This window comes from Helianthus annuus, chromosome 14, assembly GCF_002127325.2.
Source record: "Helianthus annuus cultivar XRQ/B chromosome 14, HanXRQr2.0-SUNRISE, whole genome shotgun sequence".
Classification (NCBI taxonomy): domain Eukaryota; kingdom Viridiplantae; phylum Streptophyta; class Magnoliopsida; order Asterales; family Asteraceae; genus Helianthus; species Helianthus annuus.
Window position 1 is genome coordinate 81,700,744 of NC_035446.2, and position 144,179 is coordinate 81,844,922.

Consider the following 144,179-nt stretch of genomic DNA (forward strand, 5'->3'; position numbering starts at 1 on the left):
TTGTAATGTAAACATAGTGTACAGTATCACAAATTCAATATAATATCATTGTTTATTATAAAAGGAAACTAAAGATTACAATACATAATAGGTATATATATAGAACATTTAGGTTTTTTAACTTGGTGAACAAGAAAACTAAAAAAAGGGCCAAACTGGGCCTTCCATCCAAGTCTTCTAATCATCCGTTAAACAAGCATAATTACGAAGGCCTTCACAAACCAACAATCTTCCACTTGAAGACCTTGGGAGATACTCTAGCCTGCAACAAGCATACATCAACCCAATCATCTAGTACTCAGCAATCTTTGAAAAGCGAATTTTCTTCGAAGCCTTTCCTTCCAAGAACATGCCAATATTTTAAAAAACAGATGTCCTTCAAACCTCCAGTTTCCAAGAACAAGCTAGACTTCAACCGATCCACCTAGTTGTAGCGGCCCTTTTCATCCATTACCTGAAAGGCTCATTGAAGCTATTGACAACTCCAATATGGTCATCACATGCCCAGTCATTGCAAAACCAACCATTGACTCATCCTCAGTCGTAATCCGTTCTCACTGATTCGCACTACCAACTCGAGAGACTTTCAAAGAAAAGCTAACTCTTTAAAAAATTTAACAAAATTTAAATTTTATGTGTAATAGAGTTATATCACGTGTCGTAATATCATTGGAACCGTTTTTCAGAAAGTTGTTTCTTAGTTCTTAGCATTTAACATCCAAGTCCATCAATTTTTGTATACTCTTTGTACATATACCTTACAAATTCTTGTGACCCCAAGGAAAGAAAGGAAGAGTTCGAAATTTTAATGGGTTGAAAATAAAGTTGGTTTTGATTTACTTATCAAGTTGTTAGGTTTAGATAGTTGTTTTTTTTAATCTAATGGGATAAGTATATTGAGTTTTGTTCCTTTTAACAACGAAGAATGACCAGATAGTTTTTTATCTAAGGAACTAAACGAAAGGAACAAAATTATCTCGTCATTTTTTGTTGTTAAAAGGCCATGTCACATTTTTGCATATCACATTGACATGGCCTTTTAACGACAATGAATGACTAGATAATTTTATTCCTTTGGTTTAGTTCCATCCTAAGTTAGAAGGGATGAGAAATTCTTTTGAGGAATATCGGGAAATTATTTTTGACTTATTCATAAACAAGTTTTACGAACCGAATACATTAATACTAGTATGAAGCTTTCAATCCAGTTGAATAGTATAAATAAAAAACATCCTATAACTACATGTATAATGTTATACACTTTAGTTAAAGAAGAACGAGTCGGGGGTCTCACTGGAAGCAACCTCTCTATTCCTACAGGGTAGAGATAAGACTGTCTACATCTTATCCTTCTCAGACCTTACCTTAGCTGTGCTATTAGTAGGATTTACTAAGTATGATGATGATGGTGTTGCTACTTTAGTTAAAGAAGAAAACCTTAAAACATTACAAAGTAATTGTGACTTATTGAGCCATTGAATTGAAAGCCGACAGGATCTATCACAGACCACCAGGAAGCAAAAGGCCCAAAGAAAAACCTTTTTGTTTTCTTTTATTTTTATGTTATCGTCTTTCGTTCAATTTTTTCCTGCATAATCTACCAACACATAAAATTTTTCACCAAAAGCGGTTGTATATCTAAAGTTCAAGTTAAATTAACATTTGGGAAATTTCTTATAAATAAGTATCTAAGTTGTATATGTTTTTTTTTTTCTTAGTGAATATTGCAAAACAATAATTTGATATGAAGCTGATATGAAGATCAACGGTCTGGTATTTTAATCAACTAGACATAAACAAACAAGTGAGCTAAAAGATGACCTAACTTTAATATGCATTGACGCGGGGTTGGGTCCAATTAGCAAAGTCATTAGAGTTAAGATGTTGCTTCTCTTGAGGTTAAGGGTTCGAGTCCTGAAAAAAAAATAAAAAAAAAAAAATAAACAAAACACGATTAATGTGATTTAAGCCGTTTAAAAAAACTTAAATATGTAACTTCCATTTTATTTGGAGTTAAGGGACCAAAGATATAAAACATGAATGAAAACGTCTTAGTAAGCCGGACGCTTAAACCATCTATAAGAATACATTCTAGAAAAGTTCACAAGGTTCATCAATGTGGTTATGACTTATGTAACCACATAATTTATTCTTTTTCTGTATTCCTTTATATCTATTCGATATTACTTATAATGTTTATAAAGTTGCTCTTTCTATATTGCAAGCAGTGGCGGAACCAGAACCTAATCTCAGGGTTGTCCCCAAAAAAAAATTCACCTTGTCCCACATAGGTGTGGGAACAAAGGGAATGGTTGTTTATAAGGTTAAACATTTATCAAACAATTGTAACTTTATGATATGTTTTACCAAAAGTCCTACCCGCGCCCGCAGGGGGGTGCAAAAAATTGAGTTTCGGAGCTGGAATTTGGTTGAACTCGTGCTTGTCCGCACGTCCTGCGGACACAAATGCAGCTCCGCGAAACTGGACCACGCTGTTATGCTATGCTCCACATTGCAAGTGCCATACCTCACACAAAAAAATCCTTTACAGCAGGATGATGGAGAAGTCCACGAAATCCCTGCAGAAACATGATTATGCTCCACAAAATCCCTGCAGAAACATCTTAGGGGTGTCCTCCTGCTTGTTTAGGGGTGACCTTAGTCTTAAAATCGAAAAAACAATTACAAATTTACACTGCCGGAAAAAAGTTGAGCCGTAGCCCGGGACCGGGCTGCTTCTTCACTGGGTCCGCCCCTGATTGCAAGTGTGTTACTCATCTTATATAACTTGCTAATAATTACCACATGGTTAGGAGAGATGTCGCCTTCTCATAATTATGTTGACATTTTAATGCTAAGCTTTAAAATGTTGACATGTGTTATAGATAATATATTGTAGATTCTATTGATGTGGCAACAAGAGCATTCGAGTAAATACATTCACAATGTACAGCCATAGCGTTGTAGGTAGGTTATTGGGTCCCGTAAAGTCCAAACAACACAAACAGCAAAATACTAAAGGAAGTGCCGACCCAATCCAATTCATAACATCTAAGCCCATTAGGGGGGTTTGGGGGCTCATTAGTCATTGCCTTTTCCCTAATTCTATTTACCAAAAAAAAAAAAAAAAAACTTGAATATAAACTGTTTTTTATTATTAATATTTTTTTTTGTCAGAAACTCAAAATATTATCTGTTTTATCACATTTTGGATTAATGTTGGTGATTATTAAATAGATAAATTGTGGATACATATGTTGTCTTTGGTTGATAGCAACATAAAGACATTCGCGGGTTTGTTATAATTTAAACACGTTTTGGCCAGTTTCGCGTTGAACTTGCAGACATGTTTAGCTAAACGGATGTATACGAATCCGCTTATTTTTAATTTTTTTTTTTGTAAAAGGGTTCGAGTTATAAACCGAAGCGGGCTGGTGATCAAAAATATAAAAATGGGTTTGTAAAAAACTGCTTCGGGTTATTAACCGGTTTATGAGGGAAAATGTTTGAACCTATCAAATCAATTGGTGTCAGATTTGTGAGGTTTGCCTAGATGAAATATAGGTTGATTTCGAGTGATTAAATGAGTTTTGCTCTACTTATACGTGTTGAGTTTTCACAACTTTCTCAAATATAGCTTTTCTAATTAAGTTTAAGAGTTAATTATTGTTTTCGTCCCTGTGGTTTGTCAAAAATCACTATTTCAGACCATTAGTTTAAAAATTGCGATTTCAGTCCATGTGGTTTCACTTTCGTAACCATTTCAGTCCACCTCGTAACCATTTCAGTCCCTGTACTAACAGAATAAATGGATTGAAATAGTTACGAAAGTGAAACCACATGGACTGAAATTGTTACGAAAGGGAAACCAGAGGGACTGAAATCGTAATTTTTAAACTAATGGACTGAAATAGTAATTTTTGACAACCACATGGACAAAAAACAGTAATTAACTCTAAGTTTAAAAAAGATCTTAAAAACCCATATCATTTTACATCAACAAACCAAAATCATGCCAAGTGGGCATGTGGCTCCTGCCACCATGGTAAGTATTTCATTATACGAGACATTTGTTTGTCAGTAAAGACTAGGGCTGTGCAATAACCAAACCGTTAATCAAAACCGAACCGAAAACCGACAAAAGCGAACCAAAATTAACTGAAACTGAATTAACCGAAAGTCGGTCAATGGATATTTTTTTACCATCGGTTAACCGAAATAAACCGAACCGAACCGAACCGAATCATTTACTTTTTTATATATTTCTAGCTTTTATACCTCTGTTTCATGTATTTCATGTTTTATACTTTCATTTCATGTAATAATACCTTTATTTCATTTATTTATGCATTCATTTCATTTATTTATACCTTCATATCATTTATTTATACCTCCATTTTATGTATTTAAACATCTATTCATGCATTTATACCTCCATTTCATTTGTTTATACATCCATTTCATGTATTTATACATCTATATTTATATGTTCATTACATGTATTTCTAAGCCAAAAATTTAGCCCTTGTTTGAATTGGTTATTAACCGAAAAATTAACCGAACCGATTAACTGATGACTTCGGTTACGGTTACGGATAATGCTAATAACCGAACCGTACCGAACTGTGCACACCCCTAGTAAAAACAGTGGAGGAAGTTAAAATTTGACTTCTTCAATTAATGGAAATTCAAAGAAAAATGGATGGTTTAGTTTGGAATGATTGGTATAGATTTAGGTTTGTTTCCACCATATATTGTAATTGTTTTGGTTTAGCTCCTTGCTTGTCTTTTGTTTTGTAATCAGTGGTGAAGTTTGAAAATTTCTATCGGAAGGTTGGAAGTCACTGGACCTAAAAGTATATACCTAAAAGAATTATTTTTTATAAAACCGGGGGGTCGAAAACGTATATACCTAAAAATTTCTATACGAAACATACATACATAACACTACTGAGCGAAAAGTTCGGGGGGTCGGGCGCCCCCTCCGGCCCCTTCATAGCTACGCCACTGTTTGTAATAATATGCCGTCGTGCAAAATAATAAGAAGAATAATAAGAATAATAATAATTTATATTTTCAGGAGTCTGAAGGCAAATGTCTATAGTTTTCATTACTTATATGGTGTCCAATGGCTTTGGGAGTGAAGGCAAATGTCTATAGTTTTCGCAATTTCGGTCCGGGACCTACTGGAATGTTATAAACATTCGGGTTTGCAGCAATCGAAGGCGGAATTATTAAATGGGGTGATTATTATAGCTTGCTGGATGATATGGAAATCAAGGAACGAGTGGATTTTTTCGAATAAAGATAGAAAAGTGGCGGATATAAAGTCTATAGGATTTCTTTGGCTTAGAAATACATAGAAGTATAAAGGTAGATTGTTTGTCTTGGTGTAACTTTAATGTGATGTAATTGTGTTGGTTTGACAGCCCTTTCTCTCCTTGAAATAGGGTGGTCCGGCTTGTGTGTTAATGAATTTCACTTCTTAAAAAAAAAACTTACATGGTGTAAAACCAACGATACAGTCAAACTGTACTTAACTTATTTACAATTTAGAATCTATTAATACATTTTTTTATTGATACTAGACATGTCTCCCGTTATTTATCAAACTTGCATCAAGTTGGGGACAGTTTCACCATTGGAGTTAGATTTGCCTTAGGCTACTTGTTAAAATAAAACATAAATACAATTTGTTAACCTGCATTTCATCAAATATTTAGCCTAATTTCTGGAGTTATCTATAAAATCTCATTTAGATTTGTGGTCGATTTTTGAAAAGCTCCATATACTCGTATTTGCCAAACCCAAGCTTGATCCGGTTGAATGTTTGATTACATCTTCAACTGTGCTAGTCCTTTTCAACTCACCTAAATATGCCAAATAATAATTTCATTGCACAAGTAACCAACATATTCAATTCAACATATTAATGCCTCATCAACCTATTCATGATCCACGAGTTGATATAATTTCACATTGATGGGTCAAATGTCCTTTTTAACTAATTATTTACGTTTTCAACATCGGCCATTTTCAACCAAATTCACCAAATTTCTTTATCTCTCCACACGTGTGCGCGCATATACACACACGTGTGTATTCTCAATAGAGTAAATTACGTTTTTGGCCCCTGTTGTTATATCACTTTCACTATATTAGCCCAAAATAAGAATATTTAACATATTCGCCCCCATGGTCTCTATAACTAACCATTTTGGCCCCTAAGTCTAACAATTTTGGCCCCCATGGTCTCTATAACTAACCATTTTGGCTCCCATGATCTCTAGCCTAAAGGGCCAAAATGGTTAGTTACAGAGACCATGGGGGCAGATATGTTAAAAATTCTTATTTTAGGCTAATATAGTAAAAGTGATACAACGACAGGGGCCAAAAACGTAATTTACTCTTCTCAATAATTAGAGTTATAATTAGCTAAAATGAACATCTAATTGATCAAAATTAAACATATATTATTCCATTCTAAAAAAATGATTCGAACTTTGTAAGTTGTTAGACGACACGCTGTGGCAGCGTGGAAGATAGCGTGGAGCCTCAACCATGCCGCTACACTAGCCCAACTATTGCAAGGATAATGATGTGGTGGTGAGGGTTGGGGAATTTTGCCCGACGTGGAGGTGTGTGGCTTGCTAATGTGGCGCTGTTTGACAGAGCCGGCTGAAGGGTCAGCCTAGTAAAGCCCTAGCTTTAGGCCTCCTTTCTTCTAGGGCCACCATTTTTTAGGATTTATTCTTAGGGAAATTGGCCTGTAATAATACCACCTAGACCTTATTGGCCATTAATAATCCCACCTTAGAATATTCACCCCATCAGTCCCAACTTTCACCTATTTTTCCTACAATGGTCCCCCGTTAAAAAAACTTAACAGAGTTAAGATTTTTTCCATATTACAAACAGATTTTTTAGGGCTTTTGATTAGAACGACGATACGAGTCCATCGATGCAAAACTTGCCTCGAAACGGTGCTCCAAACGATGAAAACAACGCTTCAATTCGGGTGTTAAAATTTCCAATTAACCAAAATCAAGTCACTTGTAGCACCATTTCGAAGTAAGTTTTACATCAATGGACTCGTATCATCGTTCTGATCAAAAGCCCTAAAAAATCTGTTTGTAATTTGGAAAAACGCTTAACTCCGTTAAGGTTTTTTAACGAGGGACCATTGTAGGAAAAATAAGTGAAAGGTGAGACTGGTGGGGGGAATATTCTGAGGTGAGATTATTAATGGCCAATAACGTCTAGGTGAGATTATTACAGGCCAATCCCCCCTTATTCTTATGTATACAAAAGTCCTTTAATATATAAGCATGCTTATGATATCAATAGTAACCATCAGGTTACTTTATAGTTTATACCATGTAGTGATAATGATCTCAAGGTCTACTATTGTAGCACTCTATATTCATGTTTCTAAGCCCTTGTTTGCATTAAAACAACCATAGTATTATTTATTAAGAACATAAGCAAAAAAAAGTTCATTTTAATGGATGGGCCACATTTAGGCCTCCTAAAAGATTGAGCCAGCCCTGCTGTTTGACTAGGCGTGTTTGTTTTTTTAACTAAAAATGGTGGGTCCAAAAAAATGACGCATCCCACCTCGTACTTTTTTTACCACGCTCCATCCGGACGTGGCTGCCACATAGCGCTTCATACCCCCCCTCTTCATGTCCTTCAGAATGTATAGTTTTATCATTCCTTTTGAACTATTAAAACATCTCAAACGCCTATTTTTCGTTATACACTTATTCTATATTGTTAGTGGATACATGCAGTGGCGGATCCAGGGTCGGATTCCACTGGGTCCTTTTGGTAGTTTTTCACTAATTTTCATTATTTTTTCCCAAATCATACAAGGTTTACACTAATTTTTTCCATTTTCTTCGAATCGAATGGGTTCCTGGGAACCCATGGAACCATGCTAAATCCGCCCTTGGATACATGATATATTAGTATTATTAGAGCATCAAGTGATGATAATAATAAGAACATGCAATGGAATTGTTACTTCTAATTGATTATTTGTTCATAATCTATCATTGCAACATCGTAGGCATATATTCGTGCGAAAATGAAAAAAGTATGATATAATATTGGATTATATAAGACCTGCTAATGATGAAAGCCAAAACTAAGGGAACCTTCATCTTTGTTTGATGAAATAAGTTAAAGTATAATCACAAGTCCAACAGTTTCTCTTCCCTTGAAAGCTTCTCAAAACATCTGCCCAACTACTGGTGCATCAAACTACTACCCTCAAAGAATCAGAGTTTAGAATGCGTTTAGCAATTCCTAAAGTCGGATGTCATTATGCGGGCAATTATTAACATCATTTTATTACGGGTAAAGGCTTCATGAAATAACTCACTTGGTTGTTGAAGAAAAGTTCTTATGTTCTTTCTTGCATCATTTGTTCTTTGGCTTGTATAGAACTCATCTAAAAATTATTGTGGCATCTCACGCCAGCTATTGTTAACAATCCATCAGCAGTTGTATAGAATCAAGGTTTCCTCTGTGAAGTACTCGGTTCTGTTGAGCTGTTTTCTTTATTTCTAGATCGAAGATCAAAGGCGAAGAGTTCCCTGAGTGCCTTGTATGACGCATGCAATTGTAAGATTACCTGCACAACAGAAACAAGAAAAACCTTGCGTAATACTGAACTAAACAGAGCAAAAATTACTTTTGGATTTTTGTGAATTTTTAATAAAACAAATAACTAAACACTTCGCGCACGACTCCCCGACAACGACGCCGGAATTTGACCGATGTCGAAGGGTCAATTAATAATACGAGTAAAAACTCAAACCCAACTACCTTATTAGATAGGTGAAGTCGGGTGTCGAACCACGATGAGTAATGTGGAAAGTGTTGTTGTTTGATTGTTTCTTTACTAATTAACCAAATTACGGAAAAAAGAAAATCGGTTGGTTGTTTGAGAGTTGTTTTGAAAACTAAATTAATTGTGACTTGTAAACAATTGGAGAGAAGGTGATTCCTCCGGTATTCAGGTTTTCAGCAATTCACGGAAATCACATAGACATGGCCTGTATAATTTGATTAACTAACCGTGATATGAAAGGACAATTTACTTAGATTGCATTAGCAATGCAAGGCTATCATGAACATATCAGTTTTATAATATCAAATCCTATTCGTTTTCTAGTATATCCTAATTGCTAGAAATCTCAAGAATTGAAAGATAAACAAAAGGATTCTGCATAGAACTCAACTAGTTACAATCAGTTAAACAAATCAAATAGAAAAAAGCATCGAATGCTTAGATTGCTAATCCCAAACATAAAAGAAATCGAATTAATTCATCTACTTACAAAACCCTAGCCGTGGAGGAAACCACAAAGAAATTAGCCGCTCATGGTGATGATTTGATCTTCAGATTCGATGTTAGAATGCATGATTGATGATTGAAGAATGATTAGAAGGTGTGGAATGGTGTAAAAACTTGCTCAAAGTCATCTCTAGTCGTCCTTGGCCTTGCCTCCTGCGAATTGGATGAAAGATATACCAAAACCCTAATTTTTATGGATTTTATTCAAATTTCCGTTAATACTGACCCGTAGGCTACACCTAATCCGTAGCCTACACCTGACAGATTCTTCCCAAAACTGTTTTCTTCGTAACTTTCTCATTTCAACTCTGTTTTCTTCGCAGTTTCCTCTCACGTCTTCGTAATTCAGCCCTCTATCATGACATATTCTAATATCTTTATTTTCACTCCATTAGGATTCTTCAAAACACATCAAATTTTCGTGTTTAACTTGCAAAACATCATTTCCTCATAGTTTTCTAATTTCACACATATAAACACTCAAATTTGCATACGATTAATCACTTAAACATGTTAAACACCATTCCATCAAACGGCTAAGTGGTGTGACATATAAGTAACAAACTAACAACTAGGATAGTTTTTCTCTAAAGGTGTTAATACTTTACTAACATGTTTAGATATATTGGTAGATTGATGATTTATATTTTATGACAAAAGATGTCTATCTAAACTTTTTTTTCATTTTGTTTATAACTGATGTTAACACTCATTGAATAAAATTGATAAATAAAAAATAGTTCATTATTCGACAACCGAAAAAAATCACCAAACTTCTCACTATGCATTCATTTATATCGCTTCCAAGTCCCATGTGAACTTTTCATCGCAAATCATCATTGGCAACTTTTCTACCACCACGATTGCGAGCGCCACTTACCAGTCTTTTCCAAGTGCCACCACTGCCACCACAGTTGCTACCACCCCCACCCCCACCATCATAAAACAAATAATCCGAGCAAAAACGTTTTGACCCTAGCCCATTTGACCAGACTTCTTGATGTTAAATGTTTGGGTCCTAGCCCGATTTGACCCAACCTCATTTATATCATGCTAGTTAATCCGCCACGCCCCATCGCTTTACTGCTCATGCTCTTGTATTGTTGACCAATAGTTCATTTAAAGGTGTGTATCTAATATAAAATATCCCAAGAAAAAAAAAACGTTTATAACAAATGTTTTGAAACAATAATAGTCAAGCCTTATGTTGCCTACTCATATCTCACCAACCTCCTTCAACCACAATGAAGACACGAGTGTAGAAATTGTTGGCCAACTTGAGAACACAAAATTCAAACATACAACAAATACGTAGTTGAATATAGTCACTAAAAAACGTAAAAAAATGATTCTAAACCCATCTATCATGCCCTAATGTCCAATATTTGAAACCAATCAATGTCATTTTCTTTCAATCTTTTCAACCCTTTTATTTTTAAACAAAAACGATTATCTTAAATAATCCTAAATAATCATAACCTACCTATCGGTTACCCAATCCACTTCATTTACCAAACTCCATGATTACATTCATATACAAAACCAAGTCTAATATCACCTATACACTATGCTAGCTATTGTATGAATCGAGTCTACTATCGACGTAATATTTATTCATACCTTTATTAGAAGAGCGGACGTTGTACCGACTAATGCATTGGTCGAGTATCAAAACACTCGTCAAGTAGTTATCATTTTTATGGACCTCGCTATCGTCTTAAATGACATAGCTTTCGGCTATCTATACTTTCCTAAGGTCGAAATCGGACGGGAATTAAACGGCATTCTCAATTTATTTTCTTCACGTCATAAAATAACTTGGCCTCTTCTAGTCCTACATATCCAAAATCAAACGTAGATAAATATGATATACCATATCACATATAGACCATATATAGAATTATATATCATATCAATTTCTATAAATAATATTTTTGTCTTGTTTGATATTAAATACAAAAATATCTAACTTAAAGTCAATGCGGGTAAGTGACCGCTTCACCTGTATTTCTTATTTGTATTTACAACTTATAATTTAAAAAAAATATATATATGATTTATGATTTATATTGTTTATGATTTATGTTATGAGTTGGTGACAAGTGACAACACATTAAAGGTCCCCTTTGTGTTCACCTATTTAGTATTTATCCATTTCAATCTTCACAATCATAATTGATCACCACCACTATCACCACCCAACGCCACCATGCACCTCCACCACCTATGCTTTGTCTTACCATCCGACGGCGATGACACAAACCAATTTGACCACCACCACCCCTCAAAACCGCCACCGTCACCACCACCGCCACCTAAGCAAAGATCATGTGGTACTCACCTCCATGAGGCCCTCCGCAACACCCTTCACCGGTTTTTAAACTCGAAACGTGACATTCGGTTATGCGGTTCCTGCATTAAACCATCGGCCGCGGTCTTCCACGACACCGACGGAGTACAACTTTCTAAGGAGACGAGTGTCGCTACCCATAGCCCGAAAACATTTACATACTCCGAGCTTTACATAGCCACCAAAGGCTTTAGTGAGGATCAAATTCTCGGCAGTGGCGGCTTCGGGAGAGTTTTTCGAGCCGTCCTGCCGAGTGACGGGACCCTTGCAGCCGTCAAGTGTTTGACGGAAACAGGGTCCCGCTTTGAAAAGAGTTTCGCGGCAGAACTAGTTGCGGTGGCACATCTGCGCCACCGCAATCTGGTCCCACTCCGCGGATGGTGTGTTAATAATGATCAACTACTACTTGTTTATGACTATATGCCGAACCGGAGTCTAGACCGGTTGCTTTTTCGGCGGGTGGGAAATAATAAAAATTTGGCCGCGCCGCCACTTGATTGGGATAGGAGGATGAAAATTGTGAAGGGGCTGGCCGCGGCTCTTTTTTATCTACATGAGCAGCTTGAGGCTCAAATTATACACCGAGATGTGAAAACGAGTAATGTGATGCTTGATTCTAATTTCAATGCGCGGCTTGGTGATTTCGGGTTGGCTAGGTGGATGGAACATGAGCTCGGGTATGGCATACGAACGCCTTCGATGGGCGATAACTCACTACGGCTTGCGGACACCACGAGTATTGGGGGTACGATTGGTTATTTGCCACCCGAGAGCTTCGAGAAAAAAACTGTGGCAACGGCGAAGTCTGATGTTTTTAGCTTTGGTATCGTTTTGTTGGAAATCGCGTCGGGACGAAGAGCAGTGGATCTTACGCTTCCCGACGATCAAATCATTCTGCTTGACAGGTATTACCGTATTAGAGATATATTTGGATATGATTGTATTATTTACCAGTACAGTTTTTCAGTTATTTTGAATTTTGTCGACAGGTTTAGAAAACTATCCGATGAAAAGATGGTTTTGCAAGCAGCCGATAGCCGGTTGTCGGACGGGTCATACAACCTTCATGAAATGGAGAACTTGATTCATCTCGGGTTACTATGCACGCTCCACGACCCGCAAACTCGACCTAGTATGCGATGGATCGTGGAAGCACTTTCGGGTGGTATTGGTGCCACCCTTCCTGATCTTCCTTCATTCAAATCCCACCCTTCTTACATATCCGTAACCCGTAGCACCACCAGCACTAGTGGAACCACCGCGGCGGCCACCACCATCACCATCAGCACCTCATTCGGAATTGCTTCTAGTAGCTCAACCGCCTTCGCCTCAGCCAAAGAAGAAAGCTTATACATAACCGCGCAACAAGAACAAAGTGACAACAGTGGCGGCAATGATTTTATGACCGCAACCGCACAACTGAGCCGCCGCCAAAACGCGTTCCTAATGGTGGAACCGCCAAGGGAGATAACCTACAAAGAGATCATTTCCGCCACCGATAACTTCTCCGATTCCAACCGACTCTCTGAAGTCGATTTCGGGACCGCATACTACGGCGTTCTCGACAACCATGACATCCTCATTAAAAGGCTGGGGATGAAAACATGCCCAGCCCTACGCCTCAGGTTCGCAAACGAGCTTGCGAACCTGGGGCGCCTCCGCCACCGGAACCTCATACAGCTCCGAGGGTGGTGCACCGAGCAAGGTGAAATGCTCGTAGTCTACGATTACTCGGCTAACCGCCTCTTAGGCCAACTCCTGTCCCATCACAACCATCGAAAATCAAACTTCCTACGATGGAACCATCGATACAACATTGTCAAATCACTCGCGTGCGCAATTCGATACCTCCACGAAGAATGGGAAGAACAAGTCATCCACCGAAACATCACATCATCCGCAATATACATTGACCCGGACATGAACCCGAGGCTTGGTTCCTTCGCGCTAGCGGAGTTTTTAACCCGAAATGAGCACGGACATCATGTCGTAATCGATAAAAAAGTTTGTGTACGTGGAATTTTCGGGTATATGGCTCCGGAATACATGGAACAAGGAGAGGCGACACCAATGGCGGATGTTTATAGTTTCGGGGTGGTGGTCCTGGAGGTGGTGAGTGGGCGGATGGCGGTGGATTTTCGGCGGCCCGAGGTGTTGTTGGTGAAAAAGCTTCATGAATTCGAGTCTCGGAATCGGAACTATGATGAAATTGTGGATCCAAGATTGGATGGAGAGTATAACCGGAAAGAATTGGGGAGGTTGGTGAAGTTAGCAATGGCTTGTACGCAATCGAACCCGAATCTAAGACCAACAATGGCGACAATCGTGAGCATACTCGATGGTCATGATCGATGGTTAACGGGAGAACGAGAAACAGAGAGTATAGATGAATGGAAAGAAAGTAACATGTTATCTTTGTCACTCATTCGGAGAATTCAAGCTTTAGGAATACAATGATGGAGGAATCAAGAATCTTTCATATACATATATATGTACACAAATGGGTACTATATAGGAATACATCATATAGGTATACATTGTATTTACCATTGGTAACAAGTTTGTTTTTATATAGTTTGAGATACATGTTACTCTGCCAGCGCGATGCATAGGGAGCGACACTTTGCAGTGTGGTACTCGTTTTTGTTTCTGGTAGTTTTCTTATCCGTATAATATTTTTACAAAACAACTTATTAATTTAGCAATGTCATCTCTCTCTCTCTCATTGAAACTATCATAGGCATAGAAAAATCGTTTCAGTTGGTTCTCAAATTTATCTGATGACATATGAACAAGTTGATGGATATAGGAAGTAAATAGGAATTGTATCTTTATAAAATCATCAGATAGACTATAGACTAATAAACGATAATCCTTAAGAAATGTAAAATATTATTAGTAGCAACCTTACATCCATTGACCACAAAATTCATCAAGTTGAAGACTTTTTGTGTTGTCCAGCCTTCAATCGGTCTTGAATGCAGAATGTGAATTGAAGAGACGATGGCGATGATGAAATCCTTTCATTATTAATTTTTGTTTAATTTAGTATTGCGGTTGTAGAAATATCATTTTTTATTTTTGAATATCTATCAGGACAGGTTACCTGATCTGTTGTGGGCTGTTGCTTCTGGATCATGCCCGTCTCAAATCATTCATCATCAGTCCAGTTAATATTTAGAGACACCCCCACCCGGCACCCGACCAACCTTGTGTCTTTAATTATAATTTTCTTTTATTAAATAGGGAAATATGTTTTAAGAAAAAATTCATTGTCTTTTCAAAATGAGTTAAATGCTTGGTTGGTCCTAGTGGTTTACAAAAATTTCAAACTTGTTCCTAGTGGTTTACTAATTACACGTGTGGTCCCAAAAATTGTCAAAAATAAACTCGGTTGATCCCTTAACCAAACCTCTTTTTAAATTTCTCAGTTAACTATATATGAAATGACTATATTACCCTTAAACAATTAAAAAAAAATAAAAAAACCTATAAAAAGAACTCATCTTCTTCAACCTCCCATCCCCTGTTCTTCCCTCTCTCTTTAAAACCCACCAGACCACCATCTCCATCTTCAATCCATCACCATTACCTCCACCTACACCGTAACCTTCAACCCAACTAAGCATTTAACTCATTTTATTACAAAAAAAATACCCATCTGTTTGGCAGAACAACTTACGACAACCAAAAGAGTTTATGTTTTTCATCATCATCATATAAATAAATGTACAAACTGAACAAGAAATTCAACATTATCAGCGCAAAGGCTGCTTTGATTCCAACAAAGACCAACTTTTATCTCCCGTTAAATCTGATCTAAAAAAGAAAACAAAACAAAAACTTCCGATTAAACAACTTCCGGCGGAGAAATATTAAGATCAAGATCAAGCGTTAACGGTTTCTCCCATTTCATCAACCGCTCAGAAGCATATCCAAAACTACCAGCCGCCAACGAATCAGAATCGCTTCCGGCACCGACTGTCAGACAAGCATTAACGGTTTCTCCCGTTTCTTCAACCACCAGTGGCCTGGGGTGGGCTGGGTTGGAGTGCGATTGTTAATTGAAAGGTAATGCTTGGCTGGGTTGAAGGTGACGGTGGAGGTGGAGGTCAGTGGCGGACTCAGGAATTTTTTCCTGGGGGTGCGGAATATTTTCAAAGATTTTAGGCCCCTAGCTGTATAAAAATATCGGTTCATAACGGGCCGGGTCGGATCATGTAAGACAAAAGAATATCAAACTAAAATTTATAAATCATAAAAAACACGTCAAACGTCATTACAAATTACAAACGTATTTAAAATTGTGCCATACAGTTTTTTTTTTAAATATATCCAAAATATCATCTAAAGATACTAAACACGCCATAAGTTCATTACATTCTTACTCATTGTTCCTAACACATATAATTTGCTCCATAAGTTTATAAAACAACACTAAACACTTAAACAAAATAAACAATTATGTTCAACCATAACCCATAACTTTCAATTATATTTTTAAACATTCAAGCCCTAATATTAAATGTTGATTACTTGTAACTAATCATTAAAACAAACAAAGCTATAAATAAAACAACAAAATCATTTAACTACAAGTCTAGAACAACAAAAAAATCAAAAAAATATAAAAATATTAAACCCTTACACATCTATATTTTCTCCTAATCATCACATAAAACAAAATAAATAAATAAATAAATAAACCATACTAGTTCTATATTGGAATTCTGACGTAATATGGGCCGGTCCAACCGGAATTTTGGTTTTTCCGGTAAAAAAAGCCACCAGGTCGTGAGTAATGGCGTCAAGTCGCTGGGAGTTTTTTTGGGGGCGGGATTTGGAAATGGAATTGGTGGATTGTTTGGGTTATTTTATTTAGTTCAAATTTTTTTAGGTTGGGTTTGGGCTTGTGTTAATAAAAATTGATTGCAGATTGGGCTTTGATTGGATTAAATAATTAAGTGAATAAGTGGTTAATAAATATTTTTTTCTAAGTGGGGCGGTTGAAAATTTTCAAGGGGTGCGGATGAAAAATTCCAAGGGGTGCGATCGGGATTTTCGGCGAAAAATAACACTAATTTTTTTTTTCATGGGGTGCGCCCGCCCACCCTTGGCTTAGGGTGGGTACGCCCCTGGTGGAGGTGTTGGTGATGGATTGAAGGTGGAGATGGTGGCCTGGTGGGTTTTAAAGAGAGGGGGAAGCACAGGGGATGGGAGGTTGAAGAAGATGAGTCCTTTTTATTGGTTTTTTATTTTTTTTAATTGTTTAAGGGTAATATAGTCATTTCACATATAGTTAACTGAGAAATTTAACAGAGGTTTGGTCAGGGGACCAACCGAGTTCATTTTTGACAACTTTTGGGACCATGCGTGTAATTAGTAAACCACTAGGACCAAGTTTGAACTTTTTGCAAACCACAGGGACCAACCAAGCATTTAACTCTTTCAAAATAGTTATCTTCTTATAATAAAAAGTAATTAAATGGTGGAGTGGCGGATCCAAAATTTTTTTCTGGGGATGCAAAATATTTTTTTCTGGCTATATAACAAAAATTCGGTTTATAGCGGGTCGGGTCATGTAAAATAAAATAATATCAAACTAAAATTTAAATATTCATTAAAAGCACGTCAAAGTGTGAAAATGTGATTACAAACATATTTAAAATTGGACCCTACGGGTTTTCATTTTTTTAAATCTAACCAAAACACCATCTACAGCGATTTTCCTAAGATCTCTACTCATGGTTCCTTTCACATATAAATCGTTCCATAAGTCTATAAAACAGCACTAAACACTTAAACAAATAAACAATCATCAACCATAGTCTATAATTTTCAATTTTAAGTTTCAAACATTTAAGCCATCAACCATAGTCTATAATTTTCAATTTTAAGTTTCAAGCATTTAAGCCCTAGTTTTAAATGTTGATTACTTGTTCCTAATCATTTAAACAAACAAAACTTTAAATAAAACAACAAAATCATTAACTAAAAGTTTAAAACAACAAAAAAAAAAAATTAATCAAGAGACAAAACTAGAAAATTTTAATCAAGGACTCCTAATATACATTTTTTACATTTGTATCAATCAGTTACCTTAGTAACAATTAATTTGAGTTTTTTTTCTAGGATCATTTCAAATAGAAATGATATAGAATACATATATAATTAATATTGAGAGATATGAATCTTTAATCAAACTAATAATTTAATAAGATAAAAAAGTAAAAAATAATGAATTGAGTAATAGTAAATAAAGTTATTGAAAAGGTAAAGGATCACGTGTGTCATTCTGCAACAAGGATTTTGAGTGACTATGTAAAATTACAAAACTGCCCCTATTCTAAATAAGGTCTTCTTCTCGAATATTTTGCCCCACCTGCAACTAATCCGATGAACACCATTTTTACTCTCTTTTTTTAGGTCAAACACATTTTACTTCCACTATTCTTTCATTGTCAATTTCATGGGGTGCGGAGTCAAAATTGAATCGTACATATACTTATAAAACCAAAAGTTTATGGGGTGCGCCCGTCCACCCACGGATCCAAGTGGGTCCGCCCCTAAAATGGTGTCAGATAAGGTAATAATGTGACGGATCGTATTTGTTAGTAGGGCTGCAAATGAACCGAACGAACACGAACATGTCCTTGTTCGTGTTCGTTTGTTAAGAAATATACGTGTTCACGAACTGTTCATGAACGCTTACCGAACGAGGTTTTTTGTTCGTGTTTGTTTGTTAAGGAAATGAACTTGTTCGTGTTCGTTTGTGTTTGTTAATTTTAGGCAATGAATGAAAACGAAGGTTGATGAGCACAAATGAGCACAAACTAATGTTCATGAACACAAATGGTAACAAACAAACATTCATAAACAAAATATATAATACACTGACACTTATTAAATATTTTATTTGTCGGAATTTTAAAGTACTTAACTAAAATATAAAAGCTAAAAACACTAATGAACTATTGAACACAAACGAACACGTTACCGAACATTCACAAACATAAATGAATGAATGCGCCCTCTGTTCATGTTTGTTCATTTAACTAAACGAATGAAATTTCTTGTTTGTGTTCGTTTTTTTAATAAACGAACGAACATAAACAAACATCTCGCCGAACGGTTCATGAACTGTTCGCCGAACGTTGGGTTCATTTGAAGCCCTATTTGTTAGATAAGGTAAAAACGTGACGAATCGTATTTGTCGCTAAACTATAAAAGTTATTAATTTCTTTTAATGTGGTTGGATCACATACAAGAGCAAATTTAGGTAGCAAGTGTACGTAATTAGAATAGGAGGACAAGTGTCACTGGTATGAAGGGTAATTTAGTCATTTCTCACTTGAATAACTTCCCACCTTAATTTTCAAACGGCTATAATTTTTTAATATATTAGTACTTTTTAAAAAATATATATATATATATATATACCTTATTAACGAGTATTTCATTTTTATATTTAATTCGAGCAGCCTATATTGTTATAGTTTTCTTATAAATAAATTATAGGAATTGGAATACCCATTAGTCCATTACGTGATTACACCTTCAACATAAACCATTACGTGGTTACAAATTCAATATAAATCCATTACGAGATTACACATTCAATATGATTTGTTATAACTGATATTATTGCAATTATGTTTATTACGTGATTACACATTTCAATAATAAAAATACTATAATGAAATCCATTATGTGAGTACACATTCAATATAAATTTATTACGTGGTTACACATTAAATATGATTTGTTATAACTAATGTTATTACAATTTACAAGTACGCTTATTACGTGATTACATATTTCAATAATACATAATATATCTACTTAGTGTTGTTTCACATAAAATACTATAATTAAAACACGTAACCACGTAATGAGTATTCATTATTCAAGATCCTATATTCAAAATCACGTAATCACGTAGTCATTGTTTTGGTTAAAAATTAGTGAGCTAATTTCTACGACCAAATTATGAGAGTGAGGTGGGTACTTGTGAAAATGATAAGTTTTGTATTCAGGATCTTGAGTTATCTGTCAGTATCCTCGGGTTTGAATATGAATCGTGTGATAATTTTGCTTGCTTCCCATTTGGATTTACTTTTCACTTGTTTTCTTTTTAATGGATTCATAGAAATTATCATGTTTTTAAAATGTATTACAAGTATGTCACCTGTTGTTGTAGTAGGACTCTTTGATATTGTATATAGCGCCTCTTAAATATGTAACTGTTTTTTTTTGGCGCTTTCTATGTCATGTAATGAGAACTGGAATGAGATAAATTTACATCAATTCAAAGTTCAAAAAGTAGGTTGTTAGACTTTCCGAAGTCAAACACGCTTGATTGACCGTAAAAGTTAAGTTTCATAATGTCTTATCGTACTAACTTTTAGTGTTTTGGTTTTTATTCTGATTGGCTGATATATGTATATTGGTGATCACCCCCTTAAGAATGCAATATTTTTAACTCCAACTATAGCAATCCGTATCATAAGTTTGATGATTTATGCTCTATTTTTACCGCTAAACTGGTATGCACTTAAAGTTGCTACAAGGATAATACTTTTTGAGATCATTGGACTACGATCACTTTAAATGATAACCCATGTATCTGATATTTTTATCTCACCTGATCAACCTTTTTGATGCGACCTGCAATTCTTGAAGAACCAACTTGCAGTATCAATTGAAATAAGTGATCAGATCACAGGGAAAAGACAATTAGCGATAACTGAGAAAAGAAGGTGATTTGGGTGTAAGTGAAATTCATTAGACATGAGTATTGTATACGTTAGTTTAATCTTACCATGTATATTGAAGGGTAATTTTTCATATCTAGATGAAGTGATGAACATTATAACCATGTTGGCATTATCTCCTTAGTGTTTGTTAGCCTCGATACAACTTTGATCCAAGTAGTGAAGTAGTGTATATGTAGGACTTGTGTGTATTATGTACAAGATGATAATTTACATTCTTGGTGCGTTATTTACATTGTTTTTAATTTGTCCGCTAGTCCATATATTTGTATATAAATGCTATATATATAGCAAATTTTCACTAGGTTCAACATATGGAGCTATTAAAGTGATCACTACATTTAAAAGCAGGGGCGGAACTACAGGGGGGTCAGGAGGGTCACCTGACCCTCCGGCATGGCAGCTTTCCCTTTATCATTGGTATATAAATTGTCCAATTTTTTTCACCTTGACCCTTCGAGTTTATTAAAGGTGGAGGCTGAGAGTAGTTAGATGAGAAGAGAATAAAAGAATAAAGCTGAAATAACCGGTTTTTGGGACGACAATTGCATAGCGGCTCTGCAAATGATTTCCCGGAGAAGACGATAGAAAATATCTAACCTAATAAGTACATGTGGGTCGGGCCTTAAAAAGTCAAATTAAAGCCCAATATTAACTAAAGCTCAATGGTCAATGATCAAAGTATAATAAAATATACAATCCTTGGTAGGCCCAGAATAATATTGATATATTTCGGTTCTTATTTATTTAACGAAGGACATTTTTTTTAATTACGTAGATCTTTTACTACAGATATTTCAATTAAAAAATTATCACTGAACTAATTTAAAATACTAATAAAAGGAATATTAAAATAAAGAACAACGTGTTTATGGTACATGGATTGTTATAACATGTATAAGAACAAATGTTATATTTCGACCCTCCAGTCAAAAAGTTCTGGTTCCGCCACTGTTTAAAAGTGATTTGTAACTTGTAACTTGGACAGTATCGTAAAACAAAATGGTCTTGGTGGAACTGAAGGTTGGGCACTACAGCTTTACGGTAGATTTTCTTAAAGCTATGGTAAGCCAACTGTGGAACCTTGTTTTTTTTTTTTTTTTTACTGTGTCTTTACTTTGACCATAAGGTGCAATTCATGTTATAGGGTAGTCGTATTATGCTTACCGTAAGCTTATTTTGAACAATAAATATATTTTTCAGAGTTTGTTACAAGTGTTATCGAAATATTTTGAGTAGATTTCCTGTTATAAATCTTACTTCAGTAGCAATTGCAAATTGTGTGATGCATATTTTCTTGTGCTGAAAAGATCAAAGCAAACCCAAACACACCCTGAGAAGTCACAGATTCTTGCTTCTCAAAACCCCCCATTAACCCCTCAACAACTACCTTCATCTTCTGCCCCAACATCCCCATTTATCATCTCTAACTACCCCACAATTACTCATCTCTGTTCATCAATTACAGCAGACTCCGAGTGCATGCAGATGGTCAAAATATAGTAAAATTGATTGTTGATCGATTGTTCTGTTCATCTGCGCCAACATCCCCATTCCTCATTAATCTTCAATTACTCCAACTACATCAGACAACTACTCCAATCTCTGTTATCATTAATCTTCAATTACTCCCCCATCTACCACCCTTACATCTGCCCTATATCTACCAACATCATCAGCTTCAAGTAACATCACCGTCTCTGTTATCATTAAGGTTAACATCAGCTTCAAGTAACACCAGCGGCCTTTCTTCTTCCACAGTCCAACAGCAGGTCGCATTTACAAAGGTGATTCTAATTGTATAACTCCATACTATTTCATAAAATGAGTGTTTTTGATACAAAATTACTTCACATTTGATGTGTGTGATTGTGAGAATTGGGGAAGAACAACAGAAAGAAGGTTTAGCTCAATCAAACGGTATCTCTCATTCCATTATTACCGGTATTTAACAACATACAACGACCTAACAACTATTATACTTTCTTACAATTAAGTCCCTCAACTATTCAACAATACAACAAACAGTTAAAAGTAACTAATTGACCCAATTGACCATATCAATACTTCCCCCTTTTAAACGAATTTTGACCTCAAAATTGAGATTCAAAATCAGGAAACCCGAGCTTTAATTCTGCTAAATCTTCCCATGTAGCATCACAAACAGGTAGATCCTTCCATCTTACTAAAACCTCCACTCTAGCTCGATTATGCCGTTTGACCATTTGTTTCTCAATTATCGCAGCTGGAGTGAACTTAAATCTTGGTTGTGTAGGTAATGGCAGAACAGTGGAATGATCTCCTTTGGCTAATTTGAGCAAAGACACATGAAAACTGGGATGCATCTGCGCTTCTTCTGGTAAGTCTAATCGATATGCTACCCTCCCAACTTTTTCCACTATTAAAAAAGGACCATAATACCTTGGACTGAGTTTATTGGGTTTTGAATGCCTGAGAGTATTCTGACAGAAAGGCCTGAGCTTTAAGAAAACCCAATCACCAGCTTTAAATTCTCGTTCAGTTCTATGTTTATCCGCCAATTGCTTCATACGATTTTGGGCCATACACAGTGAATGTTTGAGTTCTTTAATAGCTTCTTCTCTGTCAATATACATGCGATCCACTGCTTCATTGGAACAATCGTTAGGAATGTACGGAATGAAGAGAGGAGGAGGATAACCATATAGGGCTTGAAATGGTGTGGTTTTGAGTGAAGAATGATAGTGAGTATTGTACCAATATTCAGCAAGTGATACCCATTTCAACCAAGCAGTGTTTGTTGCTAATGTCATGCTTCTGAGATAGGATTCAATGCACCTATTAACGACCTCAGTCTGTCCATCAGACTGAGGATGATAAGCCGTAGATAGAGCCAATTGTATACCTTGCATCTTAGTAAAGGCCTTCCAAAAATTACTTAAGAATAGTGGATCTCTATCAGAAACTATGGTCTGGGGCCAACCATGTAGCTTGAATACATTATCCAGGAATAGTTGAGCTACTGTTTCTGCAGTGTATGGATGACCTAAAGGTATAAAATGACCATATTTAGTCAACCTGTCAATAACCACCAAAATAGAATCTTTGCCTTGTACCTTAGGAAAGCCCCCTATAAAATCCATTGATATGTCAGAAAAGACATATTTGGGAACTGGTAAAGGCTGCATAAGACCTGGATAAGCCACATTTTCAGATTTTGTTCTTTGACAAATGTCACAAGTCCTGATGAACTGTCTGACATGTTTGTTTAAGCCTTTCCACTTAAAAAAACTAGCAATTTTTTGAATAGTTGCATGCATTCCTGAATGACCACCCATAGCAGAATTATGACTCATATGAATAATATCCCTTTGTAAATCTGCATCCTTCCCTACCAAAACCTTCCCTCTTTTTGTGAATAATGTACCATTCCAAGTATAATGATTGATTGGCTCTCCCTGCTGCAATCTTTGTAATATGGAAAACAAGGTAGGATCTTGTTGCCAGGAAGCCTTGATTCTGTCAAATAATGAAGGATCCAAGGTAGATAGAGTGATTGTAAACAATGTTGGTCCTTCAACTCTGGATAATGCATCTGCAACTGTATTCTCTGCCCCTTTCTTATATACGATCTCATAATCAAATCCCAACAGTTTAGAAAGCCATACATGTTGTAATGGAGTGGTTAACTTCTGTTCCAACAGGTGCTTAAGACTCTTCTGATCTGTCTTTATAATGAAATGACCAACAGATAGGTAATGTTGCCAGTGTTTGACAACAAAAATGATGGCCAATAATTCCTTTTCGTACACAAAGTAAGCTTGTTGCCTTGGGGAAAGAGCCTTACTAAGGAAAGCCAAGGGATAGGAATCCTGCATCAAAACTGCCCCAATTCCTTTAGAAGAGGCATCGGTTTCAAGTACAAATGTCTTAGAAAAATTGGGCAGAGCTAAAACTGGTGGTGAACATAGAGCTTCTTTTAGAATTAGAAAAGCCCTATCTGCCTCCTCATTCCACACAAAACAATCCTTTCTTAGTAAGTTTGTAAGAGGTTTTGCCAGCACCCCATAGGATTTAATAAACCTCCTGTAATAACCTGATAAACCCAAGAAACCTCTCAACTGTTTAATGTTTGCAGGAGTAGGCCATGCTTTGATTGCTGATATTTTCTTAGGATCAGTAGAGACCCCATCTTTAGTGATTATATGCCCCAAATATTCAACCGACGCACCCCCAAATGGACACTTATTCCTTTTAGCAAACAGTTGATTCTGAAAGCATTCATAATTGTTATAATTCTGTGTGTCTTTACATTGATAACCGAAGGCCCTTTTATAAGGGAATGATACATAAAGAGCCTATCTATACAAGGTAAATGGACAACTGTCAAGGCTACATACAAGGTAAATGGACAACTGTCAAGGCTACAATTGAGGGATAAGTAATAGGTTTGACTTTGCATATGATTTGAATATTATTTCCGCTAATAGCCCCCCGCAGTTTGATCGGGTGGTATGCACACGGTCAAACTGGATCGAAACGAAGTAAACAGCTCCCTTGACAAGCCCTTGGTAAAGATGTCTGCATATTGTAATGAGGACGGCACATGAAGGACATGAACATCACCAACACGGACTTTTTCACGGACAAAATGAATGTCGATCTCTATATGTTTTGTTCGCTGATGTTGGACAGGATTATCTGACAAATAAACCGCGGAGACGTTATCACAATAGACGACGGAGGCATGACGTAAAGGCACATGTAGCTCGAGTAGGAGGTTACGGAGCCAGGTGACCTCTGCTACCGCGTTGGCAACCCCTCTATATTCCGCTTCGGCACTGGAACGAGATACTGTTGGCTGACGCTTGGAGGACCAGGATAAAAGATTGTCACCAAGGAAGACGCAGTATCCACTCGTAGACCTGCGCGAATCTGGACAACCTCCCCAATCGGCGTCCGAGTAGGCAACAAGAGATTGAGAGGGGGTACGTAGAATGCGTATGCCGTAGTTAAGTGTGCCCTGTAGATAACGAATGATGCGTTTCATGAACGCAAAATGAGGTTCCCGGGGGTCATGCATGAAGAGACAAATCTGTTGCACCGCATAAGAGATGTCTGGTCTAGTAAACGTCAGGTACTGAAGAGCACCCGCAAGACTGCGATAAAGAGTGGGATCCGGAAAAGGAGCCCCAGAAGTGGTACTCAGTTTGGCTGCCAGATCCACTGGTGTACTGCAAGGCTTACAGTTGGTCATGGATGCACGGTTGATGATTTCTTTAGCATATTGTTCCTGATTCAAGAATAATCCATGTGCCGTATGAGTGACTTTAATCCCGAGAAAGTGATGTAGACGACCGAGGTCCGTCATGGCAAACTCCCGTGAGAGAGTCTGGATAATCTGTTTGAGGAACGAGTCGGAGGAGGCGGTAAGCACAATGTCATCGACGTAGAGAAGCAAATATGCTGTATGTGGGCCGTGGCTGTAAACAAACAGTGAGTTATCACATTTGCTGCTCTTGAAACCGTGGCTCGTAATATAAGATGCAAACCGATTGTACCACGCACGTGGTGCTTGTTTTAAGCCATAGAGTGATTTCTTTAGGCGGCAGACAAAATTGGGGTAGCGTTTGTCAGTAAATCCTGCTGGTTGATGCATGTAGACTGTTTCATTTAAGTGGCCATGAAGAAATGCATTTTTCACATCAAGTTGATGGATTGGCCAAGCCCTAGATACTGCCAAAGATAGAACGGTGCGTATTGTAGCTGGTTTAACAACGGGACTAAATGTATCGTCACAATCAATGCCAACCGTCTGAGATTTCCCATTTACAACCAAGCGTGCCTTGTAACGTTCTAGGGACCCATCTGATTTAAACTTGTGCCGGAATAACCACATACATCGAATTACCGGGTGGTTGTCCGGGCGAGGAACCAATTCCCAAGTGTCATTAACCTGTAACGCATTAAATTCGGCCTGCATGGCTTGTACCCAATTTGGATCCGTAAAGGCTTTACCATAGGTTGAGGGTATCGGTGAGATGGTGGTGGTGTGGAGATTTAGTTTGTGGGCCGGTTTGGAAGATCCGGTTTTGGAACGGGTAGCCATCGGGTGAAGGTTTGGAGGGACGGTGGTTGATTGGGCTGCGGAAGTGTGGGAATGGTGGTCGTGGGCCGGTTGGGTGGGCTGGGAATTGGTAGGTAGTAGGTCTGGTTGGGCCGATGTGGAGGTAGCAGCGGGCTTAGGCCGGCGGGTATAGGTAATGGGACGGAACGGAGGCGGGCTATGTTGTGAAGGAGCCGGCGTGGCAGGTTGGACAGAAGGGTTTGGGCCAGTTTGGATAGGAGGGTTTGGGCCAGTTTGGATAGGAGGGTTTGGGCCAGGAGGAGTTGTGGTAGGTTGTGTTGGAATGAAGTCGAAGCCTGGTGGGATGGAGTCATCCAAAAATTGGAAAGTTGTTGGTTGGGGTGTGGTATAGGGAAAGGTGTTCTCGTCGAATGTGACATGACGAGAAATTGAGACCTTGCCCGTAGTGGGGTCGAGACAACGGTAGCCTCGGAAATCGGGTGGATAGCCGAGAAAAATGCAACGGGTTGCTCGTGGGTGAAGTTTGTGAGGTTGTGTGGCGGATGTGTTAGGATAACAAGCACATCCAAACACACGCAAGTGGTCGTAGGATGGGTGACGAAGGTATAGGGCAAATGTGGGGGTAAAAAACTTGAGGCGTTTAGTGGGTAAAATGTTGTGAAGATAGGTGGCGGTGTGAAGAGCCTCCACCCAAAAGGCCGGGGGGAGATTGGCATGAATAAGGAGAGATCGAATGACGTCGTTTAGACGACGTATCATTCGTTCGGCACGTCCATTTTGGGAGGACGTATGAGGACACGCGAAGCGAAATAGGAGCCCATTTTGATTTGCGAACTCTTTGAAGGCGTTATTGTCAAATTCGCCGCCAAGGTCACACTGAAAGGTTTTAATTTTTCGGTTGAATTGGGTGTGAATTAAACGGTGAAATTTAGTGAATGTGGGAAAGGTTTCGGATTTAAATTTTAAGGGGTAGACCCAAACAAAATGTGTAAAATTATCTATTAGGACCATATAATATTTATAACCTTGTTTGCTAGGTATCGGGGAAGTCCATAGGTCACAATGGATAATATCAAACGGGGCAAAAGTAGTGGAAGTAGATGCATAAAAAGGCAAACGTTTAGAATTTGAAACATAACAAGAGTCGCAAAATGCGGAAACCTTGTTCTTATTACATGGAAAATTAAAAAAACGAATAAGCGTGTCCAAGACTTGAGCACCGGGATGTCCAAGTCGATCATGCCATGGAAGATATGAAGCCGCCACTAAACAAGATGATGGTTCAGGTGCGGTGAATGTGTAGAGATCTCCCTCGCTGTTATGGCGCGAAAGGTGCTCTCCAGTTGTAAGGTCCTTCAAAGAAAAGCCATAAGGGTCAAATTCAATAGACACAAGGTTATCACGGGTAAAACGACGTACGGATAAAAGGTTTTTAATGACTTTTGGGCTGTAAAGGATATTTGGTAAAATATAGTTACGGTTGGGTAAGGTGTGATAGCCAGTACCGGATCCAAGTATGGGTAAACAATTACCATCACCAACCAAAATTTTAGTACGTACAGGTAATGAAGATGGGACGTGAATCATACCTTGGTGAGCCGTGAGGTGTTCGGTGGCACCAGTGTCCATAGTCCAAATCGGCTCGGGTTCATTGAGGACCATGGTTGTGAAAGCGGCTCCTATGTCCGAAGGCTGCAATGCATCGAACTCTTGGCCCTGAGCAAAAGTGGCCGTGCCAGTAGATTGGTTTCCCTGCTGCTGCTGATCTGGTTGAGAGCCCATGGACCGGTGGGTCTGATCTGATGCTGGGCCGAACTGTTCAAAACCGGGTGGTGGGTAATGGGCCGCATAATGGGCTGAGGAAGACTGGTTGTTTGTGTGGTTTGGGGCAGGAGTAATGGGCTGAGTAGGGTAAGGACATGGTGGTGGCATCCACCAAGCCCAAGGTGGGTAATTGGTTGGGGACGGGTGTGAGTTTGGAGGGTTGTTTGTATTGTTCCAGGGCAGATAGGTGTTGGGAGTAGGGTTATTATGGTAGTTTGGGCGATACCCACCACCGCGGCCACGACCACCACGAGAGGACCGACCCCGGCCACGACCCCTACCCCGGGTGGAGTAGTAGGCTGTAGCAGAGGACGGTTGTGAGGGGGTTTGAGGGATGGTGGCAGCGGCAAGGGCGGAGGGTTGGTGTTGTTGACGAGCTTCGAGGCGAATCTTTTCGTCGTTAAGCATGGTCCTGGCGGTATCCCAATCAGCCTGGTTTTGATGGATTAGAGCAGCAGTAGTGTCGTATTCCGCGGGTAAACCGCGGACGAGTTGGAGGACGAGCCGAGACTCAGTGATGGGATGGTCCACGTCAGCCAGTTGGTTGGCGAGATCCTGCAAACGAGTGCAATAATCGTCTAAAGACGAGCAAGCAGCAAGAGTGAGGTTAACAAAGGTAGTTTCCAACGCAGCCGCACGAGCCTGTTTATTGCTAAGTAACACCTTTTCGATGTGTACCCAGGCTTCATGGGCTGTGGTTGCGGTGTGGATGACACGACCGACCAACGAATCGGAGATTGTGTTGAGGATCCACTGGAGAACCAGTGCGTCCAGTTCCTTCCACGCTGGATAGTCTTCAGAATCTTCGTCTGGGGCGGAGGTACCATCGATGTGGTGCAGCACCTTATAAGCCATCGCGTGGAGTTTGAAAAGTTTTGTCCAGGCGGAGTATGTAACCTTCACGCCATCAAGCTGGCGAATTTTGGAGTTAATGTTTGAAACAGAGTATGCGGGGTGAAGATTGGTGGGTTTTTGGGGTGGTATAGAAGCGTCTGCTTTGGCGTCTGCGTTGTCTCCCATCGAAACAGGGACAGAAAACAGGCCGCAGGATATTGATCGGAAAAGTGAAAATGGGTGGCAGAAACCCTAGGCGAGTGATACCATGAAAGCATTCATAATTGTTATAATTCTGTGTGTCTTTACATTGATAACCGAAGGCCCTTTTATAAGGGAATGATACATAAAGAGCCTATCTATACAAGGTAAATGGACAACTGTCAAGGCTACATACAAGGTAAATGGACAACTGTCAAGGCTACAATTGAGGGATAAGTAATAGGTTTGACTTTGCATATGATTTGAATATTATTTCCGCTAATAGATTCTGCCTGAATAATTCCAACACTTCCTTCAAATGTACTAAGTGTTGATCCAATGTTTTACTAAAAACCAATATATCATCAAAGAACACTAACACTGACTTCCTTAACAAGGGTTTGAATGTATGATTCATTAATGCTTGGAACGTAGCAGGTGCATTTGTCAGCCCAAAGGGCATGACTAGAGATTCGAAATGGCCTTCGTGTGTTCTAAAAGTTGTCTTATGCACATCTGCTGGACACATTCTGATCTGATGGTATCCGGACCTCAAGTCCAATTTGGAAAAAATAGAAGCTCCCCCCAACTCATCCAATAACTCTTCAATTAAGGGAATAGGATAGCTGTTTTTGATAGTAGCTTCATTAAGTCTTCGATAATCAATGCACATCCTCCAACTACCATCCTTCTTTTTAACCAACACAACTGGAGCTGCAAAGGGGCTTGTACTTCCTCTTATAACCCCGGTATCCAATAACTCTTTAGTCATAGCTTCTATCACATCTTTTTGAGCCATTTGGTATCGATACGACTTCAAATTTATCACCGTTGACTCATCTTTAAGCAAAATTTTATGATCATAAGGTCTTGAAGGAGATAATGATGATGGAACTTGGAATACATCAGAAAAAGAGTCTAACAGAATATCTATGGTTGCTTGTTGCCCTGCATCATTGATTATGGTTTTATGCTGAAACAACCCTTCTGTACCTTCCATTTGCAGACTAAACAGTTGACCCTGCACTAACTGGTGCTCATCACTAAGCAGCTCATTCATGATTTCCATGGAACACAAGGTATTTTTATTAGTATTACTGCCCTTTAACTGATAGACCTCATCATCAACCTTAAATTGCATTTTGAGCTCCTTGAAATTCCATACAATATCTCCTAAGGGTAGTAACCATTGAACCCCTAGGACCATGTCATAACTATCCAAGGGTATCACCAATACATCAGCTTTAAACCATAACCCTTGCATTTGCCATTGAAAATCGGTACACATCTTATCACACATCAAGGGAATACCATTTGCAACCCCAACCTTCATGGGTTTAATATCTTTCAAGGGACAATTAATTCTTCTGGCCAACTTTTCATTAAGAAAGTTATGAGTTGACCCTGAGTCAACCAATGTTTGTACTTGTCTTGTTCCAATATTTCCCACCACTTGCATTGTTGAAAAAGATGGTACCCCCGTTAAAGCATGTATAGAGATAAGTGGATCAGTAAGAGTTGTATCTATCACAGTTTCAGTTTCATGCTCTTGTAGGATACCCACTTCTTCCTCTTCCTCACCTCTCAATTCTATGCTATACAACTGTTTGTTTGGACATTTATGTGTAGGGGTAAATTTGTCATTACACCATAAACATTCCCCTTTAGATCTTTTCATTGCCATCTCTCTGTTGGTTAATGATTTGGTGTTTGTGAACTTCTGAGTTATAGGAGGTGAAGGTAAAAGAGGTAAATGAGCTGTGTTGGCAGGAGGTTTAATAGAAGAAACAGGGGTAGGGTTATGAACAGAATTCGAATTTGGTGGATAATACTTCCCACTATAGTTTGTATGAAATTTAGGCTTGTTTGATAGTGCTAAGTTAGCAGCATCTTGTTTCTTGGCAAATTTATAGGCCTCTTTCATGTTTTTAGGTTCAAACATTCTTACAGGACAGCCTAATTCAGGTTTAAGTCCATTCAAAAAAATACTCACTGCATATTCTTCACATATTGTGACCCTCAATAAGTTTGCATCAAATTTTTCACAATAATCTTCTAATGAACCAGTTTGGACAGTAGAAGTAAGTATTCCCATTGCATCATGAAACAATGTAGTAGAAAATCTGTCAATAATTGTTCTAGAGTATTCCAACCAAGTTACCTCAGAAATAGGCTTGACCAATGTCTTAAGATAGGATGAGTGCCATTTCATAGCCTTCCCTTCCAGGTTGATAGCTGCGTATCTCACCTTAAAGATCTCCGGTGTGTCATCCACATCAAAAAAATGTTCACATCTATAGACCCAATCTTCTACCTCAGAACCATTGAACTTTGGAAATTCAATTTTGCCTAATCGAAATAGCCTGTCACCTTTATTGTTGCTGTTGATTTCTTGATGAGAAAATGAAGTATCACCACTTGTATTTGACTGATTATTGGCCAATTTCTCAAGAATTTGCCTAATATCCATGAAAGATTGTTCAGCTTTCTCAACAAAAGCTTCGAATTTCAACAGAGATGTAGTATGATCCTTTATCACCCTTTCTAATTCAGATTGACTTCTGGTAGACGTCATCTTTGATTCTTGGTTTTTGAGATAGAATTAATCGATCAAATGATTAATTCTGAAAGAATTGAAATGAATCGAGTATGAATTGATCAAACAATTGATCAATTCGACGTATTGAATTGAATCGAACGGAATCAATCGAACAAATGATTGATTCTGACTGGAATTGAAACGAAATTGATACAGATCTTCCGAGGATCGGGAAGCTCTGATACCAATTGATGTGTGTGATTGTGAGAATTGGGGAAGAACAACAGAAAGAAGGTTTAGCTCAATCAAACGGTATCTCTCATTCCGTTATTACCGGTATTTAACAACATACAACGACCTAACAACTATTATACTTTCTTACAATTAAGTCCCTCAACTATTCAACAATACAACAAACAGTTAAAAGTAACTAATTGACCCAATTGACCATATCAACATTGAATAAAGGATTGAACTAGTAACTGAACGTTTTTTTTTTTTTTTTTTTTTGGGTAAAGTAGTAACTGAACGTTTTGGGATGAGAATTAATATAAAACTGTTTCTTTGATCTGGACTATGACTGATAATGGTCAAAGTATTACGTTGATGACCAGTTTAGATTATCTTACGGTTTTGATCATTTATTTTATAAAATTTGTGAATATGGTTTTCCTGAGAGGTATTTATAAATTGTTAAAACCGGTAGAAGTATATATCCTTGTTGCTGCTGTTCGATAACACTTATATGCTGCTGTTGCTGTTTTCAATAACATGGTTCTGCTGAGAATGTTCAATTAATAAAACTATTGCTGATAGATTAGGGCTTCACCCTTGTTCAACCTACGGCGGCTGTTCAACCTCAATTTCGCAATGGCGAACGTGTTTAATGTCAAGTTCTTTAAGAATGGAAACTGGCAGCACAACGGTGAAGGGTACAAATATGTTGGGCAAACTATCGCCACAGCACTTAAACCACTTCCGATGGACATCAACTATTCGCAGTTTCTCAGCGCATTAACCATTGCGTTGGACATTCAACCAGGCACTCATTTTGAAGTGACGTATCCAAGAAAAACAAGTGCAAAAGTTGAATTTCCGATTCTCATAGACAACCCCCAAGCGTTTGAAGATATCAAGGAATTTGTGGGGGGGGGGGGATATTCCACGGTCCTCCCAACCGCCGAGGTGATCCCACCTCGCAGACCGCCACCCAGCAAGCCTGAGTCTGGGGGTAAATCCGCTACCGTAGGGGCATTGGGAACGAGCAAGACTCGAACCCGCCACCTCCGGGTTAGAATGCGGGCTGGTGGCCATTGGGCTGACACCCAATGGTTATATCAAGGAATTTGTGTCCGAGTGGGGACATGAACCAATTCCCGTCCACGTTGCATGGCTCTATATATAAGTGGGTAAAAATTGTTGTTATGGTTATGTTTTAACAATTAAGTTATGGTTATGTTATTGTTATGTAAAACATGTTAATTATTTTTTCCTTTTGTTAATTTAGGTTTTTTTTTTGTTTATAAAATTTCTGTTAAATCAACAAATGAAAAAAGATGGCAAAAAAGTGTAGATGACATAGTTGCCAATCAATACAGGACCAATAATTGAGTTAACATTCTCCACAGCCTTCACATTAAATGAAAAATTGTTAGTTTATTTGCCACCTATACTGTTTATGTGAACACAAAGCTAAAAAGAGAGGTAGACACAATGCCTAATAGGTATATAACATGACATATATTAAGGGCATTTGTTGATTCATCTTCTTCTCTAGCTCATTTGTATACCTCATCTTCCGCTCCTCCTTCGACCGCACTGCAGACTATCTATTTGCAAGAATCCTACACACCATCCAAAGCTCAGTTTTCAAGAATCCAACTCTCTGTCAACGCCATCTTGTCGCAAATAAAAAGCTCAAACTCCTGGACCTGGACCTACTGCAACAAATAGAAAACTTAATATTTTTGATACCTAAAGCAGCTATATATATCAATTAACAGTGTGTATGCTATATAAAGATTCCTTTAAAACATCATAAATGTAGGTATAGAAATACAAATTCTACAATACAAAATTTGACACGTATTATGAACAAAACATACGCACTCATCAACAATTGTTAAAAGATGCTACTTGTTACCAGCAAAATGCGACGTGCTATAGCAAGTTTCCTTTTTCGTGACTCGTGCTATGCCTTTTTTGGCTTATGTTGATTCGACATGTGGAAACTAACGTTGGATAATTTTGCAAGTGAGGTTACAAAGCACGTCATGGAATTAGTGTTTATTTGTGATTATGAGTCTGCTTGAGATCTGAGTACAAATAAAGTATCGGCAACCTAGCATTTAGGTTTAGTAAAAAATCAAAGGTCATATAATATATTTAATGACAAACTACAAGTGTACACAGATCTAAACACCCCTGATTCATATGAACGATAACAGGCTGCAACCTAAAAGTTTTTTGTAGCATACCTGACTCCAAAAATAAGGGCAGCTTCTCTTCTAGTCATCTGAGGTTGGAAATCATGATGATAAAATTTGCGAAAGGCGGGTGCAACTGGTCTACCCCCAAATGCATTCCAAGCTTGAATGCTATGTTTGTGTAGCCTGTTATCTTCACCACCGCAGCAATGTCCCGCTCCCGCCGCTAAGCCGCCCTAGAACCACCCCGTCGGAAACCTAACTTTCACCTTAGCCGCCATTCTCTGTAACGATCATGTCCTATAATCAACAATTCAACACCATATTTTAAAATTAACTGTATGATTAAAATGTAAGGACCCAAGAACAGTAACACCACTTCATATATCCCAAAATCTAGTTAAAAAGACCCAATTTCTTTGATTAATTTGCTTAAAAAACACGTGTACCCTCTCTAGATTGAAGAACAAAAATGTTAAAATTGTAGTGATTCATCCAGATTTGCAGCGGAATTAGGATGATGAATTTGTGAATTCATGATTGAGTTTTATATGAAACAAGTATGTGCAGAACAAATGGACAGATCGAATGTGAATAGGAAATGTCTTGGTGCCTATATTATGTTCCCGGCAATTCATATATATACATATTACATAGAACAGTTATGTTGGCAGTTAAGATTTTGGCGGCAATAACCGTCATCTTGCTAACCAACATACCCGTTCGTATATAAACCGTTTCACATATATTATAACATATAAATCCTAAATATAAGTACAGAAAATAATAACGATAATTATGTTTATACACTAATACCCTCCCCTAAACATAATTCTGTTTACGAGAGTTCTTGAGCACACTTTTGTTTGCTTCCGTGACAGCTTTCTCCGCTCTTGAGAAGTCAAATCTTTTCCGTTGAAGCTTCTTGAGGCCATGCCAGTCGCTACCACCATAATGAACATACTGATCATTAGCTTCACCATGAATGTTGCCAGATCCTCCTTGTGACCAGTCTGCATCTCCTGCATATAGGGCATAGTGGCTGATATCGTTCTCTGTTACTCTTGCATCTGACGAACATTCGGCAATCTCTTTCTCTCCATCACTCTTGCATTCTCTGGGGTCCTCCACTTTTTCTTCCTTCATTTCTAATGCCGTTTCTTGTGTTATCTTGATCTTATAGTAATAAACCAGAACATCTAAGTACATTGCATAAATCAGCCGCATGTACTCCCCATCTTCAAACTCGAACCCTATATCTTTTGCTATCATCGCCCATATACCATTTTCTGTAACCCGCCGATGACCACCTTCTCGTTTTACTGCCATATAAAGATCCAACAGCCCTACCTTCCGATTGTTTGAAATGACTGCAGGTAATGGTCTTGATTGTACTTCTAACTTGACTTTGAGGAACCATTCCACCATCTTCTCAAATGTAACATCAAGATAATGTTTGTATTTAAGAAAATACTCAACATCATCAAGCATATCTAACAGGGCCTTACAATCACTAAAGTTATTAAACTTCATTGCTTGTAGGATTAGAATGTTCCAATCCGGTTCACTTGCAGATAAATTTAATTTCTCAAAATAATCATTCAGAAAATCTGCCCTATACTTCTCATGTTCATTTCCCTTTGCTAACACACATTGCTTTTCTAATTCACCCAACTCCTCTTTCTTTGTCATTCCAGAATGACTGTTTCGTTTATTGTTTATGGGTATACTAAAAGTTGGGTAAATTTTGCATCTTTCTCCCATGAACTTCACCGTAAACCCTTGTGTGATTAACTGATCATAACTTAATACATTTCTATCTATGTCCGTAGTGTATAAAACACTTTGAATACGCATATTTTCAGATCCGGACATAACATCTACTATTCCAACGCCTCTAATGAAGAAGAAGTGATTTTCTCCAGTCTTAGTTTCAACATGAGACATATTTTTGATTCTTTTAAACATGTCTATGTTATAACAGAAATGACATTTGAGAGATTTGCTAACATACCACATATCGGACCAATATCTTCCATCGGTTCCATCCAGAATGAACTCCTGTCGTTCTTCGTCTTGATGATTGTTATCTTTCATTGATCCTTCTTGAATTCCAACATTTGCCGCTTGACGTAATAACTGATTCTCTTCATCTTTTTCTTTTTCTTGACATGAAGATATTTCATGACCAGGCATATTACAGTAATAACAGCGGCGCTCCATCCTTCTCCGATCACGTCTCTCTTCTGAACAATGGGCACAAGGCATCATAGAAGATGTTGGCCTAAGATTGTCATTGATTGAAGAACTGGCTCTGATACCACTTTGTAGTGATTCATCCAGATTTGCAGCGGAATTAGGATGATGAATTTGTGAATTCATGATTGAGTTTTATATGAAACAAGTATGTGCAGAACAAATGGACAGATCGAATGTGAATAGGAAATGTCTTGGTGCCTATATTATGTTCCCGGCAATTCATATATATACATATTACATAGAACAGTTATGTTGGCAGTTAAGATTTTGGCGGCAATAACCGTCATCTTGCTAACCAACATACCCGTTCGTATATAAACCGTTTCACATATATTATAACATATAAATCCTAAATATAAGTACAGAAAATAATAACGATAATTATGTTTATACACTAATAAAAATATCAAATAACATACCAGATCGATAAACAGAATCAGAAACAAACCCGATATTTTTAACTTACCAACCTGTCAACACATTCAAATATGAATATGGACAAACTATACAACAAAAAAAAAGACCTAATCAGGTTAGTGGTGGTGAAAAATTGAAAGGAACAACAAAATAAGGTTGAAGAAGTAGAAACCGTAATTTTGCATAAGATTGGAATCACTGCTTACACCATAGCACATAGTGGTTAGTTAGTGGAAGTGATGAAATCTGGCAGCATTTGTGCTAAACGTACAACTCGCAATGCAATATTATGTTGCTAATTTATACTATACTAGATTTATCACCCGCTGCGATGCAGCGGGGATCGGTTATATATATCACAGTGGATGAAAAGCCCGATACTTGTTACATAAAGTTCTTGGGTTTCATTTATTAGGAGGAATGATTTAAGCTAGATATATTATGTTATATGTTTATATAGTTATGTTATATGTTATGTTAAATATATTTATTTTTAGATATAGGTAATGACGGTTACTAATGCAACCGGTCGACTATATATGTAAAACATATGTGAATATTATTATTTACCAATTCTTAATCCAAGAACATTATTATCTTTCTCTCAAACCCTAGCGTACAATCATATTCAATAAAGTGGTATCAGAGCCACAACGATCCAAGTATCACTGATTCTTCGAATCATTCAAAGCAAATCTTCATACCAAAATTCAAAATTTAATCGAATTAACTCATGGCAACGATGAACGGAGGCATACAGACTCAGATTCCAAAATTACTAGGTCAAAACTATTATCACTGGCATATACAAATGAAAGTACTGTTAGAATCACAAGATCTTTGGACTACAGTGGAAGAAGGATACAATAATCTGCTGAATAATGCATCTGAAAACGATCGGGATTCACACAGGGAAAAAGTCAAGAAAGACAAGAAGGCTCTTCACATAATCTTTCAAGCATTGAATGAAACTGTATTTGAACGGATTGCAACGTGCAGAACTTCCAAAGAGGCGTGGGATGTATTACACAAGGCATACAGAGGGGAACACATAGTGAAAACGGTAAAACTCCAAACCCTGAGATGTGAATTTGATGCACTTAGAATGAAAGAAAACGAGACGATAGAAGAATACATGAATAGAACAACAGCCATAGTAAATCAATTACGTTTAAATGAAGAAAATATTACAGAACAACGAATTGTTGAAAAAATCCTTCGAAGTCTTACACGGAAATACGAATCGGTAGTGGTGGCAATAAAAGAATCAAAAGATTTAACTACAATATCTACAGAGGAATTGCGAGGAATTGCTGGGTATTCTTCAATCACACGAATTAAGATTGAAACAATATGATGATGCTCCGATAGAACAAGCATTCCAAGTACAAAGTAATAATTCCGATCGATCAAGACAAAACAGATCAGATTTTGTTAACAGAGGACGAGGTAGAGGAAGAAGAAGATTCAATGGACCGATACGTTGTTATAATTGCCAGAAATTAGGGCATACGGCAAGGTTCTGTCAACAAAGAGACACGAACAACAGGGGTGAGAATGCTCTCTTACATGAAGATGAATCCGAAGACAGAAGTGATGAAACGACAATGTTTATGATACTTAATATGGAAGAAATTACAAAAGAGGATTGCTGGTACTTAGATAGCGGATGTAGCAATCACATGACGGGAAATAAGAGTTTTATTCATTACACTAGATGAATCAGAAAGAAGGGAAGTAAGAACTGGAGACAATAAGAAACTAGAGGTGTTAGGATGCGGTGATGTCTCAATCAAAGTAAAGGGTTTAGACAAGAAGGTTCCGAATGTATTTTATGTGCAAGGGTTAAAACATAATCTCTTAAGTGTAGGACAACTAGTACAAAAAGGTTATGAAGTGAAATTTGCTGATCAAGAATGTGTCATTAGAGATCCAACATGTGCATGTATCGGTTCAATCAAGATGACAGGAAACAAGATGTTTCCTTTGAACCTGAACCATGATCTAATACCTAGAGTCTGTAATGTCATGACACAAGACATGACTACTCTATGGCATCGTCGATTCGGACATCTAAGTTTTGACACATTATACTGCATGGGAACAAACGAAACAGTGAAAGGATTACCAAAGATACCCATGTCAATTAACAACGTATGTGAACGATGCATATTTGGGAAAAATGCAAGAAAACCTTTTCCCAATCAAGCAATGTGGCTTGCTGATAAACCGCTGCAACTTATTCATTCTGATATATGTGGACCGATGAGAACAACATCAATAGGAGGCTGCAAATATTTCATCACTTTCATAGATGATTTCTCAAGGAAAACCTGGGTGTATTTTCTGAAATTAAAATCGGATGCACTAAGTTTTTTCAAGAACTTCAAGAAGATTGTTGAGAATCAAGTCGATTCTAAGATAAAGACCCTACGAACCGATAGAGGAGGAGAATATTGTAACAATGAATTTCAAGCTTTCCTGAAAGAGAATGGGATTCAACATCAGTTAACCACTAGTTTACACACCACAACAAAACGGTGTAGCCGAACGGAAAAATAGAACCCTCATGGAACTCAGTAGAAGCATGCTTAAAATGAAAAACTTATCACATTCATATTGGGCAGAAGCTGTGGCCCGTGCTGCATACTTGTTGAATCGAGCCGGCACCAAGAGTGTACCAAATAAGACTCCACAAGAAGCATGGAGTGGAAACAAACCTAGCGTCGGACACCGACGAGTTTTTGGATGTGTTGCCTATGCTCATATTCCAAAGCAACATTGTGGAAAGTTAGATGAAAAAGCGAAGAAGACAATATTTGTGGGTTATAGTGAGCATAGCAAGGCGTACAAACTATATAACCCAGTAACTAACAAAACTATCATTAGTAGGGATGTGGTGTTCGATGAAAGTCAAGAGTGGGGTGACAGTTCAGCAGGTAAAGACTCCTCGTACATACAATTAAATAACTCTAGTGAAGAAGATAAAGATCTAGATGAAAATGTTTCACATGCAAACATAGAACCGGAGAATGATCAACAGGCAGGAAATGCCCCAAGCAGCGAAGAGTCGGACGAACAGAATAGCCATCAAGAGGAGGCAGAATCATCGTCATCCTCCGAAAATGAAGAACTGAGAACTCGAAGCATATCAGAGGTCTATCAAAATTCACAACCTCTTACCGAAGCCCAAGTGGATGAATTGTATGAAAGGAATCAAACAGTTGCAAGTAATGTGGCAAACTTTGTACTATATGCCGATGCAGATCCCATTTCATATAATGAAGCTTACAAAGATAGAAAATGGAGAGAAGCCATGGATAGAGAAATACAATCAATACACAAGAATGGAACATGGGAACTGGTGAACCCTCCGAAGGATCAGAAACCTATTGGAGTGAAGTGGATATATAAAACAAAGTATGATGAGCATGGAAAGGTAAGTAACTATAAAGCACGTTTAGTGGCCAAGGGTTATAATAAAAAATATGGAGTTGACTATCAAGAAGTTTTTGCTCCGGTAATTAGATTCGATACAATTAGAATTGTTCTAGCACTAGCAGCATGTTATGGATGGCATTTACATCAAATGGATGTAAAAATGGCCTTCTTGAATGGAAACTTAAAAGAACAGGTATACATAGAACAACCCGAAGGTTACATTAAGAAAGGAGAAGAACAAAAGGTTTGTCATCTAAGAAAGGCTTTATACGGTTTAAAACAAGCTCCGAGAGCTTGGTATAGCAGGATAGATGGATATTTTAGATCACATGGGTTCATAAAAAGTGTGTATGAACACACATTGTTCATCAAGATCACATCACTGATAATACCCGAATGGTAGTTTGCTTGTATGTGGATGATTTGATATTAGCTAGTGATTCTATGGAGATGATAGAACAATTAAAGAATTCAATGAAAAATGAATTCGAAATGACTGATTTAGGAATTCTTCATTATTTTCTTGGCATGGAAGTTAACTATGACAATGGAAATATCAGCTTAACACAACATAAATATGCTAAGAATTTGTTGAAGAAATTTAATATGGAAGGATGTCATGAAATCTCAACTCCAATGGAATATGGGCTTCAGTTATCTAAGAATGATCCCAGTGAAGAGATAAATCAGAACTTGTATCGGAGTTTGGTTGGATCACTTATATACCTGACTAATACAAGACCTGATATAACGTTCTCGGTAAACAAGATCAGTCAGTTTATGGAAAGACCAAAACAGAATCATTGGGAAGCAGGGAAAAGAATACTGAGATATATCAAAGGAACGTTGAATCATGGGATAGTTTACTCAAAAGGAAGCAAAGGAAAGTTGGTTGGTTTTAGTGATAATGATTATGCAGGAAGTGTAGATGAGAGCAAAAGCACGTCAGGATACGTATTCCATTTCGGATCAGGTGCAATAGCATGAGGTTGAAGTCCGATTCTGCACAACAAAGGAACAGGCTACAGATATTCTAACAAAAGCTCTGCAGCCGAAGGAGTATCTTCGTCTTAAGGGACTTCTGCATATCACATCCATCTAGCTTACGGGAGGATATTAGGAGGAATGATTTAAGCTAGATATGTTATGTTATATGTTATGTTAAATATATTTATTTTTAGATATAGGTAATGACGGTTACTAATGCAACCGGTCGACTATATATGTAAAACATATGTGAATATTATTATTTACCAATTCTTAATCCAAGAACATTATCATCTTTCTCTCAAACCCTAGCGTACAATCATATTCAATATCATTAAAATCGCCTACCCTATCTACCTGGTGTATACAAAATATTGTTGTATCAATTCGTAAACAACTTATCTTACTAACACCAGCTGCGTTACGAAGATAAGTTGTAGAAAAGATGTTTCCCTATTGTATATTTCTGGTACATGGTGGTGATAGGCGTTACGGCCTATGTCAGGCTTTGATTTTGGCTGCATAATGTTCCTAGGTTGTAGCCATCCAAAAAGCGGTTCCCAGTGTCATCATTCTTCACGCGCACGACTTGATTCTGCGGCATTAAGGAAAAAGAAACATTAAGCAAACGTCGATGTTTTAAGAATGCAGCTGTCAACGACTACAGTTGAAAGCACAAACCTGGTCTTCATAGTTCACACATGAACCTACACAACTCATTCGTGCCTAAAAAAAAAAAAAAATCATCGAGTAACCATTTACAACTTATCCGTTCTCTTTAACTTCTATTCTAAGCCACATCACTGATTTATAATCACATTTTAAAACCAAGGCTAAATGCCACAACATGATAGTAAAGACTTGATAGATATCATCATAAGGTAACATAAAACGGGTCAAATGCTTTGGCCGGGAATATTATTACTTCTAAAATAATCTGCTCGGCAACTATTTCACATGATGACCTGAATTTTCACAACTAAGTTTCCTGGACAAAAAGTTTTGGGTTGTGGTTGGACTCTATGAGTAGTTGATATGTGGGCCACACTGGTAGATACACGACGACCAAATCAGGCTCTGCTGGTTTTACTGTGCTGCCAGCGATGGCAGCCTTCATAGCTATTTTCTCTTTACCCATTTAATCCTGTTAGAGATTAAACTAACCTATATCCACATGTTATAAGTGCATCGGAAAAAGTTGCAACATCTATTGTTAGCTATATCAATTAACGACTTGATCCAACTTGATATAAGACTCAGATTATCATATAGCAAGCTCAAGATTAGTACATAAATTTTAACATCTTATTGAACTACATACTTGTACACAGAAGTAAATATGTTTCACAACCTGGGTTTTACAAGGCCTAATGGCCTTTCTGAAGTGAATACACTTACCAAACCAACCCAAAAGATCTTGATGGGTCTCCTGTGTACGTGTCCCAGCTGTTATGTCTTCATCTCTATATCAAAACGGTCCTATAATGACACCAGGATATATCTTGACAAACTGATCAACCTGCATGCCCATAATGTTTTTTTAGATCGGGTAGTTTGATTAATTAACTGAATATGTTGATTAACTTAATATGACAAATATTACTCTCAATCATAGTTCCTAAACTTGTAAATCCTTAGCTAATTGGTAGATGACGAGCTAATCAGGCTTCTGCTGGATCTGCTGAGGAGTCAGGTCAGATAAGCAAACGCAAATACTCTCTTGAATCTGCTTATTTAATAAGGAATAAGCACTCAAAAAAAAGCAAATCCTAAACACCACCCTAAGTAGAAGATTCAAAAGGAATTTTGGCAATCAAACAGTAAACATAGACATATACAATATGCAAAAAAAAAAAAAAAAAAAAAAAAAAAAAAAGAAGCCAAATTTCTTCTAAAGAACGCTCGAAACCCAAATTATTAAACTCACCAAACTTACGGCTAATTTTCCACAAAATATGAACCTGTTTCGAAGAATCCCTATCTCGAGAGACCAAATTTTCTCAAAATTAGGCAACTGTGAGTCGATTTGAGTATAATTCTTAGTTAACTTTTGGCTTTTAAGGGTCAAAATGACCGAGAAACTAAAAACAAATAATGGGATACATAAGCTTACCACATTTTTTGATGATGGTACATCATCACAAATCTGGTTTCGTGAACTTTGTCGGGCGCCACCTGAGATTCTATTGCAAATATCATGACACGCTGCACAAAATAAGCAGCCTTGGTAAATACAGTAATGCCTAAAAGGCCAAAGTAGCAGACTAAACCGCTAACCTCACAATCAACTTAAAACAATGATAATTCTTATTAGTGGTTAAGTATGCTACTGACAATCCAAGTATTTACCATCTCTAAACTATAAGCTTCAAGTATTTCAAACATATGTTTCTCGAAATGTCTATTCCGTATTGACCCGAAAATAAGTGATATTGATTATATATAAATGGTCTTGTATACATATACATGAGCATATAGTTAAGGATGTTTTTCCACCTTAAATTGTACTTAAACACAAAACTTGCCCTTCCCACCTACTTTAATCACTCTTAACTAACATAATTCAACTTGCATCCTTTGTTGTATATTTTCAATCATAGGTAAAGGAAACGAATCCGATGCGTTCGAAGTAGACGCAACATATGGTCGTTTCCTGCTGCTTCGAAAGTTAGCTTGCGAGCTAACTTTCTGGTCCTGCAAAGCCATAGGCAAATGGAATACGATGCCATGCCATGTTTATAATGTTATGTAACAAAAAAGTATACAGTAGACTTGAAAACAAATCCAAAACCAAATGCCTTGATCCCACCTCTAGACACATTAATTCAATACTACTAATTAAACATGAATTCAATTCCACAAAGGCACTGCATTGTCTACCAAGAACAAGCATGTGAGAAGGGTAGAATGGTCTTTTTGCAAAAAAAAAAAAAAAAAAAAAAAAAAAAACTAATCTATCTTACAAACACACATAAAGCTCACACATGTTATGCTATATCACTAAGCAAATAACAACCAAATCTAAATCTTGTAATTGAACTCAACGAATTTACATAAAAATCAGATCTTGGTTATTATTGACTCCAATACAGGTCACTAAACTTAATAAATTTAAAAAGAAAAAACAAGTGAGCTTGTTAAAAATCACCTAAATTGCGAAGTAGCTCATGCGTGTATACAAGAAAAAAAATAATCTAATCTGGTAGCTAGATTAGAGTATGTACTACACCCTCCATATACGTACATTTCTTGCTAGCAGAACCCGAACCCGTACCGTAATCTTTTCAAATAACTGCAAAATTCCAATAAAAACGAACCATTAGAATTTACTTTAATCAAAGAATAACTCAATATGAAGGATTTATTAAATAAAATGTAGTTAAATTTTCTTACATTGAAGATTTAGAATGGGGCAGAATGGAATCACTTGCAGATGGATTGAGTTGCTCATGGGTAAATACTAAACCAGTTTCAATTGTCTGAGAACCCTAGGAAGTGTTTCCGAAAAGTTGGATCCAAAATACCAAACCAGTTTTGAAGTTTAGATTGGTCTGGTTCTTGGTTTCACCATTCTTAGATTTCTGGTTGCGGTTCAGTACAGGGCAGGTCAGGTGGCACCTGAGAAATGCCCTTTACCCATTTCTAGGAGAACGGGTGAAAGTGTCGCCTCTAGAATACCAAAAATGTTATTTTAGTTGAAATACAAGCGTCAAGATCCTTGGCTTTTAATCCAAGGAGACTGATTCTGATTATTCAATTGAACCTCTAAGAATTCAATCAATCGCAAATACATGACAAGTTTCATATTAAAGGGAACTGAAAGAAACAAGCGTGCAAACGCGAGTCGTTGCTGCTCAAAAAGAGAAAGAACACTGGACCATTCATTTGTTTTATCAAGACCACTGAAGCATGACACCGAGTAGCCGAGATGATGTTTGAACCAACCCGATCTGTCAGGCTCATTTTGTCCCATGACCAGCCTACCCGCCCATCTTCCCACCTGAGAAAGTGCTCACTGTTAAGCACCTTGAGGCAACAATAATGAGTTGAAATTGCATAATGATCCAACGCGATTAAGGAGTGTGGATGACAAATACATTTAGGACCACTTTCAACTCATTCGACCCGTTTTCTTTTTAGCTTTATTTATACCAATTTGACCCATTAACCTAAAGAAAACGATAAAGCACTCACCTTAAGAAGCATTTATTTGTAAAGAGATCACTGGATACCTCAGCAAAACATTGCTCTGAATAGTCATTAAAATGAGAAATGACTGCCTTACTATCTTTCAGACGCCCTAATCTGCAATTATGTCACAGATCATGACTCATTGACCAAGTCAATTTCAGACGCCCCGATCTGCAATTATGTCACAGAACTCATTGACCAAATTAAATCAAATCAAACCTAAAGCTAAACAACACAAAATATCATAAACGAACCCCAAACCCTAAGAACTGAACAATTAGCAATCAAACAACATCATTTATGTACCAAATTGATAATGGGTATGATTTTATTTTAACTAAAAAGAAAGGGGTTGACCTTTCTTCACCAGCAGTGTCCCAAATCTGAGCCTTGATGACCTTCCCATCAACGTTAATATTAGCCAAATATATTTTATATATTGTCATATATTGTATATAAATGTGTATATCTCTAATTGATAGTTTCCTAGTTTAGCTCCCTAGATTAGCTCTTGGTTTGTTAGGGTCTTTGCTGTATTTATACGTGTATCCCTTTTGTTTGGAGGCAATCAACATCGTATATTTTCATGGTATCAGAGCAAACGCTCTGAACCCTAGCAAACCTATTGCCGCCACTGTTGAGGCTACGGTCTCTACACTGCTCTTCTTTTTTCTTTGAGACTACGGTCTCACACTTTTTTTTCCCCTCACCCAATCCCAATTAACCCACATCTCTCTTTGTTCTCACTATGAATGACAAAGGAGAAACCTCTACCAAAACTGCTGCCCTGCATCCAGTTTACACTGTGAACAACATACAAAACAAAGTTCGAGTATTAGATGGCACCAAGGTAACATATTCATCATGGGTGAAATTGTTTCAGTTAAATGCTCGTGGCTACAAGGTTCTTGATCACATTGACGGAACCAAGCCACCGGGAAAGGAAGATCCCAACTATGAGTCATGGATGGAGATAGACGCAATTGTGCTTCAGTGGATCTACGGATCCGTGTCTGATGAAATTCTTGTTCGCATTCTTGAACCTGAGTCGACTGCTCTTGAAGCATGGGGTCGTGTCAAAAGTATTTTCTTGAACAACAAAGGATCCAGAGCCGCCGCCTTGGAACATGCTTTTACGAACCTCACCCTGAAATCCATGCCCTCGCTGCAAGCCTACTGCCAGAAACTAAAGGAAATTGCGGATCAACTCTCTGATGTGGAAAGTCCGGTTAGTGAAAATCGTCTAGTTATTCAGCTTGTTCGTGGATTACCGCCTGAATATGACACTATTGCTGCCCAACTTAATCAAACACTTCCATCTTGGGAAGTCGTTGTGAATCTGCTAGATCTGGAAGAACGTCGTCAATCGGCACGGGAAACCCCGGTTGCTGCAGCTGCTATTGAACCTCCTGCCCCTGCCCCTGAACCCAAGCCACAACCTCAGCGTCGTGATAATGGGCCTCGTGGCCAACCCAGGTACAACAATCAGCAGCGCCGTTCCAATGGATATCGGCCCAATCGTGGTCCATCTCAGCAGGCCCACTCGCAACCCCAAAGTAGCTCCAATCAGATTCGTACTGGGCCTTGGTTTTCCGCTCAACCTAATGGACCACCTGCCTATGCTCCTTGGTGGGCCTCTCCATATGGGCCCCCAGCGACTTGGACTCCCCCACCGTGCCCATACCCAACCCAACAGGGGTGGGCTACTCCCTATCAGCAGGGCCCTTGGCAGCCCAATAACCGGTCCAACAGTAACAATAGCAGACCCTCTTCATCACGGGCTCCACCCTAAGCCCACATCACCGAGTTTGGCCCACTCCAACCTACTGACATTGGAGAGGCTTTTCAGGCGCTAGCTATGGACTCGAATGAACTGGACTGGCATATGGATACAGGGGCATCCAATCATCTCAGTGCAGATCCAGGTATATATGTTCTAACTCTCCTACTGTTACTTCCATTAAATCAATACTTGTCAGAAATGATCACAAAATGCCAATACTTGGATCAGGGAACATTAGCTTTCCTCATTCTCAACACAACCTTTGCCTTAATAATGTCTTGTATGCTCCCAAAGTGATCAAAAACCTTATCTCTGTCAAACAATTTACTCGTGATAATAATGTATCTGTGGAATTTGACCCATTTGGATTTTTTGTGAAGGACTTCAAGACTGGGAAAATATTGACCCGTCACAACAGTGATGATAGTCATCTCTATCCGGTCACCTCTCCTGCTCAAGTTCCCGCATCTTCTGCTTTTATTGCTTCCGCTTTCGACTCGTGGCATGATCGTCTAGGCCACCCGGGAGTTTCTATCGTTGATTTTCTTGTTTCCAAAAAATTTATTTCATGTAATAAAACTAGCCGAATGTTTTGCCATTCGTGCCAACTTGCGAAACATAAACGCTTGCCGTTTGTTTTATCTAATTCCACTACTATTTTGCCATTTGATATTGTGCATTGTGACTTGTGGACGTCCCCAATTGTGTCTAACACAAGTTATAAATACTATATGATTTTGATCGATGATTACACAAACTACACTTGGCTCTTCCCTCTTCGCTATAAATCGGAAACCGTAACCAAATTCATGAAATTCTATACTTACATTAAAACTCAATTCCATCTGCCTATTAAATCGTTTCAATGTGACAATGGTGGTGAGTTCGATAATCATCAATTTAAAAATTTTGCCTCAAACCATGGTATACAATTTCGATTCTCGTGTCCACATACTTCCCAACAAAATGGCAAAGCCGAGCGCATGATTCGTCGCATCAACGAAATTATGCTTTCCATCCTTGTTCGAGCATCTATTCCCACCACTTATTGGGTAGAAGCTGCTCACACGGCGGTTTATCTTCATAATATACTACCCACTAAGATCCTAAACAATCACACACCCACATCCGCCTTGTATCTCCGACACCCAACCTACGACCACCTACGAGTATTCGGTTGTGCATGTTTTCCAAACCATTCGTCAACTCGTCCCCACAAACTATCCCATCGGTCGTCACTATGCGTCTTCCTCGGGTATCCCGCGGACTACCGAGGCTATAGATGCTTAAACTTAGAAACCGGGAAAACTTTTTTCTCTCGCCACGTAACGTTTGATGAAACTACCTTCCCCTTTTCTCAATCACACCCCAACTATGACTATTCACCCTTAGAAAGTGATCTTTCCACTACCATTTTCACTCATCCAACATCATATTATTCTCCTACCCATGCAAACCCCACACGACACACTACTGTTGCTCCTACCCTTACACATCCCACTCCAAATCCTATTGTACAATCTCCAATCATTCATACTGATTCCTCGTACCAGCCCTTTACCACCAGTCCTTTACACCATTCAGAGTCACCTCCAACACATAACCACCCGCCACCTACATCGTCTTCCGCGACGCCTACACCACCACCCCATCCACCTCCGCCACCTCCCCAACCAACTCACCACATGACCACCCGGCTCAAATCCGGTATCACGAAACCCAAAGTCCCCATAAATCTCCACACCACTACCCACCCGTCCATATCCCCGCTCCCGAAATCTCACCTAGCCGCTCAAACTGATCCGAATTGGCAAATGGCTATGAACGATGAGTATAGAGCATTAATGGAAAATAACACGTGGGAGTTAGTTCCACGACCAGAAAACGCTCACATAATTCGTTGCATGTGGTTATTTAAACACAAGTTTCATGCTAATGGCACTTTGCAAAGGTACAAAGCACGTTTGGTCGTTAACGGGAAATCACAACAGGTTGGTATCGACTGTTTTGACACTTTCAGTCCGGTAGTTAAACCCACTACAATTCGGACCGTGCTTAGCATTGCCATCTCCCGTGATTGGCCCATTCACCAACTAGACGTCAAAAACGCCTTCCTACACGGGGACCTTAATGAAACAGTCTACATGTTTCAATCACCTGGCTTTGTGGACAAACAACATCCGTCATTCGTATGCCGGCTGCGAAAATCTTTATACGGACTCAAACAAGCTCCAAGAGCTTGGTATCACAGGTTTGCCACGTACATTACCAAGTGCGGTTTTCGTAGTACCTCATGTGACACATCACTTTTTGTATACCGCAAAGGATCACGCATGGCTTATTTATTATTATATGTCGACGACATTATAGTAACCGCATCTGATGACAGCTTACTTCATGAAATTATTCACTTTTTGTCAACAGAATTTGCCATGTCAGACTTGGGCAACCTACATCACTTTTTGGGTATACAGGTTACACGAAATCAAAATGGCCTTCTCCTTTCTCAAGAATCTTATGTAAAAGACATTCTAACTAGAGCCAACATGTCCACGTGTAAGCCTTGCAACACCCCATGTGACACGGACTCCAAGTTAAGTGCTACAACAGGTTCTCTCATGTCTGATGCCACCCTTTATCGCAGCCTCGCCGGGGCACTGCAGTACTTAACGTTTACTCGACCCGATATCTCTTATGCCGTCCAACAGGTGTGTTTATTTATGCATGAGCCACGCGAACCTCATTTTCAATATTTAAAATGCATTCTTCGGTATCTTAAAGGTACTGCAAATCATGCTCTTCATATCAAACCCTCCAAGTCGCTGAAACTTACAGCTTATTCGGATGCTGATTGGGGGGGGGGGTTGTCCAGACTCGAGACGATCCACTTCAGGTTACTGTGTGTTTCTGGGAGATAATTTAGTATCGTGGTCATCTAAACGGCAACACACAGTCTCTCGCTCGAGTGCTGAAACCGAGTATAGGGGTGTCGCAAACACGGCTGCTGAAACAAGTTGGCTTCGCAATCTCCTTCTCGAGGTACACATCGTTACACGCGAAGCCACCATTTGTTTTTGTGATAACGTATCAGCCGTGTACTTATCCGGTAATCCTGTTCAGCATCAACAAACGAAGCACGTCGAAATCGATATTTACTTTGTCCGTGAGAAAGTTCGTATTGGAGATATTCGCGTGTTACACATTCCAGCCGATTACCAGTATGCAGATATCTTCACCAAGGGGCTACCTAAACAATTATTTAACAGATTCAAGTCCAGTCTGTGCGTTCGTCCATCTACCGCTGCGACTGAGGGGGACTATTAGTCAAATATATTTTATATATTGTCATATATTGTATTTAAATGTGTATATCTCTAATTGATAGTTTCCTAGTTTAGCTCCCTAGATTAGCTCTTGGTTTGTTAGGGTCTTTGCTGTATTTATACGTGTATCCCTTTTGTTTGGAGGCAATCAACATCGTATATTTTCAATTAAGACCTCAGGTAGGTAGCGAACTCGACACCAATCGTTCATTTTGTCTCTAAATTGAACTTATTTTTGATAAACCTTGAAAGAAGATTGGATTTACCCATACCAGAATCATCGTTGATTTTTTGTCTCTCTCCTGTTTTCATTTTCCTGGTCATTGAGTAGAGTAAGTGAAAGATTGAAGGATTTCACCAGATGATGGGGGAGGGGAAGCAACACAGATTCAATGATCTCATCAATTGAATCATTACTCTTCAGGGCGAACCAATTGCAATCATTAGAATCATCAACTGAATCACTAATCTTTAATTGCTCTCAGCATTGAAACCTCTTTGAATGAAAGGGGCAGAATCGGAAGGAGTGGATGAAAAATGGGGGAAATAAAGCATGACCTTTGAGATGACGTCTTAAAATTAAAAGGGAAATTACATTTCTATCCATAAGAAATGTATAAGTTGTTATAGCACAATGTATAAATGATTTAGTCATTTGACTTTAAAGTCTCCGAATACCTTCAGAGAGTTCAATTGAGTAGAAATATTTTGTAAGAAGAAAAAAGAAGCAATTTCAACCAATAAGAATTCTTTATTTTACTTCATTTAATATAAGTATTTAATGTTACTATAAGGGTACATTGGTAAATCTACATAGGTCATTAATTTGTAGTCTTCCTCTTTAATAGCTAACTACATTAAATTTTTTGTAACTTATCTTCAAAATATATATTTTTTTCAAAAAACTAAAATAAAATACGAATTGTATAGGATAAATTACGACTTGTGTAGGATAAATTTCAACGTGTAGGATGAATTTCAAAATATGTAAGATAACTTTTGATGTATGTAGGCAAAAAAAGTTAGTGTGGAGAATATTAGTCTTTATGACTAATTAGTTAGTAAAAAATGATAATAAAGGAGATAAGTGAAAAAACTATTTAATGTTTTACAAAATTACCCTTTGTTCTTTTTCTTCTCAAATGAACCTTCCCCTACCTTCTAATGTATATTCTATATCTATCTATACTTTCTATAAAAGTACAAATGAGCATGACATAAGAAAAGCTGAGGTGACAATCATATAGGCTGTCCAACAATGTCTTTCTTATGTCATTAGTGCATCATAAATCTTAATATAAAAATTACTTTAAAATACATTTAAACCTCTGCCATCAAAACCTCTGTCCATATTCATCTATACAAAATTCAAACCTCTGCCCGTATTCAAAATTCAAAATTCTGGCTCCAGATTCAAAATTCAATCCATCTCTCTCTCTCTCTCAAATCCAGAGCACCTCCACATCTAAACGACGTCGTTGAAGACAAGAAGATGAAGATGAATATGCTTCACATGTATAAACTGTCTCTCAACTTTGCTAATCTCTTTCAGTTAATCGAAGTTTTAATTGCCGAAATGGTTTAAATTTATTCAGAGATGATTTGTTGAACTTTTCGTCAAATTTGTCCAAAGCTCCCAACGCATATCATGTAGGCTTGTCCGACGTTGGTTGACAGGTTTAAAGAGAGGGAAGAAAACAGCAAGATACATGGTAAATTTACATGAGTCAGGAGCTGTGGTCTTTGAATTCGATTCTTCAAATCAATCAAGAACATCTGGAAGCTAGGGTTTTGTTTAGAAGATTCATCGAATTTGCTAATTCATGTATCAATTCAGCTCACTGTTCAACGTTCTTCATTTCAGGTTCGTTTAATTCATTCAAAATTTGTGTTGTAGTGTTTGAATTTGTTCTAATTTGAGCTTATTTTGTTGTTGTTTTTGTGTTCACTTATCTGTTCTTGCTATTATTGAATTCAAATAACGGTTCGTTCAGTGCATAGTGTTTTGTTTGGATATCGATTGAGTTATTGCAGGTAATTGTTGTAAAGTTGATGTTTATTGAATTTGTAGATTAGTAGATTATGTAATATTGAATTTGTTGCTTGCTTATTTTTACAGTCGTTTTAATTAAAGCCTAAATGGTCTAATATTAATCCATTGATATACCAGATAACAAATACTTCCTGGCCAACATCCTCCTACGACCCGCCACGAAGCGCGACCCTAAATACTAGTGTCACACCCCAACCGATGGCGGAATCATCGGGGCGCGGCACTGAGCGAAACAGATTGTCCAGAAGTTTCCATAACAATTATCATTACTATTCAATTTAAAGTAACATGTCCCATACCATGTCTCAAACAGTAAACAAATTATTACAGGCAAAATCTAGTCAAACATTTATGTTCCGACAACTCAGATTTAAATATAGTAATTACTTATCTGCTTCTAGAGACTCTTGCTGCAAGATCTACAGACAACTATGCTCTAGACGCTTATTCTAGCCTCGCCTTCCTAGCAGATAAGCATCCTAATTGCCTGTCACATACGTTAAAATAAAAGTCAATACACATAGTGTAAAGGTGAGCATACAAGTTTGATAATAGCATATAGAGTTCGAAATAGTTTACGCATAACCAGCACGTACACCGAGGAAAACGAAGCATGTTAATTATCAACACGGATCTATCGATACCAATGACTGCGGGTTGACTGCCCAAGGCAGTTCGCAATACATGATCATCACTGTAATCCATGCAAGTAATTGTCCTTAACAACCTCCGCATGAGCGGGTGCTGAGTCTAAACTATAATACTATCGTCGTTAAGGTAGGTAGACAGCATTCCATGTGTAATCATAACAAACAAGCATTCATTAAGTCGCGTATAACATGCGGTAACGGTTAGCGTTTAAAATGTTGCATAGTGTGTTCGATGTGGTTTTCGTATAAGTAACGTATGTAACACCCAAAAGTGCTTAAAGCAAAAAGGGATCGAGTATATTCACAGCGATTGATGGATTGAAGGGAGCGTTTGAGAGTAGGGTTAGTCTGAATAGTTCGATAGCATAACGATAAGTAACGCGTAACACGGAAACAAGTGTTGAAGGATCGGACAGCTGGTCGATCGGACGGTAGTCCGATTTGACGGCTGACCGTTCGGTTGACAGTCCGTTCGGACAGTTGTCCGGTCGAACGGGAGTCCGATCGGATGGCTGTTCGAGTGGATTGTTTCTTCCTTTGAGTAGGATGTGTTTGTGTATGATGGTTTGACTTTTTGAAGTTTTGTTGTAGTATTTCAAAACATTGAAGTATCCTTGCCTTTCAGGTCGGTCGATCGGACGGTCGTTCGATTGGCCGGCAACCCGATCGGTTAGGTACCTTAGTATAAACAAGTTCTCAGCAGAAGGCACTAGATCGGATAACAGTTCGATCGGGTGGCACTCCTAGTGCATTGAACATGTTGAAAATCGATTAAGTATTTAAAGTCAAGTATCTCATGATCCGAAGAGTAATCCAATCGGACAGTAGTCCGATCGGACAGTAGTTCGTTCAACACTCAACTCCAAATGAATTATTTAAGTGTGGGACCCAGGTGCTAGCCGATCGGCTGGCTATCCGTTCAGACAACAGTCCGATCGGTCAGCACCCTAACCTGATCAGCCTGTTCGTCTAACACTTGGTTGTTCTGATTTTTGTCGTTTTATCGAGGTATTTTGACAACGAGTCAAACCACAGAACCTTAGTCTTTACTTGGTTCTCCTAATCGGATAGGAATCACCCAAATCCGGTTAGTGAACGGTTCGAGACAGTGTTTAACGTTTAACCCGAAATCGGTGAACCTCATGGAGAGAATCCGGATCTTGAGTCACGAAACCACCGAAATGGTTAGTAAGTAGGCACAAGCTCCGTTTCTATTGGTTTTGAAGGCGTTGAGTGTAAAAGAGTTGAAAGAAAGTTGGAAAACCATCTTTCAATCCTTTTTACCGTGTATGTGTTTAGATCTATGAAAGATCTTTCTTTATTTACGTAGAAATCGGCTAGATCCAAGTTATTCTTGGTGGATTGAGGCCAAAACATGAAGTTCTTCAAGAACACCATGATGACATCATCCTAGAACACTTGAATCTTGATGATTTCACGGTTAAAAGTTAAGATTTGAAAGATAGAAAGGTGTAGGAGTGCGTGTAGATCAAGGAAGTACAAGATTTAGGACGAGATCTTACCGGGATTGAGAGAAATCGAAGAAAAGGTGAGCTGAGCGTGCTGGTCGGACAGAGGTTTCCAAAAGTAGAAAGGTTGATAATGACAGGGGTATTTATAGGATGCCAAAAGTGGTAAAGGCTGGCCGATCGGTCGGGCAGCATGATCGGACAGCCTGTCCGATCGGACAGCAGTCCGATCTGCTGGCTGTTCGATTGACTGGTAGCTTGATCGATCAGTTGCCTGATTCAAGTGTTCGGTGCGATGATTTTTGATATTTCGATTTCGATTGCGATAGATGCGAATGCGATAGAGTTTCTTATTCAAATTACTTTTAATCCCAACTACTACATCTACATACAATCATCCTTATTTCGTATTCGGTTTGCGTGTCACACCCCAACCGATGGCGGAAACATCGGGATGAGACGAACAAATTGCTCAAAACAACATAACACTATTTGTGACAATATTGATTAAATCAAATTTCATAAATGACTAAAATGTCATACATTGTTCAACATGATCAAAACATAAATCAAATTTCAAACATAGTTTATTTTCTAGGCGAGTTTCTAGTCCACCCTAACTTGCTTCTTCATCATCTTGTCTATCAACCTGCAACATGTATTAAAATAAAATCAACAAAAAGTTGGCGAGTATACAAGTTTGATACATAGCATATTAGAATAAAACAAGTTTTGAAGTTGCTCAATATCCAACAAACATGAAGACGATGACACTAGCTACCACTGTTCAAGTTGCTTTCAAATATCGTTCAAGTTGCATTCAAATATCGTTCAAGTTGCATATAATGAAGTTGTACTCAAAGAGTGTTGAAGTTGCATTCAAATATCGTTCAAGTTGCATATAATGAAGTTGCACTCAAAGAGTGTTGAAGTTGCATTCAAATATCGTTCAAGTTGCATATAATGAAGTTGCACTCAAAGAGTGTTGAAGTTGCATTCAAATATCGTTCAAGTTGCATATAATGAAGTTGCACTCAAAGAGTGTTGAAGTTGCATTCAAATATCGTTCAAGTTGCATAGAATGTGGGGTTAAAAGCATCAAATCGTTTCATGTTTAAATGTGGATAGAGTGTGATAAAAACAAGACTCAAGTATTGTGTAATTTGAATATGGAATACATGTTGCACCCAAATGTGTTTAAAACGAAAATGGGATCGAGTATACTCACAGTGGTTGCGTTGCGATTTCTTGTAAGTAACACACGAGTACGATTGGGAAATAATCCAAGAGAACGAGCGAGAGCGATTATCCTAGATATGCGAAACCACACGAGAGGTGATTATAAGGCTAAATTAATATCCTAATATTTATGATTACGAATTTATAGTTCGTATTATAAATTAATGGGTTTTGTTATAAAAGAACACGAATCAAAATAAATCCGTTTATCATAATGGGTTTTATTACAAGAGGGAAATAATTAAAATGATACCTATTTATGTTGATTAATTTTATATATATATATATATATATATATATATATATATATATTTAGAGAAAAAGGAAAAACTTTATGATATTCATATTGTATAATAAAAATTAAGAAAATGAATATGTATAGAAAATGATCAAACTAATGCATGCCTTCCTCAACCTTTTGGCTAAGATGAAGTGTATTACTGTTCAACAGTTTAGTAACAATATAAATAAAAAGTCAATATCAGACTTCAAGTAGTTCATAACTTTCTTCTTCCTTTTAAAAACAAACGACATAATTCTTTTTGTTTCAACTTAGTTTGAAAGGCATGGTATTTCATCTTCTTTATAAATACGCAAATGACATTAGGATATTAACGAAAACAACAGAAAGAATGAGAAGTTATACCGAACAGTGAGTCCGATGTAACTCCGGCGTCGTTTCCTCGGACCCCGGCGAGTTCTTCGTGTTCCCGGTGAGCTCGGTTCCTCCGGCGACCTTATATCAACGAGAGAGAGAGAGAAAGAGTTTTCGAGTGGTGTGTCTTTCTCAAACCAAACCATATGCCGTATTTATAACCGGGTTTCGGACTCGTCTTTTGGAAACCTTCGTAACAAAAGTCGTATGCGTTTTCTTTGGTTAACAAGGGGGACTAGGTTCATGATTGATTTAAAAACTGAAACCGTGTAACTCTCGAAAAATTTAAGGAGAGAATTAAAAGGAATTAATGGTTGCTAAAAAGTATGGAAACTCGCTAATTATGGTTAATCAAATGAAAAAGGAAATGTTATGAAGGCTGTACGTGTAAAAAGAAAAGGAAAGAGACAGGTTGTTTGCTGTCTTGTTTTTGGCGGTAAAAGTTTATAAAAAAAAGTAATTTGATTAAACTTTAACAGCTCTAAAAAAATATAATAATTATCGATAATAGTTCGTTAGTGTTTGAGTAAAAAAAATGGATATTTCAATGTCTACAAGTTCAAAGTTATGGCAATTTGGTCTTTCATTTTTAAGAGTTTTCATGCACAAATAGTCCCTGTTGTCAAGTTTTAAATGTATACACAAACAACCCCTTTCATGGAATTTCATAACAAACCTTCTACTATTTTTATAGATACACTTTTGATATAAAAGTAAACTTATTTTGTCAATAAGATGGGTTCATATTTTAACTAATATAATCTAGTTAACTTTAATTAACTTGGTTACTTGTTATTTAACCAAAACTATGTTATTTTTTTTATAAAAAAAATATAAAAAGAATAAGACTTTTAAATTGTAAATTATTAGTTTAAATGTTGATTAATATAAGTGACTATATATATTATATTAAGTAAAATATTAATTTGATCCATTAAACCCATAAATAAAAGACTAAATCAATTAAAGAAAAATCCTTTAAATGGTTATTCATTTCGCGAAAAAATGCTGAGGTTTCAAAGGTTAGGATTCGGATTCAAAACGGGTCGGATTTCGGGAATCCATTTTGACGGATGTTACAGTCTCCCCTACTTTAGGAGATTTCGTCCTCGAAATCTAGGAGGAAGACTTCTGAAAAGATGGCATCTAAAGAGAGAATAAATGAGACTTGATCATAATGTTTGTTTAAGGATGTTGTTTTCGTGAATGCGTCATATAGCATATAGTATCACATAGCATACAAAATGTTCGATTAGATTCACATAGCATATAAAAGGTTCAACTAATTTCACATAGCATAATCATGAATTTCACGTAGTGTATAGATAATGAAAACATCATAAATTCAGTTCGTTCACGAGAGATTATTTTTATTTGTTTTAGATTGCGAAGATAGTGTGTAACGTGCTTCCAAGCTTGAAATGAAAGTAACGTTCAAATATAAAGTTTCATTGAAAACGAAGAAGAGTTGGCAACTACCTTTGAGGTAAGGAAATCACCCCTAGCTCATTGGTGAAGTTGAAAATTGAGCGAAGCTAATCGTCAAGGTAAGGAAATTACTCCTATCTTGATGATAAGCTTCCATTTTTAGAAATATGAGTATTAGCATAAAAATTTAGAACAATTCACATGACATACTTAGTTAACAAGATTAACGTATCACTGGCATGTGAATAAACATGTCAACCCATCGTGTACCGCAAAGTTGACTACCCAACATCGTCGCAACGAAGAGGGTGTAATGTTGTTAATTTAACATGACCACTAGAATACGGGCGGGCACTACTCCTATAGCACTACGCATAGTGCTATACATGTTAAGGTGTGGGTTAAAGGACAACTTCATCACATAAGAATAACCCAGTAATCACGAATCCAGTATAACATACTAGCATGCATGTATTAGATTGAAATGATATATCGTACAAATGTAAAGCACATGAAAATTGAGATAGCATAAAAGAGATTCAACGTAAAACATGGATTGTCACGGAACGTAACATAAGACTATTCCAAAGTAAATCGAAGTCCTTTTCTAATTAAGGAAGCGTGCTTTGGCCTAATAGACAAATACTCTCATCGAGAAGTGATTAATGATATTTGTCCTTCCAGTTACTACACGTCCTTAATCGATTGGGAAAATCGAAACTTTGGCGAGAATGAAAATCGAGGAATGGGACTAGTTAAACAAGATGCGAGTTTCACCTCTAACTTGATAACATCGTACCCTAATGTGGTTGGTACTTATCAAAAGATAAGGGTCCACTAGAGTATGAAATGGAAATTCCCTTCAAGATTTGGATATCACTCCTAACTTGAGGGTAGATTTCGTGCAAAATTCAAATTATAGCTGAGTGAAAGTCATCACCAAATGTGGGAATCACCCCTATTTTGGTAAGTTAGTTCGATTGTGTTATAAGAATGTCTTCAAAACCTCCAAGTGTGTATTGTGTTAGCCTTAGGAAAGGCATGTATATTAAAAGTCCAAAAGAATAGAAGGAAGCAAATGAGATAGAAAGGGAGTTGTTTTAAGCAACACATAGTGAATAAGCTCTTAAACTATAGACTAGGCAAGACATTTCTAATTCCCTATAGTTATGGCTCTGATACCAATCTGGTATCAGAGTATTCCTACTATAGACTAGGGAAAAGTATAGCAATCTTCCTAATTCCCTATAGTTATGGCTCTGATACCAATCTGTCACACCCCAATCGATGGCGGAAATATCGGGACGAGACGAACAAATTGCTCAAAACAACATAACACTATTTGTGACAATATTGATTAAATCAAATTTCATAAATGACTAAAATGTCATACATTGTTCAACATGATCAAAACATAAATCAAATTTCAAACATAGTTTATTTTCTAGGCGAGTTTCTAGTCCACCCTAACTTGCTTCTTCATCATCTTGTCTATCAACCTGCAACATGTATTAAAATAAAATCAACAAAAAGTTGGCGAGTATACAAGTTTGATACATAGCATATTAGAATAAAACAAGTTTTGAAGTTGCTCAATATCCAACAAACATGAAGACGATGACACTAGCTACCACTGTTCAAGTTGCTTTCAAATATCGTTCAAGTTGCATTCAAATATCGTTCAAGTTGCATATAATGAAGTTGTACTCAAAGAGTGTTGAAGTTGCATTCAAATATCGTTCAAGTTGCATATAATGAAGTTGCACTCAAAGAGTGTTGAAGTTGCATTCAAATATCGTTCAAGTTGCATATAATGAAGTTGCACTCAAAGAGTGTTGAAGTTGCATTCAAATATCGTTCAAGTTGCATATAATGAAGTTGCACTCAAAGAGTGTTGAAGTTGCATTCAAATATCGTTCAAGTTGCATAGAATGTGGGGTTAAAAGCATCAAATCGTTTCATGTTTAAATGTGGATAGAGTGTGATAAAAACAAGACTCAAGTATTGTGTAATTTGAATATGGAATACATGTTGCACCCAAATGTGTTTAAAACGAAAATGGGATCGAGTATACTCACAGTGGTTGCGTTGCGATTTCTTGTAAGTAACACACGAGTACGATTGGGAAATAATCAAAGAGAACGAGCGAGAGCGATTATCCTAGATATGCGAAACCACAGGAGAGGTGATTATAAGGCTAAATTAATATCCTAATATTTATGATTACGAACTTATAGTTCGTATTATAAATTGATGGGTTTTGTTATAAAAGAACACGAATCAAAATAAATCCGTTTATCATAATGGGTTTTATTATAAGAGGGAAATAATTAAAATGATACCTATTTATGTTGATTAATTATATATATATATATATATATATATTTAGAGAAAAAGGAAAAACTTTATGATATTCATATTGTATAATAAAAATTAAGAAAATGAATATGTATAGAAAATGATCAAACTAATGCATGCCTTCCTCAACCTCTTGGCTAAGATGAAGTGTATTACTGTTCAACAGTTTAGTAACAATATAAATAAAAAGTCAATATCAGACTTCAAGTAGTTCATAACTTTCTTCTTCCTTTTAAAAACAAACGACATAATTCTTTTTGTTTCAACTTAGTTTGAAAGGCATGGTATTTCATCTTCTTTATAAATACGCAAATGACATTAGGATATTAACGAAAACAACAGAAAGAATGAGAAGTTATACCGAACAGTGAGTCCAATGTAACTCCGGCGTCGTTTCCTCGAACTCCGGCGAGTTCTTCGTGTTCCCGGTGAGCTCGGTTCCTCCGGCGACCTTATATCAACGAGAGAGAGAGAGAGTTTTCGAGTGGTGTGTCTTTCTCAAACCAAACCATATGCCGTATTTATAACCGGGTTTCGGACTCGTCTTTTGGAAACCTTCGTAACAAAAGTCGTATGCGTTTTCTTTGGTTAACAAGGGGGACTAGGTTCATGATTGATTTAAAAACTGAAACCGTGTAACTCTCGAAAAAATTAAGGAGAGAATTAAAAGCAATTAATGGTTGCTAAAAAGTATGGAAACTCGCTAATTATGGTTAATCAAATGAAAAAGGAAATGTTATGAAGGCTGTACGTGTAAAAAGAAAAGGAAAGAGACAGGTTGTTTGCTGTCTTGTTTTTGGCGGTAAAAGTTTATAAAAAAAAGTAATTTGATTAAACTTTAACAGCTCTAAAAAAAATATAATAATTATCGATAATAGTTCGTTAGTGTTTGAGTAAAAAAATGGATATTTCAATGTCTACAAGTTCAAAGTTATGGCAATTTGGTCTTTCATTTTTAAGAGTTTTCATGCACAAATAGTCCCTGTTGTCAAGTTTTAAATGTATACACAAACAACCCCTTTCATGGAATTTCATAACAAACCTTCTACTATTTTTATAGATACACTTTCGATATAAAAGTAAACTTATTTTGTCAATAAGATGGGTTCATATTTTAACTAATATAATCTAGTTAACTTTAATTAACTTGGTTACTTGTTATTTAACCAAAACTATGTTATTTTTTTATAAAAAAATATAAAAAGAATAAGACTTTTAATTAAAATAACAACTGTTGTTTCTATATATGGCAAAATGAGCATGTCAAAATGGGTTCGGATCAAAACCGAAGCTTCTTGTCCAAAATATTTTAAACTTTATATGTATAAGTGGTGTGTCAAATTTGATTAAAAAAATGATGAATAGTACCTGTGGACCAGGGTAGCCTCCAACAGGCCATCCCAAAGGCCACTTCACATCTGGTTGAAGCAAAGTGTACTCTTGCTCAATTCCAAACCTAAAATCAGATTCGGTTAACCAAATTAATCAGTTAGTCTGAATACAGAATATTAACATACACCGACTGTCTATTTGTTTTTCAAATGAATTAATACCCCTCTATATAGAAAGGAGATATAGACGAACATGTTAAAACAATAAAATCATCTCGTTAAAGCTCAATTTGCCCACAATCATTTAACTAAACACACATTGAAAATAAAATAGATGAAGATCCATATTAAGGAATTTCATGATCAATCAATTTCCCTACACTTTTTTTTTTTACCAGAATCTCATACTTATTACCTACAATTTTTAACCTCTTATTACCAAAATCTCATACAAAGTTTGACATAGAAATTAGTAGTGACCATTAAAATCAAATGTCTGACTAAATATATTAGATAATGTGAACATATTATGAGGAAAATAACAGTATAACCTGTGAAGTAAGAACCCTAGCGATGAAACTAGGGCATATCGAAGTGAAACCATAAAAAACCACTAAAAGCAAGAAGACAATTGAATTGGATAATACATTGAAATGACACAATGAAGTTATGACAGAAACAAACCATTCTAGAGCAAATTCAGCAAATGGTCTAATGATTCTTTAATAGCTAAGGCCCGCATTTAAAGCCGATAAAAGCTCTGAAACCATTTCTAATAATTCAAATTATTATATCTTTATATGATTATATCGCAAGAGGGTAAGGTCTTGAAGTATTTGATAAGATGCAAGCAGATCACTAATATAAATACAGATAAACACAAAGATGCTTAACCTAATTTTAAAAACAAATAGACTACTCGAGATGGCTACTCATCCATTCAAGGAGCAAGGTTAGACTTTCAAGAGCTATACTTTGTGTTCCTCTTCTCTAACATAGCTGCTGGATTAAGTATACAAAACATCATCTTGCAAAACCTGTGAGTTTTAGTAGATATATTGCATTAGTCAACAATAGGTAGAACAATTCAATGTAAAGAAAATGAAGCCAAACATAGAACAAATCAATGCTTCAGTAGTTGCACATATATTGTTTATGAAAACTATGAAAATACCAATTGTAGAATTGATATGGTTTTTTTATGAACAAACAGGCGGCAATTGTTGAACCAGCCACCATCGTTGACGAACCGAAGTAGGGTTAGGGTTCACATCAAGTGTCGATTCCTCTCTTTGGCTGCGGAGGAAACCCTAGCTGACGATAGAGGACGTAGATTAGGGTCTTTGAATGTCAATGAAGGATGAAATCAAAATGGGAAAGAAGAGACACAGAGTGATGGCGATGAAGATGTTGAAATAATGAATCGCAAGATCAAAATCCTGTCGATTATTTTGATGATTGTAGCGGTGGAAGATGAATCATAGATGAGAGAGAAAGCGGTGGAAGAAAATCACGTGTATTGAAGAGCATTGAAGAGCAAGGAGAATGAAGGATAAAGAGTTTTGGCGGTCAATTGTGAAAAAGAGGGATTCATCAAATGCCACGTGGCAAGTAATGGCTTAAGCTAATGCCATGTGGCTTAAGCTTGTTTTGCTTTATTAGAAGTAGTAGATTAATTACTTAATTGTCTCTCCATGATTGACTCAAGTATTTCAACACCAACGTTATAGTGCACCATAGTTGACCAATTGGGAGCTAGACTCACAGCTTTGAACACATGGCTAGTGGGGATATCCAAATTGGGGTTTGTGTTATGGACCGATATCGAATGATTGCTAAGAGTAAAACAATGTGAGATCAGGAATGTGTTGACCAAAGGATTATGCAACCAGGAGGCGTATACGATTGAACTATAGACTTAATTTATTATTTATACTATGTATATTATTTGTAACTTAGGATTAATCGATTTCCGTGTTTTGTTCGTGTGGGTGTTTTTTTTTGAACGACCAACATACGAAACGCCGGGTACTTCGTCCGAGATACCCAATGGCTGAAAGGTTACCCGTGGCGGCCACTATTCCGCAGGATTAATCGATTTCCTTGTTTTGCTTGTGTGGGTGTGTGTATATCTTGTTTCTTGATATCTAATATATTCCGCTAGTGAAACTTATAACCGATGGTTTTCATGGATGGAATTTACGTGACATATGCCATGCTAACTTTAAGAACTCTGTCAACTAATAAATTCAAACAAAACGTATACCATTTGACACATTTCATCTGGGGTAACTTTGTTAAATAGTAACTAAGTTTCATGAGTGTTCTAATTAGGTCACTCATAATTTCTTTTGTTCTAATTAGGTCACTAAAGTTCATTTTGATGTTTCAATCCTAGATGTTTTGCTTAAATAGAAGGTTATCCATCCTATATGGCATTTATTTAAGGTGTTTTTTTTTTATAAATATGTTAACATGACTTATAAAGGCCTACATGGATTAAAAAATTACAAAATATTTTTTTAAAAAAAATGTAAAAAGAGTTTAAAAATTAAGAAAAAAATATATATTTATGGGGTTTTTACATATTTCCCCCTCCTAAGCTGCTTTATTACATATTTACCCAAACCATAAAATCAATTACATATTTCCCCTCCTTAACTGATATATATTACATATTTCCCCTTTTCATTAAAATGACTCTTATTTATGACTATTTTACCCTTAATGAACTAGTAAATGAATATTTACATATTTCCCCACTCTAATATGTAAAATCAATTACATATTTACCCAATTTATGTATTATCACCCAAATTCTTTTATACTTCGCCCCTCTTTACAATGATAAAAACATAAAACCAAAAAGTACAAAACATAAATTCCGTTCATAATAATTTTCGTTCATAATAATAAAAAACATAAATTCCGTTCATAATAATTCCGTTCAAAAAAACATAAATTCCGTTCAAAAACATAAACACCATTACTTTAGTAAAATTACATACATAATGATAGTTATCTACTAGTTATCAAGTACAAATATATCACATCTTTCTAACTTTAAAAAACCATTACTGTAGTAAAAAATCTTGTCGCTGTTCAAAGGTTGTTTCAAGATCACACATAGTGGAATTCATAGTGGAATTCATGGTCCAATAAACCTTATCAGATCCTTCTAAACTCAATTAGACTAAAGTGTCGGTCATTTAAAATCAATCATCAAACATAGTGGAATTCATGGTCCAATAATAGAATTTGAAGATTTGCATGCATTGAATGAAAAGTAAAGCCCATGTGATGAAGAAGATATAAAAAGACTCCATTTAATCGAACCAGATATAAAAAGTAATCGATGATGAATGAAAAGTAAAGTCCCGTAATAAATCGAAGTAATAATCAAACCAGAAGTAATAATCAAACCAGATATAAAAAGACTCCATTTAATCGATAGATAGTATGAATCGAACCAGTAATAATACCTGAACTTATAATCGATGATGAAGGGATATATACCTGAAGATGAATGTCGCTTTGGTGGGGGGAAGAAGAAAGGTCGTGTTCTGTTTAGGGTTGAATGAGATGATTATACGAATGGGATATACAGGCAGGAGTTATTTGAGGGTAAGTAGGTAATTTCTCAAAAAAAGAGGAAATATGTAATTGATTTTATGGCTTGGGGGAATACGTAATAAGGAGGCTTAGGAGGGGGAAATCTTGAGATATTCTTATTATTTTTATTTATTAATAATAATATTAATATATGCTAACGTGGTTAAAAAATAATTATTTAATCTTTTTCGTTAATTAATTGTTTTAGCATGTTTATGAAAATTAAATAATTACCATATATGATTGTTTACCTGCTATTCAGGTCATTTATATAGGATTAGCACATAAAATAAACTTTAATGACTTAAATTCAACAAGTTTTATTATGAGTGACCTAATTAGAACACCATTAAAAACTTGATTACCATTCTGTGAGATATTCCATTTCATCTGTCATTATTAAGAGAATTGTTGTAGGTTAAATGGAATAGTAAATTGTAACTGCTAAATTTTGTAGACGTGTGATATTAAGTCATATGCTACCACTAATCATTTTGAAAAAAAAAACACCAGTACTTGATTGATATGAACCTCTAATCAGTCAAACTTGTTCTTCTAATTAAATCTTTTTTATTGGGTCATAAAAGACGAGATTGGTTTCCGGTAATTAAGGATCTGTTAAAGATAATGAGAATACATTTTGAAGACCAAAATTCTAGATAACTTTCTTTCAAAATGTGCTTTCATCTTTCAGAAAATTAAAAGTTACTGAAGTTAATCACAAAACAATGGTCTTGTAAAACTAATATAATAAACTCACAAATTGTCATAAACTAATAAAAGTTTCTAACCTACTACATATAAAACATTAAAACTAGTCATAAACTAATAAAAGTTTCTAACCTACTACACATAAATCATTAAAATTAATAATGTCATAAAAAATCATCAGAAAACAAGGAACTTGTCAATGGTTTCATACTAAAAAAGTGACCGGTCAATGGTCAATTTATAATATTTCAGAAAGAAAAAAAAAGAAATACTTTTTGGTGGTCGATTTAGACTTGAATGATTTATAATATTAAGCTGAAAAGCAGAAGTGCCATGACAGATTTTAGAGAACGACATCAACTCACAGCATATAAAACAAGAAAATACAAAGAATCAAAGAGGAAAAGTCTTCGTAACATCATATTAAAATAAAATCAAGATAAATATTACAGTAAATTACAGATAGTAACTTGATTTTGTTTGTTTTGCTTTGCTTTGCTTTGAGATGAGTAGTGACCTACGAACTGAGAAATCTTGGGTCTAGAGGCTCTCGTGATATACGTTGTAGAGATGAGGGTGGTGACAATGATTAGAGCTAGATTATCACACTTTTAAATTGTATCATGTACTTTTTCTTTGTGGCTCTAGCGACTTGCTAATTACCAAATATATATATATATATGGGGAATATATATATATATATATAGGGTGGGAGTTGGCTACAAAGTCATATTTTTCTAGAAAGTGTAAGAAGTGATATGGTTATGACATGTGTCATCTAGAGAATTTTAATAAAATGGTACAATGGTAATTCACTAAATAAGTTATTTTTGAAAAAGATAAATCTAAAACAACAAAATGAAACTTTTAAGGAAACCCTATGTCTTATTTATGGAATTGTATCAGTTACGCAGAATCAAAAGTGCATCATTCTCTTATCCTTCTGATGATTTTTTTTTTTTTTTTTTGCATATTGCGGATCAAAAATGTCAATGTCTAATGCAATGATTGATTGTGATCATGGTAAGTGCATCCTGATTTAGTTGTTCGAAATGCCGGTATTTGATTAAGTTGGTTTTTTTTTTTTTTTTTTTTCATGTATTCTTGACATTGTGTTTTATTTGTTTTATGGTTTCTTCACACGTAACACACCAGCTTATCGTTCTTGAACAATTTCTTGACGTTGTGTTTTACCAGTTATAGGTTTACTCATTATGTGTTATAGCAGTTTATGTTTCATGAAGGACGTATTTTTGTATTTATTGACGTTGTGTTTTACAGGTTATTGGTTTCTTCACAATGTGTTTTATCAGTATGTTTTTATTGGTTGTTTCTTCACAATGTGTTTTTCTTCACAGAAGTGCGTTTTTCTTCGTACTTTCTTCGCAGTGTGTTTTTCTTCACATGTTTCTTCTCAGTGTGTTTTATCAGTTTCTGGTCTTATTAGATTTTTTTTCGCAGTTTCTTCACAATGTGTTTTATCACTAATATAAAACATAATACTTGATAAAAAAACAAAATTGAACTCCGATTCTTGTCCCTAGATAAAAACAAATCAAACTCCAATTTAGTAAATTTCAGATTTTAAATACAATCAAATCTTTATATTCAACTTCATCCATGATTTTAGGAGATTTTGTTTAATGAGGAGAGAAATATGCAAGAAATAATGAATGATGGTTGTTTCTTTTTTTAAAACATGCTCAATTACCAAAATGTCCTCAATCAATTAAATCAATCAGTAAATAAAATGCATATATTACAAAAATGCCACTCATCTAATCTCAACCATTAAAACCACTCATCCAATGGCCCAAAACACTTCCTACACTTTGTAGGAAAAACACACTTTGTAGAGGAACCCCACCCTATATATATATATATATATATATATATATATATATATATATATATATATATATATATATATATATATATATATATATATATATATATATATATATATATATATATATATATATATATATAGGGCTTGGCTATATAAGAAACTCTATCTTTTTAAGAAAACTATGGAAACCCATTGGGAACTATTGATTAGCTTACATCAAACTTGATCAATGGCTATGATAATTTTGGTATGAATAAAATTAAAAAGAAATGAAAGTACTGCCATTAGTACCAGTGAAGGGCATTTTCGGAAGTCAACAAACACATTGGAAAACAGAAATCACTGCCATGCAATAGCCGTCTAATCAAGAACTCCAAGCAAAATTCAAATTTTTTTCTTCTTTATGTTCAACCCATTATACTCATTACTCCCCTGTTCATGTTTCTCTCTCATCAAAAACAAACATTGAAAACCTACTTCCGGAACCCTAACACAGTAACCGATAGTGTCGATCTTGGAGAATGAGGAAGTCGTTCATAATCTTGTCGTCGTCGGTGAAGCTGAAACGATTAAGGAAGATTAAGAGTTCAATTAAAAGGTTAGTTGTTGTAATCGGTCATGTAAAAGGAGGTTTTGTTCAACCGATTTATCGGAAAATGGCAGCTGAGTTTGTTTTGTTTTATATATGTAGGACTTCGAGACACATATTAGGGCAAAAAAGGTCTGAGAGCCGTAGTGTTGTGATTATATCCGACGAACCCAAGCCAGGACCTTCCAATCAACAATCTGACTTTGGTCTGACCCAACGGGAGTTAGGTTAGAATTGATATGTCTATGAACCTTTAACATAGTTGAAGGTGATCTATATATGGATAGTGTGTTGGATAAGTAATTGTGCATAACAGAATTTTGTTGGTTGCGTTGCAGTGTATGATGATACCGATAGTGTGTCACCAAGCCATGGGAAAAGACGGAAAACGGGTAACGGTTAACCAGTAATATTGTTTATAATTTGTATAATTTCTTGTTGGACTAATCGTTTTCGTTACGAATCTATCGGTGCGTAATGAAGGTTGTGTGGAAAGCAAACGGGGACATAACAAAAATCACAATGGTAAGTTCCTTTTGTTACAATAGTGGCTATTTGCGTATCCAGTTAAATCTGAGTAACATGTTTGAAACTGTAGGGAAGAAAAGCATTGCCGGGGATAGTTCTGGGTGTGGAAATAAAAGAAAACGTGGTTAGTTAAATATTATTGGCTTTGATTAACATGTGTTAATTGGGCATGACCTTGAAAATTCGCTAACATGTGTTAATTGGCAGGGGAAAAAAACATCGCCGATGATAATTCTGGCAATGTAATGCGAAGAAACCGTGGTTAGTTAATTTTTAAGCCCTTCAAATTTTTGGATGTTAGAAATGAAAAATTGTTACATGTTTTAACGTATATCTGAAATGTTACCGTTTGTGTTAGAAAGATGTTGTCATAGGTGGTTGTAAAGTAGACTTATTTTTTGGGTTGTTGTGGTTTCGTATAAAATGTTATTTCAGTAAGTAGGGCAGAAGTGACGGCTACATCGAAGGGTGGGACGTTAAGGACTAAAAAGAAGAAGGGTTCGGAGGACAATGTGAAAGGTGAAGCAGGGAAGCCAAAGGTAGTTGGTAACAAACATGAAAAGGTTCCGAAAGCCCGTAAGCGAGCAAAGAAGGATGAATTTCCGGGAATAAGGACAAGATCCGCACCACTGCAGTTTTATAAGTGTGTACGGGCATTGACAGAACAACAACGTGAGGCAGTCAGGCAAATGGGCTTTGGTCATTTGCTTACTTTCAGCGTTGATGTGTTGCCGGCTAAGTTAGGTTATTTTGTTGTGGACAATTTTAATCCCGATAAGATAGTGATATGTACGCCTGCTGGTGATATCAAGGTGAACAGGAAAGTGATACATAAGTTATTAGGGATTCCGACTGGTGGACAAAAGATTAGTTCGATTGATAAGCTGCCGATGCTGATTGATGCCATTGCAGATTGGAGGGCGAGATACCCGGGTGTAATGGTGTCTCCAACAAAGATGGTGAAAATGATAGATGAGTCCGATGGCGAAGACAGTTTTGATTTCCGTATGGATTTTGTAATGTGTTTTGTGGCAGTGCTGGTTGATTGTCATAAACAAAGTTGTTTACAGGAAGAAATCTTAGAGTATCTGGATGACGAAATGGACTTTGCAACAATAGACTGGTGTGACCTGGTTGTAGATAAGCTGAGAACTTGCAAAGATACCTGGAATCGGCTTGACCCACAAAGTTTCTTCGTTGGTCCTCTCACGATTCTGATGGTAAGTGTAATTTAATTATTTTAGATAATTAACATGTGTTAGTATACTTGATTTTTTTTCGGGCTGAACGGATCGTTGTTTCTTGTAGTTGTTGTATGTTGATAGCATTGAGTGCACAGGGATAGAGGTAAACAAGGCGGTGTGTCCTTTAGCTTTTTGGAACTTGAAAAGATTGCGAGAGAGAGAAAGGCTTGAAATACTTGCTGGTGGGTTTGGACTGGGATGGTTTAAAAGATTAACACGTCCCAGAAACTATAACGTGGAACACTGGGCAAGTAAAGAGGTAAAGTTATATGCTCTAACATGTGTTTTTTACAATTAGTATATAATCTTGGTATCAAAATGTTGGAAAACTATTTTCAACAGGAGAGGTTGACGATGGTACGACAGTTAATAAATGTGACAAAGAAGAACAAAGTCAAAATAGAGGGTATGTTAGAATCTCTGTGGGTGGAGAGCCATGACGACGAGGAAGTACAAACGTTGAAGGCAACGTATGAAAGTATGTTTGAGAAGAAAGTGAGTGAAAGTGAGGATCACGATGAAGCGGTAGATTTAGCGTCGCACAAGATCAATTCGGTGTTGGAAGATTTGAAAAATGATGAAAGAATTCACATTAACGAGGGAGAGAACGCTGGTTAGTAACTGTTATTCTTTGTGTTATTTAGTTTAATAATTTGGAATCCATTTATCGATGTGCAAACGATTTCGTAGGGGATGGCGTGGATGACGATTTTTCGGATGGGTCGCCAATAGCTAGCTTGTACAGGAAGTCACTTATTCGGCAAAACAAAAAAATCAGTAAAAGTAGATTGAAAGAAGTAGGATCTTCAGCAATAGACTTTGATGCCCTAGAAGGTGTGTTGATAATGTTTCTGAAATGAACACTGAACCACGTGTTAATGTGATACCTGTTGTGTTGGTTATCATTCTTAAAGTAATCACTGTAACACATTTTACTGTGTGGTAACCTGTATTGATTGACATATGTTGTTGGGGTTGCAGCTGATGTTGCGGGCCAATCAAGCGTAGATGATGGTGGAAAAGACTATGCTGAAAAGATGGAAGATGGTGGAAAGTCGGGTCAGGTGAGGAGATCTGCTAGACTCGGGAAGTTAAAGCATGTTAGTGAGATAGAAGAAGGCTTTGTGACCCCAAAAAGACGAAAGACAAATATGAAGTTTGGTGGACAAGACACGGATGGTGGTAAAGAAACAGGTAAATTGTTACATGTATTACCATTTTAAGAGTACGTTTATAGCGCGAAAAGAGTTTATGTCCCTGTAATATAGGTTATGGAATGAAATGTGTAGTCTAACACATGTTAATGTGATAACGATCGTATACTTTAACATTTTACTGTGGTTGCAGCTGATGTTGCGGGGGAATCAAACGTACTTGGTGATGGAACTGAGTGTATCGGAGCGCTGGAAGATGGTGGTATGTCGTTGCGGGTAAGGAGATCTCCCCGTCTGAAGAAGTTAAAGGATGCTCCTGAAATAGAAGCAGGCTTTGTGACCCCAAATTGCCGGAAGACAAATATAAAGATTGATGGGCAAAAAACGGATGATGGCAACGGAACAGGTAAACTGTAACATGTGTTACCAGTTTCATCGTACATTTAAATTTAAAAGTACACATTGATGGTGACGCGTAGTTTGTTGCTCGTTAAAATTTATTACCCTCTAATATGCGTACGTATCTGAAACCCATTTATTATTAATGTGATGTTATAGGGTTCAACAAGACTGAGAAGCAACGGGAAGAGAGAAAACTAGGGTGTAGTGAAGTTGGGGAAGAAACAAATCAAGGCGTCCAAGGTGATAAGATTGTTCATGATGCTGGTAATTCAAGTGGAGGTGACTGTAGTATGGGTGGGGCCGAAGATAATAAAGGAGCAGGAAGCGGGGATAAAAGTGATGTTGAAGAAGTGCATAAGCCGTTGGGTTTAATGCGTGCGATACTGCGTATTAAAGCAGCAGAAGTGCATGGTGCACGTGGTAGTTCCCGTACCCTTTCAGAATGTCTGATTTTAAAAGTGTGCTGTATTACTTTATTCGTTTTAACATGTGTCATCTTGTTTTGACAGATGACGGTGGTTCGGACATGCAGTTTGTTAGTAAATATGAATATAGAGTGGATACAGACAATAAAGTGGCTGCGAATGACAATGATCACCAGAACACCGGTCTAGAAGCGAATGACGCCAAAAAGGATGAGATTTACGAAGCCCGGTTTATCTGTGATCAAGAGGTAGCCAAAATGGTCGAGATGGAGGTTAAGGATAGCGAACAGGTTGAAGGGAATGAGAATGAAGGTAATCTTCGGAAACTGTTTTATTTGTTTAGCCATGTTTAGCCATGTCTAATTTATTCGAAAATGTTTCTGCAACTTCAGATAGTAAGATCGAGAATGAAGTTGGGGCTGCAACTGATGGAAGTAAAGAAGAAAGTGGTGGCGTCGTGTTTGCATCTGTGGAAGGTGCTGTTAATGATAAGGACGAACATGTGGTTTTGGTTGGCAAAGGCAAGGGGGCTGTTGACGAGTGTGACCGTGATTTTAACGATAATTATTTATGCAGCTTCTGGTACTAAGTTGTGCATGAGATGTGATACGAATGTTTTATGCAGCTGAAAAAGGTAAGATTGAGCATGATGGGCTGCATTCAACTGATGTAAATATGCAAGAGTGTATTAGCGTGGTGGTAGACTCTGTCGCAGGCGCAGCTTTCGATAAGGCTCAGGATGTCGATGGTAAAGGGAAAGCGGCTGAAGAGGTGTGGCAGCCGGAAAAGAACGGTAAAGATTTTCATGCTCTAACATGTGTTAAATGCTTCCCTACCTGTATCATTTAGTGAGTTAACATGTGTTAATCATATAAACAGTGGGCGAAGGCGATACGTTTATTGATGAAAGTAATTTAGGTGGCCTTAATTGGAGTCTTGGAATGACACAAATTGGGGTGAATTGGACGCGTCACAGAAAATCGGTACAATAGAGCATTAAACAAAAATAGGATTGATGGGTTAGTAGGAGTCATCTATAATATACTTATTTGCATCAAACGTGCAGGTTGCACAAGTGGGAAGGTGGATGAGATGGCTGGTACAGAAACAGTGCTGGAGCGTTCCGGTGAGCTGAACTACATTCATTTACTATGAAAGTGTTATATTCGTTACCGAGTTACGTGAATTATTTATTTTATGTGTTTTTAGGCGATATGGAGGCTACCACAGACTTGAGTATGGTTATAATGGTAGAACCAGTTAGCTCCTATGACCCGGCAATTGCAATCCACAAGGGGCAAACTGGTATGGAATTTTATGGGGGTGATATGAATGAGGTGGAGGATAATATGTCGCTTGCAAACCGTGTGCGTATGTTAGCTGAGTTGGGGGCCCAAAAAAGGAAGCTCCCTTTTCGAGAGAAAGTGGCAGTGGAACCAAATAGATCACCTTACTATATAAGGTCTGTTGACATGGGTCAGCCAATAACTAAGAAGGAGGCAAATCTGTGGGAGTACATATACGCTGATGAAAGCCCAATGCACTGGTTAAATGGGCATTCTCGTAGGAAGCGGGCAATGGAGGCAAACGTGTAAGTAGAACTGCAACGTGGTTTATTGTTGTATAATAATAGTGTAAACCATGAACCAAGTGGATCTAGTTAATTGGTTATATTTTGATTTTTGCCGCAGGAGGGAACAGGGTTCATCGTCGGATGTTGATGTAGATAGTCCGATACACATGGCTGTGTAAGTAGGGGGTCACCGTAGCAAAAATTAGTTAAATAAAAAGTAACATGTGTTAAAATATGCAATTTAATTTATAATTTGTACATCTGAAACCAGGGAGTTGCTGTTTAGAAGCCCTACCCATGTAGAAGCGTCTCGGGCTATGTTCAAGAGTTTAAACGTTGGCAATGAGGTGTCGGATGGTATTATCGACTGTTGGGCGGAGGTGCTAAACTTCCAAGAGAAACGGAAATCACGGGAGGCTTACAGTAGGCAATTCTTTGGTACTAAAGTTGTGGTGAGTGTCATGTATATAGAAATTACGGTGTGGCGAGTTTTTGACCTTATTAATTTCTCTGTTGTGCTTAAAGTTTCCGTGGATGCTAACAACTGAGGAAGGTGGAGTCGAGGCGCGGATGCACAAGTTTCGGGTTGGAATAAAAGGTGCGGTTAACAGCGCTGAAAAAGTTCCTGACTTTCGAAATCACGACATTGTTTTCTTCCCGATATTGGAGCACAAACACTTTTACTTGCTAATGTTTGAGTTACGCGACCCTGGAATTTATGTCGTTGATAATGACAAAGCCCGCCAAGGTCAGTTGATAGAAGATAGTGTCTACTACCTCCACAAGGACACATCGTATAAGATCGTAAGTTATTAAAATGACCATTGTTGAACAATAAGTGTGATAATATTGAAGATCTGTTTTTTATTGAGCATGGCTTGTAAATGTGTATGCAGAAAGATATGTTTGTGCAATACCTTCGGGAGGTTGGGAATCCGCGAGCCGATGACATAGACTACTGCAACATCTAGCGTATGCCGGTTCCTTGGGCGACCACCGCAAACACAACTGATTGTGGGGTCTTCTTGATGCGACACATGGAGTGCTACATGGGGAAAAACAAAAGTTTTAACTGTGGGTTCAGCATGAGTGGGCGAGGAAGTTGGCGGAGGTGCGAAAGTTGAGAAAGAGGTATGCTGCGCACATCTTATGTTCGGAGGTGAATGTGCTGCTGCCAAAAATCAAGCAGGATTGCCAAATAGAGTAACACATGTTAGGGGGGTGAAATGGTAGTTACTGTAGCACCAGTGGGCTTTAAATGCGCCAGCTTTGTTTTTGGATATGTAATGTACTTTGATTTGGGGATGTTGCTTTAAACTTATTGCGGGGTAGGTGTTTTGTTGGGTATGGCATCGTCACGATGTCTTTTTGGGGATAGACTATCTATTTGAAATCTGATGTTTAGTAACTTGGTAATTGTATACTCTAAAGAATATTGATGTGTTGTTGGATGTGTTAGAATGTTATTAATGTAGTTGATGGATGTAGTTGATAATGTTTTAAATGAGGTTGTTTTAAATTATATATTGGTACATGTAACATTATAGGAAATGAGAAAATGCTGCTTCCTGTTTCCAAGGGGACCACTATTTCTAAAAATGTAGTAGGAATATTGGAAATTGAGGAAAGTAGGTGGCAGAAGTCTACAAACATAGGGGTTGGTGTCTATAAAACAACTTTATTGGAAAAGGAACCATTGCTTTTTTGCCCCTTATGGTCACATCAAAGTCAAGTCACAAAGACCTATATTAAATGTACCCAGGGAAAACCTCTATAAGTAGTGTAATGAAGAACCAAAGTCATATTCTGTAATACTTCACTAGTTCAGTAAACCATAAACTGTTAGCGGTTCAAAAACCTTGTAAAGGTAAGGTCACGGCTACCCAACCAGGCATGGAGAAGCGGAAGCAAAAGGGGAAGGAAGCATGTGAGGGCCGGTACGGGGTGTGCTATGAAAGAAAAGTGTTTCACAAGAAGCTTCAGATAGCGGAACCAAAAATGTAGCTGATGTAGCTGGTGTGTCGCAAGAAACATCACGCCGTAGGGAACACGTTGTTCCAGAAGCTGAAAAGTTGAAGGGGCTACCAGATGAGTTGGTTAGGTTGCTGACCGATCCAGACCATGAATTATGTGGTTGCCCGTTGTGTCCATACTCACCCGAAGCAATCCAGTCCTGGTGTTACCATGACCCATGGGAGAGTGAGCGCAGCCCCTCTCCTCTGTACTTTCATGATGAGGAATTTGCCACACCATGATGAAAAGCCTGTTAGAGATGGAGGATAATAAGGGGCAGTTAGTATGTTGAAAGTGGTTGAAGATGTGTTAACTTGATGACCCTATGCTTTAACAAAACGACATACCAATGTCGTTTTGTTGGTATTTTATTATGTATTTTTTTTGGCAATGGGTTGATGTCATTTCTCGGTAGTCGATCCATTGTTTTAGACGCGGGGGTGTAACCTATTAGTAGAATGTGTGATTAAGTTGGCTAGATGTGAAGTTTAATTCTATAACCTGATGTGTATTAATATATAAGTTGTTGGTGTGGTTAACACAGTTTGTTTTGATCCTTTCCAGTTAAAAGAACCAAAATTATGGGGGCTAACATGTGTTAAGCATCTGTTTTTATGCTATGGTAAAAAATAAAAACCAAAAACACAATTATCAATGCATATAATATTAAGATAAGCCCATTAATAGCAAACAGAGGTCCCCAAAAAAGTAGGGCTACAAACACAAAAGTGGCCAAGGCCATAGAGTTTCTTACAATCCTATTTATGATAAATGGGATCAAAATAGTTCCACCTTCTTACACACGTAACAGAGAAGAGCAGGAGGATGTCAAAAGACTGTTACATGTGTGTAAGAAGGCCAAAATGAAGAGAGTCTCCCATTACATAGTACTAGAAAACGACAAAAAAGATTTTAATCAGAGGGTGAGGCACCAGGGGCGGTCTGCCTTTGTTATTCAGCAACTGCCTTTGCTGCTTTCATTGCAGCCACCTTAACGCAGTTGCGTGAGTCGTGGTCGTCGACATACAGACCACAACGCTTGCATAAACGAACCTGCTTTGGACGTTTTGGTGGTTTTTCCTTTGCCTTCTCACCGGGCCCAGAAATGCGAGTATGAGTACCACATCCTTTATTGCGTGCAACTTCTGGATTAGCAACTTCGACTGGAATGTTGATTGGTTGCCCAACTATTTCTTCCATTTCACACTCGTTTGATTCATTTTGAATTGTAGACAATGGTTGCTTGGAAAGCACATTGATCTTGAAATCCCTGAGTTGGTCAACCAATTTTGCCAACGAATCCTCATCGGTTCTGGCCACATCAACGCATTCATTAACGAGGTCGAGGATTTCATTCCGCATAACGGACGGTGCGTGTGGGTTGACTCCGTATCGGCTGGAAATTGAAAAAACCTGTTTAGGGAGGGCATCTCGACGCCACCTATCGTTTATGTATTGGGGTGGAATCCTTTCAACATTTTTCAATTGATAGACGCACAAGACATGGCGACACAGATATCCGATACGTGTGAAATTCCTGCATGAGCAACTGGCGGATTGGTCTACAGTGTTATACGTAACCTGTTGGGAACATAGACAGAAAAAAAGCCCTTTAGATCTAACATATGTTAGAGGATGGGTAATAATGAAATTGCCTAACATGTGTTACCTGATAGACGTTTGTGATGTTGTTCCTTTTATCCAAATGAGTGACGTCTATCAAAAGACTGGAATTACTGGACTCGGTTTGGTTTGTGATGTAGCATAAAAACTTCCCTTTAATTATCTCCTTTTGAACTTGCGCGAAAATAGCGTTTTTGTAAATGGCGAACGCGTGCTGTTCTATCGCCAAATCAGTATTGCCCGTGAACATCGTGGATGAGGTTTTGTACTCCGATACACGTTGCCAATATCGTTGGCTGTCTACCCTATTTTCAAAGCACATCATAAATTGTACAAGGGTGTTTGCGCTTGTTGAGTTGACCTTGAAGGCAGCGTTAGAGCTTTCGCAGCGTGAAGTGGTCTTCATTAAGCAACACATGGGTAGTTCCCTGAAGTACGCTGGTACCCAAAGATGCTTGATGTTGTACATGTCGTTCAACCAGCTGTGGTCTTGAAGTCAAAATGTTTGTAGGAGTTCATTCCAGCGGGACTCAAACGTTTCAGGTTTGATATAAACATTCCAAACCAACCGGTGAATGCAGGACCGAAGATCAGTGCTATCGAGAACGTCCGCAGAGATCTGAAAAAGTTAATAGTTACTAACACGTGTTAGATTAAAACAGTTTGAAAAGACATATAAAAATTCTGTTATGTTGAATAACACATGTTAAGGGCTAACAAGCTAACCTTGGAGGGTAGTTTTTTCATTATATGCCACATGTATAGACGGTGTCGTGATTCGGTAAAGACCATAGGAACAACTTGTAGCATGGATGGGTCTTGATCACTCAGCACGAGAGTTGGTTGAGTACCGTGTGCCTTCAAGAAAGCCTTAAGCAACCACACATAAGATTCAATTGACTCGGTTGATATCAAACCCGCTCCAAATGTAACACATTGGAAATGATGATCCACACCCGTGAATGGCACAAAAACCATCTTGTACCCATTAATAAAAAATTGATTTGATGTTAACAAAATGTAAAACTTTTTGGGTTAGGGTCGTATACTTGGGGATCAGGCCTAACACATGTTAAGGGGGGGGGGACTAACCGGTTAGTGCTGTAAGTTGCGTCAAAGGCGAGGACATCTGTAACACCTTGAAAATTTGTGTCCAATAAAGTATAAACACGTGTCATAAGCTCTAAACGTGAGAAAGAATACTTTGGAGGGACTAAAGTTGACAAACGGGGAAACTATGTGAATATAAGGGTCCAAAGTGTCAACAATGGATAAATATATTCTAATGTAGCCCTACATAATGTTTATACATTCCAACGAATAAATCATGGATCATACGAAGCGAAACATAAAAGAAAGTGAGGAGTTACAAACTACAGGGGCTAAAGGTGTCAACATGTGCAAAGTATACCTCTGAGTGACCTTTTGGCAGACCCGAAGCTTTGTAACGATAAAATATACTCACTAGAATATGTGGTTAAAATTTCATAAAGTTTCGTTATCGTATGAGAAAGTTATGATCAAATTCGTGTTCGAGGGGTTAAAAGCGTCAACATTGGATTCTATGGCCTTATGAGTGGTTACAAGGTTAGTCAAGGACTTAACCAAGTTAGTAAATGTCCCAAGGCCCTTAAAAATCAAGTTTGGAGGCTGGAAATGCAATTTAAGGATTTAAAACCACGTTACAAAGGACCAGGGACTGAAAGTGCAAAGTTTAAAAACTTGTTGACTGATCAGACAGGTCAGGCGACCCGCGTAAAGGTCCCCTATGACCTTACGCGGGCCGCGTCAGGGTGCCAGTATCAGAATTCGCGGACAGCTGCCATTTCAGGCCTGTTAACCGACTTTGAGAGCTTGTTTTATATACCAGGGGCTGCCCCAATGGTATTTCATGCATAGGGGGCACCTGTAATGATCTTGTATCATGTGTAGACTTGTTTGGCACCATCTTACAAGATCAAAATTAGTATATAAGGGTCTTGAAGTTGTGAACAATTCATGCATTCATTTGTAAAAGTTCACAAGTACACTTCTGGAGCTCTCTGGACAGCAAGCACTCTTCCTTAGGCTCTCTAATCTCAATTAGGACTCTTGTAAGTGTCCTTAACCCTTCCTAATTCGTTTTAGCTTAGTTAATTAGCTAAAAGTCAAACCATCGTAATTAAGGTTTGACTTCGTGATTAATTAAAATGTGCTCTGTCAAATCACGAATTAAAAGTACCTTTAAGTAGGTAATTATGTGGGTAACAAACCCTTAAAAGGGTATTTCCAGTTTCCCACTCTAACTATGTTAATTGTCGAGTCAAAGCTTGTTATAAAAAGTCAACAGAAAGGTTAATTGCGAATTAATACATAATTAGCAATGTAGGATGCATGCCACCTGTTTAATCATTAAAACAACTTGGTAATTAATGTAAGAACATGTTCCAACATGTTCAACTCGACAATTTTCAGTTTAGGCTCGGTTTGGAACCGAAAGTCGCAAAGTTTGACTTCTGCTTTGACTTTCAGTTCTGACCCGTTTAAGCCAAGATTAGGATTGCCTTAGAGCTTCTTTTGAACCTATTTACATGTTAGTATAACTCTCTGAGATTATACAACTTGGTTCATTAGATATCCTTTTCACATGCATGTTTCCGTTAATCGCTTATATGTTGACCATTATGCCCATTTGACCTTAAAACGGGATTTTTGAAAATGTAAAAGGGTAGGCACCTTAGCTACTGATTTATAAACTTGCACCCAAAATTTGAAGTCAGTTTGAGGTCTAGATTAAGAGTTATGCTCAATAGCGTAATTAGGAGCTTCTTTACTAATTAAATGGCGTAAATTACGTATAGCCTATTAAAACCCGAATTTTTATACCAAACTTTTTACCCACTGTTATAAAATAATATTTTGAGATTTTTGGTGATTTTTATTTATTTTTAGGCTGAGCATAACTTAGTGTTCTAAGATTAATTCGGTTTATGCCGGTTTTGCCCTTTTTAGCCATAAATTGAGTTTTACAAATCCTTTTGACCTCAAACCAATTCCTACTGATTTGTTATTATAAATAAATTATTTTGAGCCTTCTGGAATATTAAAAATATCAGCTTTTTACAGAAAACCCGGAAATGGCTCTAAATCGCCTTTTAGGCATTTTTAACACATAAGTGTGCACTAGAACCTTATTTAGCATAAGGGTTTGAACCTACTGATGTAATTAGTATATTTTTATATTTTAAACAGTAGGCAAATGTTTTGAACTGAGAATTCCAGAATTGACCTTTTAGGCACATGTGAAATTACCAAAATGCCCCTACGGTGCATAGTAAGGTTAAAGATAATAAATTTCACATAAATTTGATACCCTACTGTTATAACTTAGTAAATTAAATATATTTACTAATTTAATCAGACCTGTAACTCAGGTTATCTTTTTAACCCTTTTTCACCTTATAAAATGACCAAAACGCCCTTATGAGGCATAGTTTTGGTTTAAAATCATTTGGGGTATAATGGAAGGTATCATTCTGATATCACAACATATTTTAAGCATATTGATTTCAGGAACTTGTATTTGACTCTTATGGTTACTCGTTACGCATTATACGCGTTCGGATCAGCTTAAGTGACTAGTTTGACCATTTTAGCCGAAACGGGTCAAACCATATCTTTTCGGTCTCAAAATTCAGAATATGATTATATTACCCATATTAAACAAGCATGCAAGCTTGTTGGGTCAAAATCACATTCTAAAACGGTCATCGTCTTATTGTGCGTTTAAAACCGTAATCTTTCTTTATAACTAACCAGTCTAAGCTTAAGACCCGTTAGGATTCTAATAGGTTATTAAAACCTTAATTTCCAGATCTAGGAGCCCAGTAAAAACTACGTGCACTCGTTATATTTGGTTTATACTTTGCTCAGGTAAATACGTTTAACTTATTTTCTCTATACGGGCTTGGGGTACAGTATATAAAATACCGCTTGGTCGGGAAATTGACCATAACCGGTCTTGGTTATGTGCAGTCAAATGAACCCGTTTGAAAATGCTGTTTTGTTTGTTTAACGCCTTTGGGGGCCTAATGACCATGTCCCGGATATCCTTGGCATCATTCAAAGAATGGCCACGACCTTAGCACTCGGGTGTAGGCGTACACCCGTAGCGCTGTACAACATGTATAATCGTCGGTACGAGAGAAGTCTCGCGGCGGAATTATATTAAGTGGTGTGTCTATTAATCTTTAACCCTGAACGAACACGGGCTACCGAACGCAGAACGAACATGTAATTCTTTTACAAGATTATTAAGCAAAATAATTATCCCACGTTATAAAAAGTTTTATGCCACGTGCATTTAAATCAATTTTAAACCTTTTCAAAATGAGTCAGTTAAATTGTATTTACCAGTGTAAACTGACGTATTTTCCAAAAAGACTAAGCGCAGGTACTACGCGTAATAGGCTGGTTACTCCTTAAGCATCCATAGAAGTCTCGCAAGCTTAGGATGCATGAAGTCTGTTGAAATGAAGTTTCCTTTTTGTTTGATTATGCCTGTGGATTCTATTTCGACATTTTGTGATATTTGAATATTACAATAAATTAAGTTGAAATGAATCTATCTTTGCTTCCGCTGTGCATTATAATTTGTGTTGTTTGACTATGATGATATCAACTGCGTCACGATAATCCCCCACCGGGCCCACCGGTGACACGTGGAAATTAGGGGTGTGATAGGTTGGTATCAGAGCCAACACTGAGTGAATTAAACACTAGCCTTTTGTGTTTAGTCTTAGTGCACGAATTGCACATTCTTCGAGTTCCGAGTCTAGACAAAGAACATAGGACAAACTCTGTTTTGTTTTATTTTTGGGTCTTATTATTATATGTTGTTGTTGTTATCTAAAACTTGTATGCAGGTCAACATGCCACCAAGATTTCTTCGCGGTCGAGGCAAAGGACCAGTCACGGGTCACGATCACGAAGCCGGGCCTTCGCACCGGCGTACCCCATCCATTACCATGAGCACTAGTCCACAAGAGCCGTGGAGGCTCTATGTTGAACCCGGGAGACGGTCAGTTTCCCTCAGCTCTTCACCTTCTTACCAGCATTCCTTTGGGCCTCAATCGGAAAACGAGCCCAACGAGCAACCACCCTCTTTCATACCTTTGCAGAGATCCAACTCTCACCACTCCTTTGGTGACCCAACCCCAACCTTCCAGAGCCGATTCAACCCGGCCAATATCTTTCCAGAACTCGTGGGTCATAACCCACTAGGACCTGAGGATCACTTCCCAGGTGACCACGCTGATGACATGGACGAAGACACGGACCCCGTGGAGCCCGCGTCTGGAACACCCAACCACCCGATAGAGATCTCTGACGGGTCATCTTTTCACGGATCGCCTTATCGCGGTCCAGACAGCTACGAGGAGAGGTTCCGGAACATCGACTGGTATTTTTACCCCCTCACACCACTCCTCTCCATATCAGCAGCAGCAGCAACAACAACAGCAACAGGATCCTTATCAGGATTCTCGTTTTGTGGCAGTCACTCCGCCACCACCACCACCAGTGGAACAGCAGCCGCCTCCGGAGCCACCGAGGCGGAGGAGGTCAAACGCACGGATGTCCGTGCGAGGGGGTGTCCGCATCAGCACTCCCCAACCATCAAGTGGCAGCCATTATCCGCCACTCCAGGAGGAAGAAGAAGAACCACAGATGGGGGTTCCATCAAACCCCATTCCAGATGTCAACTCAGTGCCTGGGGCGCCTCCGTTGGGTTTTGACAACCCAATTCCTGCTTATTCTGCGGCATACAACCCGTTTGAAATGCCGGGCCACAACAGCTTTAATTATGCGGAGGTCGATCCATATCAAGTAGCTCGGGACTACAACGCTCTTCACCCTGAAGGGCCATACGGAGGACCATGGACCACTGGTTACCCAACTTATGGGTACCAGCATCCACCTATGTACCAGCCGCCGCAGCCACAGCTTATCCCGCCAGAGCGTCAGCAGGAGGTTCTTGATAGGTTGAACCAGGTCGAACGAGAAGTTCGAGAAGACCGTATAGAGAGCGGCAAGGCTTCTTCAAGGGTCTGTCAGACTTGCTAAAGGGGAAGTCCAAGAGGAGGGGTCACTGAAGACCTTGTTGTTTGTTGCTTAGTTGTAATCAGTCCCTGCGTGGACTTGTTGTTTCTGTATTCAGCTCCTGCGTGAGCTTGTCTTTTAGTATTCTGCCCCTGCGTGGGCATGTCTTTCAGTTAACCCCTGCGTGGGTTTGTTTGTTGTTTTGATTATTGTTAGTTGTATTTCGCCCCTGCGTGGGCATGTTATTTGTAGAAGTCCCGTTTAGGGCAAGTATTGTACTGTTGAACCTTTATTTAGTGAAATGTTGCATTTAAATTTTTATGATTTTATTGCTATAAATAAGTATATGAATAAACTTAAAATAAAAAGGTAAAAATGAAAGTAACATTTCCTAAATTAAAAGAAGACCTACCATTAATATAAAATGGCAAAATCTAAAAGGGGGCAAGACCTAGCCACATGTCATTTTAAGACAAGGCCAAGATGGTATCTCCATAATTAGATTCAGGTCCATAATTAACGTCTCAACTTAGGATTGATCCGCGTTATAAAGAGAATCTAAGGGGTAAAACCTAGCCACGTGTCGTTGCAGACATGGCCAAGATGGTAGGACCTGTCTAGAAGATTCCAAATTCTGTTAACATCTGTAAGTATGTTAACATTTTGGGCAAATTGTGACCCAGTAGAAGTCACATAGGCCATCATTGAAAATTGGGTTAAATTTAAAATTCCCTGTAAGTAAATGTCCATTCCTTGGGAATGAAGTGCCTACGGGTAATAATTAATGTCCTAGGGACTAAGAGACAGTTTGAGTCTGCAACTCACTGTCTAGAATAGGGTAATGGACTGTGATTCAAACCCTAATACCTTGATTCTGTAAGAATCCGGGTTATTGACTAACACTGTCCTTGTGACTAAGTTATATGTTAATTCTTAACTATAATATAGGATTACAATACAGGTCCTGAATTAATATTTGATTAATAAATTAACCTGCAATGGCTATTTAAAACCATGGTTAATAAATACTGTATTAACTATTAAATAAAACCTTGCCCATTATTGTTATATGTAGCATTTGAAGCTACATGGCGGGGTCGGATGAAGTGAATAGTCGTCCGGTGGAAAACCACGATAATGCAAAGATACAGTTAACTGGTGCGGAGTTGAAAGCACTGGTGGATGATGCGGTTACAAAGGCATTAGAAAGACAGTACAGTGAGTACAGCGGGACCCATAGTAAAACCTTGTCTACACCGCATAATAAATCTAAGACTCATTCAGAGGCTCACAGCAAGCCACCTTCTGTCCAACCCAAGTCTAAAAAGGAGGAATCTTAGAAGGAGGATGATAGACATTCTTCAAATGAGAATGATAATCATTCCAAGAAGATTGTGCTTATGATGCCCCACGTGCCAAGGGTTGCACGTATAAATACTTTGTGTCTTGTAAACCCCGGGATTTCACTGGGGAGAAGGGGGCAGTGGACTATATGACTTGGCTTGATGAAATGGAGACAGTAGTGGATATAAGTGGCTGTGCTGAAAGAGATATTGTGAAGTTTGTGACACAATCTTTTAAAGGTGATGCACTACAGTGGTGGAAGTCGCTGATTCAAGCCACCGGAAAGATACCTCTATACAACATGTCTTGGGAACAATTTGTTGCCCTAATCAAGGAAAATTACTGCCCTCAGCACGAGGTCGAAGGAATAGAGTCTGATTTCCTGTCTCTGGTGATGAAGAACCTGGACTGCCAGGCTTACCTCACAACCTTCAATACCTTGTCAAGGCTAGTTCCCTACCTTGTAACACCTGAACCAAAAAGGATAGCCCGTTTCATTGGGGGTCTGGCCCCAGAAATTAAAGCAAGTGTCAAGGCCTCTCGGCCCACTACTTTTCGATAAGTGGCTGACATATCTCTGTCCCTTACAAAAGACGCAGTTAGACAGAGATCACTGAGAGCCGCAGATGCCGAGAAACGAAAACGCGAAGATGATGGTTCGCGACGCTCAGATAAGAAGCGTAAGGGCAATGACGATCATAAGAAAGGGTCGAGATCCAAGAAGGGAGATCAACAGACGGGTGAAAAACCCAGGTGCAAAGTTTGTAGGAAGCACCATTTTGGGAAATGCAGGCAGGAGTCAAGGTCCCAATCTCAGCAGAAACTGTGTGTGATTTGCAAGTCCCTGGATCATAAGGCATTAGATTGTAAGAAACCTAAGGATGCCACCTGCTACAATTGTAATGAGAAGGGACATATTATACCCAACTGCCCGAAGCTTGCCAAGAAAGCAGAAGAGGGAAAGAAGACTAATGCAAGAGTCTTCCGCATGGATGCAAAGGAAGCTATTCAGGACGATAATGTCATAACAGGTACTTTTCTCATTAATGATGTCTACGCAAGGGTATTATTTGACTCTGGGGCGGATAGGTCCTTTGTAGATAATAAGTTCTGTGAACTGTTGAAATTACCTGTTAAAATTCTGTTGGTGCACTACATCTGTTGATTCCGTCTAGGTGTCTAGGATCAGGTCTTGCATTGTATTGTATAGCATAGGGCACGTTTTACGAGAAAACAGGAGTCTGTATAGGTTTTAGGAGCATGGATCGCTCATAGGGTCTTTAGAGGCTTGGGTCGCTTATTTGGCACATGTGGGCCGCTTATGTGAACAAGTCTGGATCGCTCATATGTACAAGTGTCACATGAGCGGTCCCAGAGGTCTATATATAGGTGAGTAAGAGCGATTCTTAGTGAGTTAGTCTTTGTATTCCACACCGAAGCTTTGCCGGTGTGAAGATCGAGTTGTAAATAATTTCAAATCAGTAAAACAAGCAGTTAGGAGGAAGAACAAGCTATATCTACTTGCATTTCTTATTATTCCGCATCTGAAACGCAAGAGTTAACCTCTGAACGACTCGTTTGGGTTAGCATTCGATCCTACAAGTGGTATCAGAGCTTGGGAGGAGGTTTTCTGCAGATTATAGCCAGATTTCATTGTTTCTTCTCGTTTCTACACCTTCTTTTCATATTTCTAGGAGATTTCACGGTTGAATTTCGTTCAAAAGCTCACAGACTGTGTAACATCATACTTAGACAAACCCTTGGAAGTTTCAGACCGAAATTCAGCTTAAAAACAGATCAAAACATGTTCGGAATGTGGACCGCTCGAAGTGACGTCATCGTGAATCGCCTTTAGGTCACTGTTTGGACTGCTCATTCGTTCACATTTTAGCTGGACCGCTCGTAAATTTGCTTCTGGATCGCTTTTAGAACAACTTTTGAAACCGCTCGAACAAACAATATCAGGACCGCTCGAGTGATCAATTTAGTTTCTGGATCGCTCGAAATTCTATTTCTGGATCGCTCGAAATTCTGTTTCTGGACCGCTCGAGTGTAAACTTTAGGACCGCTCCAAAGATATTTTCTGGTTCGATGATTTGTTTGGTGTTGAATCGCTCTTGTGTCAGTTGCATTGAAAAAAAAAGTGTTAAGTCAACATGAATTCCGAATTTTACAACGCATTTGCAACATCGACTACTCCAGCCGCAATTGCTCAAGCAATGAACTTAGAAAATGAGACAGGAACAACTCAAAAGCCCCCTAGATTGATGAGCATTGAGGAGTATTATGGGTGGAAAGATAGATTTGAAAACTAGGTTCAAGCAAATCATCTTAGATCATGGGAGTGCATATTGAAGAAGTACACATTACCTAGAACAGAGTTGCAAGTTATTAAAGAGATATCCGAGTTTACTGAGCAAGAACGAGCAATGTATAGAGCCGAGAAAATGATGATCAGTTTGTTGCAGCAGGCTATTAAAGAAGATATATTCATCTTGTTACAGCACGATAAAACTGCTAAGTCGATTTGGGATGCATTAAAAGTTAAGTTTGAGGGAAACGAAAACATGATTAAAAGCAAGAAAGCTTTATTAAAGAAAGAGTTCGATCTATTTAGTAGTTTGCCAGGAGAGGATACTAAGAAATTGATTGAAAGATATTGTCACCTGGTGCGATCGTTATCGATGTTAGGAGTTGAAAAAGGTCGAGAGGAATGGGTGGATAAGTTAGCAGATGCGTTACCTCAGAAAAAGTGGGGAACGTATTTGATGATCTTAAAGAATACTGGTGTGTATGATGGGCTGACAATTTCACAGTTTATTGAGAAAATTAAGAGTCAGGATCTTGAGCAGTAAAAGATCGCTAGAATGAACACTCCGAGTGGTCAACAGGACGTGAAGATGTATTACAGGGGTAGTATTCCAGCTACTGAATCTAAAAGAAGTCCGAAAATTCAAACCGCTTTCAGTGCTGGTGATTCATCTGAGAAAGCTGATCAGGGCTCGAACAAGAGTAGCAGCGGGTTTTCATCGTTTCCAAGTGTAAATCCGAAAGAGACTAACACAAGTTTTCAATCTCAAAGTACAAAAACTGGAAACGGATATGTGATTCAATGCAACATAGCTCTCAACCTACCAGAAGGTCAAAGCTTTTCTGAAGACACTGCGAAAGATCATATGGCACTTCTGGGTTCAGTTCTGTTATCCTATGAAGGTCTAGTGGCTGGTCGGATCGGAAATCCTATGCTCACTAAAGAAGATTATGATCAAATAGACGCTGAGGAAATGGAACTTATGGATATCAAATGGTGTCTTGCAAGTGTTCTTCGTCGGGCTGAGAAATTTAAAACCATTACCGGGAGAAATGACTTTTTAGATGCTCATGTTTCAACTTTAGGTTTTGATAAATCTAAAGTTACTTGTTTTCGATGTAGGGAAAAAGGCCATTTCAAGCGGGAGTGCAAAGGAAGAGAAGCTAGCGGAGCACAGAATCCATTCGGGAAAGATGATTATTATCGCAAAGCTATCTATCAGCAAGTTGGACAATCCCAAGAACCTCAGACTGCTCATGGGAGAAAGATTGAAGATCCTAAGAGAGCATGTTTGGTAGATTTCAGCTGGAGTGATTACATATCATCTGAAGCCACAGAAGCACGCATTATCGATCAAGATGATGAGAAACTACCTGAAGGTTTCAGTTGGGATATGTTTGTGGATAAGAAGGGAGAGTTCAAAGCCTTCATTGCCAAAATTGTCCGAGAACCAAATTTGTTTGCTACTTGGATGAGATCTATCGGAGAGAATGTGAAAAGTGAAGATGAAAAATCTGTGTCATCTGATGAAAGTTCAGACAGTACTGATACACTTTCAGAACACTCTGGAGATGTTTCAGATAGCTCAGATGATAGCATACAGAGTTTAGATGAACTTGAGCAAAATGAAAATGTTCCAGAAAAGAAAGTTGTTTTTGACAAAACACCGTCTGATTCTGATATATCAGATGGTGATTCTGATAAATCTGTACACTTTGATAAATCACCTGATAACAGCAGCAGTGATGATGAGAAAGAGAAACACATAAATATTGCAAAATCTCATTTGCCTCCTGAAAATTTTCATTTTTATTTTGCAGAAAGAATGAAGAAACTGAAGGAAAAACAAGCTGCAAAAGAACAACAATCTGAATTTGAAGGTGATGTTCAGAATGTTGAAAGTGTTGATGAGAAGGTTATCAAGGTAGAGAAAGAAGTAGAAAAGGTGATTGAACTAGAGAAAGTGATTGAAGTTGTAAAAACAGTCGAAGTTGAAAAAATTGTTGAAGTCGTCAAGCCATGTGAGAAGTGTTTGGAAGCCTGCAAAGAATGTGCAGCAAAAGGTGACATCATAGCTGAGTACGAGAAAAAGAAAGAGCAGTTATTGTTCAATCTCAATTATGTGAAGGAATCGTACGACGTGTTGAACAAAACAGTAACTGGTCTTCAAACAACAAACTCAGAAAGAGAACAGGCACTGACAATGATGAATGCAACTTTAATGTCGAAGCAAAAAGCTATAAATTTTTACATTGAAGAGAGTGCCAAATGGAAGCAAGAGTTGGAAACTGAAAAGATTGAAAATGAGAGAATTAGGAGGTTATTGTTGAGTTATTCTACCTCTGATTATCTTATTGATCGTGTTTATCCAACTGTTGCAGGTATGGAAGCTTTTCAAGACGAGAAGCCGAAAGAAAAGAAAGACTGTGGTAAGAAAACAACTGTTAGCTATAACAAGTGTCCGCCTCCAATTTGGGATGGGTATTCACCTAGGAAACCAAATGAGGAGCAACTTGCAAAAGCAGTCAATATAAAGCTTAAAACCGACACAACTGACGTCTTACCAGAAAACATTAATGTGACGTTTACCTCATCCGATACTGATCATGAGTCTGAACTAATCAAAAAGGTGGTCGATCAGGTGTTGGATACTGATGAGGAGACAGAGTCGAAATCTGAGTCTGAAAAGCCAAAGTCGTCAGTCAACAGTCAAAATTCGTCGGTTAAACGGTCTTATAGTAAAGAATTTTTGTTATCAAAGGCAGATTTGAATGATGAAACATTCGAAGTTGTGTATACTTTGAATGGTTCTGACAATTTATATTACAACAAAGAGTTTCCGATAATGAGTATCAAAACGGAATTAATCAACAAAACTTTTAAACTAATAGAGGTTAATATTCCTGAATTAAATGTTTTGAAAAGTTTTGATAAACCTAAAAAATATACTTCTAGAGTTCAACAACGTCTAAACAAGAAAAAAAGTTACAATTCTGGTTCTGGTTTTTCAAAGAAACTTAACCAAAATTGTAGCTACAAAAAGAAAGGTTTAGGTTTTGTTCCACCAGAAAATCATAAAAATGATAAAAATTCTAAATCAAACACTGAATTTGTATCAGGTGGAAGCTCGGAAGATGAACAGCAGAAACCATTTTGGAGACAGTCTAACAAAGAGTTTCTTACTGAGAGGAGAAGGAATGGAACTGGAGTATTTCATCTGAGAAATACTCAAACCTGTTTTAAATGCAATGAAGCTAGTCACATTGCATCAAATTGTTCGAAAGATATCAAAGCAAAACAGGGAGTTTCTCAGAAGTTGAAAGAAAAAGTTGTTGAAAAATCTGAAATTTTAGAAGATTCGAAATATGAAATTGGGGAATGTTCAAAGAAACATTTTTACAAAAGAAAAGGAAACAACAACCAAGTGTGGGTTGCAAAAAAGGTAGAAGAAAAGCGATGAATCTGGTTCCACAAAGCCAGAAGAGCCACAAGTTGTGAAGAAAATTTCAGTGAATGATGATGTTTTTCCATCACTGAAGTTTGAGGAAGTTAAAAAGAAAGTTGGCAAAATTGAAATTTCAAATCAATTTTACAATGAAGAAAAAGAATTTGATGTCGAGAAAACATTCAACGGGAATGTTAAAAATATTTTTGGGAAAATGTTAACTGGGAATGCAAAGGGGGTAAAAGATTTTTATGCCACCAAAAAGGCGACATACAACCCCACTGAGCAAGAGTTGAAATCCATCAAGTCTGAGAAGACTTGGGTGGAAGTCTGTTTTCCATGATAGTCTTAGGACTATGCCGGAGATCCCAAGTTTATATCGTGGATCAGGAATCGGCATCTTTCTAGTATTTGAGAAGTTTGTTTGTAAAATGTTTGAAATGTTTGGATGTTTGCAGGATTGAAGGACTACGCCGGAGCTTCCAGGTTGGTAATTGCGAAGCAGGAATTGGCATCCTGATTGGTAAAATGGTGATGTAGACGTAACATTCCTACAAATGGTAGTTTTTGGATTCCTACAAGTGGTAACCTTGATATTAGTGGTTATGGTTTGAGATGTTTACATTTACAAATGGTACAGAAGAGTCTAAGATGCAAATGGTAAATCAGGGACATTAATTTGTACTTGATTTACTATTCATGGCAAAAGATAGACAAGATGATGAACCACATCCCTGTTCTTTAAATTGATAAACCTACAAGTGGTTGTTATCAACACATATTCATTTTCCGGAAAAATCATTTTGATTAAAACAAACTTAAGTGTTTTGAAATCAAACTGAGAAAATGATTTGTGATACGGGGAGTTCAGATTGTTTATGCTGAGTGAATGGTGATTTGATGTGATTCAGTGTCAGTTGTTAAGTTTCTGTACAGTTTGTTTTTATGGTTCTAGTGGGTCAAGAGTCTAGAAGTTTTCAAATTTTCTTTAAAATGTGTTTGCATTTTAGGGGGAGTAGAGAAATTTCAGAAAATCCAAAAACATTTGAAAATTTGAAAAAAGCCAAAAACATGATAAAATTCAAAAATGAGTTGTGTTGCGAAAAAGAGAAAATGATAGTACATCAGTGGACTATCACGGCGCGCTAAAGAAATGTAAATTTAAAAAGTGATAAACAATCTTACTGCGGATATGTCAGTAGATTTTCACACAGTTAGTAAATTGAAACGAGATATAAACCTAAATCAAACTTGCTTGATTCGTGGGTAACTATTCTTGGATATATGGGTAACCCCTGAAATCTTGTTTGAAAGGTCCCATATTCTGAGATACTAGGTCTTTATGCTCAGTGATATCTGGGGTATTATCCCGGGACTTCTGCTGAATGGAAGTTCTGACCTAGTCTCCGGATAATACTTTTTGGATATGCTTGAAAAAGCGCAGCCCTCAGCATGCTGATGAAACAATAAAATTGATAGTCGCTGCTGTTGAAATGCAAAAGATCCTCTAAAGGGGACCCACCAAAAGTCGAGCCATCATCTCTCTGCTGAACGGAAGTTCTGACCTGAGCTCTCACGGTTTCGCACCTAACCCCTTTACAGATATCAGCTGTGGTATACTCACCTGTAAGACTGAATATTTGGGATCTGGATACAGGAGTATATTCAAGTGGAGTGATACACAATTAAATTTAAGTCTCTAAAACATTAATATCATATCTCGAATCGATTGAAATTTGTGTTGAGAATTTAAGAGGACAAACATACTGACAATCTAGGTAAATTGTTTAAAGCTTAAAATGAAATCAAGCTTAACGGTGTTGGTGATTTGTCTCATAAACTGATATGATCCTCTTGCACGAACTCACAAAAAATATTGTTTTGTAAATATTTCTTTACTACATTTCATGTTTTTTATTTCAAAATCCAAAAAGATTTTAGTGTGTTTTAGCTTAAATTTTTGAAAAAGTCAAAAAGATTTTCGACAACTGATATTGAAAAACTAATTTTCAAAATTCCAAATGCTAAACATGATGAGCAGCATTTGAGGGGGAGTGTTTGTGTAAATCTAATTGTTTTCATTAATTCTAATCTTCTTCAAGTGGTTCATCATAAATTGTTTTGAGGAGAGTTATGTGTTAGTATATAGTGATTTGAAGTGTTAGTGAAAGAAATTTATTTCTAGGTTGAGATTGTGCAGGTAGCCAAGTTTCGATCCTGGAAATCAATTCTGAAGATTTCTGTTAGAGTCAGATTGATAGATTCTGAAAGCTTGTGAAGATCAGATTATGACTCTAAAAGATCATGTCAACTGTTGATGCTGATGAACTTAAGGAATCAAGAGATCTGATCAAGAGAATTAGAGAGTTTTATAGCCAGGCATTGATCCTGAAGATGTTACTGAAGAACAAAAGAATGCCAGTAAATCGAGAGAGGGAGTCTGAAAATAGAGAGAAAAAGAAAGCCCAGAGACTGATCAAGATTAAAGATGTGAAAACGGTGCTCGTTAGTCGACTCCATCAACATCTGAGGGGGAGTCTGTTGGTGCACTACATCTGTTGATTCCGTCTAGGTGTCTAGGATCAGGTCTTGCATTGTATTGTATAGCATAGGGCACATTTTACGAGAAAACAGGAGTCTGTATAGGTTTTAGGAGCATGGATCGCTCATAGGGTCTTTAGAGGATTGGGTCGCTTATTTGGCACATGTGGGCCGCTTATGTGAATAAGTCTGGATCGCTCATATGTACAAGTGTCACATGAGCGGTCCCAGAGGTCTATATATAGGTGAGTAAGAGCGATTCTTAGTGAGTTAGTCTTTGTATTCCACGCCGAAGCTTTGCCGGTGTGAAGATTGAGCTGTAAATCATTTCAAATCAGTAAAACAAGCAGTTAGGAGGAAGAACAAGCTATATCTACTTGCATTTCTTATTATTCCACATCTGAAACGCAAGACTTAACCTCTGAACGACTCGTTTGGGTCAGCATTCGATCCTACAAATTCTAAGTATGAAATATGAAGTGGAATTAGCTGATGGATCGACAGAAACAGTTTCGACTGTATTAGATGGATGTGTCCTATCCATTAGGAACCACTCTTTTCCTTTGTCCTTATTACCCTTTAAGCTAGCCGGCTTTGATGTAGTAATAGGAATGGATTGGTTATCACGTAACCAAGCCCAGATAGTGTGCAACAAGAAGCAGGTAGTAATCAAGACCCCATCTGGTGAGCCACTCACTATTCAAGGAGATACTCAACATGGAATACCTGAGCATGTGGCTATGCTTAAGGCATCCGGATGCACGAGTAAGGGTTGTGTCATTTACATGGCACAAGTAACCATTGACGAGAAGAAGCCCAGGATCGAAGACATACCAGTCATTTCTGACTATCCTGAGGTTTTTCCGGAGGAACTACCTGGTTTGCCACCAGATAGGCAGGTGGAATTCAAGATAGACATCATCCCCGGAGCCGCACCAGTAGCCAGAGCACCATATAGATTAGCACCAACGGAGATGAAGGAATTGAGGACACAGCTAGATGATTTACTGGCTAAAGGTTTCATTAGACCTAGTTCATCTCCATGGGGAGCGCCAATTCTATTTGTTAAAAAGAAGGATGGATCAATGCGTCTGTGCATTGATTACCGTGAGCTAAACAAGGTTACTATCAAGAACAGATATCCTTTGCCTAGGATCGATGATCTATTCGACCAGCTACAGGGAGCGAGTTACTTTTCTAAGGTAGATCTCAGGTCAGGCTATCATCAATTGAAAGTCAAGGAGGAGGACGTACATAAGACTGCGTTTAGGACTCGTTATGGAGATGCCTTTTGGGCTCACTAACGCACCTGCCGCATTGATGGATCTCATGAATCGCTTATGTAAGCCTTATCTGGATAAATTCGTCATTGTCTTCATTGACGACATCCTCATCTACTCGAAGAACCAAGCTGACCATGAGAGGCATCTTCGGTGCATTCTTAAGCTGCTCCATCAAGAGAAGCTCTATGCCAAATTTTCAAAGTGCGAATTTTGGCTTCGCGAGGTCCAGTTCCTTGGACATGTTGTGAGTGAACGTGGAATTCAAGTGGATCCCGCAAAGATAGAAGCTATTATGAACTGGCAAGAGCCAAAGACACCTTCAGAGATTCGTAGCTTCCTAGGTTTGGCTGGATACTATAGGCGTTTTATTGAAAACTTCTCAAGAATTGCTGCACCCTTAACGTCGTTAAGGCGTAAGAACATTAAGTTTAATTGGGGGCCTAAGCAGCAAGAATCTTTTGATATCTTGAAGCAGAAGTTGAGTAACGCTCCAGTGCTGACTCTACCTGAAGGCATTGAAGAATTTGTGGTGTATTGTGATGCATCACACACCGGAATGGGTTGTGTGTTAATGCAAAGAGGGAAGGTCATAGCCTATGCTTCACGTCAATTAAAGGTGCACGAAAAGAATTACACCGCCCATGACTTGGAGTTGGGTGCCGTTGTATTTGCACTAAAGCTTTGGAGGCATTATTTGTATGGGACGAAGTGTGTAATCTATTCCGACCATAAGAGCCTTCAACACCTGTTCAATCAGAAGGATTTGAACATGAGGCAGCGACGATGGATGGAAACCTTGAACGATTATGATTGTGAAATAAGGTACCATCCAGGCAAGGCCAATGTAGTCGCAGATGCTTTAAGCAGAAAGGAAAGAGTGAAGCCGATAAGGATCAATGCCAAGAGCATTGAAATTAAAAGCAGTTTGAATGAAAGGTTGTTAGCTGCACAGAAGGAAGCTGTGTTGGAAGCTAACTATCCCTAGGAGAAATTAGGAGTAACTGAAGAACAGTTGTCCTACGACAAAGACGGAATGTTGAGGTTGAATGGACGAGTATGGGTTCCTGTATATGGAGGACTTCGGGATGTTATCCTCAAGGAAGCCCACAGTTCCAAGTATTCCGTCCATCCTGGAGCTGATAAGATGTACCAGGATTTAAAGGCAAATTATTGGTGGACAGGCTTGAAAAAGTCTATAGCTGCTTATGTAGCTAAATGCTTGACGTGTGCTAAAGTCAAAGCTGAACATCAGAAACCGTCAGGTTTGCTGCAACAGCCTGAAATTCCCACTTGGAAATGGGAAATGGTAACTATGGACTTCATCACCAAATTGCCTAAGACGCCGAAGGGAAATGATACTATATGGGTCATAGTTGATAGACTGACTAAGTCAGCACATTTCCTGCCCATTAAAGAGACCTTCAGCTCTGACATGCTAGCCCAACTGTACGTGGATAAGATTGTGGCCTTGCATGGCGTACCAGTATCTATTATCTCAGATCGGGATACTAGATACACCTCTCATTTTTGGAAGAGTTTCCAACAGTCTCTGGGCACTCAATTGAATTTCAGTACGGCTTACCATCCTCAGACGGATGGGCAGAGTGAGCGTACTATTCAGACATTGGAAGACATGTTGCGTGCATGTGTAATTGATCTAGGAGGAAGTTGGGACATGCATTTACCGTTGGTTGAGTTCTCCTACAATAATAGCTACCATACTAGCATTAAGGCTGCGCCTTTTGAGGCACTATATGGTAGAAAGTGTAGAACGCCCATTTGCTGGGCAAAAGTGGGAGATACGCAATTATCAGGTCCTGACTTAGTCTTCGAGACAACGGACAAGATTGTCCAAATTCGCGACCGTCTGAAAGCTGCTCGAGACAGGCAAAAGAGCTATGCGGATGAAAGACGAAAACCTCTCAAGTTTGAGGTAGGCGATAAAGTTTTGCTCAAAGTATCACCTTGGAAAGGGGTGATGCGATTTGGTAAGAAAGGTAAGTTAAGCCCAAGGTATATAGGACCATTCGAGATCATCGAATGTGTAGGATCAGTGGCTTACAAGTTAAACTTACCTGAGGAGCTCGATGGTATTCATAATGTATTCCACGTCTGCAATCTGAAGAAATGTCTAGCTGATGAGTCACTAGTCATACCACACACAGATGTGCATATAGACGAGAGCTTAAAGTTTGTGGAAAAACCTGTATCGATCGACGATCGACAGGTAAAGAAGCTTCGGAGAAAGCTTGTACCTATTGTCAAGGTGAAGTGGGACGCCCGCACAGGTCCTGAATACACGTGGGAGCTAGAATCCTCGATGAAAGAGAAATACCCTCATCAGTTTCCTTAAATCTCGAGGATGAGATTTCTTTTAAGGGGTGAGGATGTAACACCTTGAAAATTTGTGTCCAATAAAGTATAAACACGTGTCATAAGCTCAGAACGTGAGAAAGAATACTTTGGAGGGACTAAAGTTAACAAACGGGGAAACTATGTGAATATAAGGGTCCAAAGTGTCAACAATGGATAAATATATTCTAAAGTAGCCCTACATAATGTTTATACCTTCCAACGAATAAATCATGGATCATACGAAGCGAAACATAAAAGAAAGTGAGGAGTTACAAACTACAGGGGCTAAAGGTGTCAACATATGCAAAGTATACCTCTGAGTGACCTTTTGGCAGACCCGAAGCTTTGTAACGATAAAATATACTCACTAGAATATGTGGTTAAAATTTCATAAAGTTTCGTTATCGTATGAGAAAGTTATGATCAAATTCGTGTTCGAGGGGTTAAAAGCGTCAACATTGGATTCTATGACCTTATGAGTGGTTACAAGGTTAGTCAAGGACTTAACCAAGTTAGTAAATGTCCCAAGGCCCTTAAAAATCAAGTTTGGAGGCTGGAAATGCAATTTAAGGACTTAAAACCACGTTACAAAGGACCAGGGACTGAAAGTGCAAAGTTTAAAAACTTGTTGACTGATCAGACAGGTCAGGCGACCCGCGTAAAGGTCCCCTATGACCTTACGCGGGCCGCGTCAGGGTGCCAGTATTAGAATTCATGGACAACTGCCATTTCAGGCCTGTTAACCGACTTTGAGAGCTTGTTTTATATACCAGGGGCTGCCCCAATGGTATTTCATGCATAGGGAGCACCTGTAATGATCTTGTATCATGTGTAGACTTGTTTGGCACCATCTTACAAGATCGAAATTAGTATATAAGGGTCTTGAAGTTGTGAACAATTCATGCATTCATTTGTAAAAGTTCACAAGTACACTTCTGGAGCTCTCTGGACAGTAAGCACTCTTCCTTAGGCTCTCTAATCTCAATTAGGACTCTTGTAAGTGTCCTTAACCCTTCCTAATTCGTTTTAGCTTAGTTAATTAGCTAAAAGTCAAACCATCGTAATTAAGGTTTGACTTCGTGATTAATTAAAATGTGCTCTGTCAAATCACGAATTAAAAGTACCTTTAAGTAGGTAATTATGTGGGTAACAAACCCTTAAAAGGGTATTTCCAGTTTCCCACTCTAACTATGTTAATTGTCGAGTCAAAGCTTGTTATAAAAAGTCAACAGAAAGGTTAATTGCGAATTAATTCATAATCAGCAATGTAAGATGCATGCAACCTGTTTAATCATTAAAACAACTTGGTAATTAATGTAAGAACATGTTCCAACATGTTCAACTCGACAATTTTCAGTTTAGGCTCGGTTTGGAACCGAAAGTCGTAAAGTTTGACTTCTGCTTTGACTTTCAGTTCTGACCCGTTTAAGCCAAGATTAGGATTGCCTTAGAGCTCCTTTTGAACCCATTTACATGTTAGTATAACTCTCTGAGATTATACAACTTGGTTCATTAGATATACTTTTCACATGCATGTTTCCGTTAATCGCTTATATGTTGACCATTATGCCCATTTGACCTTAAAACGGGATTTTTGAAAATGTAAAAGGGTAGGCACCTTAGCTACTGATTTATAAACTTGCACCCAAAATTTGAAGTCAGTTTGAGGTCTAGATTAAGAGTTATGCTCAATAGCGTAATTAAGAGCTTCTTTACTAATTAAATGGCGTAAATTACGTATAGCCTATTAAAACCCGAATTTTTATACCAAACCTTTTATCCACTGTTATAAAATAATATTTTGAGATTTTTGGTGATTTTTATTTATTTTTAGGCTGAGCATAACTTAGTGTTCTAAGATTAATTCGGTTTATGCCGGCTTTGCCCTTTTTAGCCATAAATTGAGTTTTACAAATCCTTTTGACCTCAAACCAATTCCTACTGATTTGTTATTATAAATAAATTATTTTGAGCCTTCTGGAATATTAAAAATATCAGCTTTTTACAGAAAACCCGAAAATGGCTCTAAATCGCCTTTTAGGCATTTTTAACACATAAGTGTGCACTAGAACCTTATTTAGCATAAGGGTTTGAACCTACTGATGTAATTAGTATATTTTTATATTTTAAACAGTAGGCAAATGTTTTGAACTCAGAATTCCAGAATTGACCTTTTAGGCACATGTGAAATTACCAAAATGCCCCTACGGTGCATAGTAAGGTTAAAGATAATAAATTTCACATAAATTTGATACCCTACTGTTATAACTTAGTAAATTAAATATATTTACTAATTTAATCAGACCTGTAACTCAGGTTATCTTTTTAACCCTTTTTCACCTTATAAAATGACCAAAACGCCCTTATGAGGCATAGTTTTGGTTTAAAATCATTTGGGGCATAATGGAAGGTATCATTCTGATATCACAACATATTTTAAGCATATTGACTTCAGGAACTTGTATTTGACTCTTATGGTTACTCGTTACGCATTATACGCGTTCGGATCGGCTTAAGTGACTAGTTTGACCATTTTAGCCGAAACGGGTCAAACCATATCTTTTCGGTCTCAAAATTCAGAATATGATTATATTACCCATATTAAACAAGCATGCAAGCTTGTTGGGTTAAAATCATATTCTAAAACGGTCATTGCCTTATTGTGCGTTTAAAACCGTAATCTTTCTTTATAACTAACCGGTCTAAGCTTAAGACCCGTTAGGATTCTAATAGGTTATTAAAACCTTAATTTCCAGATCTAGGAGCCCAGTAAAAGCTACGTGCACTCGTTATATTTGGTTTATACTTTGCTCAGGTAAATACGTTTAACTTATTTTCCCTATACGGGCTTGGGGTACGGACGTACGGTATATAAAATACCGCTTGGTCGGGAAATTGACCATAATCGGTCTTGGTTATGTGCAGTCAAATGAACCCGTTTGAAAATGCTGTTTTGTTTGTTTAACGCCTTTGGGGGCCTAATGACCATGTCCCGGATATCCTTGGCATCATTCAAAGAATGGCCACGACCTTAGCACTCGGGTGTAGGCGTACACCCGTAGCGCTGTACAACATGTATAACCGTCGGTACGAGAGAAGTCTCGCGGCGGAATTATATTAAGTGGTGTGTCTATTAATCTTTAACCCGGAACGAACCCGGGCTACCGAACACAGAACGAACATGTAATTCTTTTACAAGATTATTAAGCAAAATAATTATCCCAAGTTATAAAAAGTTTTATGCCACGTGCATTTAAATCAATTTTAAACCTTTTCAAAATGAGTCAGTTAAATTGTATTTACTAGTGTAAACTGACGTATTTTCCAAAAAGACTAAGCGCAGGTACTACGCGTAATAGGTTGGTTACTCCTTAAGCATCCATAGAAGTCTCGCAAGCTTAGGATGCATGAAGTCTCTTGAAATGAAGTTTCCTTTTTGTTTGATTCTGCCTGTGGATTCTATTTCGACATTTTGTGATATTTGAATATTACAATAAATTAAGTTGAAATGAATCTATCTTTGCTTCCGCTGTGCATTATAATTTGTGTTGTTTGACTATGATGATATCAACTGCGTCACGATAATCCCCCACCGGGCCCACCGGTGACACGTGGAAATTAGGGGTGTGACAACATCGCCAAAAGCTTTGTAGTTTAGCTTCGAAATCTCATCAGCCCAGAATACAGAAGACAACTTTCCATTTGATACAGTGTAATCAAAATAGAAGTTGGGTAGGTTGTCAAAGCGCTCACGCAGGCGTTCGAGGAAAACTTGTGCGCCGCGTTCACCAATAAAAATTCGCAACTGGTGGCTAAAGTTTTTAAAATCCACCGGAGTCCCATTGACATTGTGATGCCCTCCTTTTAAAGCTACAAGACATCTATAAGCTCTCATGGGTCTGATACGGTTTAGACTCATATTGTCACACCCCAACCGATGGCGGAAACATCGGAGTGAGACGAAGAAAGATTGCTCATCACTCATAACGCTAATTGTGACAATAGAATTAAAGATAAATTGATTTTATTCATGAATAAATGTTACAATACATTAAAAATACAAGAATATAATACAACAACAAATATGAAATTTATACAACGTATTTGACCTAAGACGTCTACGTGAGTATCTAGGCATCTTTGCTAGTCCGTTTTCATAGCATCATCAATCCTCAACCTGTAACATGTTTAAAATACAATTCAATGCAAAAGCAAAGGCGAGTATACAAGTTTAAGCATAAGTATAAGTATAAGTATAAAAGTTTAAAACGAATCCACATGGCAACTTAGTCTCTACGAGATCAACCTAATGCGGCATGCAATATTTCTAGCCAACCTCTGTTTACGCAAGAAAGTTTAATTAATTCAACATGACCCAAGTTTAAGGGGGCGGTGCGTTACTCCTATAGCGCTATACATGTCGAAGGGAGGCTCGTGAGAGCTAATGACTAAAACATATCACATAAGTATGGTCCACGTAAGCATCAAGTATCATAATATAGTATTCATGTATAAGGATTGTTTTGTGCATTGCATAAAGAATAAGTTTAAGTGTAGGTTAATAGTAAAACATGTTACACCCCAAAAAGTGGTAAACATAAAAAGGGGGTTGCGAGTATACTCACATAATTTGCATAAGCTTTCCGATTATCCAAATGTTGACGAGGGTAAGAGATTAGGAGGAAGGAACATCGAAGTCTCGAGATTAGGAGTGGTTGCGATTGCGACTCCTAGTAAAATAACGCATGAGTAAAGATTGGAACAATTCAAGAGAACGAACGAGAGTGCTTAACCTAGATAATTAAAATTTCACATACGATCTCGTTATTGCTTATTGATTTGAAGTGTGTTGACTGGATATGTTTTATAAATTATTAAATCTAATTTATAAATACATGTTCCAATACTTGTTAATTATATTTATATAAAGTTGTGGTAATAAATTAGTAAAGTAACAATTGTAAACATAGTTGGTAAAATGAGTATTGTATTAATGATAACAATATTAATCATAATAATAATAATTAATAATGATGATGATAACAGTTGTAATAATAATAGCTAAAAATACTAATACTTTAACAAAATGGAAATAACAATAGTAGTAACTATTTAATAATAGTAATAATTTTGTAATACAAATTGGTAACAGGAGAGGAGTATCCAACTATTATAAGCAGCTTTAATAAAAATAAAAGCATGAAGGCAGCGAACAATTCGGGATGCCGGGTTTTGATGATTATCAAGATGTAATTAAAAAACATTTCACAATAAATTTACGAGGAAATAGGGGATAAGTAGAATTTTATTGGCATTCCCCCCACTGACTCTTATGTTAATAGATATAAAAGACTAACATTTGAGTAAGTAAGTAAGTAATAATAATAATAATAATAATAATAATAATAATAATAATAATAATAATAATAATAATAATAATAATAATAATAAAGATATATGTTACTGAAACAAATGAAAAGAGAATTGGATTTTTATTTTACTTTAACCAACAACAACATCCCTCATCATCTTTGAAAGTGTTTAGTTATTTTTTTTTTTACATTGACAGTAGGTTATCACCATTTATAAAACTCACGAACAAAACTGTTATATATAGTTTAGTTGATTTGATTAATTAAAAGCATAATCTCTCACAGAGATTTAAACGAGTGAACAAAAGGAATAAGAAACATATACCGAACACAAAGCGAAATAAAAAGGATAAACAGAGGCTATACCGAAACAAGTCGAGTATTGTTCCTTCGTAAGCTCCGATCTCCTTCGGCGACGTTCTCGTATCTCCGGCGAGATGGTTCTTGTTCCAGAAGTCTTGTTTCCTCAGTAGATGTCTTCAAGTGTGAAGAAAAGGATATTTATTAGAACTTTAGAAAACAATCTCGGGTTTCTTATAAAAAGCGAAGTTGTTAAACTTTCCGAATAGAAACGGATCGATAATAGTCATCATCTTCTTCGTTGCCGAACAGTGGACGTCGTGATACCGTCGCGAACTTCGGGCGGCTCCGGTGAACTCCGGTTGAGATCCGATGGTTTGTGGTTTCTCCGGCGATTCGTTAACGAAGCAGAGAGGTGATAGCTATGCGAATGGTTATGAGGGTGTGGGATTGTTGTGCAAAAAGGAGGTTTATGGTATGGTTTGAAAGGCATAAAGGGGTTTGGCTGAATTTATGACCACGTTCTTGAAAAACAAGAAACGTGTAAATGATACCGAGTCCCGAGAAGAAGGCACAGTTGTCTATGTACAGTTTTGGCGGCAAGTTGTTTTTAAAATCAAGACTCGATGTAACAAGAATATAAGATTTGTTTTACATACTTGACTAATTTTACAAACAAGTCCCCGTTGTTCATATTTCATTTTTGAAGCCAAGTTTCCTTTATACTTTCAAGTAAATACATAAATAGTTCCTCAAATTTGACTAACAACTTATTTACCTTAAAGCTTTTCTTTGAGACTCAACCGAACTAACCGGGTTATATTACCGTGCTTATAGTTTTAATTGAAATATCAATTAAATAAACTAAACCAGTAATTAAATAGTAAATAGTTAAATCGATACGGAATTAAATTAGAGAATAATTCATTCGACGGTTATTTATTTCACGAAAATTCTGAGGTTTCAAAGTTGGGATCCGAATTTCAAAACGGGTCGGATTTCGAGAACCCATTTTGACGGATGTTACAGTCTCCCCTACTTTAGGAGATTTCGTCCTCGAAATCTAAGAGGAAGACTTTTGAAAAGATGACATCCAAAGATTCGAAAGAGAATAGATGAGACTTACTCGCGAACAAGGTTCGTATAAAAGACAAAGAATAAAGGAGAATAATGGGAGTATAAAAGTGAATGATTGACCTTTAATAAATGTATGCAAGTATAAGAGTGGCATAAGTATTGGATAGACGAAAGTGATGTGTTAAGAATGAAGTCTCGTCGTGGATAATCGGATTGAATACGTTTGTGGGTAGTTTAAAGTTTGAATTAGGTCTAAAAGGTCTGCAAAACACTGACTTTCTCATGGCACGTCTTACAAAAGTTTGGTAACATGATGAAAACACTTATATATAGGAAGTACCAGCAGCGTATCCACCATGTTTTGACCATGTTACGTCCGTCTCGTTATTCGGTGTCATGTTACATTCCGTGTCTTACCATACACAGTAGTACACTCTATGGTTTTCATACGTCTATCACTATAATCCCGTGTGCACCCGCGATTATTTTGATCGTCGCATGATCCGCATATCTTGTACTAGTTGTGTATGAATCAGGGTATACATAATTTAAAAATAAGAACGTGTACGTATAAGAATATAGTATATAAGCAAGTCCATGCTTAAGTATGTATGGGACCCGCGTAAGCGAATCCCTCGGATTACGCTCGCGTATGGGTACGAATGTAAGAATCATGAGTATGAATGAAAGTATAACCATGAGTATAATTACAAGTTTAAGTATGAATATGCATGTAAGTATAAGTATAAACATAAAACGTATGAGTATGAATATGAATATGAGTATAAGTATAGGCATAAAACGTATTGTTATGAATATGAGTATGAGTATGTGTGTAAGTACGAATAATATTTATTGCGTATATATAGTATATGTTGAAACGTAACGAATTTAAGTGTAAGAAAACGTTTGAGAAATTTGAGTATGTAAAACGAATGATATAAACGAAGTCGTCGTGAGATTTGACTAAAAACATGTACGAAGATATGCATGCATGGTTGTTTGAGCATAACGTTGAGTTTATCAAATAAAATAGATTGAGTTTGACTTCTAACGTAGAATCTAGTTAGTGAATGTCAAAAGTATGTAAGGCATCCATTGATTATGTGAGGTGTACTTTGTAAAAGAACAGAATGCTACTCTTGTTTTAAAAGGAATTTACGTAGGTTGAAAATTGTCGGTTCCAATGAAGTTTTCTTGCCCACGTGTTTTGAATTTAAATGATATAGTGAGTGGTGTATGAAAAGGTTCTTGAAAATAGTGTGCTTACAGCATTTTAAAGGATCTTGCATTAAAATAAGAAATTTGAAATTTGAAAGTTCCCGTGAAAACGTTGATTCTTAAAAGAAATTTAGCGTAATGAACTCAGCGATCGTTGAAAAGTGTTTTTTTTTTGTCGATTGATTTACTGATTGTGAAAAGTGTTTTAGTAAAGTGATCTTATAATATCTATAAGATAGTACAATGATATAATGTGAGCGCGTTTTAGTGATTACGTTAAGCATGAAATTTGTGGGCAAGATATTCATTAGACCGGTTAAGTTGGTGGGTAGCATTTCATAAAGTTTGAAAATCGGGAAACAAAACGTTTATGGTATGTTTAAGAATCTCGTGTATGTGGTTTATTTGAAATAATTGTAGGGTAAGAAATACGTTTGATAAAAACAACATTTTTTTTAAATTTGCATAAGTAGGGGTTTTAACAAATGAAAAAAAAAAACGACTTAAATATAAAACTTGATCGTGTTGTATAATGAATTCTCTTTTGAAAGAAAATTTTTGGTAACGATCACCTAGGTAAGGGAATCACCCCTAACTCGTCGGTGAGGCAGTTTTAAGAAAAGAAGGAGTGGAGCTAATCGTTAAGGTAAGGAAATCACTCCTATCTTGATGGTATGCCTCCATTTTGGCGTTACAAAGAATGTAAACAAAATTGAGTGATGTTTAGAAATCATGCATATGTATAAATGTATGAAAAAGATTTAATATGTTGTGTGTGTGAGAAGAAAATATCGAAAGTAAAATTGAATTTGAAAAATTGCATCGTATAAGATAAATAGTAGAACACATGTTTGATTGAAATTTGGGATGGTTCCAAAACGGAACTTTGACTAACCAAAGTGGTCGAAAAGTCTTTCGAGTTTGAGAAGCATGCTTTGGCCTAATAGGTGAAATACTCTCGCCGACAAGTCGGTTAACGGTATTTACCCTTCCGGTTACTACATGTCCCAAATCAATCGAAATTTATCAAGGAGTGGAACTAGTCGACAAGGTGCGGGTTTCACCCCTAACTTGACGATTTCGTATCCTAAGTGTGGTTGATACTCGTCGGGTCAAAATTTAATTTCAACACTCGACAAGGGTCCACTAGAATTTGAAATTTGAATTTCTCCATCAAGGTGAGGATTTCACTCCTAACTTGATGGTGAATTTCATGTAAAAGAAAAGTAGATGGGTCGAGAGTTGTTCACCAAATTGTGGGTTTCATGCCTAGCTTGGTGAAGTTGTCTCGTTTGTGTATTACGAGTGGTTTTGATTTTAGTATAAACGAGTAAAAGACGTATGTTCAAAATAATAATAACAAGTATAAGCATAATAAGCATTTCAAGAAATAATATGTAAAAGACATTTCAAGGATAGCACATAAAGGATGGAATGATACAACAAGTATTAACAAAAAAACAAGTATTAACACAAAAGTGACATATATGTTTAAAAGGCCAAAAGCAAATAAATAAGGAGTAAATAATGTATCATGCAAGTGATTCAAGCAAAACATAAGAATAAGGCTCTAGAACTATAGACTAGGTAAAAAGGCATGGCAATTCTACCTAATTCCCTATAGTTATGGCTCTGATACCAATCTGTCACACCCCAACCGATGGCGGAAACATCGGAGTGAGACGAAGAAAGATTGCTCATCACTCATAACGTTAATTGTGACAATAGAATTAAAGATAAATTGATTTTATTCATGAATAAATGTTACAATACATTAAAAATACAAGAAAATAATACAACAACAAATATGAAATTTGATGTGCGTGAAGTGTGTTATATTTTTAGATATATATTTAAGCCCTTTTTACACTTTTAGCCAAGTTTTAAATTTATAAAACACGATATTTACTAACACTAAACACACATATGGGCAAGTGCACCCATCGTGGACGTAGTATAGTGTTGGTAAGATACCGAGGTCGTCCAAGGACACAAGAGCTTTTAATACCGGTTTATCCTCAACGTCTAATCAAATCAAAAAGTTAGAAAAATGTTTTAAACTAAGAAAAATAAAAACTAACTAAATGCTGAAAAAGAAAATAAAATAAAAACAGATAGACAAGATGAATCACTTGGATCCGACACGTGTGTTAGTATAACCTTTGATTATTTTCGCACTTTTGCACTTGTTTAAGAGATTATCTTAGTTATTGTAGTAGGCCCCTCTTTTGAAGGCGACGTTACCCTCAACCCAGTAGTTTGAGTCAGCAAGGATACAATCCTAAAGGGTCGGATTATTGAAAGATAATGAATTAAGTTATTAATGCAAATTATGGTAGGCCCCGCTTTTGGCGGTGACGTTACCCTCGGCTAAGTAGTCTGAGTCAGCAGGGATACAGTCCTAAATAGCCGGGTTATAGTATTAATAGTAGTTAGCTTATGAGGGGGTCAAAGAGTTTGGATCCCCGCCATCCAATACCTATGGGCATTGAAGGAGATCCTACTAAATTTGACCCAGGTCCCAAGCAGGACCTCTAAACGCTGAACAAGGGCAAGACCTTTACCAAACCGTTCCCTTAACCCCCGACCAGGTAGCCAACATACCTCCATATAGACCGTGGAGATATGAATGGTGAAAATCTTTTATTTTATATAGACAGTAAAATAATGCCAAGACACCACGGACAAACGATAAGGAAAGATCACCTTCAACATAAGTAACTAGTTATTAAAGTCATTAATACAAAACCAAATAAAAAGTGCAAAAGATTAAAAATAAAAAGTATTATACTAAACACTTGTCTTCACCAAGTGATGTAAGAGACTTAGGCAAACATGGCCTTGATTGTCAAGAACTCTTACGATCAATCTTGGATCCCGAGACGACTCACACACTCTATGATGGACAATGGATGATGGTGGTGGATGATGGTGTTATGGTGGTGGTGGGTGGTGGATGAAGTGTGAGAGAGGTGGTGTGCCAAGGGATGAGAGAGAATGAAGCCAAGCTCCTCTATTTATAGGCTGAACAGAACGCTGGACACGGCCCCGTGTTCGCTGAACACGGCCCCGTGCCCGTCTGACATTCTCTCTCTTCATTAATTGTAATTGCGAATTACAATTAATGCGCCTGCTGTACTTTCAACACGCCCCCGTGTCCGCTGGGCACGGCCCCGTGGTGAGCAATGGAAGCTTCTACTGGTTTGTCTTTTCTGCTGCTTCCTGGGCACGCCCCCGTGTTCACTGGACACGGGGCGTGTTCAGGCTCTGTTCTCTTCTCTTTGTCTTGGGAGGTGCCGTTGAGGGTCCGGGCAGTTTACTTTTGTTCCTTTTCTTGTATTTATGGTAGAATTAGTGGTCTTTTTGCTTCTTTTGTGATTTTGAGCTCATTTCATCCTGAAAATACAAAAGGAAGACAAAAACACTCTTTTTCCAACATTAGTACTTAAAAAGGGTTAGTTTTATGCCTTAAATGATGTGTTTTATATGTTGCATTTTACACACATCAAATACCCCCACACTTGAACTTTTGCTTGTCCTCAAGCAAAACTCTTTTAATGTGGCTTACACTCCCAAATGGAATAGGTAGAAGAGAAGTTTTTTTTTTTTTTTTTTTTTTTTTTTTAACTTGTCCTAGAGTGTCGGGAATCCAAGGTTTGTATAGGTTCTATTTTTACCTTATTTACAATCTTATTCGTCATGGTTTATTTTGAACTTTTCATAAGATAAACTACTTAATTTGGCATAGCATGCCTTATTAAAATTCCATTTATATACAAGTTCACATACCTCACGGGAGATCACTCAATCACTCGGCCGAGGGTGTATATTTAAGTGAATCGCTCGAGAGCGGCACGGATTTACATTTTCCATATGCTTGCCAAGCGATCAATCCTCCTCCTTTTTAACTTTTACCTTTGTAAATATCAAGAGGTCTTTTGGGGTGAAGGCTTGGGTTTAAAGGTGGGTGGTTGGTTAGTGGTTAGTAAAAAGGGCGAAAATTGTAACAAGTGTCGGTTTTTCGTGAAATACCTTATTTTTGGTGACATTTATTTTTGAAGTATTTCTCCAAACAAGCTTTTTGTAGCTTATGTTTGTTTTTGACTTCATTTTTTTTTTTTTTTTTTTTTTTTTCACGTAAAGGTATGTTTATGAAAAACCGAGTTTGTCACTAAAATAAAGGTGAAAAAAATGAAAAAGGTTTTTGGTGGGTAGAAAATTGTTTTGGGGGTAATGAAATGAAAGGTTTAGGCTCAAAGGGGTTTTCTAGGGGGGTTTTGGGTAGGTAAAAAAAAAATAAAAAATATGGTTTTGAAAGAAAAATAGTTAGTCCTAATGCCTCCATCATTTACTTACTTGGGTTTAAGTTGGTAAGGACCGGGAATGTATCGTCGTGGCAAGTTCTAGATTTGTAAAGACCGAGCGGCTATTCACACAAGAAACGAAAAATGAGCATTTAATCTAAGTATGTGTATTTTTATGCTCAATAAAGGCTCAAAACTCACTTTTTTGTGGGAATGGGTTTTTAATGTGACCAAGCATATATAATCGAATTTTAGCTAGACTTGTTATACCGTTTCATAATTTTCTTATGTTAGTTCTTTTTATCACGACGCTATCGGTTGTAAGTTTGTAAAAATATAACCCTTTTATAACTTGTTATTCCCAACTTAAACTAAGACAAGTAAATAAAAAAAAATGAAAAAGTTTTTGAAAAAATTTGGGGTGTTTAGCGGTTCCAATAGAGTTTTGTGTAAGGCTTGTTTTAGGATTTTGCAAAATTCCAAGGTTTTAGCATCCCCCCCGCACTTAAATTACACATTGTCCTCAATGTGTCCAAAAATAGAGTTTTTGGTTGATTAGAATATGTAAAAGTGTGTTTAAAAACAAAGATTTGTGTTACTGGCGCTCTGGACACGGCCCCGTGTTGACCGGGCACGGCCCCGTGGTCAAGTGCCAGTAACAAAAATTATAGAATTGAAACAGAAGCCTGGACACGGGGGCGTGTTCGCTGAACACGGCCCGTGTCCAGTTACCTGAACTGGGTGATTTCCTGCAGGGGGCTCAGCACGGGGCCGTGTTGGTTGGGCACGGCCCGTGTGGAGCCTTCTGTTATGGAGATTTTTGTCGGTTTGTTCTGTTCTTCTGCATGGTTCCATTTTTTCTCGTTCCCTTTTTCATCCATTACCACCATGAGTCCATAAATCATAAAAACCATCATAACATTGCTAATAGAGAGATAATACATAAAGATAAAAGTTACATAGATAGTAAGCTTATGGAGTTCTAGCCCTATGTTTTATTTTAATTTTAGCAAAATTTCCAAGAATCTACTGATCCTGGTTAGACAAGGCTTTGTAGAGCTCCAACTTTCGGATGCGTTTCTCCTCATATGTCGGCAAGCCACTCCTCTACCTCCCTTGGAAGGAGGAAGGAAGGCTCGTTCGCATTTGTTTGAGGAGTCTCAATTTCCGCCGGGACTTCTTGTGGGATTTCCATAGGAGGTTCCGCGGGGATGTCTCCCCACCCGGTAGGGTTGTTAATACCGAGTGCTAAGTTCCAGTCTTGTTGTGGAAGGACTGGTTCCATAGGAGGTGCCACCAAAATGTTTAACCTTTGGTGCAAAAGGTTAATCTCTTGGAAGCTGCTTTCCAATCCCATTGTAAGATCGTTGATACGGTCAATGAGGACCTCCTCTACGGACGTCATTTCGTCGAGAGCCTCTCTTAGTGCTATCACGTAGTGCACAAGTGTGGCTTCAACGGAGGGTCTCCTTCCCCTTCGGCTGTTTGAGGAATGCACGGATGATGTTTCGCTGTTTTCACTCGCCATTCTACGAAAAATAAACCAAAAATAGTTTATAAGACGAAACAGTTTCTGGACACGGCCCCGTGCTCACTGAGCACGGCCCCGTGTTCATCTTTCTGCAGAATTTTGGAGCAAGGAACCTTGGGTTTTCGAGTTATTTTCTGAGTTTGTGCAAGCTTTTTGACAGTAAATAACTCTAAACAATGTTACATAACATGTTTTTACCAAGATTCCATGATCAAAACTCCTTGTTTCCTACCATAAAGATTGAAAATTCAAACTTTTCATGGTGGCTTTTGAAGAAAGATGAAGAAGAAGGAAATGTCTAGAAGAGGAAAGGACAAGATGAGTTGTTGGAAACTTCTTTTAGACTTACCTAGGATTGTTTGAGAGAAGATTCCTTCAAATCTCTGTCCCCAAGTTGGTCCAAATGTGCAGGATTTTTGGCTGCATTTATAGAAAATGACAGCCTGCTGGACACGGCCCCGTGTCCGCTGGACACGGCCCCGTGTGCAGAGAAAATTCTGACACAGTTTGTCCGTATTCTGACGTCATGATCAGAAGGGAATCTTTTGATGGACACGGGGGCGTGTTGGCCGAGCACGGCCCCGTGTCGGAAAGCTGATTTATGAAGTTTTGTCTTTATTAAGGAGCTAATTCTTATCGGGTGGCTCCTGACTTGTTGGAACAACCCCATAGTGCCTAAGATACCTTAATTGTCCTATACTAAGGCGAGAACGCAAGAGGTTGTCGGTGAGGGTAATTCCTATTTTCATTCTAGGTGGACAAGTCCAACCCTTTCCCGGGCTCTCGTTAAAGAAGGTGTATGCCGAATCGCTCAGGTCTATGTATGCACCGAACGAGGTCGATGGGGAGTCCTTCACGGCACAATCGGCACAGGGACGACTATCGTCCACGTCTTGTCTAGGAAGAAAGGTATTTTCGGGAGCAACGAGGTTGTCAGAATGCGGTTCCAACATTTCCTCATGGTCATCATCTTGGGATGGATCTAAGAAATCCTTCCTAAGTTCTTTTGACCAATTTAGAAGTAGTTCTTCTAGTTGAAATAGCTCGTCAAGGATCATATCTCCTAGAATATCCGGTTGGGCGCATTCGAGGGAGAAATAGTGTTTATTTTTACTTTCGCCCCTCTTAAGGCTACAAGGAATTGGTGGGTCTATATAGTGTGGCCTATAAGTGAGGAAGAAACATTTTAATTCCTCGTGTTCGCCTCCACATATTTGACACCACAAACCATAAGAGTGCCGAAAGTAAAAAGAATCACTATTACTCATGTTTGTATCAGAAGTTACCAACCGCCGGGATCAAACGGTTCTGTTTTCAGCAACTGAATCTTGGGCACGGGGGCGTGTTGAGTGGACACGGCCCCGTGTTCAGCCTACTGTCTGATATAAAACAGGATTGCCAGTTCCAATGATTGGGCACGGGGGCGTGTTCAGCGGGCACGGCCCCGTGCTGAGCTCTGCAGAAGCTGAAAAATCTAAAAAAATCCTAAAAAAAATTAAAGAAAAATAAAAAGATGATTAGGCCGTTGATTCCTAACTTTCTTAAAATCCTTGTGTCCCCGGCAACGGCGCCAAAAACTTGATGTGCGTGAAGTGTGTTATATTTTTAGATATATATTTAAGCCCTTTTTACACTTTTAGCCAAGTTTTAAATTTATAAAACACGATATTTACTAACACTAAACACACATATGGGCAAGTGCACCCATCGTGGACGTAGTATAGTGTTGGTAAGATACCGAGGTCGTCCAAGGACACAAGAGCTTTTAATACCGGTTTATCCTCAACGTCTAATCAAATCAAAAAGTTAGAAAAATGTTTTAAACTAAGAAAAATAAAAACTAACTAAATGCTGAAAAAGAAAATAAAATAAAAACAGATAGACAAGATGAATCACTTGGATCCGACACGTGTGTTAGTATAACCTTTGATTATTTTCGCACTTTTGCACTTGTTTAAGAGATTATCTTAGTTATTGTAGTAGGCCCCTCTTTTGAAGGCGACGTTACCCTCAACCCAGTAGTTTGAGTCAGCAAGGATACAATCCTAAAGGGTCGGATTATTGAAAGATAATGAATTAAGTTATTAATGCAAATTAAGGTAGGCCCCGCTTTTGGCGGTGACGTTACCCTCGGCTAAGTAGTCTGAGTCAGCAGGGATACAGTCCTAAATAGCCGGGTTATAGTATTAATAGTAGTTAGCTTATGAGGGGGTCAAAGAGTTTGGATCCCCGCCATCCAATACCTATGGGCATTGAAGGAGATCCTACTAAATTTGACCCAGGTCCCAAGCAGGACCTCTAAACGCTGAACAAGGGCAAGACCTTTACCAAACCGTTCCCTTAACCCCCGACCAGGTAGCCAACATACCTCCATATAGACCGTGGAGATATGAATGGTGAAAATCTTTTATTTTATATAGACAGTAAAATAATGCCAAGACACCACGGACAAACGATAAGGAAAGATCACCTTCAACATAAGTAACTAGTTATTAAAGTCATTAATACAAAACCAAATAAAAAGTGCAAAAGATTAAAAATAAAAAGTATTATACTAAACACTTGTCTTCACCAAGTGATGTAAGAGACTTAGGCAAACATGGCCTTGATTGTCAAGAACTCTTACGATCAATCTTGGATCCCGAGACGACTCACACACTCTATGATGGACAATGGATGATGGTGGTGGATGATGGTGTTATGGTGGTGGTGGGTGGTGGATGAAGTGTGAGAGAGGTGGTGTGCCAAGGGATGAGAGAGAATGAAGCCAAGCTCCTCTATTTATAGGCTGAACAGAACGCTGGACACGGCCCCGTGTTCGCTGAACACGGCCCCGTGCCCGTCTGACATTCTCTCTCTTCATTAATTGTAATTGCGAATTACAATTAATACGCCTGCTGTACTTTCAACACGCCCCCGTGTCCGCTGGGCACGGCCCCGTGGTGAGCAATGGAAGCTTCTACTGGTTTGTCTTTTCTGCTGCTTCCTGGGCACGCCCCCGTGTTCACTGGACACGGGGCGTGTTCAGGCTCTGTTCTCTTCTCTTTGTCTTGGGAGGTGCCGTTGAGGGTCCGGGCAGTTTACTTTTGTTCCTTTTCTTGTATTTATGGTAGAATTAGTGGTCTTTTTGCTTCTTTTGTGATTTTGAGCTCATTTCATCCTGAAAATACAAAAGGAAGACAAAAACACTCTTTTTCCAACATTAGTACTTAAAAAGGGTTAGTTTTATGCCTTAAATGATGTGTTTTATATGTTGCATTTTACACACATCAAAATTTATACAACGTATTTGACCTAAGACGTCTACGTGAGTATCTAGGCATCTTTGCTAGTCCGTTTTCATAGCATCATCAATCCTCAACCTGTAACATGTTTAAAATACAATTCAATGCAAAAGCAAAGGCGAGTATACAAGTTTAAGCATAAGTATAAGTATAAGTATAAAAGTTTAAAACGAATCCACATGGCAACTTAGTCTATACGAGATCAACCTAATGCGGCATGCAATATTTCTAGCCAACCTCTGTTTACGCAAGAAAGTTTAATTAATTCAACATGACCCAAGTTTAAGGGGGCGGTGCGTTACTCCTATAACGCTATACATGTCGAAGGGAGGCTCGTGAGAGCTAATGACTAAAACATATCACATAAGTATGGTCCACGTAAGCATCAAGTATCATAATATAGTATTCATGTATAAGGATTGTTTTGTGCATTGCATAAAGAATAAGTTTAAGTGTAGTTTAATAGTAAAACATGTTACACTCCAAAAAGTGGTAAACATAAAAAGGGGGTTGCGAGTATACTCACATAATTTGCATAAGCTTTCCGATTATCCAAATGTTGACGAGGGTAAGAGATTAGGAGGAAGGAACATCGAAGTCTCGAGATTAGGAGTGGTTGCGATTGCGACTCCTAGTAAAATAACGCATGAGTAAAGATTGGAACAATTCAAGAGAACGAACGAGAGTGCTTGACCTAGATAATTAAAATTTCACATACGATCTCGTTATTGCTTATTGATTTGAAGTGTGTTGACTGGATATGTTTTATAAATTATTTAATCTAATTTATAAATACATGTTCCAATACTTGTTAATTATATTTATATAAAGTTGTGGTAATAAATTAGTAAAGTAACAATTGTAAACATAGTTGGTAAAATGAGTATTGTATTAATGATAACAATATTAATCATAATAATAATAATTAATAATGATGATCATAACAGTTGTAATAATAATAGCTAAAAATACTAATACTTTAACAAAATGGAAATAACAATAGTAGTAACTATTTAATAATAGTAATAATTTTGTAATACAAATTGGTAACAGGAGAGGGGTATCCAACTATTATAAGCAGCTTTAATAAAAATAAAAGCATGAAGGCAGCGAACAATTCGGGATGCCGGGTTTTGATGATTATCAAGATGTAATTAAATAACATTTCACAATAAATTTACGAGGAAATAGGGGATAAGTAGAATTTTATTGGCATTCCCCCCACTGACTCTTATGTTAATAGATATAAAAGACTAACATTTGAGTAAGTAAATAATAATAATAATAATAATAATAATAATAATAATAATAATAATAATAATAATAATAATAATAATAATAATAAAGATATATGTTACTGAAACAAATGAAAAGAGAATTGGATTTTTATTTTACTTTAACCAACAACAACATCCCTCATCATCTTTGAAAGTGTTTAGTTATTTTTTTTTTTTACATTGACAGTAGGTTATCACCATTTATAAAACTCACGAACAAAACTGTTATATATAGTTTAGTTGATTTGATTAATTAAAAGCATAATCTCTCACAGAGATTTAAACGAGTGAACAAAAGGAATAAGAAACATATACCGAACACAAAGCGAAATAAAAAGGATAAACAGAGGCTATACCGAAACAAGTCGAGTATTGTTCCTTCGTAAGCTCCGATCTCCTTCGGCGACGTTCTCGTATCTCCGGCGAGATGGTTCTTGTTCCAGAAGTCTTGTTTCCTCAGTAGATGTCTTCGAGTGTGAAGAAAAGGATATTTATTAGAACTTTAGAAAACAATCTCGGGTTTCTTATAAAAAGCGAAGTTGTTAAACTTTCCGAATAGAAACGGATCGATAATAGTCATCATCTTCTTCGTTGCCGAACAGTGGACGTCGTGATACCGTCGCGAACTTCGGGCGGCTCCGGTGAACTCCGGTTGAGATCCGATGGTTTGTGGTTTCTCCGGCGATTCGTTAACAAAGCAGAGAGGTGAGAGCTATGCGAATGGTTATGAGGGTGTGGGATTGTTGTGCAAAAAGGAGGTTTATGGTATGGTTTGAAAGGCATAAAAGGGTTTGGCTGAATTTATGACCAGGTTCTTGAAAAACAAGAAACGTGTAAATGATACCGAGTCCCGAGAAGAAGGCACAGTTGTCTATGTACAGTTTTGGCGGCAAGTTGTTTTTAAAATCAAGACTCGATGTAACAAGAATATAAGATTTGTTTTACATACTTGACTAATTTTACAAACAAGTCCCGGTTGTTCATATTTCATTTTTGAAGCCAAGTTTCCTTTATACTTTCAAGTAAATACATAAATAGTTCCTCAAATTTGACTAACAACTTATTTACCTTAAAGCTTTTCTTTAAGACTCAACCGAACTAACCGGGTTATATTACCGTGCTTATAGTTTTAATTGAAATATCAATTAAATAAACTAAACCAGTAATTAAATAGTAAATAGTTAAATCGATACGCAATTAAATTAGAGAATAATTCATTGGACGGTTATTTATTTCACGAAAATTCTGAGGTTTCAAAGTTGGGATCCGAATTTCAAAACGGGTCGGATTTCGAGAATCCATTTTGACGGATGTTACACATATTGTGAATGAATTGTTTGGTGGAGAATGACAGCTTCCGTGATATCTTGCTAAGATCACGGTTGTAACTCTCAACAAGTTGATGATTATGAATATCATTGAAACTCATAACTGTGTATGAATCATTCGAGATTGAGACTAGTATGCTTGCCTTACAGTCACACCATGTGAAGTTGGTCCTCCGGTGCTTTATAGAAGATTCATCTAGGGTGTCAAAAGTCCTCTTGGGTTGTGGTTTTCCATATTTTGAGCATCGAAGATACTTGTGTGTGGGAATCCCATTCCAGACTTTAGTTTGCCCTTTCTTTACAGAAAAACCTGCTTCAAACGCATAAAGTTCATACATGGAAAGAACATCCGCAAAAGTTGGATAAGATTTCCCACACACTGGTATGAACTTATCAGCGACGTTAGGAATCCAGTAACGGGTTCCCTGAGGGGTATCAAAAACGAAGTATGGATTCGATGGCCCTGCATCATAAAACGAAAAAGGTTAGGAATCTGCTATATATGGCATGACAAAAGTATAGAAATCTGTGATATGAGAATAAAGTGGGCTCCCATGTAATATATACAACCGTCTAACTGGCCGCGTGATGATTCAGCAAACAGAGAAGGACCATGAGATGATCCAGAAACAGCACCAGGCATGAACTGCATAGGGGAATCTTGGGATGCTACATGTGAACATTATGGAATATGTTTGAACTATGCCATATCTGGGGAAGAAAAGTACAAAACCAGTGTATAGAAAAACAAACCTTGTTCATTATCCATAACCTGGTCATCATTAAAAGCGCTGTTCATGAAATTGTTGGAGATCACAACATCCGGTGATCTAACAGGGACTTCAGATGATCGCGAACAATCAACATGCATATAAGTGTATACAGAAGCTTCGAATGGAACATGTGAACATTGCCATGCAGTATAGTTGGATTATTCGATTAAAAAGTTGTAAAAGAAAAAAAAACAGAACTTCGAGAAGAGTTAAGTTACATAAATAGACAAACCTGGAGCATTAAATTCCTCATCATTATGGAAGTCGCTGCTAAAGAACCTGTTGGGGAAACTATGGACCGGCGACATTAACTCGGAGGTTGGTGGATTTGTCTCCATGAATATTAATGGAGTTACTTGCTAATTTGGAGTAAAAGTGAAATGGGGTTTCTCTGATGAATGTTGAAGAAGATATAAAGGAAAAAATGAAAAAGAAATATGGGGGAGGGTGAATGGTACATACGATTTGATGGGCAATAAATGAACATGTCAATTCATATTGGGGATAGTTCTTGGTGGTTAAGTTAATTTACTAATATAACCTTGTTGCAAAAAGTAATAGAAAGGGGATCTGTGCAATGTGGCTAAATGTAAGCCACAAATATAGTTTGCTAAGTTTTCTAAAATAATGGGGTTTCTTATAGAGCATTATCCTATATATATATATATATATATATATATATATATAGGGAGAAGATCATGCGAGAACCACCTCTTATTGTGAGAACCGCGAGAACCAATGTGAACACACCAAAAATGCCTAAAAATAGCTAAAAATCATATAAAAAATTTTTTTTTGATTTTTTTAATATTTTTTAGGTTAAAATCGCTACTTTTCGAATCAAAAAAAAAAATTTTTTTTTTAATTTTTTTTTTTAAAAAAAAAAATTTTTTTTTTTTTTTGCTTCGAAAAGTAGCGATTTTAACCTAAAAAATATTAAAAAAATCAAAAAAAATTTTTTAGATTTTTTTTTTGATTTTTTTAGATTTTTTTAGATTTTTTTTAGATTTTTTTAGGTTTTTTGGGGGTTTAGTTTTTAGCATTTTAGCTTGGGTGGGGGGGGGGGGTTAGGTTTTTGGGGGGTGGGGGAGGGGGGTTTAGGTTTTTTGGGGGGGGGGGGTGGGGGTTAGGTTTTTTTTAGTTTTTTTTAGGTTTTTTTAGGTTTTTTTTAGCTTGGGGGGGGGGGGGTTTAGGTTTTTTTGGGGGGGGGGGGTTAGGTTTTTTTTTGTTGGGGGGGGGGGGTGGGGGTTAGGTTTTTTTTAGGTTTTTTAAGGTTTTTTTTAGGTTTTTTTAGCTTGGGGGGGGGGGTTAGGTTTTGGGGGGGGGGGGTGGGGGTTTAGGTTTTGGGGGGGGGGGGGTGGGGGTTTAGGTTTTTTGGGGGGGGGGTTGGGGGTTAGGTTTTTTTAGGTTTTTTTTAGGTTTTTTAGCTATTTTAGGTTGTGTTCACATTGGTTCTCAAGGTTCTCACAATAAGGGTGGTTCTCGCATGAGCTCCTCCCTATATATATATATATATATATATATATATATATATATATATATATATATATATATATATATATATATATATATATATATATATATATATATATATATATATATACACACTTACCGTTCAAAACAACGTGAAATTAAGGAAAGGCGATCGTGCCATCTCATTAACGATTGCGAATGGTACCATCAATGCTTTGGGAACTAAACTGCAAGCTTAACCAATCAGTCTAGGTTCACTGGTTGATATAACTTGGCAAGTATCAATCAATAAAGTATATGTTTAACAAAAAAAAATGAGTTAAATGCCATTTTAGTCCCTGTGGTTTGGGCCATTTTTGCCAGTTTAGTCCAAAGGTTTCATTTTTAACCTGTGGGTCCAAAAAGGTTTCACAGTTGCCATTTTAGTCTACTGGGTTAACTTCATCCATTTTTTCTGTTAACGAGAAGGCCAATTCGGTCATTTTATATGGCTGAATTGCCCTTTTAGTTAACAGAATTACATACAAAATGACTAAATTGGCCTTCTCGTTAACAGAAAAAATGGATGAAGTTAACCAATTAGACTAAAATGGCAACTGTGAAACCTTTTTGGACCCACAGATTAAAAATGAAACATTTGGACTAAACTGACAAAATGACCCAAACCACAGGAACTAAAATGGCATTTAACTCAAAAAAATCTAAAAATAAATCAATAAATATATAATTGAGAATATAAAACCATACTACCTTTCCCTACGGTTTCCCTGCAATTTCCCTACAACACTCCAAAACATATTTCATATATAATCATTCCAGCAACATCTCAAACTCCCCCTCACACCCCTTCTGCAACTGCACATCCATCACATTCCTCTTGCTTGCTACTACAGATCCTGTTTGCTGCAGCTCCTTTTCGTATCCGGTTCAACCATTTACAAGGTTCGTTGGTTCAACCCATTTTAACTAGAAATAACCGGTCTGTTAGACACCACAAGGATATTAGTTTCGGTTTGGTAAAAACAAAAATTTCACATATATTGGGGTTGCCCCATCATAAGTATATGTTACCTTTACCTTCTCATTCATTTGTAACCCACTGATTTTGAACTCTTTTTTTTAACTTGATAAACAGAAACATGACAACAACAATCGCCAAGTTTGCTCACTTACAAATTCCACTTGAAGACGTAGTAAAGGCCACCAATAACTTTCATGATGATAACATCATCGGACACGGTGGATTTGGACCAGCATACAAAGGACAACTCCAACGATCGGGGAAGTCGATAAAGATTGCTGCGAGGAGGTTAGATCGTAAGCATGGGGAAGGAGACATTGAGTTCTGGACGGAAATTTCAGCGCTTTCTGATCTCAAGCATAAAAATCTAGTCTCTCTCATTGGATTTTGCAATGAGAAAGGTGAGAAGATCATCATAACTACTTATGAGGTCAACGGAAGTCTCCAGGAGCATCTAAACAACCCAAACCTCACATGGACGCAAAGATTGAAGATAAGTATTGGTGTGGCTCGTGCATTGAGCTACCTCTGTTACGATGAGGGACGCAGTTATGGTGTTATACATCGTAACGTAAACAGCTCCACAATTTTATTAGATGAGAACTGGGAAGTCAAGTTATCTGGTTTTGAAATTTCCATCAAACAAGCGGTAAATCGAATGGATCAGGTCATCCTATCTGAACCTATTGGCACAATAGGGTATATGGACCCAGAAATTGAAAAGACTAAAGGTGTGACTCATAAGTCTGACATCTACTCATTTGGTGTGATTTTATTTGAAATATTGTGCGGGAGGAGAGCATATAGTAAGAATGAGGCTAATAGATTTCTAGCTCCACTGGCCAAGTATCATTGCGAAAATGAAACTTTGCCGGATATAATCTATCTCGATCTAAAGAATCAAATGTCCCCGCAATCACTCCATATATTCTCAAACTTAGCATATTCTTGCTTAAAGGAGCAACGAGCAGACCGTCCAGATACGAACAATATTGTCAATGAGCTTGAGAAAGCATTGGAATTTCAGCTATCACGTGAAAATCTTGTAAGACCACCTTATTTTTTGTTTTCTTGTGATTTTTTCTATACATCATCTAAAATTTATCATCTAAAATTTGCATTTGATTATAAATCATTAAATTTGTATACGTTCTATAATATTTCAAGTGTTACAATAGACAGTTCTTCAACTTCCCTTATACTCTTAAATGTTTATTATTAAATTTAGTCTAAATTACCAAAACATTAACATGCATAATTCTTCTTCCTCACCGACAATTAACTCATTTAGTTAGAGTATAACAACTTATTTCACTTAACAAACACTAACTCAATACATATTATTAACATCACTTTATAGTTCTAGTAAATCTATTAATATGCCTAAAGGCAACTAACAATTAATTTGACTAAAGCGCTGTTTAGCAACTTCTAGATGGTTATGCGTTGAACCAATAATAGGTTTGAATCATTAAGTGCTGAACCATTAAGAGGTCTGAACCATTAAGAGCCAGTATAATAGTATAATGCTTAACCGTTCAGAATCAAATGTCTGACCAATTCAGATTTGAAGTCTTAACCATTCAGACTCAGTATAATCCTTAACCATTCAGAGGCAAATGTCTGAACCATTCAGACATCTGCTCGTGAAACAAACAGTCTTAATCATTAAGTGCTGAACCAGTAAGAGGTCTGAACCATTAAGAGCCCCATTAAAAGCTAAAAAACAGCCTCTAAGCTAACACAAAGGATTTAGATTGGTTTAATATTAGTGATGACTAAGCTAAGACAAAGGATTTAGATTGGTTTACTATTAGGGATATTGGATTTAAATAACCCTAACTTTCACCAATTGGTCAATAACACTCTTAATTTTCGATTATACCACACCACTCCTAACTTTGAACTTATTTTCCTACAACACTGCCAAACTAACCCAGTTTGCTGGCATCAGCTGCAACGTCATCAAACTAGTGCTTGATCAACTGCCACGTCAATAAAAGCCACGCCAGCTACCACGTCATCGAAAACGCAAAATCAGATGGCACATCGCTACCACGTCATCAAAAAATGCCACGACGTCACATCGCATGTCACCACACAAGTGCCACATCAGCAAAAAATTAATTGGGTTAGTGTTCATTTAGTTTGGGAGTGATAGAGGAAAATAAGTTACAAGTTGGGAGTGGCGTGGTACAAATCAAAAGTTAGGAGTGCTATCGGCCAATTGGTGAAAGTTAGGGTTATCATTTAATCCAGCTAACTATCTTTAATTTTATTTGGCTTAACTAATTAAAATTTTATGTGCTTGGGCCTAAATTCACTTAGGGATATTGGATTTTAATAATCCCAATTATTCGTCATTGGCCGTCAACAGTCTCAATTTCAAAAATAACCACTCACAGTAACTATTGACATATTGGCCACCAATGGACTCTGACTAACAGCACCCTAACACTGTTAGTCTCCGGTCTCCGAAAAACCGTTTTTGGCTAGAAAATGGTTTCTAAAGGTCCAATCTAAGGTTACAAAGAGGTCTGAGATGAAAATGCTGAGTTTTTCCGGCCAAAAGGGAGTTTTCCGGTGACTTCAATAACCGGGACTTTTACTAGAAAAAGGTTCATAAGGGTCTATAATAAAGTTACAAAGAGGTTTGGGACAAAAAAGGTTGAGTTTTTCGGCCAAAAAAGAGTTTCCCGGCCAAAAACGTTTTTCCGACCAGAACGTTTTTCCGGCGACCGGAGACTAAAAACGTTAGGGTTCTGTTAGTCAGCGTTCATTGGAGGCCAATGTACTAATAGCTGGGACTGCGAGCGGTTATTTCTTAAGTTGGGACTATTTGCGGCCAACGATAAATAGTTGAGATTATTAAAATCTAATATCCTATTCACTTACCGGCTATGTGTTAACCATTAATAGTTTGTGGGCTTGGGAAATGCGTGGGCTAGCCCTTGGTAAGCCGAACCTTGATGTCAAAATAGAAAATAAATGCACATGAAAATAGGGGAAGAAGAAGCATGGGTCTTCGTATTTTATTTTCAGTTGTTGGCTTCTTTTACGCAATTTCTTCTCATTCTTCTCAGTGTAACTCTCTTTTTAATCTATAGGTAAAGAACTTGAAACACTTGACGATTCCTCTTAGTCACATTAAATTGGCAACCAATGATTTCTCAGAGACATACAAAATTTGTCATTTGGAAGGCTCTACTATGTACAGGGCCAAACTTGATCATTATGATAAAGGAAATCATTCATCCAAGAGATACAACACTGTTCTTATTAAACGCTACCCTTTTGGAAATGAATATTACACAGAAATGGATTTTCTTACCGAAATTGAAATCCTTACAAGTGGAGTTAAGCATCCCAACATCGTCACTCTACTTGGATTTTGTATTGAAGCTTTTGAGATGATACTTGTCGTTGACAATATTTCTAATGGATTCCTTGGTGATTATTTGGATAACATCAATAATAAACGTATTTTGACTTGGGAAAAACGTTTGAAAATCTGCATTGATGTTGCACACGCATTGAATTACATTCATTCTGGGTTGGACGACCAAAAGATGCTAATTCATCGTGATATATGTAGCTACAACATTGGGTTGGACGAGAACTTGGGGGCAAAGATTGTTCACTTTTGGAGGTCTGTATTCATGCCTCCAAATCACGAAGACCAAGCTCTCCATCTCGAATTGGTTGGAAGACAAAACTACGTAGATCCAGAATATATGAATACTTATAAGGTAAAAAGAGAGTCAGATGTTTATGGTTTTGGAATAGTCTTGTTTGAAATTCTATTTGGGAGGTTAGCCAATGACCCAATTTACAAGAAGGAGGGTGAAAAAGGGCTAGTCTTTGTGGCAAGACAAAACTTCTACACTGAAACCCTAGAGGAAATGATAGACCCTATAATAAAGGAAGAAACAGGTGAAAATAGTTTTGTTTTAAATAGAGGACCCAACAAGGATTCTTTACACACGTTTATTGCAATTGCACACCAATGTGTGATAAAAACTCAAGACAAACGCCCAACAATGAAAGTTGTAGTCAAAGAACTCGAGAAAGCATTATTCTTTCAAGTAAGTCATTGTTCTAACTTCATATTATCAATGCCTAGAAGTAATTTGTGTGATAATTTATTGTAGGAATAATGGATTTTAATAATCCTAACTATTTGGCCGGCAACGGTCCCAACTTAAAAAATAACCAGTAGTGGTCCAACCTTTCCGTATTTTGTAAACCAATGGACCTTTACTAAACCAAAAAGGATAAGGGGACAAAAAGAAATTAAGGTTTTTTAGTAAAAGTCCATTAGTTTACAACATGTGAAAAGGTGAGACCATCACTGGTTATTTTTGAAGTTGGGACCGTTACCGGCCAACGGCTAATAGTTTGGATTATTAAAATCCATTATTTCTTTATTGTAATATAAAAAAACACGTAGAATGTTTCATGTCATTAGATTTAAATTAATATAACACAAACGGTTGGGTTTAAATAGTTATAAAGTCATCTCGACTTTCTAACGTCTAGCGTTCAACCTACTATGAGGGTGTTTGGGGTTGAGTTTTGAAAATAGATTATACGTTTTAAATAATCAGAATCAGATAATTAATTGTAACAAAACGTGATGTTGAAAGATAGTGTTTGGATTTGATTATGTTGCTTGATATCATAATAATCAGATAATCAACTATATGAGTGTTTGGCAAATATATATTTAAAAAAATAAAAAAGTAAAAATTCTTTTCTAAATGCAAATAATCAACTTTTGGAAAACCGTGTTTTGTTGCAGTAGGGGGGGGGGGAGCTGCTTTTGGAAAACTGCGTTTTGTAACTTTCTAAACGCAAATAATCAATTTTTAAAATTTTTTACCTAAACACTCGAAACTGATTATTTACGATTTCAAAACTCAATAATCTAAAAATCTCCTTCAAAACTAAACCCTAAACACACTCTAAGTAAATTTTTAGACATTGTGTCTCAATATTGCCATTCAGACTATCAATTTTAAGACTTTGCTGAATCGCTTACATGGAAGTTGTAGTGGTATCAGATTTTACTTTTTTTTTTAATCGAAAATAGGTTTAATACATTTTATTAATTAGATCTCTAACTAATAGACATAGCTGAATAATATATTAAAATCAACACCAAAATATACCCGAACAAGATCATGGTTACAGCACATTCAAACACAACATATATAATTAATCTACCAATGAGATTGATATAGCTATGTGGTTAAAGATTAACCAATTAAGACATCGAGGTTCAACAAACGAGTTCTAGAACACGAGCACACACGGAAGGGTCTAGCGACGGTGGCCGGTTGGCATCGGAACAAGGCGGCAGCAACGATCTTTGTTTGACCGGTCGACAAACACAAGGGGTAAGGGGGCGCTACTTGTGGGTGGTCGCCGGGATGGTTTAGGGTGTTAGGATGATTAGTTTTAACCTTCTAATACCCTATTAGTGCTTATCTGTCACACCCCAACCGATGACAGAAACATCCGGGTGAGGCACTGAGCGAAACATATTGTCTAAGAGAAATCCATAACAACTAAATTACCGGATAATAACCATAACTTATCAAGTAAAACAATTATTACAGACATAGATATCTCTAGGCAAATCATTGTTCCGACAACTCAAAATATAAATTGTTTGTTTGTTTCTAGACTCTCTCCTACTTGATTCCACATGGCAAGCATCCTAGCATCTCAAACACCTGTCACATACGTTAAAACAGAGGTCAATACACATAGTGTAAAGGTGAGCATACTATTTAATAGTATAATAAATAGCGAAAACGTTTTACGCATAACCAACATGTAACATGTAGCAAAGTGAAGCTAGTAGGTTATCGACAATGAAATATGCACAGACGTAACTGCGAGTTGTAGAGTGCGCAACGCATATCACCACTGTGACACGTGAAGAAATACCCTTACCAACCCCGTCCACAACAGGTGCTGAGTCCAAACTATAGTACTATCGTTGTTAAGGTGTCAGGCAACAATCACTGTGTAAACATAACATACAAGCATTCATCGAATAATACGTATAACATGCGAGAGCGGTTAGCGTATAAAATGTGTTTGCGTTGTGTGATCGATGTGATTTAGTATAAGTAACGTATGTAACACCCAAAAGTGCATAAAGCAAAAAGGGTTCGAGTAAACTCACAGATTATGTTTAGTAAATAAACACTCTCTTGGATTGAAGGGAGCGTTGGAAAGTTAGCCTGATTACAGAACGATCGCATAAGCGATCAACGGCGCGTTAAACGGTGATGAGTGACTAAGTGACGAATGGTCACCCGATCGGATGACAATCCGGACGGATGGTCATTCGATCGGATCGCCACTCGTTTGGGATGGATGTGTTTGTGTATGATGGCTTTGAAGTTTTTCGTTGTAGCATTTTAAAATCAGAGAAGTATCTCAACCTTTCAGGTTGTTCGATCGAACGGTCGTTCGATCGGATGGCGATCCGTCCAGCGAGACATCTCTCAGAGAACAAGTTCACAGCAGGATGGTCATTCAATCGGATGGTCTTCCGATCGGATGACAATCCGTTAGAAACTGATGATCTTTGAAAATTATAAAAATGTTTAAGTGTTGAAGACCTTGTGTCATCCAATCGGATTGTCGTTCGATCGGATGGCAATTCGATCGGACGGCAGTCCGTTTGGTGACTTAGTCATTTTGAAATTTGTCGAATTTGAAAGTTTGCGGTTTGGTCGAGACGTTATGACGACATGTTAAACAATGGAACCCCATCAAGTCCGAGTCATCCGACCGAAGTGGGAATCACCCCAACTTGATCAGCTAACTGTTTGTGACGGTTGTTCATGTTCAACCCGTGAGTCGGGTATCTCATTGATAGGAAATCAGATCTCAGACCGACATATCACTAGAGAAAGAGTGGAAGGCCTAAATGAGCTCCGATTCTATCGGTGTTAAGTGCAAGAGTGTAAAAGAGTTGAAAGAAAGTTATGAAAACATCTTTCAATCCTTATTAATCTTGAAAACGTGTAGATTTAGATGAAATTAGTGTTTAATCATGTGGAAATCTCTTAGATCTGGGTTGTTCTTGGTGGAATGAGGCCAAATCTCGAAGTTCATAAGAACCCCATGGTGACATCACCCTAGAACACCTCAAATCACCCGATTTCATGGTGGAAAGTTAAGATTTAAAGGTGAAAATGATGAAGAAGTGTGTGTAGATGATAGATGTACAAGATTTGAGGGAGAAACTTACAAGAATCGCGAGAAATTGAAGGAGAAAGCCCTGAGAAGCGGAAGAGTCGCACCAAAGCTGTCACATCACTATTTGTGATGTGACAGGTGCTATTTATAGGTTTCCAAAAAGGGAAAGGCAGTGCAGTGTTGGATCGAATGACCATCCAATACGGATGACCATCCGATCGAATGGTCATTCGATCGAAGGTTGCCACGAGTTGGTTTTCAATGTTTCGGTTCGGGCGTTGAGCGTTGCGATGCGTTTAAGCGAGTGTCGATTAAGCGATGCGATAGATTTAGATAATAGTCACACAAATAATATAACTAACATACAACAACATAATTAACCTTGCGCTTGGTGTCTTTGATTAGATTGCGTTGCGATAGAGTTGCTATTGCGTTTCGATTAATCACCTCAAACATAAAGTAAACATGCACAAGTAACACATAAATAGCACGCACACGTAAAACAATATGCAGAACCTACTATTCAAGTTGCGAATGTGATTGCGATGCGATTAGCGATTAACATCGATTAAACTGCGATTATTATAGATACTCCGCATAATACAACTAAAGTAAACAAATTAAAGGATTCGATTACAAGTCAATGGTGTACAATCAATTGTTAAGCAAAGAGTGACAGATCGCAATGAGCAATCTTTTCTTCCTTTGACTTTGACTTTGACTTCCAAAACACGGGGTGTTACAGCCTCCCCTAGTTTAGGGAATTTCATCCCGAAATTAAGGCGCAGGCGTAACAAACAACTGTGGATACTTTGCCTTCATGCCACTTTCGAGTTCCCAGGTGAACTCCGTGCCGCGTTTTCCATCTCAGCAGACCTTCATAATGGGAATGCGTGAGCGCCTGAGCTTCTTGGTTTCTCGATCCATGATCTCGATAGGCTTTTCCACGAAGTGTAATGTTTCGTCCACTTGTAGATCCTCAAGTGGCACTTGTAAATTCTGCTCGGCCAGGCACTTTCTGAGGTTCGATACATGGAAGGTCGGGTGGATGTTGCTAAGCTCCTCCGGTAGTTCGAGTCTGTAGGCCACTTTTCTAATCCTTTCCAGAATTTTAAAGGGTCCAACATATCGAGGCGCGAGCTTTCCTTTCTTACCAAATCTGATCACACCCTTCCAAGGTGAAACCTTTAGGAGTACGTGATCGCCAACGTCAAATTCAAGGGGCTTACGGCGTCTATCGACGTAACTTTTCTGGCGACTTCGAGCTTTCAGCAGATTGTCTCGAATTTGGAGGATTTTGTCAGTCGTTTCTTGCAGTAGCTCAGGACCGGTTATTTGCGCATCTCCGATGTATAGTGCCTCAAACGGTGCCATTTGAATGCTAGAGTGATACCTGTAATTGTACGAGAATTCGACCAAAGGTAAGTGCGCGTCACAATTACCACTGAAATCTATAACACACGAGCGAAGCATGTCTTCAAGGGTACGAATTGTTCTTTCAGTCTGACCGTCGGTTTGGGGATGGAAAGCGATACTTAGATGAAGAGTAGTGCCGAGAGCAGATTGAAACGTTTCCCAAAGACGCGAGGTAAACCGACCATCGCGGTTAGAGATGATATCACGAGGCATCCCGTGTCGATAGATGATCTTGTCGGTGTAGATCCGGGCTAATTTTTCTACCTTAAAGTCTTCTCGTATCGGCAGAAAATGAGCAGATTTGGTCAAACGGTCAACGATAACCCAGATGCTATTGTGACCTGAAGTTGTACGCGGAAGTTTCGTTATGAAGTCCATAGCTATAAAGGTAGTGTCGCCAAATCTTTAATGCAAAAACAACTACACCAAGCTCGAGATCGTGGGTTGTATTGTTCTTCTCATGGATCTTGAGCAGACGAGATGCATAAGCGATAACCTTGTCCCGTTGCATAAGAACACAACCAAGACTAAGGTTCGAGGCATCGCAATAGACAATGAAGTCATCGTTTCCGTCAGGTAAAGCGAGCACAGGAGCATTGCAAAGCATATGCTTCAGAGTTTGAAAGGCAGTCTCTTGTTCAGTTCCCCAAACAAAAGGCTTGTCTTTATGCGTCAAAGAAGTAAGCGGGACGACGATTTTAGAAGTCAGCGATGAATCGGCGATAATAGCCCGCCAATCCGAGGAACGAACGAATATCGGATGGTGATTTTGGAGTAACCCAACTCTTAACAGCTTCGATCTTCGCAGGGTCGACGTATATACCTTGACTATTGACGATGTGACCGAGGAATTGAACCTCCTCTAGCCAAAATTCACACTTGGAGAACTTAGCATAGAGTCGATTCCCTTGGAGTAATTCGAGAACCAAACGTAGATGTTGCGCGTGTTCGGCTTTCGATTTCGAATAGATAAGGATGTCGTCGATGAATACGATGACGAAGCGGTCAAGAAATGGTTTGCGCACACGGTTCATCAAATCCATGAAAACCGCAGGGGCATTGGTTAAACCAAAGGGCATTACGACGAATTCATAATGGCCGTATCGGGTTCGGAAAGTGGTTTTTGGTATATCTTCCTCCTGAATTCGTAACTGGTGACAGCCTGAGCGTAAATCAATCTTCGAGAAACACGTAGCACCTTGTAATTTGATCAAACAAATCATCGATTCGGGGTAAGGGATAGCGATTCTTGATAGTCAGCTTATTCAACTCCCTATAGTCGATGCACATCCAGAACGACCCATCCTTCTTTTGACGAGAAGGACTGGTGTGCCCCAAGGAGAGGTGCTAGGGCTAATGAAGCCTTTGTCAAGTAATTCCTGGAGTTGACTCGAGAGTTCGCGCATTTCAGACGGAGCGAGGCGATAAGGAGATTCGGCAATAGGATTTGCTCCAGGAATGAGATCAATACGAAAGTCGATATCACGACTCGGAGGTAAACCAGGTAAATCATCAAGAAAGACGTTAGGAAAATCACGAACCACAGGCACCATATCCATTGCCTTAACTTCCTTTTTCTCCGCTACTACAATGTGCGCCAAGAAAGCTTGTTATTCCTTGCGGAGATACTTGCTAGCCTGGACACACGACATAAGTTGGAGTTTCTTTGATGCGACTTCACCGTAAACACACAATCGATCACCACTAGAAATGAATCATTTTATCAAAGCAAATGACTTCAGCACAATTTTCGCGAAGAAAATCCATGCCTACTATGATATCGAAACTACCAAGCTGCATCGGGATAAGATCGACAGGGAAGACGTGATTGTTGAGTTCAAGAGTACAATCACGTAGAACAGAATTGACAACGACGGTTCTTCCAGTGGAAACTTCAACATCGAACGTCAAGGGGAGATGGGCGCGCTTACGATTAAGGAGCTTTTCGAATTCAAACGATACAAAACAGTTATCGGCTCCAGTATCAAATAAACACGAGGCATATATACCATTCACAAGGAACGTACCATTAACCATGTTGTTGTCTGCTTGAGGCTGGCGGGCGTTGATGTTGAAAGCATGTCCACGGGCTGCTGGCTGCTGCTGGCTGCTGAGGCTGCTGCTGTTGATGTTGTTGCGGCTGCTGCTGTGGCTCTTGCTTCACCACTCTGTTGGGGCACATGTTTGCAAAGTGGTTGGGATCACCAAATGCAAAGCAGGCTCTTGCTTGTGCTGCGGGGGTAGGAGCTACGTGTTGGCCTTGGGGTGCAGGAAGGAGAGCCTGTGGTGCAGGAGCTTGACCTTGAGCTGGAGCTTGGCGAGGATCGGTACGGCAGTTAGCAGTAAAATGGCCATACAAGTTGCAATGAACACAGAATCAGCATGCAATCCCCACAGGATGATGATAAGTACAAGTAGGGCAGAGCGGGTGAGGACAAGTATATGCACGCTTGGCCGGCGGTGCATTGGTCACCGGTGCCGCTACTTGGCGGTTTTGAGGTTGCGGCTGAGTAGAGACAGCTTGAAGTGGAGCGGCAGTAACAATACAATTCTTGCTACTGTTTTTGTTCTTTCTCTTGCGATGGGAGGACTTTGAAGCTTGCGGTGCGGAGGTTTCAGCAGTGGGAGCAGCGGTAACTTGGTGAACATTCTTGGAGGCTTTATCAAAGTAACCAGCCCTAACTTGTTTTTCGTTAATCTCGGCAGCGAGCAGGAAGGTTTCCTCAATAGTTGTCGTCTTCGCGGCTTGCATGAAATCAGCCACACAATCCGGTAAGGCACGGATGTATTTCTTGATGGTGATTTCAGGGGTAGTAACTTGGCGTGGACAGATTATACTCAGCTACTTGAAGCGGGCAGTTAAACCAACGTTGTCGCCACCCTCTTGTTTAATGTGCCAGAACTCGTCCTCCAACTTTTGAAGCTCGTGGGGAGGGTAGAACTCCTTCATCATGATATCCTTCAACTCATCCCACGTAAGCCCGTAAGCTGCATCATTCCCTCGCTTGTTTCTTTCGGCAGTCCACCAGTCCAGAGCCCTGGAATGGAAAACGTCGGTGGCGTTAACAGTGCGAAGGTTTTCAGGACAGCCGCTTTGGCGCAGGGTGACCTCGATTGAATCGAACCATTGAAACATGGCAGTAGGCCCGTCTTCTCCGGTGAATTCCTTGGGTCCGCAGGCAGGCTTTACACTGCTTGAAGCTAAAAGTAGTGCGGGGAGAATCAGTCCTGGAATCGTCAGAGGACTTGCTAGCGTTTTCATTTAACTCACTGACAATTTGCGGAATGACCTTCGCCATCTGTTTTGCGACCAGAAAGGCGATACGCTTGTCCTCAAAGTTTCTTCGGGCGGAGCGAGTAGTGTGAGATCCGAATGACGACATTGTCTGCAACAGATATCGTCACAGGACTCAAACACAATTCGATTAATCTAGTATAGTCTAGCGAATCTCCAGAAGCTACTTTATATAAAGCACAGGAACACGTCTAATCACACAATCACATAGACACATAGGCACAGAAACACATAAGCACGTAAGCACATAGGCACGTAACCCACAGTAACCACACTATATTTTACACGTATTCACCTACTTATATTGCACGTATTCACTTATCCTTCACAGCTACGTAACACGATCGAGAGTTGCGAGTGCGGGTAGCGAGATTGCGAATAACGTAGCATGCGATTTGTTAACGTCGTGTGGTAAGTTGTGTGCAAGAAGCGTTAGATCGAAACCATCAGTATCTCAAAACGCTAACAAATAAGCATATAAAACCACATAAAACATACAAAAGTTCTCATGAAAAGCGATAAATCACAGAGTCAGCGATTGCGGGCTCAGAATCAGCGATTGCAAGCTTGAAATCGAAAATAGATTGTCTTCGGCTGATAGACGTCGACTACCCAAAGTGATTCGACTATTCTCAAGGTCTTCGAGTACACGTCTTGGCCTAATGGACTGTGCTCTATCACTGGCATACGGTGAATGGCACGCATCTGACTTTGGTGAGAGTTTTGTAAAACCAAAATTGAGAGCGGAACGAGTCATCAAGGTTTGGGTTTCACCCCTAACTTAGTGACTACATTCCTGTTTGTGTGATAGAATCACGAGATTGAAAGAGAAAATTGCGTCGAAGTACGAATTTCACTCCTGATTCAACGCAAATTCTCTTGTACATAGTAAAATGCATGTCGAACAAGCAATCCAATCGAGAGTTTGCGGATTTCACACCTAATCTCGATCTAATCACTCGTTCATTTTTAAAAAAAGTGCGGTGCGACTGCCTTAGGAAAGGCAGAGTGTTAGTATGATTGTGAATCGATCAAATAGCAGAAAAAGGCTCGCGCGGAACCCCTATCGGGTTCGCACAAGGCGGTCTGTTGGTACTTAGACTATTGACTAGGTCGTTTCTAAGACATCGACCCGGACTAGGTCGAGTCTTGCCTAATTCCTATAATCATGGTTCTGATACCAATCTGTCACACCCCAACCGATGGCGGAAACATCGGGGTGAGGCACTGAGCGAAACAGATTGTCCAAGAGAAATCCATAACAACTAAATTACCGGATAATTAACATTATGTCCCATACCATAGCTTATCAAGTAAAACAATTATTACAGACATTAAAATATAAATTGTTTGTTTGTTTCTAGACTCTCTCCTACTTCATTCCACATAGCAAGCATCCTAGCATCGCCAACACCTGTCACATATGTTAAAATAGAGGTCAATACACATAGTGTAAAGGTGAGCATACAAGTTTAATAGTATAATAGATAGTGAAACGTTTTACGCATAACCAGCATGTAACATGTAGAAAAGTGAAGCTAGTAGGTTATCGACAATGAAATATGCACAGACGTGACTACGAATTGTAGAGTGCGCAACACATATCACCATTGTGACACGTGAAGAAATACCCTTAGCAACCCCCGTCCACGACAGGTGCTGAGTCCAAACTATAGTAATATCGTTGCTAAGGTGCCAGGCAACAATCACTGTGTAAACATAACATACAAGCATTCATCGAATAACACGCATAACATGCGAGAGCGGTTAGCGTATAAAATGTGTTTGCATTGTGTGATCGATGTGATTCAGTATAAGTAACGTATGTAACACTGATGTGCATTAGGTGCGATATAACTTAGGTGTATATTTTAAGCCCTTTTTACACTTTTTAGCCAAGTTTTAAATTTATAAACACGATATTCACTAACACTAAACACACATATGGGCAAGTGCACCCATCGTGGACGTAGTATAGTGTTAGTAAGATACCGAGGTCGTCCAAGGACACAAGAGCTTTTAGTACCGGTTTATCCTCAACGTCTAATCAAATCAAAATGTTAGAAAAAAAGATTTTTAAACTAGAAAAATAAAACTAACTGAAATGCTGAAAAAGAAAATAAAAGTAAAAACAGATAGACAAGATGAATCACTTGGATCCGACTCATGTGTAGTGTAACCTTTGATTATTTTTGCACTTTTGCACTTGTTTAAGAGATTATCTTAGTTATTGTAGTAGACCTTTCTTTTGAAGGTGACGTTTCCCTCAACCCAGTAGTTTGAGTCAGCAAGGATACAATCCTAAAGGGTCGGATTATTGAAAGATAATTAATTAAGTTATTAATGCATAATATGGTAGGCCCCTCTTTTGAAGGCGACGTTACCCTCGGCTAAGTAGTCTGAGTCAGCAGGGATACAGTCCGAAGTAGCCGGGTTAAAGTTTTAATAGTTGTTTAACTTATGAGGGGATCAAAGAGTTTGGACCCCCGCCATCCAATACCGTTGGGTATTGAAGGAGATCCTACTAAATTTGATCCAGGTCCTTTGTAGGATCTATACACTGAACAATGGCAAGACTCTTACCAAACCGTTCCCTTAACCCCCGACCAGGTAGCCAACATACCTCCATATAGACCGTGGAGATATGAATGGTGAAAATCTTTTATTTTATATAGATAGTAAAATAATGCCAAGACACCACGGACAAACGATAAGGAAGAATCACCTTCAACATAAGAAACTAGTAATTAAAGTCATTAGTACAAAACCAATTAAAAAGTGCAAAAGATTAAAAATAAAAAGTATTACACTAAACACTTGTCTTCACCAAGTGATGTAAGAGACTTAGGCAAACATGGCCTTTGATTGTCAAGAACTCTTACGATCAATCTTGGATCCCGAGACGACTCACACACTCTATGATGGATAATGGATGAAGGTGGTGGTTAATGGTGTTGTGATGGTGGTGGGTGGTGGGTGAAGTGTGAGAGAGGTGGTGTGCCAAGGGATAAGTTGCAAGAGCTCCAAGCACTCCTATTTATTGGCTGAACAGAAGCCTGGGCACGGCCCCGTGTCCGTCCGACTCTCTCTCTTCATTAATTGCAATTCACAAGTTCATTAAATGCGTCTGCAACAGTTGACCACGCCCCCGTGTCCGCTGAGCACGGCCCCGTGGTGGGCAGTAGAAGCTTTTATTACTTTGTCTTTTCTGCTTTCACTTGGGCACGCCCCTGTGCTCACTGAGCACGGGGCGTGTTCAGTCTTCTGTCTTCTTGTTTTGCTTTGGGAAGATGCTGTCGGGAGGTCGGGCATGCCACGTTTGTTCCTTTTCTTGTATTTATGTTAGATTTAGCTGTATTTTTGCTTCTTTTGTTCATTTGAGCTCATTTAATCCTGAAAATACAAAAGGAAGAGAAAAGCACAATTTTTCCAACATTAGTACTAAAAAGGGTTAGTTTTATGCCACAATTGATGTAATTTATATGTTGCATTTTGTGCACATCAAATACCCCCATACTTGAATCTTTGCTTGTACTCAAGCAAAACTCTTTATAATGTGGCTTTTTCACTCCCAAATGGAATGTGTAGAAGACAAGGTTTTTGGACTTGTCATAGAGTGTCGGGATTTCAAGATTCTTTATTTAAGTTTTATTTTTATTTATTTACAATCCTATTCGTCATGTTTTATTAAAAACGTTTCATAAGATAAATTACTTATTAGGGCAAAACATGCCTATTTAAAATTCCATTTATATACAAGTTCACATACCTCACGGGGGATCACTCAACACTCGGCCGAAGGTGTATTTTTAGTGAATCACTTGGGAGCGGCATGGAACTTACTCCTACCATAGGCTTGCCAAGCAATTAATCCTCATCCTTTTTAACTATATACCTTTGTAAATATCAAGAGGACTTTTTGGGTGAAGGGTTAGGCTTGGGCTAAAGGTGGGTGGTTGGGTTAGTGGTTAGTAAAAGGCGAAAAGCGTAAAAAGCATCGGTTTTTAAAGACTTTTTATTTTTCACAATTTTATTTTTATTTTGATGAACCATTTCTTTCAAACAAGATTAATTTTTATGAACTTGTTTGTTTATTTGGTTTAATCAACTATATATATTTTTTTTTGAAAAGTCATATGAAAAACCGAGCTTTGTTACTAAAAGAAAGGGTTAAAAAAATCTAGGTGGGTAAAAAGGGTGATTGTTTTGGGTTAAGAAATGAAAAGGTTTAGGCTCAAAGGGGTTAACTAGGGGGATTTTGGTAGGTGGTAAAAAAAATGAAAAATAATGGTGTGGAAAGAAAAAAGGGTTAGTCCTAATGCCTCCGTCATTTACTTACTCGGGTTTAAGTTGGTAAGGACCGGGAATGCATTGTCGTGGCAAGTTCTAGAGTCGTATGAACCAAGCGGCTATTCACACAAGAAATGAAAAATGAGCATTTAGTGTAAAGAGATGTATTTGTATGCTAGATAAAGGCTCAAAACTCACTTTTGTGGGAATGGGTTTTTTTATGTGATCAAGTATATATAATCAAATTTTAACTAAGCTTGTCATGTCGTTTCATAATTTTCTTATGTTGGTTCTTTTTATCACGACGCTATTGGTTGTAAACTCGTAAAAATATAACCTTGTTAGAACTTGAATTCCCAACTTAAACTTAGACAAGTAAAAAATGAATTTTTTTTTTTGAAAAACTTTGGGGTGATTAGCGGTTCCAACTGAGTTTTGTGTAAGGCTTGTTAATTAGGACTTGCAAGATTCAAAGTTTTAGCATCCCCCACACTTAAATTACACATTGTCCTCAATGTGTCCCAAAAATAAGTTTTTTGGTTGATTGAATGTGTAAAAGGGTGTTAAAAGCAAAATTTTATGTTACTGGCACTCTGGACACGGCCCCGTGGTGACCGGGCACGGCCCCGTGTTCAGGTGCCAGTGACAAAATTTAATAAAGAGGAATAGAAGGCTGGACACGGAGGCGTGTTCAGTGAACACGGCCCGTGTCCAGTTACCTGAACTGGGCGATTTTTGCAGATTGTGCAGCACGGGGCCGTGTTGGGCGGACACGGCCCGTGCTGAACTTGCTGTAATGAAGAAATTTTTGTCGGATGGCCCTGTTTTCGTGCATGGGGTGATTTTTCTCGTCTCCCTTGTTATCCTTTACCATCCCGAGTGTGTTTTATTTATTACAACACCATTCAAACATTAAAACAATCATTTCATTGAAGTCATAGAGAGAAATACATAATCCTAGGAAGTTAATATTTTAGATAAACAAGCACAAGAAGCTTAAACCAAGGAGTTCTAGCCTAAAAGTTATTCTAATTAGCAAAATTTCCAAAGAGATAATTCTCTCGGTTAGATGTGGCTTCAAAGAACTCCTTCCTCCGGGCATGGGTTCCTCATATGTCGGCGAGCCATTCCTCTATCTCCCTTGGGAGGAGGAAGGCGGGCTCGTTGGCGTCGGTTTGAGGAGGTACAACTTCCACCGGGACTTCTTGTAGATCTTCAAGGGGAGGCTCTGCTGGAATGTCATCCCATCCGGTAGGGTTGTTGACTCCAAGTGCTAGGTTCCAATCATCTTGAGGGAGGATTGGTTCCATGGGAGGTGTTACAAGAATATTTAACCTCTGGTGCAAGAGGTTAATTTCTTGAAAACTATTTTCCAGCCCCACCGTAAGATAATTTATACGGTCTATTAGGACCTCCTCCACCGAAGTCATTTCATCGAGAGCTTCCAGTAGTGCCATGACGTAGTGTACAAGGGTAGCTTCAATGGAAGGCCTTCTCCCTCTTCGACTGTTTCTTGAATGTACAGAAGATGTTCCACTGTTTTCACTTGACATTCTACGAAAACAAACCAGAAATAGATTATTTTAATGAAACAGTACTTTGGACATGGCCCCATGCTCAATGAGCACGGCCCTGTGTTCACCTTTCTACAGAGTTTTGGATCAAGGAACCTTGAAGTTTTACGTTATTTTTCCAATTTGTGAAGCCTTTTTGAGTAATAATAACTTAAAACAATGTTATGCAACTTATTTTTAACAAGATTCCTTGAACAAAACTTCAACAATCCTTACAATAAAGCTTGAAATCTCAAGCTTTAATGGAGGTTTTGGAGAAAGATGAAGAAGAAGGAAATGGATAAAAGAGGAAAGGACAAGATGGTTGTTGGAACCTTCTTTTAGAACATACCTAGGATGGTAGGAGAGAAGATCCCTTCAAATCTCTGTCCCTAGATGGTCCAAATGTGCAGGATTCTTGGCTGCATTTATAGAAAACGACAGCATGCTGGACACGGCCCCGTGTCCGGTGGACACGGCCCCGTGTGCAGGCAAGATCCTGACACATTTTATCCGTATTCTGACGTAAAGTCAGAAGGGAATCTTTTGGTGGACACGGGGGCGTGTTGGCTGGGTACGGCCCCGTGTCAAAAGGCTGATTATGAAGATTGTCTATTTTCAAGGAACTTATCCGGATCGAGCAGTTCCTTACTGGATGGGACAACCCCAAAGTGCCTAAGATACCTTAATTGCTCTAGATTAAGACGAGAACGCAAGAGGTTGTCGGTGAGGGTGATTCATATGCTAAATGTAGGTGGACAAGTCCAACCCTTTTCCGGGCTCTCGTTAAAGAAGGTGTATGCCGAATCGCTCAGGTCTATGTATGCATCGAACGAAGTCGATGGGGAGTCCTTCACGGCAAAATCGGCATAGGGACGACTATCGTCCAAGTCCTCGCTAGAGTGGAAGGTATTGTTGGGAGCAACGAGGTTGTTTTCATTTGAATGCGAACCCAACAATTCTTCTTGGTTATCGTCTAGAGATGAATTAAGGAAATCCATCTTAAGTTCTTTTAACAAATTAAGAACTAGATCTTCTAGTTGAAATAGTTCGTCGAGGAGCATTTCTCCTAGAATATCTGGTTGAGCGCATTCGAGGGAGAGATAAGGATTATTTTTAGTTTCGCCCCTCTTAAGGCTACAGGAAAACGATGGATCTATATAGTGGGGCTTATAGTTTAGAAAATAGCATTCTAATTCTTTATGACCGCCTCCAAATAATTGACACCACGTACCATAAGAGTGCCGAAAGTAAAAAATATCATTATCACTCATGTTCGTGTCAGAAATTACCAACCGTCGGGATCTTACGGTTCTGTTTTCAGTAAGTGAGTCTTGGGCACGGGGGCGTGTTGAGTGGGTACTGTTCAGCTTACTGTCTGACTTAAAACAGGATTTCCAGTTCCAATGATTGGGCACGGGGCGTGTTCAGCGGGCACGGCCCGTGCTGAGTTCTGCAGAAGCTGAAAAACTAAGAAAATCCTAAAAAATAAAAATAAAATAGAAAAAATGATTAGGCTGCTGATTCCTAACTTTCTTAAAATCCTTGTGTCCCCGGCAATGGCGCCAAAAACTTGATGTGCGTTAGGTGCAATATAATTTAGGTGTATATTTTAAGCCCTTTTTACACTTTTTAGCCAAGTTTTAAATTTATAAACATGATATTCACTAACACTAAACACACATATGGGCAAGTGCACCCATCGTGGACGTAGTATAGTGTTGGTAAGATACCGAGGTCGTCCAAGGACACAAGAGCTTTTAGTACCGGTTTATCCTCAATGTCTAATCAAATCAACATGTTAGAAAAAAAAGATTTTTAAACTAGAAAAATAAAACTAACTAAAATGCTGAAAAAGAAAATAAAAGTAAAAACAGATAGACAAGATGAATCACTTGGATCCGACTCGTATGTAGTGTAACCTTTGATTATTTTCGCACTTTTGCACTTGTTTAAGAGATTATCTTAGTTATTGTAGTAGGCCCCTCTTTTGAAGGTGACGTTACTCTCAACCCAGTAGTTTGAGTCAGCAAGGATACAATCCTAAAGGGTCGGATTATTGAAAGATAATTAATTAAGTTATTAATGCATGATGTGGTAGGCCCCTCTTTTGAAGGCGACGTTACCCCCGGCTAAGTAGTCTGAGTCAGCAGGGATACAGTCCTAAGTAGCCGGGTTAAAGTTTTAATAGTAGTTTAACTTATGAGGGGATCAAAGAGTTTGGACCCCCGCCATCCAATACCATTGGGTATTGAAGGAGATCCTACTAAATTTGATCCAGGTCCTTTTAGAATCTATACACTGAACAATGGCAAGACTTTTACCAAACAGTTCCCTTAACCCCCGACCAGGTAGCCAACATACCTCCATATAGACCGTGGAGATATGAATGGTGAAAATCTTTTATTTTATATAGACAGTAAAATAATGCCAAGACACCACGGACAAACGATAAGAAAGAATCACCTTCAACATAAGAAACTAGTAATTAAAGTCATTAATACAAAACCAATTAAAAAGTGCAAAAGATTAAAAATAAAAAGTATTACACTAAACACTTGTCTTCACCAAGTGATGTAAGAGACTTAGGCAAACATGGCCTTTGATTGTCAAGAAATCTTACGATCAATCTTGGATCCCAAGAAGACTCACACACTCTATGATGGACAATGGATGAAGGTGGTGGATGATGGTGTTGTGATGGTGGTGGGTGGTGGGTGAAGTGTGAGAGAGGTGGTGTGCCAAGGGATGAGTTGCAAGAGCTCCAAGCACTCCTATTTATAGGCTGAACAGAAGCCTGGCACGACCCCGTGTCCACTGGGCACGGCCCCGTGTCCGTCCGACTCTCTCTCTTCATTAATTGCAATTCGCAAGTTCATTAAATGCGTCTGCAACAGTTGACCACGCCCCCGTGTATGCTGAGCACGGCCCCGTGGTGGGCAGTAGAAGCTTCTATTACTTTGTCTTTTCTGCTGACACTTAGGCACGCCCCCGTGCTCACTGAGCACGGGGCGTGTTCAGTCTTCTTGTTGATGCACAATGTCTAAAGCCTGCGTCTTTGTAATGCTAGATTAATGTATAGGGTCCAGATAGGTCTTTTTGTGTAATTACAGGGGGTTAAAATGTAATTTTATGATTGTCATGTTGTAGGTCCGCTTTTGTGGCATGTGTCCACAAAAGCGAACTAGCTTTGTTGTCTGGTCCGCTCTTGTGGACATGTCACATGAGCGGACCGTGTAGCCTATATATACCCCCTGCTGTCATTTCACTTGTAACATTGTCTGAGATCCCACGTCGAACTGCTGTCCGTACGACAAGCGTTATCAGGTGAAGAAAAAGTATTTTAAGTGTGAACTCTCTGTTTCTACTCCATTCTTTTACGGTTTTTCTTTGTATCATGCTAAAAATGTGTTTCCGCCACATTCTCAGTAAGCACTAGCTCTGATTGACTCACTCGAGAGGTCAAAACTGATCCTACACTTCTGTCTTCTTGTTTTGCTTTGGGAAGATGCTGTCGGGAGGTCGGGCATGCCAAGTTTGTTCCTTTTCTTGTATTTATGTTAGATTTAGCTGTATTTTTGCTTCTTTTGTTAATTTGAGCTCATTTAATCATGAAAATACAAAAGGAAGACAAAAGCACACTATTTCCAACATTAGTACTAAAAAAGGGTTAGTTTTATGCCACAAGTGATGTAATTTATATGTTGCATTTTGTGCACATCAAACACCCAAAAGTGCATAAAGCAAAAAGGGTTTGAGTAAACTCACAGACTGTGTTTAGTAAATAAACATTCTCTTGGATTGAAAGGAGCGCTGCAAAGTTAGCCTGATTACAGAACGATAGCATCAGCGATGAACGGCGCGTTAAACGGTGATGAGTGACTAAGTGACGAATGGTCACCCGATCGGATGACAATCCAGACGGATGGTCATTCGATCGGATGACAATCCAGTCGGGTGGTCATCCGGTCGGATCGCCAATAGTTTGGGATGGATTTGTTTATGTATGATGGCTTTGAAGTTTTCGTTGTAGCATTTTAAAATCAGAGAAGTATCTCTACCTTTCATGTCGTTCGATCGAACGGTCGTTCGATCAGATGGCGATCCATCCAGCGAGACATTTCTCAGAGAACAAGTTCACAGCAGGATGGTCATTCGATCGGATGGTCTTCCGATCGGATGACAATCCGTTAGAAACTGATGATCTTTGAAAATTATAAAAAAGTTTAAGTGTTGAAGACCTTGTATCCTCCGATCGGATGGCAATCCGATCGGACGGCAGTCCGTTTGGTGACTTGGTCGTTTTGAAATTTGTCGAGTTTAAAAGTTTGCAGTTTAGTCGAGACGGTATGACGACGTGTTAAACAACGGAACCCCATCAAGTCCGAGTCATCCGACCGAAGTGGGAATCACCCCAGCTTGATCAGCTAACTGTTTGTGACGGTTGTTCGTGTTCAACCCGTGAGTCGGGTATCTCGTTGATAGGAAATCAGATCTCAGACCGACATATCACTAGAGAAAGAGTGGAAGGCCTGAATGAGCTCCGATTCTATCGGTGTTAAGTGCAAGTGTGTAAAAGAGTTGAAAGCAGGTTATGAAAACATCTTCAATCCTTATTAATCTTGAAAACGTTTAGATTTAGATGAAATTAGTGTTTAATCATGTGGAAATCTCTTAGATCTGAGTTGTTCTTGGTGGAATGAGGCCAAATCTCGAAGTTCATAAGAACCTCATGGTGACATCACCCTAGAACACCTCAAATCACCCGATTTCACGGTGGAAAGATAAGATTTAAAGGTGAAAATGATGAAGAAGTGTGTGTAGATGATAGATATACAAGATTTGAGAGAGAAACTTACAAGAATCGCGAGAAATTGAAGGAGAAAGGCCTGAGAAGTTGAAGAGTCGCACCAAAGCTGTCACATCACTGTTTGTGATGTGACAGGTGCTATTTATAGGCTTCCAAAAAGGGAAAGGCGGTGCAGTGTTGGATCGAATGGCAACCCGATCGGATGGCCATCCGATCAGATGGTCATCCGTCCATTCGATCGAAGGTTGCCGCGAGTTGGTTTTCGATGTTTCGGTTCGGGCGTTGAGCGTTGCTATGCATTTAAGCGAGTGTCGATTAAGCGATGCGCTAGATTTAGATAATAGTCACACAAATAATATAACTAACATACAACAACATAATTAACCTTGCGCTTAGTGTCTTTGATTAGATTGCGTTGCGATAGAGTTGCGATTGCGTTTCGATTAATCACCTCAAACATAAACTAAACATGCACAAGTAACACATAAATAGCACGCACACGTAAAACAATATGCAGAACCTACTATTCAAGTGGCGAATGCGATTGCGATTGCGATGCGATTAGCGATAAATTGATTAGCGATTAACATCGATTAAACTGCGATTATTATAGATACTCCACATAATACAACTAAAGTAAAAAAATTAAAGGATTCGATTATAAGTCAATGGTGTACAATCAATAGTTAAGCAAAGGGTGACAGATCGCAATGAGCAATCTTTTCTTCCTTTGACTGGTACTTTGACTTTCAAAACACGGGGTGTTACATTATCCTCTCCCGGCCCCAAAGCCTAGCACGACTAGTTCATGCCCATGATGTAATACTAAGCCCGAAAGCTATTGTTTAGTTAAAAAAATAACTAAATTCTAAATTATATATAAGCAGTATAAATAAAAAATTCCCGTTCTACAAGAATATGTAGTTATTCTAGACAATTATATATTTCGTTCCGTTAATTATTCGTGATCACAAGTTAATCAAGTTAAGTGGATTTAATATTCGTTGCCCACCGTGTAACTCCAACGAGTAGTCAGCAATGTTGACTTATCGAATCCATACATATAAATCCAACAATCTCCCAACTGGACAACTTTTGATAAAATCCTCAACGTAGACAATCACGGGGGCTCTAGCTGCACATGGTTGCCCCCAACAAAGGATGATAGTTTAAAGTCATTAAGCAAACATATTGTTTTAGTAACATCTTACTATGGCAAGACAATAGACTTATGGTAATTGTTGTCATCCACCTTTTTTTGTAAAAAAACAACAATCGAATCAATGAGACATGGATTAAATTCATACTTATATGGTGTCAATTATTATTCTTCTCGATCAAGATTCATAGTGGTCCAATCAAACACACAGTTAGACAATCACGGGGGCTCTAGCTGCACATGGTTGCCCCCAACAAAGGATGATAGTTTAAAGTCATTAAGCAAACATATTGTTTTAGTAACATCTTACTATGGCAAGACAATAGACTTATGGTAATTGTTGTCATCCACCTTTTTTTGTAACAAAAAACAATTGAATCAATGAGACATGGATTAAATTCATTCTTATATGGTGTCAATTATTATTCTTC

The 144,179-nt window shown here is 38.0% G+C and overlaps 5 protein-coding genes and 2 long non-coding RNA genes across 23 annotated transcripts; 4 read left to right on the forward strand and 3 right to left on the reverse strand.

The window, feature by feature from the left end:
* Nucleotides 1-11,508: 11,508 nt before the first annotated feature.
* LOC110908578 (receptor like protein kinase S.2) lies at nt 11,509-14,419 on the forward strand. The gene is made up of 2 exons (XM_022153520.2): nt 11,509-12,619; nt 12,704-14,419. Exons 1-2 carry the CDS (start codon nt 11,574-11,576, stop codon nt 14,169-14,171), a joined length of 2,514 nt encoding a protein of 837 aa, XP_022009212.1. The 5' UTR covers nt 11,509-11,573; the 3' UTR covers nt 14,172-14,419.
* A 7,298-nt stretch (nt 14,420-21,717) lies between these two features.
* Nucleotides 21,718-33,481, forward strand: LOC118486401. 13 transcript variants are annotated; one of them, XR_004878883.1, is made up of 4 exons: nt 21,718-22,275; nt 22,764-22,847; nt 30,421-30,493; nt 32,770-33,481. XR_004878883.1 is itself a non-coding variant. In XM_035982826.1 (3 exons), exons 2-3 carry the CDS (start codon nt 22,816-22,818, stop codon nt 33,319-33,321), a joined length of 579 nt encoding a protein of 192 aa, XP_035838719.1. In that variant the 5' UTR covers nt 21,778-22,275; nt 22,764-22,815; the 3' UTR covers nt 33,322-33,481. The 13 variants fall into 13 exon arrangements, 4 of the variants coding, with proteins under 4 accessions (XP_035838719.1, XP_035838721.1, XP_035838720.1 ...); XR_004878886.1 differs by having other exon boundaries at nt 22,275-22,408; XR_004878884.1 differs by lacking the exon at nt 21,718-22,275 and adding an exon at nt 22,419-22,655 and having other exon boundaries at nt 22,734-22,847.
* Nucleotides 33,482-40,940: 7,459 nt separating this feature from the next.
* Nucleotides 40,941-41,483, forward strand: LOC110906864 (uncharacterized mitochondrial protein AtMg00810-like). Its single transcript, XM_022151931.1, has one exon. It carries the CDS (start codon nt 40,941-40,943, stop codon nt 41,481-41,483), a length of 543 nt encoding a protein of 180 aa, XP_022007623.1.
* A 269-nt stretch (nt 41,484-41,752) lies between these two features.
* On the reverse strand, nt 41,753-46,290 carry LOC110905538. Of its 5 annotated transcripts, XR_004878889.1 has the most exons (8): nt 46,032-46,261; nt 45,678-45,845; nt 44,877-45,483; nt 44,728-44,775; nt 43,597-43,688; nt 43,087-43,161; nt 42,882-43,002; nt 41,753-42,078 (listed from the first exon to the last, which is right to left on the reverse strand). It is a non-coding gene; the product is annotated as an uncharacterized LOC110905538 (long non-coding RNA). The 5 variants fall into 5 exon arrangements; XR_004878891.1 differs by having other exon boundaries at nt 42,165-43,002; nt 44,877-45,845; nt 46,032-46,290; XR_004878888.1 differs by having other exon boundaries at nt 43,087-43,209; nt 44,877-45,845; nt 46,032-46,280.
* Nucleotides 46,291-76,729: 30,439 nt separating this feature from the next.
* Nucleotides 76,730-78,305, reverse strand: LOC118486402 (protein FAR1-RELATED SEQUENCE 5-like). The gene is made up of 2 exons (XM_035982829.1): nt 77,733-78,305; nt 76,730-77,644 (listed from the first exon to the last, which is right to left on the reverse strand). The coding sequence occupies exons 1-2, from the start codon at nt 78,153-78,155 to the stop codon at nt 77,015-77,017; spliced, it is 1,053 nt and encodes a 350-aa protein (XP_035838722.1). The 5' UTR covers nt 78,156-78,305; the 3' UTR covers nt 76,730-77,014.
* A 38,734-nt stretch (nt 78,306-117,039) lies between these two features.
* LOC118486403 lies at nt 117,040-117,382 on the reverse strand. Its single transcript, XR_004878892.1, has 2 exons — nt 117,308-117,382; nt 117,040-117,200 (listed from the first exon to the last, which is right to left on the reverse strand). It is a non-coding gene; the product is annotated as an uncharacterized LOC118486403 (long non-coding RNA).
* Nucleotides 117,383-119,847: 2,465 nt separating this feature from the next.
* Nucleotides 119,848-124,161, forward strand: LOC110906862 (cold-responsive protein kinase 1). The gene is made up of 4 exons (XM_022151930.2): nt 119,848-119,925; nt 120,119-121,049; nt 123,112-124,089; nt 124,156-124,161. Exons 2-4 carry the CDS (start codon nt 120,123-120,125, stop codon nt 124,159-124,161), a joined length of 1,911 nt encoding a protein of 636 aa, XP_022007622.2. The 5' UTR covers nt 119,848-119,925; nt 120,119-120,122.
* Nucleotides 124,162-144,179: the final 20,018 nt, after the last annotated feature.

Coding starts and splice junctions, on each gene's coding strand:
- LOC110906864 (XM_022151931.1), top strand. CDS start 40,941: ATGGAGATGATAGAACAATTAAAGAATTCAATGAAAAATGAATTCGAA.
- LOC118486402 (XM_035982829.1), bottom strand. CDS start 78,155: ATGTACAACATCAAGCATCTTTGGGTACCAGCGTACTTCAGGGAACTA. Junction 77,645..77,732: donor ACATCACAAACGTCTATCAG/GTAACACATGTT, acceptor TGTTCCCAACAG/GTTACGTATAACACTGTAGA.
- LOC110908578 (XM_022153520.2), top strand. CDS start 11,574: ATGCACCTCCACCACCTATGCTTTGTCTTACCATCCGACGGCGATGAC. Junction 12,620..12,703: donor CAAATCATTCTGCTTGACAG/GTATTACCGTAT, acceptor TTTTGTCGACAG/GTTTAGAAAACTATCCGATG.
- LOC118486401 (XM_035982826.1), top strand. CDS start 22,816: ATGAAAACTGGGATGCATCTGCGCTTCTTCTG. Junction 22,848..32,774: donor ATGCATCTGCGCTTCTTCTG/GTAAGTCTAATC, acceptor CTGATAGATTAG/GGCTTCACCCTTGTTCAACC.
- LOC110906862 (XM_022151930.2), top strand. CDS start 120,123: ATGACAACAACAATCGCCAAGTTTGCTCACTTACAAATTCCACTTGAA. Junction 121,050..123,111: donor AGCTATCACGTGAAAATCTT/GTAAGACCACCT, acceptor TTTAATCTATAG/GTAAAGAACTTGAAACACTT.